Source organism: Aspergillus fijiensis (genome assembly GCF_003184825.1).
Source record: "Aspergillus fijiensis CBS 313.89 unplaced genomic scaffold BO72scaffold_80, whole genome shotgun sequence".
Lineage (NCBI taxonomy): Eukaryota > Fungi > Ascomycota > Eurotiomycetes > Eurotiales > Aspergillaceae > Aspergillus > Aspergillus fijiensis.
In genome coordinates, this window is record NW_024469056.1 from 1 (window position 1) to 125,606 (window position 125,606).

Sequence of the window (125,606 nt, forward strand, 5' to 3'; positions counted from 1 at the left end):
GGGTGAGTGATGTTTGAAAGTGAAGGGCCTGAGTCGAGTAGAGCAGCCTCGTCTGCTTTGACTAAGGCATAACTATAGTTTGGTTATCGCTATAGCTATAGTTACCTTAGACTTGGGCAGGTTGTTAGTTGGGATTGGGATTGGGTACTCACCGCCAGTACTGATCGCTTATCATTATCATCGTTACGAGTATCTACGGAGTAGTTATCCTTGTTGTTTGGGGTTATTGTTTACTCCGTCAGGTGTTAGCCAATGTTGACGCAGCCTCTAATATTGCAAGGGAGTCGCAAATGATGGAGCAGGATTGGCTTGTTCCTGGAATTTGATGTGCTGATGCACCGCAGCAGGCCATAATTCTCTTCTCCTTGTTCGGAGGAAAATGAAGGATTGAGAATCTAGACCTGTTCCTGATTGCGGTGGGAACAGAAGCTCAGCATTGTTGGTAAGATTTTATCTCTGCGGTGATTGAACGTGCAACTCCTTTTCCTGGTTGTAATGTATAGTAACTAAAGAATGATCATCCGGGAACAGCTCGGGATCTCTCTCTCTTGGATCCTCAAATCCTGACTTGACCTTCTCTGACCTCAAGATCCCTATACTACCATTCCACCCCGCATCATCCTCGGATATCAGCAACTCCATTGCATCAAAAATACCCATCAACCAACCCCAGCAAGTACCCGACCAACAACACCACAATCCCCAACTGGAAACCAATCCTCACACCCCAACCCCAACCCGATAAAAACCTCAGACAAAAACTAATCCAACCCCAGTCCAGTTCACGAAACCCCCAAGCGAAGCCTGGTACAGTCCACCGCACCCACAACTCTCAGAACAACCCCCCTCTGCTCATCGCAAGTCTCCAAGCTCCAGACCCTCCATCCATAAGCCTCTGCAATCCCAAGCCTTACCAGGGATATAAATTGCCCATGCATTAGCCCGCGCATATCCTCCCCCTCACCACCTACTTTTCCTCAAGATCTCACCGTCTACAATCCACATCCCCCAAGTCGTATGATCCGATAGCAAGGGAAGAGAGCTACTTTTTCTTGGTCTTAAAGTTGGGGAGCGCCAGACCGCTTGTCTGTTTGTCAGCACTATATTACATATTACTTCCTTCTTCTGTCTGGAGATTGAGGGCGGGCATAAGTGCGGAGGGTGAGGTATCGTTCTTGTGGATTGTCTAACTACCTAGGTCTTGTCCTCTTATCCTCTTATCCCGGAGAGTGCAAAGTATGCCCCATGAAGAGAGGATGGAGAATGAATGCCTGTCTCTGCGCCAACTTATCCCCCTAAAACCAGAGTAATGAATCAGCGTGATGGTAGACCGTCGGCTGTCCAGCTAGATCTAAAGCTCTTGACATACTGAGGACAATACATACTAAGCCCCGAAGATAAACCCCGAGGGACACCGCGATGCGAACCCGAGTAATTCACAGTAGAATGTCAATCAACGCCAGAGTGACTCGTTCCCTGGACACATATCAACACAGTCTACGCTACAAAATCCCCATCCCCTGCTACTTCGTACCAAGAACACCCAGTAAACCAGAACCAACCACAAATCATGAATCATGAATCTAAACCAAAGATCCGGCCACGAGCGGTGGTCTGCACGTATACACGGTAGTGACCAGAACACCATTTACCCGAGAATGTATATATCTCAACAACCGGAAAAGCAAACCACAAACCACAAACCACAAACCACAAACCCCCAAACTCCCAAATCAAGCACCATAACCCCAAAAGAAAGTCACCGACCAGCCTACCCCTTTCAAAATCCAGGTTCCTGGGGGCCTATGACCTAACCTCAAGGAAGCTGGCTCCTCAGAATGGAATGTATGCAACGAAGTAACGATGACACTATCGCCCCCCGCCATCCCGCCTCGAACATGACACAATAACGTCGCCAACGTCTTTTTTTTCGCCAACCGCCACGAACCTGTCTCTTACTAATTTAGGAAAAAAGACAGTTGTTCGTGGCACTGCAATCATGCATATGCAAGCTGCCAAACTGCTTGCTGGAGGGAGGGGAGAGATGGGGCAAAAAAAGAAGGATTGCAGGTGGTGGGCTACACCGCTACTATCTTGGTTCGCTTGGAGGGGGGAGAGCGAAGAGGAAGAGGAGAGGGGAAGAGGGTGGTTTATTTTTTTTTCGCGCCCAGTTCCCGGTCTTTGCGCCAAAGCCGAGCGAGTGGGAGAGTATTCATTCGAAATGACAAAGGCCTTTGGCCACAGGCCACCAAAAAAAAAAGAAAAGAGATCGCAGGATACGGCGGGACTTTCCTGGAGATCAGGAGGGGTAAGCATATGACTGGTTCTACAACTTCCAGCTTCCAGCTTCGTGTCTGCAGAGGCAAGAGGGGTCTTCAATCATGTTCATAATAAGAATATGTATATAGATTATTGATATAGACAATGAGATCGCAAGTATAATTTTGACAAAAAAGGAAAAAAAGGGCAGTGCCATACATGCCTTGCACAAAAACAGAATTGATCACTTTTCAACGCTTTTTCGGTTATCCCACAAAGCCACAAAGGTGCCGCTGCTGCTTTTCAAGATTTCTTTGATGTTCCGATATAAACGCCAGAAGAGAACTTGACGCTCCCTTTGCGCGATCCTTCGGAAGTCAAAGGATTGGATTGCATCGCTTGAAATCCCATTCCGATCCAGTCCGCATGATCCAAGATCGTAAAACCGTCTCGTCATAGTGAATCGTTCCCTCCGCCCATTGTCATGTGCGCACAGACGGGTCATGAAACTTGATGCAGCAGAAACAATAGCCCTTGTCTTGTCGACGTCGATGTCATACAGGCTACAGCTTGGTTTCACCATCCGCGGCTGTTCTGCCGCGCAAGACCCCAGGCGGTGACTCATTCCTATGCCGCGTCAAGGTATGCGAGAGAATCGGGAGGGTGTAATCATTCTTGTCTGCCCACCAATGTGGCAAGTGAGCAGAAAAAGCGCCTAGGATTTCTGCAGTGCTGCGACGCCCTCGCTGCTGTCAAGTAGACCAGCCTCCTTGACCAGGTCATAGAAGCGGCCTTCCTGCTTGATCAGCGCCGCAGGCGTGTCGAACTCGACCACACGACCCTTGTCCAGCACCACAATTCGATCGGAATCGATGATCGTATTGATCCGATGCGCAATTGTGATGATCGTGCGGTCCTGGAAGATGCTGCTGCGTAGCGTACGCTGCAGCAATGCATCCGTTTCCACATCCACCGCCGCCTGGTAATGACAACTGTAAGCGTCCGAAAAGAGAAAGAAGATGACGAAATTGCGGCCAATGGAAGAAATACTTACAGTTGCTTCGTCGAGCACCAAGATATTACTAGGCGTCAGGAGTGCTCGGGCAAGCGAAACCAGCTGGCGCTGGCCTTGACTAAGGTTGGATCCTATAGCAAATGAGTTAATCCGGGCTCTCCAAACATGTAGGGTAATGCCCGAGCAAGGCAAGGCAGAAGAAAAGAACTTACCTCCTTCCTGAACTTGGGCATCTAACTGCCCATCCATCTGTGCGACGTGATCTTTGAGGCGGGCATGTTCTACCGTGCATTCCAGTCAGTCATCATCATCCTCGTATGCAATGTAACCTAACTTACCAAGCACACTCCAGAGTTCGGTGTCGTCATGCACGTGTCGAGGGTCCAAATTGTCTCGAACAGTACCCTCGAACATGGCTGGGTCCTGGGGAATGATAGCGAGGCGGCCCCGCAAATCGAACAGACCAATCGTCGATACATTCAGTCCATCGATGCTATTGACAACGTTAACAACCGCAAAAGAAAAGTCTTGGGCAGCAGTCCTTACCTGATGTTGCCGCTGTCAGGTTCGATGATGCGGAAAAGTGCAAGCGTCAGCGAGCTCTTGCCTGCACCTGTGCGGCCAACGACTCCAATTTTCTCGTGGGGCTTGATATCGAGTGAGATGTCCTTGAGAACAAGATCAAGCCCAGGGCGGTAGCGTGTGCTGTAGTTGTTGAACGTCACCGCACCTTGCGCCGGCCAGCCAATAGCGGGCCGGTGCTTGAAAATCACCTCAGGCGCTTCACTGGGCAGGTTTGCGTACTCCAGGACACGCTCGACCGACACGATATTGGTCTCGACTTCAACTGTCTGTCGCACGATCCAGTTCAACGACTGGGTGATCTGGAGAGCGTAGGACATAGCCAGACCGACCATTCCAGCAGACAATTTACTACCGGTCGACACAGAGACGATCGAAAGCGAAGCAGCTGTCAAGATGATCACAGAGCCAATAAACTCAAGGCGGACAGCTAACCATCTGTTCGCACTGATGGAGGGGAAGTAGGCACGAATGTTTGCGTCCATGCGCCACTCATTTTCCAGTGTGAATCTGTCCTCTTGCTTGTACGCACGAATGGTAGAAATGCCACCCAATGATTCTTGGAAATGTGCGAAGATTGGGCTTCTAGTCACGCTGTCCAGACGCTTGAGCTCGCGGGAGGTGCGCAAATAGTACTTTTGGTAGCTGAAGTAGACCCAACCCAGGGGGAAAACAACCAAGAGGAAGGCAGGGGTGGAGGAGGCGATGACCACCATGGTGAACAATGCCTTGGCAGAGTTGCCGAACAGCTATGGCCTAGGTCAGCACCGGTCGCGGAGATGAGGAATTGAGGCACCTACCATGTTGAACGTCCGCGCGAGTACCTCATCGATACGATACACATCACTGAGAAACAATTCGGTCAGGTTTACGTCTATGACGCCAAATCTAACACACATGATGATGAGTGCTGACTCACCTGGAGAATCTGTTAAGGATACGACCGGAGGGTGTGGTTTCGAAGAAACTCATGGGAGAACGGAAGATGGCGAATGCCATGCGCTCGTGGAGTTTACGAGAGGCCTGGGACTTGTTAGCGGGGGAAAACCTGTTGTGTTGCTCGAGAGAAATACATACCTCAATCGAACAGAAAATCCACAGAATGAGATTCTGGAGAATGACCAAAAGAGACGAGCCGAGACCGAAGGCCAAGTAGATACCGATATACTTGCCGTTCGGAAGGTTCGGTTGCTGTTCGCTGAGCTCAGACCAATGCTTAAGCCAATAACTTCCGGCAACCTGGGCGGTTTGAGCTCCCAGGAGAGCCAAAAGATAGAAGCCGACAGCAATGATGTTGCTGTTCTTGGCGTATTCGCCGTAAACGCTCCATTTGACTTTGCCCTGCTGCGATGTCTCCTGGGTCTGCTTGCTTTTGAGGACATTCTCCTCATCCCCTAGCTTGCGTCTGGGTCCCTTCCAGGTAGCAGTACTGGCACGGCGGAGAGTGACTGTGCTCTTCCTCCGTTCAGCATTAGCTCTGATAGGGGCGATAGAGCCGATTTCCCGCTCAGCATCTTCCGGATCAGAAATGTCCGAGTCTTCGTTCTCGATCACAGTGGTGGATTCAGAGCTCTCGCTAGCGGGTTCAGGAGCCTCGCTACCGGAGCCCTCGTCATCCGAGTCGTTCATGGTGGTCCGGACCAAGTTGGCAACTTCACCCTTCATAGCCAAAAGTTGCTCGTAGGTTCCCTTCTCCACCAGGGTCTTGTTGCGAAGTAGCCCGATGAAGTCCGCTTCCTTTAGGACAGGAATGGCGTTCGTCGCGAGGATTCTTGTCTTGCTGCCGAGGATACCGTTGCGACCCAGAACCTGGTTGATGAGATGGCGACCCACATGCTGGTCGACCGCAGACAGAACATCATCGAGGAGGTAAATATCCGCACGAGCATACACAGCGCGGGCAAGGGTCAGGCGGGCTTTTTGACCACCGGAGAGAGAAATTCCTCTTTCTCCAACCTCGGTCTGATCACCGTCGGGCAAGTTCTTGAAGTCGTCGGTCAAAGCACAGGCTGCCACCGTAAGCTCGTAGAATTGAGGGTCCCACCGATGTCCGAAGACAATGTTCTCGCGGACGCTAGCATTCATGACCCAGGCCTGTTGCGCGACGTAGGCGATACGGCCTCGCACAACCACCTCGCCTTCCGTCCTCCACAAGTCGCCCAGAAGCGCTTGAAGGAGAGAGGATTTTCCAGCACCAACGCGGCCAACGATACAGCTCAGCTCCCCCTTGCGAGCACTGAAGTTGATGTTCTCGATGACATGCGTGCCTTCGTACCTGTTCCAGGTGAAAGAGGCATCCTGAATTCGCACAGATTCATCCCCGACGTGGGCAACGGTCTCCTCGCGGGTGACAGCATCGGTCTGCAGCTCCTCTGCAGTGAAGTAGTCCGTAAGACGCTTGACAGCCACAGAAGCTTCGATCAAAGCCGTAATAACCATTGGCAAAATTGACAGAGGGAACGTAAGGAGGTTGAAGAGGGTCAGTGCTGGGAAGACAACGTCGGTAGTCAAGGGTTTCTCCGATGTCAAGGCATACACAGTGAAACAGGAGCACGAGACGAGGAAAGGAGTGGACTGCCAGGTGAAGTTGGCGATCGACTGAGTCGCTCCAATTTTACGAAGCGTGTTCAGCTCCAGATCGTTACGGATGTGACTAAGCTTATTCATGAATGCTGTGTTCCAAGCATAGAGCTTGATGCTCTTGATGTTGTTCAGAATCTCGGTCATGAGTCTGGACCGAGAATCCTTGTTCTTCATCTGAATAAGCTGGAGCTTCTTCATCATTCTTGCGATCACTCCGTTCAGAGGAATCATCAAGATCATCACACCGATACCTGCAAACATGCTGACACCAACAAGCTGATAGAGCGACAGCATGCACAGAGTGATCTGGAAGGGTGCAGACCAGAGCTGCACACCGAACTGGGTCAGATCAGATAGACGCTGCTGATCAACAGCCATGTGATTGACGATGTCACCCGTGGTCTTGGAGGAGCGGCCCTCGCTTGACAGCTTCAGAGACTTGGCATAGATCATGGCAGTCAGAGCAGATTTGACGCGCATGCCAGTGTCGAATGCTCTTTGGAAATATTGGTGCAGGCACATGGTTTGCGAAACCGATACCAGGAACATGGCAAGCGCAATGGCGACACCTCTGATGATCGGCTCCGGCTCGGGAGTCCCATACGAGTTGATAAACTTAATCAGGAGACGCAGAAGCTGGGGCTGGACGAAGGCCAGAGAGTCACTGCCGCACTTGATGATCGCACCACGAATGAAAGGGCCACCAAAGGCTCTGAACAGAGCAAGAGATAGGGAGGGCTTGCTTTTCTGCAACTCCTCATCCCATTCTTCCTGCAGAGCGCCCCCAGTGACACCGGTGGTGTCCCGACGACGAAGATTCCACAGATCATCCTGGGTGAGGAAGTTGTTGTACCCGAACTTCATCATTGGGGTCATCCAACTGAAGGTAAGAACCGAGAAGATATCGGCGTATTCGTAGGGGCATTCATCCTCGTCTCCGAGCGCATCGTAATCACTCTGTTTCTTCGGAACCAAATACTCGAGAGCAAATTCCAACAGCGCCAGGCCCAAGCTGACATTGAAGCAGATGAAGTATGGAAGCCGGTCCTCGTACAATTTCCGTGCGATGAGCGACCGGAGTTTGATCCCATAGCCGATGGAGAAGAAAAGCCAGTAGAAGAGCACGACGCCATTGGGCTGCCTGCTGCGCCAGTGTTCATGGTACTGCACTGCGAAGATTACCCCGAGAGAGATAAGGACAAGGACGGAGCTCCAGAACCGATAGTCGTCAAACCAGGTTTGCGGGTAGGATTCGATTTGTATGGCTGCCTGAAGAGCAGTGGTGAAGATCAAGGCGGACAGGACGGTCTAATAATGCGGAAATGGTTAGACTGCGATGAGATCATCAACACCGGACGCGGGGACTTTCGCACCAATTTCGCATAGAAATGCCAGTTCTTGGACACCGGCTGAGGCACTCTCTTCTTGAACAAGAGCCAAAGGGCTCCTGCACCTGCGATAATGCCCCATACCGCAACCAAGGAGACTCCAAAGTCGAGGAAACACGGGGTCAGGTCGAATCTGAACTGACTGAGAGGACCCCAGCCTTCCGGGTCGTGGCAAAATGGCTGCGGTTTGGGGGAGAGGAATGCTGAGTTCGGGGTGGACGACAGCAGAGATCCCCGGCTGGAATCCCCGAGGATGGACTGGGAACCACCGCCTTCCAACATTTTCCCCGGCTGAAGGTTACCGTATCCCAGCTCCTAGATCGCTCGTCCTTTCGGATCTGCAAAGGAAAAAGAGGGAACGATGAACAAACCCTAGGGTACCGTCTGGGGGGAAAGGCCTGGAGGGAAAAAGATCGTGGGAAGAAGAGAAATGAAAGTTCGAGAGAGGGACGATAACGAGAGGGAAAGGAAAGGCTGATTTGTTAGTGAGATGCACGCTGCTTACTAAATGTGACGGTCAAAGCTTCTGCGCGATACGGAGACGTTACCGGAGCCCGGCCGTAAACCGAACTGCATGTACTGTACGCCCGGCAAGTTTAGTTTCTGTGATAGGGAGGTGTTCAGATTGATGAGTCACAAGTCTTGACAATTGAGAAAAAAAGGGCATGCAATTGGAAAGTCGGGCAGAGTTGCATCCCTGCGCCTTGATCTTGGAGAAGGAACGAGGAAGAAGAAGAGGAAATAGTAGAAGTCGAAATGACATAATCCGATCTGCTCGTGGTAATCGGTCTTGGCATCCCCGACTGGGTCTCCGACTACTCCGGACCTTCAGTTTCTCTCCAGAATACACCTTTTGTCTTGCGGGCCTCGATAGTTCAAGCGTCACCATGGCTACGTTAGGTGCATAGATTGAATGAGATCCGAATTGCTCAGAGCAGATATGTATGCCCTCTGTTATTATGATTCCAGCCTAGACACTGAGAGATGATATTTCTCTCGAAAGATTTGCGACATGACCTCCACGTGCTTGACTTAGACTACAGTATGAGCTATGTACTGTACTATATCGTTGCATCTCATGCTGTGCACAGTACCACGAGTCAACACGCAATGACATGTGCGGTCTCTGGTATACCTTGGTCTTTTTCTCGTGTTCACAAGGCGTAAGCGCGCGATAGAGTGGGTGAACTGAAGGCAGGGCAGCCGATGTCATCCAATAATATCTACTTGTTTTAGTCAAGCAATTTATGGATAACGAAGCTAGGAATTCTTGAGTCTAGGTCGAGCAGTGTTCTATCTGGATATAGCACAGCTAGCACGTTACAGTAAGGGTCATTATGTACTTACGATACGCACGAAGATCAATAGTATCACTTCTCCACTTCTCCAAAGGGACATAGGGACATACTATCTACTGCTTCATCACACTCAATCTTATTCATATTCATAATGTCCTTGATGGCATCAACTGACCGCTCGAGAAAAGTGAACTTATAGTTTCAGGTAGTTTCCTCCGAGCAACGTTTCGGGGCTTATCTCCGGGCGGGTCGACCTCTAGGCTGGCTAGCGGGTCCCTTCCCCCTCGACAATCCAATCACACCCCGAAGATTCCGGAGCATGCCATCGTGGATTCGAATTGCGAGCCTCATCGTGCAGCATTAGTGAGAGTTACAGGGGCGAGAATGAGATCTTCAAAATCTTGTGCCTGACCAGAGTTGGAAGTCCGAGTCGTGAGTGATGCTTGGACTTCACGCCAGCAGGGGTCCTTCTCCGTCAAGCGCACTGCTCATCAAATACGGAAGCTCGGCAGCCAAGCTGAGGCAAACCGGTCGTATTACATCATGATATTGGTGTTCGGGCCCGACGATCTAGGCCTTATCTCCGGAGTACGCTTTTCCGAGCGCAGATTGTCGGAGGCTGTTACTCTCTCGTATTTACGTCCTGGGTAGCGATTTGCTTCTGAGCAGAGCAAAACCAATAAAGCGGTCCGAACTGCCCAACTGGGGTCTTAGTAAGTAAATCTGCTGCTCGCTGCCTGTTTTGTACGGATAGCATCAAGCCTATTCTTTTATAATGTACTGTGATACACAGCTTGAACTTTCCAGACGATTACCAAAGCAGCTGGAATTTGTCGCGATGGAGATGCCCCGTTTCTCTTCGAGATCGTTCTAGGCTATGGCTTAGACAAATTAAATCGTTAAAGCAAAATTAAGACAGCGATCACTGGCATTCGACGGGTCATAGTCAGTCATATCACAGGAAGTCGTGACAATTTAGAGCTGTATGAGCAGCCTTCGGCTCTCTTATAGATAGAGGATGCTCTGCCTCGAATCTAGAGTTCAGCAGTAAAGTATACCATGGAACATAGTTGCAGCTGGAATAAGTAGCCACTGGCTGCTGCGGTCTGCCCACCGCTCACATATGAATCAAACGATGCAAACTAGTCCTCGTGGGTGAAGGCGGTGAGAAGCCCGGACGGCGGGGTCCATTCCGCAGCGTCATTCCGTCATTCCTTCATTATGAATCATTCTAAAAAAAACCATCTACAGCAAATTCCATTTCTCAGTGGGTTGACGATGGTTGCAGAATCTACGGTGGAAGACCTCTTGAAAAGGCCTCTATACGGTGTGTAGATTACTCCCCCTTGTACTCTTTATAACCCATATCGTTCGTTTTCGCAACGCGCTTGCTGACACACATGAAGTTTATGATCTACCGCAGGAGCTTCTCTCCACCTTAACTACGAAAGGCGGCGACCAAGCGCTCTCAATCCAGAATGGTGACGATGTGACACCTGAAGAGTCGAAAGAAGAGGTACTGGAACATGCGATCGCCACATCGAACAGCTGTCCCCTCTGCAAGGTCACGTACCTCAATGTGCAGGAGCAACGCGATCATGTGCGATCGGACCATCACAAATACAACCTGAAAGTGCAGCTCAGGGGCGGTCCCACTTTGGACGAGGTGCAATTTTCGAAGGCGATCGGGGAGCTCGACGAGTCGATATCCGGGTCTGAGTCTTCGGAAGGGGAGAACGAGGAAGAGGAGACCCAGCTTACGGCCCTGCTGAAGAGACAGGCCAAGATATCTCAGGAAGCTCAGGAGGAAGAAGATTCGCCTTCAAACAAAAAGACCGCGGGTCGACCGCCGCTGTTCTGGCTTTCAAGCTCCGCACTGCCGTCGAACGTCTCGCTCGGTGTCTACAGGGCTTTGTTCTCGGATGTTGAGCAGGATGAGCCCCAGCACCTCGTCGCCTCCCTGCAGAAAAAGCAACTCGTGCCCATCAGTGCACCCCGAAATGCTGCAGATGAGCAAGCGAAGCCACCTCCTCCCAGTCCTCATATCTTCATGTGCATGATTGGTGGTGGCCACTTCGCCGCAATGATTGTGTCACTGGCCCCCGAGATTCACCGGAGACAAGGTGGCATTGAGGATCGCCAGGCTCGGGTGATTGCCCACAAAACCTTCCATAGGTATACAACGAGAAGGAAGCAAGGTGGCTCGCAGTCTGCGAATGATGCGGCCAAGGGGGCCGCGCATTCCGCGGGTTCGAGTTTGAGACGATACAACGAAGCGGCGCTTGAGAAGGAAATTCGAGAATTGCTGTCTGAGTGGAAGCAATTGATTGACGAGGCGGAGCTGCTGTTCGTTCGGGCCACCGGGAGCACAAACAGGAGAATTCTGTTCGAGAAGTACGACGGCCAGATGTTGAGACAGAATGACCCAAGGCTTAGAGGGTTCCCGTTCAGCACACGCCGGGCCACCCAAGCCGAGCTTATGCGGTGCTTTAAGGAGCTTACGCGGGTCAAAGTGAGCCAGGTAGACGAAGCCGCCCTTGCAGCTGCGGCGGCCAAAGCAAAGGAGGTGGCATCAAAGCCGTCAACACCACGGCCGCAGCAGCAGAAGCCCAAGATCTCGAAAGAGGAAGAGGAAGCCATACTCCACACAACACAGATTCAAGCGCTGATCCGGCGTTCCAAGATCCCCGCTCTGATGGCATACCTTTCGAAGAATTCCATCCCTTCATCCTTCAGGTTCCGTCCCTCAGATTCCCAGCAAAACTTCCGCTGTCCAACGTCACTCCACTTGGCTGCCAACCTCAACTCCTCGGCCATGGTTCTAGCGCTCTTGACCAAGGCCGATGCGGACCCGACGACCGTCAACTCTGAAGGAAGAACACCCTTTGAACTCGCAGGCGACCGTGCCACCCGCGACGCTTTCCGCATCGCTCGCCATGAGCTGGGCGAGTCGAAGTGGGACTGGACCGCCGCGAAGGTCCCGGCACCCATCTCCAAGGACGATGCGAGCAGCCGGCTGGAGCAGGAGCGGAAAAGCGCCGAGGAGGAGGAAGCCACCCGACGCAAGGCCGCGATGGCGCGCCTGCAGAAAGAGGAGGCCGCCCGCGCAGCCGAACAAGCCTCCAGGAAGCCGGTTGGCCGTACCCTGGGGGCCATCGAGAAAACGGCGCAGGAGAAGAGGGAGGAAGAGATGCGCGGGATGACGCCGGAGATGCGAATGCGACTGGAACGAGAGCGGCGCGCGCGAGCGGCTGAAGAGCGCTTCCGACGCATGCAGAGCGGCAATTAAACTGAGCCGTGAAGTGGAATCTTGTGACTTGACTTACTGTAGCGTTGCGAAGAGAGCATATGATACCTTGGTATGAATATAACGAATGATTATGCTTGTCCACGAACATCTTCTCTGCCTTATGAGTGCAGTACTGTACACCACCGAAACCCCTGCAAACAACCAAACCCACCCTCTCCCAGCCCCATCCCAACTAACCCACCACACCACCATGAATGCCATGATAACCATCACCACCTCTTCGCCAAAACCAAAACAACCGGCCACGAAAACGCCCTCTTCACCCCCGTCCTCATCACCCCCTCCAACACCCTCCAAGCCCCCGCATCCTCGACCCCCTCCACCCGCTCAGCCGGCACCAACCCCCCCACAAACCGCCTCAACTCCCGCACATCCCAATCCCTGCGCCACAGCCCACGATCCTCTACCTCCACCACCTTTTCCAGGCCCCACCGCACCCGACTCACGGGCCTCTCAACCACAAACCCGCCCGCCCAGCCCGAAAAGAACCCCAACCGCGCCCACCCTCGATTCCACTTATGTCTCTCGACCGCGCGCCACTCGCCCGCCGGAAAAGCAAGACAATCCAACCAGCTCGCCACGGCATCGGCCTCGCGCTTGAAGCCTGCGCGCTGCGCCGCGGGGCCGCGCTGGATGACGGCGCGGTACAGCCGGTCCACGATCCCGTCCAGCAGTGGCTGGCACTCGGCGGCGAGGGCTGGGTCGGAGAAGTGCGGGAGGCCGTAGAAGGCGATGGCGAGGGTTCCGGCGCCGTGGGGTTTGAGGACGGTGTGGATGCTCCGTAGAGCGGCGGCGGGGGAGGGGAGGAGCGGGAACATGAGGGCGCTGATGATCAGGTCGGCGGAGGCTGGGGGGAAGTGCGTGGCGAGGTGTTCGGCGCGGGTGAGGGTGTATGTGAATTGGCGGGGGGAATTGGAATTGGAGCTGTGCAGGTTTCTGGCGTAGGTGAGGTGGCGGGGGTCGATGTCGCTGACGTTGACGTGGGAGAATTTGTGGGAGAGGGCGAGTGCGACGTGGCCGGGGCCGGCGCCGATGTCGTGGGCTACGGTGAAGGTTGGTGCTGTGGAGGAGGGTGAGGCTGATGCATGGTAGTTGTAGATCTGGTTGTAGAAGGAGGCGGGGTAGGTGGGACGCGTGAGGAGGTATTCGTTCCAGTAGGCGGTTGCGTCGATGTTTGGGGAGACTTCCCAGCTGCGGTGGTGCGAGGTTGCAGTGAGGGTTCTTCGGGGCGGATTTTGGAGGTTGGAAGCACTGGTTGGGGTGAGCTGGTGCTGGGAGTTGATTCCGCGGACAAATAGCTGTGATCTATTCGGGATACGGTGCATTGTTGGGTATATGGTGTGTATGGGTAGATTGGTGTTTGTCTTTCTGCTTTCCAATGCAGAACTGAATCAACAATTGAGACTGTAGACTCATAGCCCCTTTTTATAGCAACAGGCGAGGGTATGAGAGTTTGCTACGCGAACCATGGATGATGCAGCTTCATTGCGAGTTTATGTCAAGCTGTCAAGCCACTTGTAGATCCATGTACTCGCCTATTTGGCGGCGGTCAAACTGCACGTGTGAACCATCGGCTCGGAACGAATGACATTAGCCCTGTCTACGTTGAGTGTTGTCATGTTCGACTTGACTCTTACCTGGACCGGTAGGACGCCGACTGGGTTGAGACACAAAAGTCGATTACTTCATGACTAGCATTAAGGCAAGGAGACCTGACCTAGTTTGTAGGATAGGACTCCGATAAGCTTTGAGCAATGAAGCTAGTTCAAGCTATTTAGGTGGGTATCAACTACAGCAATGGTAAAGTAGGGACCCCATTCAGTAACTTAGCCTCTGTGGCTTCGCCCGTTGTTTTTATCATGTAGTCCCGACTCATTTTTCATCTTCGCCTCCTCTTCCTCCTCCTCGATTACAGGAGCAATATATCGTGAGCGCCAAAACCCTTTTACCTCTCATTTTAGTAGCTGAGCAATGTGACGCTATAGAGGTCAAAGACCGAGTCTATATCAGCCAGCCATGACGACACTCAAATCTCAAACGGGCACATTCCTTTCGTGCAAAGGGAAAAGTACACAATAACCGGGCTGCTGGTACACCATCTGCAGTTCACTTCTGGAAAGAAGGCGATCCTGATGTATGGAAAATTGAGTCCAACTGCCAAGATCAACCTCATCGCTTCAACAATCCATGACTCCGCATGTCATCTTTTCAACCAAAGTACATCGAACTTGCTGTCTTCTTTCCAACCAGAGTACATCGAACCCGCGGAGAGAGTGCCGTTTCTGCACAGCCTGAACTTACTACTCCACCACATCGATCCTCTCTTACGCCTACATATCTCCGTTGGGCCGAGCAATTTGATGCAGTACTCGAATATGGTACATGACTAGGGTGTATCTAGACCATTCGCGGTATCCAAGCCGAGGGCTGAAAGCCCTGACTGGAGTCCGACCCGGCACCATGCAAAGGGAAATGTAGAATCGATGGCCATTCAATTTAGGCTGACAAGGTAGGTACATGAACCTGAAGACAGGCTGACTCAAACAGATCTTAATGAGAGTTGGATGATTGAATCACCATGAACAAAAGAATGACGACAAACGATAGCACACCCTCAACCTTCAACCCCCCGCCCCCGCTTCCAGAACCTCCACATACTTAGAAGTCGAAACGAAACAAATTCTACGCGAAGGTGCGTGTCAGCCAGTGGAGTACCTCACAAATAGGCAAAACGTACCCCGACTCGCCTCCAGCAGCATATCCCACCCCATTCGCGACCGACCAAAGCCACCACCTCACAGACATTCCATGGACGGAGTGCCAGCCCCACACTGACAGCCCGAGTGGCCCTCCTCGGCCATACAGACACACCCATCAGACAGGGCATCGGTGGTGCCAGTGTCGAATCCCACGCCGGAGCAGGAAGAGCCCGTGCAGCATTGGTTGAGCAGGGACTGGGCGTAGCCGTGGATGTAGGCGACATCGACCGCGTCTCCCTGGGGGAAGAAGGAGAAGGTGCAGGAGCCGGATGTCCAGTAGGTATTGTCGTTGCCGCTGACGGTCCCGGAGGTGGGGATCAGGGCAAAGGCCGCGTAGCAGTCGGAGCTGGTTGCTTGCTCGCAGTCGCCGCAGGTGATGGTCGAGCCGGCAATAGCGGTGGTGGCCAGGGCGGCCAGGGTGAGGCAGGTCTTGGGGTTCATAGTTGATGTAGTGTATGGAGTAAAGTGTATGGAGTTTATGCTCGAGTCTCGTGTGAATTCAGAGCTTTGAGGGAATCTGAGGTGGTTGGAATGGATGTTGGAGTTCTGGAGTTGGGTGAGGGTATTTATACTTCTATGCTGCTATACTGCTATACTGCTAACTGCTATACTGCTAACTGCTATACTGCTAACTGCTATGCTGCTATACTGCTATACTGCTAACTGCTATACTACCATACAGCCATACAGCTATGCTGAATCTATCTTTCCGACGGACGACCGGCCAAATTAGCCATCCTTCACAGAGGATTCAGCCCCCGAAGTACGGGGTTCTCCACCTCCCCAGCCCGTTGGTCGAGAGGAAGACTAAAAACAGGTTATCCCCGGGGGGCCTTACTCCAAGGCTGTGCTGGACATGGGATCTGGGCAGTTGACATCATATCCCATGCATGACACAGAGGATACTCGCGTAGCCCCCGGGAGAATCGGACAGATTTGGTTGTACCTTGTCGAGCTCGATCAGATTTGTGGCCAAAGTGAGTTTCTGACAGCAGGAAAGCCTTCATTGAATCCAAACAGCCACGAGAAAGCACAATTGAGCAATTGCTATAGATACTAATACATACAAGAAAGAATCCCAAGCATCGCAGCAGTATGCGACCCGGGATTCGACCCTAGAGCCCTATACAAGCCTTAAATATTAAGCTTTAAGCCGCGTACTAAGGCAAACTAAGCTTCCTCAGCAAATCAAGCTAACCGAAGAACAGCCCCACAAGTTCCTCCCAGCCTATAAGAGCCTGTATACAGAAGTCGCCGCGGTGGATAAGCAAGCCCTTGCGTCCAGACGGCGGCTTATCTGTTCGGCCATCTCCCCTTCAAACGATAAAGCCTAAGGTAGGCCGGATTAGTCGAGCGACCCAATCATACCTCTCTGTTGCAGAATAGGTCTCTCTATCCACAACCAAAGCCGCATCAGATTACCCTCAGTTTCCAGGTTTTGGAGAGGCTGAGCAAGCAATCCGGCACGTCCCGGGCTCCAAGAATTCAGGGGTCTTCGGCAAACCTGCCATGGCAGGCTCAGGGTAAACCCTTCAGCATCCGAGGCCAGTAATAGCTACTATACTTGTGAGTGCACAGCCGTAAAGACGTAAATAATGACAAGATTGACAATTGAAATGGTTTCGGTCCTTGCTCTTGATTAGGCGCGTGAAAAAGGCAAAGGCTTATCCAACGGGCTGGCCTGCTTTGATCCCAGAGGTGGAGTGGTTATAAAACCTGTAAAGGTTGGTCCATAAGACTTTTTGATAAATCCCGAAAGGCTTGAGAGATATGAAAAGGTAAATGAGAGATGAAAACTAGGACGATGAGGAAGATGGAAGGAAGACCTCCTGCCTCCTGGAAGAAGTCATCCTCCGCTCCTACCTTGTCAGCGGGTATGCAGTTAATGTTTCTTTGGTGACAGACAGTGAACATTCTGCTTACAGACTAATATATTCACACAGAGATCGATGTACTTGCACAAAGTAATATATCCATAGAAAGATCTCGTCTGTGAAGCGATAGCTTCGCAATTCTACAAGGGCCATCTTCGATTCGATCCAACGGAACTTATTCAGGTTCCCTTTACTCAATTGAGGCTGCTTAGTACGGCCTAGGGCTAGTTATGCGGGTGCTTAGAGAGAGATACTTGAAAATCTACAAGGGTACATAGAAGTCATTAATAGTATATGTATAAAATTACTCAGACAGATATCCAAATAGTAGCTTAAAAGAGTACTCCAAAAAGGTGTAAGGGACCTGCTGGGCTACTAAGGGCGCCTCCACAACGCCTCTGTCCAGTCAAAGTCATCTGCAGACAAGCCCTCGGATCTATAATCTAAATCTATATCCCGGATGTGCAGAAGTTACAGAGAAACATAAGTCAATAGAACAGGCGTCGACCGTAGCGGGGGATGGTGCGCAATGACCTCGAAAACAACAAGACCACCAACGGCAGCGCGGCCCGTCACAACCCCCCGCTTGCCTTCCGGTTGGCCTTGGCCTGCATCCGCCGCATGGCCTCCCGATGCAACTCACTCATGTCGCCGCCGCGCGGCGGGCCTTCCCCTGCAACGGCAGCGGTGTGGCGGTGGTGGACCAACGAACTGTGCCGCTGCAGCGACTGAACGTGGGGCGGGCTGCGATCGACTCCCGTGGCCATGCCTACGGGCCCATCCGGCTGTTTTGCGAGGGGGTCCCGTTTGTCCCTCAGATCCTCCAGGATCGATTCGCGCCAGGCCGCCATCGCAGCCGGCATGTTGCTGGAGGATTGGCCATTGCTGGGGTGTCTTCTGGGTACTGCTGGTGGGCTGGGGATATGTGCTTGCGGTGGGCTTTGAATTGTCTGCTGGTGTAGCAATGTGCGGCGCTGAGACAGTGGCATGTTGTCGTCCGTCTCTTCGAGGTTGGGGCCGGCGAACGAGTACCGTGGTGGTTGGCTGTCGAGCGGCGCTTGCCAGGAGCCGGAGCTGTTCCGCGAGAAGGGATCGAAGTTCAGCGAGAAGGACGACAAGCGGTTGCGCATCATGTCCTCCCGCACGGCTATGAGCGGAGGTGGTCCTCTCCACCGTGGCTTAGGAGGCTCAGGCTCGTCTCTGGGCTGTTCCGCCCCGACAGCATTGCCCAGGTGCAACGGATCGGTTGGAGGAGGCGATGGCTTCTTCTTGGACCGGCTTGGGTGAAGACCCTGGTGCAAATATGGGTCCCCTGAAATTCGGTGACTCTTAGATCTGGATAGGTCTTTGACCTTGCGTTCTACAGCCGGAGGCGGCTGAGCATTCAGCGGCGTCTGCAATAGCTCCTCCACGTTGACCGGTGCTGCGACTTCCTCTACTTCGGGGACAACTTCGGGCTCCTCCTCTTCCATAGGCTTGATCGGTTCGAGCTCGGGCATTTCTGCATCAGCGAGGTGTTTCGCCCACTCATTAGTGCGATAGGATTGAACCACTTTGGATGTCTGCTTTGGCAGGTGTTTCACAGTTTTCTCATCGAGCTTGGGAGGTTCTATAGGTTCCACGGGCTCTTCTTTCTTAGGTTTCGATTCGGTCTCGTTAGGACGAGTTGATGCCGTGCTTTTGCTGTGGGTAGTGCCCGGGGTCTCATTCTTGTCCGATGTTGATTGGTGTGGCTGATTTAATGCGCTTCCTGGAGCTCCTTCCTTGTCATTTGTAATAGGTCGTTCGGGCCTGTTCTCCTCCGTTGGAAGGGGCGCGCAAGATTGCTGTTTCTGTGACGCCTTCGACTTTTTCTTTGATGACTTTTTCCCCTTCTTGCGTTTTGTGTTCTCTGCTTTTGGTTGAGAGGCTATAGAAGTTTCGGTCTCTTTGCCCTCTTTCCCCTCGTTTGCTGGTTTCTGCTGATGTTTGTCAAGTACCTGCTTTTGCTCGGCGATGGCCTCTAAACTCTGTCCTGAAGGAGGGCTCTTTTCACCTTGCTCTGCCTCCGGATGTGTCTCTGATACAATATCCTGTGGTTTCTCTTCCGTTGTTTCGGTCGTAGCCGCTGGCGGCTGCTTTTGGTCATCCTTGTGCTCGGGTTGATCACCCTGCTCTTTTGAGGACTCAATCTTCGGTACTGTCTCAATTGCCTGCGGTTCGTGCTTGACCTCCACAGGTTTGTCTTTTCCTTTCTCATCCTGTAAAGTATTGCCGTCAGACTCTTTGGCTTCGGTAGGCTCCTTGTTCTCCGGTTTTGTGCTGTCTTTAGCATCATCATCATCATCATCCTCATCTCCCGCGGGTGTAGTTTGACTCTCCTCGGCAGCCCGATCGCTGCCAACATCCGGGATATCATTGGAAGATGGAGCAGTACCATCAACCGAAACAAGCGCCTCCTTCGACTCCGAGTGAAGAAGTCCATTACCACCAGCTTCCTCGGCCTTTTCCACCAACGAAGCCCTCGACATCCGTCTCGAGCGCACCGATCCCGCCTCTGACCCAATAAGAGCAGTGACATCGGAGCTTCTATCATCCTTCATGCGGGCCGCGGCCGCGCCATCGAACACCTTGAGCGGCACGGCACCGCTATCTCCACCCGCGCCCTCTGGCTGTCCATCCCGACTGCCTGCGCTAGCGTCCGACGTATGGGAATCGGTATCGCTATCCTCGCCGCGCTCCCTGCAGTCTGAGCATCGATATGAGCTGTAAGACGACTCCGAGATACTTCGGACCTCGATGGCATCGCCCTTCTCCATGGCATCCATCTCGTCGATTGGCCGCTTGGAGTCCCCAGATAGCTCAGGGGTGCTTGACAACGGAGAGCCATCCCCGTACGTGGCCTCCCACTCCTTCCGCTCCTGCATATTATCCTCTTCTAGTCGGCGGCCAACCTCGGCCTCGGCCTCTTCGTGGTGCTGTCGCTCCTGATCGCGCTTTTCTTTCTCCTTCTGGCGACGTTCGCGGACCACTTTCCACAGTCGAAGCTGGGAGACTACACCCAAAATGGCGACAATGACGGTGACGGCGAGTTCAACGCGGATGTTGCGCGTGACCGGGTAGGTGCTGGTGCCTAACGGGAAGATGTCGCTGTTGAGATCTAGAAGGGTGAGAACAAATTGTCAGCATCTCAATGCTTTACACTCCATACTCTGTCCCACCCTGTTTCTAGCAACTCAATCGAAAACTCACCCCAGATGTAGAGCCAAAACTCCTTCAATCCCGCGCGGCTAAAGCAATCAATCCCTAGCGCCACGGCGGTACCGCCAGATATCCCTGTAGATGCCATCAACCCGTACGGACGGGTGTATTGGCTGAAGGACATCGCGTAGAAGGCAGCCGACATGGCCCCGATAAATCCGCTCTTGGCGTTGGTGTCCGTCAGGAGGCCTCCCGACTTCAGCGAGAGAAGCCACATACTAGTGCAGAAGCCACCTAAAAGGCAGCCAAGACCCTCCGTCAGCTCCTTGAAGACGATAGCTAGCGCCCCAAAGGTTGCGCCGGTAAAGACGATAGCGACCAGGTATGCGCCCTGGACGGCGACTCGCACTGGCGGACTCATCACGTAGACAATGAGGACCTGTGAAAAGGCAAATAGTTAGAAATGTAGAGCCATATATATGTCGTGAGTAGTTCCTTGAGAACATACAGTAACACCAAGACTGGTCAAGAATGCCGTGGATAAGAAGACTTGAATCCTGGAAGTGAGGGGTCAGTTGTCTGTGTGTGTGGCTTAATCTGCGCTATCGACTCCGGCAATGACCAACCAAAGATTTTGAATCCCAATCAATGCGAGGACAGCTCCGGCAGCAAGAAGGATAAAGCCACCGATACCCAGAGCCGGGGTGACTTCGGGTTGCAATGGAAGATCATTCGGATTGGTGGGCGCCTTGTTGTCTGTCTCACGCAGTCAGTTCAGCTTGCCACGGCCCGATAAAATTCAACGCGGCGACTGCAATCTCGGAGAGAAAAGACCTACCATCGTTTGTCACAGATGAGTTTAACGAGGTAAGAGTTGTGGAGGCTGGAATGGTGGCATTGGTCGTCCTCGTCGCGTTACTTGCCACATCTGTCGCATGGCTAATTGCACTTGTCGTCGTGCTGCCATCAATGGCTTGCGTGGTGCTGCTGGGAGGAGGCTCATCTCTGTTAGTGATGAGGCCATTGAAGGCTTCGCGTGGGGTGTGCGGGATTTGTGCTGAGACAACGAAGAATAGACTTGGCACAAAGTAAACGGCCAGCGTTAGCAGGAAGAAGCGCATGGCGGGTGGCTTGGATGAATCGATGAGACTCAAATGTGATTCAAGATCCAACAGACGGCCAATGGGGATATTATCTGGTCCAAATTGATTTGTGGCCCTCTAAGGGAATGCCAGCCAATGTCCGGGAGATGCGATCGAGCTACCTGGCGGTTGCTATTCACATAACTGTCATGTAGGTCGCCGACAGCTGGAAAGGCAGCGTGGTTACCTGTCAGGGTTGACTGGAGACACGCAAGTAGGTCCGAGAAACGTGTCGGTAGACTCTGAGACAAGGTGATCGCTTACATATAATCTCAATTGCCACTATCTACTATATGTATCCATTGGCGGAGACGGAAAGGTATAAACGCGAAGGCTTGGACCTAGCATATCTGCACGGGACTTGGAGGGACGCCGTCATTGATTCGAGCTCAACCCTAGTCAGATAGTCGAGCACGCCTTCATCCAGAGCTCCAGAAGAAAAATAGACTAAGTGCACGGCAGACGCGAGATGGCCCACTTTTTGGAGTTTGGAGGGCGAAAAAAGCAAAGTAGTCGCATGGTCGTACATGATAATTGAAATTATTTGGCAAGGATCCGCCCCCTGGTGTTCATCATCTGAAATCTTTCCGGGAGTAGATCGTGCGAGACATGATAACGGCAGGCAGTCCAGTCGACAAACGAATCCAAAGGAAGACACACAAGAGGCACGCCCAAGGGATATTTTGAATTCCTAGGCTCAAATTCATGGCCAATTGATGATGGTACACCATTGTCGACTGGTTCATTTCAGCCTTTGTCCGCAAAAAAAAGTTTTGGAGGAGGCTTGCTAGCCTTGGCGCCATAGCATGCCATATACGAGAGGAGCGGCCTGGTTTGTTTCATTGGATCCGATGAGCCCAACGATTGGCTTCGCTTCAGAGAATTATGACCTGTTGCGCGAGAAAGATACCTAGCGTTGTCCGCGTCTCTTGTAGACTTCTCCAGGCTAAATTAGGATTCTGATAATTAGCGCTAGACGGTCCCATGTCGTACGGAAGAAAGAAGGATCTGGGGAGCTGATCAAGTTCATCCGTCACTGATAGAGAAGGACAAGCCCACTAGCCGCTAGTGGTTAGGCTGTCCGTGTGATCGGCTGCAAGAAGCGACATATCTAATTTCCTTCGCCAAGCGTACAGCCTATCAGGCTGGAGCACCTCAGAGAACAATGCTCATTGGGACTGCAACACTAGTCCCAAGGCGCGCCGTCAGTGAACGATGGGTTTGCGGCTAATATCCGACGCTGAGTTTGACTCCCAGGGGTTTCCCGCGACTATCGAACCCTTTGAGCCATACAGGGCTACAGACAACCTGGAAGGCAGTGTGGAGGCAGGCGGGTTCGACCCGATGGCTATGCCGAGGTGCAGTCTGAGGTGCACAGTACCGTAGGCATGACGAAAGCGGGTTGATCGATCGTCCCCAAGCTCCAGCGGTGTCGCAAGCTGCATCGCCTGGCCGTACCAGCAGGTAGTCTATCAGGCGGAAGCTTTCGCGGAAGCGCTGGGTTGTCAATTTTCGGTCAAGCACGCATCAATAGAAGTATGCAGGATAAGTGCGGTGAGAAGGCTAAGTGACCGGCTAGTCTTGAAGAGAATGCATCCCTCTAGTAAGCGAGGGTTGGATGTATGCCTTGCTGTTTCCTCGGATGGAGCTGGGATCTGACGTCTCACAAGCGGACGCTGCACGGAAAGTGGACTATTTCATGACCGACCGTCTGGCACGGCAAAGAATTTCCACGCTTTGGAAAAAAAAAAGTTTCTTACTTCTCAAAGTCTATGAATGATATATGCATGCACGACCGCATATTTGGTAGAAAATGGAAATGGGCTGAGTCTGGCCAGTGCAACCGGTGTGGAATTGACGATGATGGCGTTGATGAGGGGGATGGAGTATACTACGGAGTACGGGAGAGGAAGACTATCAAGGGACAAATCAGATCACGTGCCGGAACCAAAACACGGCACTGTGCGGAGATAGTACGAGGGATAGCGATTCTGCTGCTACTGCTGCTGCTGCCGTCGTCCCCGTCAACAATCCCCCCCTCATCACATCACGTCTCAAACACAAGATTGCGCCCTAAAGCAAATCTCGATCTTGACCACATCTCCCTCTCCGTCTACAACCCACACATCATGTCTGCCTTCCTGTCTTCGCTGCGTCCTGCCATGCGCGCCACCTCCGGCGCCGCACAGGCTGCGCGTTCCTTCAGCTCCTCCTCGTCGCGCTCCGTCGCGAAGATGTTCATCACAGGCCGTCTTGCGACCGAGCCCGAGTTGCAAGTCACCGCCTCCGGCACAGAGATTGTCAAGTACTCTGTTGCCACGCAATACTACTCCAAGGGCGAGAAGCCGACGAGCTACTTCAAGGTCTCGGTCTTCCCCGAAGGCGGCCAGAAGGATTTCATCCTCGGCCTGCCCAAGGGGTGAGTTTCCTATTCCTTCCAAGAGAAAGAGAGACCATAAGCCTAGGCGAGACGCGCGCTGCAGCTCCTGCAACTCGCCAGCTCTCTATACAGCTAGCTAGGCAGAATAAAGACTGACTCCGCATACCCTATCTAGAACTCTTGTTTTCGTCGAAGGAGATGCCGCCATGCGCACATATGAAGACGGCAACGGCAACAAGCGATCGTCGCTGAACATCCTTCAACGTGAGCCCCTCGCCCCTCGAACCCAATCACCTCTACATCAGAAGACTAACAACTCATTTCCCATAGGCACTCTTGAGGTCCTGAGACGCCCTTACATTCCCACCGAGTCCGCCGAGGGCGACGAGCAGGGCACCAACTAGGCCAGAGTCCACAACATGCACAAAATCCCTGCAGGGCGCAACCACTCCGTCGACGCAAACCAAGAAAAACACATACACACACCACACCCCACTCTGGATTCAATATCCGCTGCACAACGAAATAGGACAGATAGTTCTTTGCGAGGACCCATTGCCCTTCCCGTTGTGGGAGGAGTAGGATCGCGTATTTCTTGGAGATCAGGCCTTGGATCCATGTCGGTAGAACGGATATGTTGCTTGCTGGTCGACATTCTTTATGTCTCTCTCCCTGTCCATCTCTCTCTCTCTCTGCCCGCTATACCCGGTCGTTGACATGACTGTATGTCTGTGGGTTCCGCCTATGTCTGCCTGTTTTTCACGGTTACAGCCATGCATCCCCCATTTGTACTTATAGCGCGATATAAATAAAGTTGGAGACCAGTACGCTGTTCTTCCGGGAGGTAGGGGTTCTTGCTGAAGGATCTCTCGCCGCCTTCTTCTATATTTATCAATCTGCGGTCTGAAACTTTAGCATGCGATGGGTCTACCGCATGTGTTGCGTCAGCATTGCTGATGGTTCTGCAACTGCATGTATAACTTACCATCTTTGTAGATCTTGGAAGGAAGCGTGGATCCCGTCCTCCCCGTGCTCCGTAAGCATGGCTTTAGTGAAGATGCTCGGGCTGGGCTTGCATGATAAACTCTCTTGCGCATCTCCAGTGAGTTGTTCGTGCATTACGGCCGAGAGTCTCACCCGGTGGCTCCCGGTCACTCCGTGGTCTATTGGCTCAGGAGCCGAGGATCAGCTGGTTACTGAGGGGTCTAGCTGTCGCTGTGAGCGCTAAGGCACCGAATGAATGGTCTAAAGCAGGCGAGGTTTATGTAGCCCATTGGCAGTAGAGGGTACGAATCGAAGACTTCTCTGATTTCCATAAATTCACCTCGCAAAGCCACCAACCACCATCCAGCTATTAAAACGCCTTGACATAAGGCTCAAGTAACGTAGAAAGCGTAGAGAATAAGAGATTGGGCCCTTAATCTACCCTGCCCTTTGCCGCACAGATTCGCCTATCACCCTCTTCCCTCCCTGGAATCACAGAATCCTAAGCATACATCTCGCTCTGCTGGGTGATGACCTGCTTGACTCGAATGTGGTCGTCCTTAAGCGGTGGGTTTCCAAGGTCGCTACTGTTCCGGCTTCGGCTCACGCCTGCCCAGGCATTGGTCGAGACTGTGTTAGCAGTTGTCTCAGCCAAGTGATGGAGGGGGAGCATCCTATCTCTGTTAGGAGACCCTTTGAGTCGCCACACACGCTTGTACCATGGAGTGCGCGCAGGTTGCTTGCTCTGAGGCGTGACCCCTTTTTCAACGTCTTGGGAGTCGTGACCTATGGGTTGCGGGTGCATTGTGTTGTTGACATTTGTTCTATGAAAGTTAGGGCTGGGGCTGGCTCCAGACTCTGCTGTAGGGGGGCTTACCTGGTTCCGGATGTCCATTTCCAGTTGAAGAGCAGCTTCGCCCGGCTACTAGTTGAGCCGGTTGAGTCGGCCGAGGTGGTGCCTGAGGAAGTTCGTAGGCAGGTGAAGCAGTGGTGCATACCCAGGAAAACTAGGATTGCGCGGTACATCTTCGTGGCATCACGACCGCTGCCAAAGAAAATGAAGAACATGAAGCCCGATGCGGCTGGAATCCAGCGGTCGAAGTATACCTCGCCCATTGTGGGGACTTTGATGATCACGTTCCAGGTGGGAGGATGGGCACGATCCCAGGAGTACGCATGCCACGGGAGGGTACGCAGGATGTTGGTACACACGACGAAGGTCTGGACAGGGATAATGGCCAAGAGCATGAGAAAGGCGAGCAAGAAAAGCCGCACGAATCGAGATTTGTTCATGTTGCTGTTCGAGGATTGGATTATGTCTCCGAACTGACTTCGATATTTGCTGAGACGATGCAGAACGATCACTGACAACGTTAGAGCTTGATGTGTGAATGGTGAATGAATCAGCTAACATACCGCAGTAGTAGCCAGCGATCAGACAAATGATCAGCGGCCAGATATAGGCCAGGACCAGGGTCACCCAGGTTTCATCGTAGCTGTTAACACAACCAGAAATAGCAAAAACAAAGTAACGGCCCCCCTGATAGATGATCTGCGTGATCGTTGCGACTGCGGGGGCCATGAAGCAGAACAGAAGGGTCATTCCACGATTCCACCACCGCTGCGACTTGGTAGGGACTAAAGCCGCACGTCTGGTGTCCAGCACGCAGGCCAAACCACGAAAGATACAAACGAGCGTCCCAGGAACGGCAATGTAACTCGCAATCATAATCTTGCCCTCAAAATCACATAGCCCCTTACCGTCCCACCAAGAACTCACGTCATCGGTAGGCCAGAGTATGGCATTGATGATGTTGAAGACGTTGAGAATCATGTACCAGCAGATCAGGCTGCTGGCAGCCACGTTGCGGTTGTTCCAGTGCAGCACCAGTGGCACCACGCTCAACAAAATAGAAACGAAGGATATAACTGGAAGGAGTACTGCTTGCATATAGAGCGGATAGACCGGAGCTGCTTGAGCACTCATCGTGCGAACTGGGTGACACTAGTTGCGTAGGAGGAGATCTCGATAGAGTACGGCAGTCTTGAAGCAATCCAGCTGCCTTTCTGCTTGGTATGGATGCGTGAGAGAATGATTATGGGCTCTTGACTGGAGTATGAACGAAGGAGGATGGTTCTGGGTCATCGTATCGAGTGCAGCAGCATCATATAGACCATATGTGCCTTGATCTCCTGAATAAGGAGTAACAGCAATGTCTTATTGACGGAGCCCAGAAATAGACGGGTACGAGAGCATCAGAGCCTTCACTGAGGGTCTAATTGAGACATTCTCTTGCCAATCGCCGAGGGGGCACAGAATCAGAGATTTGCAAAATGAGCCGGCAAGTGTTGTGACCAGGCTATAGACGCCGCTGCGGCCAATCAAACGGACCATTTGGGTAACAGCCATTTCCACTGAGTCTCAAGAAATGAGTCAATACATCGATCCTCGCTTGATAGTCTGAATAAAGGGGGTATGAGAACACAATTGCAGTCATAGAATGGGGCAGTGGAGGAGGAGTTGACAGCCACCTGGCAGGATAGACGCATAGCTCCGTCTTCTCTGCGCCGACCTTTCCTAATTCGGGTCTCAAAAGACTCAGTCAGTCACCTCCACAGCTTGCCTCATTCCTGCTGTGTTCCATCTATTACACTCTCTATCTTAACAGGCTCTGTTTCATGCACTCGGTTGCTATTTTCAGCTATGACTGTGTCAAATGACTATTTTCCATCGGGGATGCATCATGCATCTAGTCGGACTGAACTTCGCGGCCCCAAGCTACCAAAAATCACCTGCTAGGTCTTGTATACAGTACAAGAGCTCTCGCAGGTGGTACACTATCTCGGCGATATGCCAGCCCATGTCGGACTTTGTCGACTGCAGATTAGCTCAAAAGTGCTTGTGACAAAGAAACCACAAAGTACTTTGTTACCCCTGCCTGAGCTTAAATCGAGCTTATAATCACAGTTCCAAAGACGGTGGAGGTAGTTCAACTTCTTCTATGCGTCTATTATTCATCGGACAAACAGTATCAAAACACCCAAAGTGGGTTTGTCATCCTTGCGCGCGTACTTCGGCTAATTGCTCTTTGATGAAGGGTCGTACAATCACTAATGACGACCCGTGCCATATCGGATTGCCTAGCATGGATTAGCATAGTATAGGATGTCGACTCGCTAGTTGCGCCGATATGCTCACCCTTGAAAGAAATTCAAATGCTTGGTTCTCGAATCGATACTTCTAGTTGCAGTCGCTCCGCTCAAGGTCGACTCCGCAGTCGGTATTGTGGCAACAAGCTAGTTATAATTCTCTTTGGCCATCATTGACAGTAATTGCTCAATTTGATTGAGTGTGCCAGTGTCGCGGTAGGCACTTCTCACAGTTCCCCTCCTCGCTTTGTTGTTTTCATCTTGATCTCCTGACATCGTGGGTCTGAAGATTCTCGTTCTCAATTGATGCCATCCTCCATGTAAGCAACTCCAGCTTCAACCTATTGTTGATGTGATCCGGGGAGCCACACAGGTCTAATTCAATAATTTTCGATACTCGCTGCGAATCCTCAAGTAGTTCCAATAGCTGGTGTCTGTCTGTACACCGACATGCTTGAGGATCACGAAGCTCTGCGATATATCGGCGCCTGGTCCACCAAATTTGCCGAAATGCGGATCTTTATTGGTTATCTACAGTCTGAATGGCATAGTTCCCTTGCTTGGAAGGATTGTCTTTGTGTCTGACTTCGGAATGCGGGGTCTTTATCAACACCTTTCCACCAACTCGTTCTGTTAGCTTCTATCGATTGTGACGGACAACATGAATGATCCCAACATACCCTACGCCATTCCTACTATTTGCTGGTCATCATCATGCCTCACTCAGCAAGTTACATCTGTTGGCATCTGTTCAGCAAAATGCTTTGTGCCCATGCTCTAATCTCTTGTTTTGTGAGTCTTTTCTCCTTTCCTAAACACAGGTGGAGCCCTGCGTCATGGCTAAGTAACTAAGACTTAAGCCTATAGGGACTAGTGCCCGCCCCCGGGCAGGCAGTGATCGATGATCGATACGGGGTTCGAGCCAAGGCTGCTTTAGCGTCGTACAAGCAAGATGCTCGATCTGCGTGGCTCTCGTCTCCTCCCTTCCTTTCTCCCTCCCCGTCACTCTTTCTCCTCTTCCCCCCTCTGCTTTTCTTTCTCTTCGACTTCCCAGCCTTCTGAAACTTCTACTGCACCGCTTACTTTGACTGTGCGATGTCTGACCGACCTGGCCCATCGCGGTCACCCCACACACAAGACCAGAGCTACAGCAGTCCTCGCGTGCTCTCCCCGGATTTCACTAACCTTCGCCACCGCGGTCCAGCCCGCTCTGCAACCTTTGCAGAGGGCACGACCTCCAACCTGCAAACCCAGCGGCGTAATTCCACATTATCCGACTCGGTCTCAGAGGCTCGCCATTCGATTCGGTCCTCCACGGATGATATACTTTTTCCACGTGTGGCCAAGGGAGGTGACGTCGACCTGACAAATGAAGAATCGCATTGGCACTCGGCTCCCTTGGGTTTGGCTTTACTGCCTGCCATTGCCGGGATCTTTTTCCAGAACGGGAGTGCCGTCGTTACCGACATCACCCTTCTTGTTCTCGCCGCCATCTTTCTGAACTGGTCGGTTCGATTGCCATGGTAATTACACAGCCTTTTCTGCTAGCATGGTGCATCATTTTGATTGAAAGCAACAGGGATTGGTATCGTTCCGCACAAGCTGTCCGACAGTCTAGCGACAAATACTTCGAGGCTACTGAGTTTCCATTAAGCCCAGAGCCGAATGACAGCCCCGACTCGGGTGATAAAGCCTCGTCACCGATTGCCCAGGAACAGCACCGCTCCAGCAATGTTACTGCAGCCACGAAAGAGCTACAGATCCACGAGCTCGCCGCTTTGGCCTCTTGTTTCATCTTTCCATTGATTGGGACGTGGCTTTTGCACACTATTCGATCGAAGCTCTCTCGCCCCTCAGAAGGTCTAGTCTCCAACTACAATTTGACCATCTTCCTCCTTGCCTCGGAGATCCGGCCCTTTTCGCATCTCCTAAAGATGGTTCAAGCACGTACCCTGCATCTTCAACGCATCGTTGCATCGTCCACGGAAGACGAGGTTGACAAAGTCGATGTCCACAAAGTCCTCGACCTGACCAAACGCCTAGAAGAGCTCGAAGCTCACGTTGCCGAGACAGCCGCTGCACGACTCTCGCCGGACCCTGCAGCACGTGCCGGGCAGCCTTCGCAGAACGATAGCACTCATGCCCTCGTCGACCAGGCCACCGCCGAGATGCGCAAGAGCATTCAATGGGACATTGACGCGTTGAACCGCGCTGTGCGTCGCTACGAGAAACGCACCACCGTCTCGGCATACCAGACAGAGACGCGGTTCCAGGCCTTGGAGACCCGCGTGCACGACGCATTCTCCCTGGCGGCTGCCGCCCATCGTGCCAAGCCCCAGGGGCTGATAAATATGCTTACTGGATGGGTGTATACGGCCATTACCCTCCCTGGACAAGTCATCATGGGTATAGTCACTCTCCCGATGCAGGTGGCCCGGCGTTGCCTGCGGTACTGCGGAGAGAAGGTGCTGACGAGACCGACCGGATCCGCCACACCGCACAAGGGCAAAGTACCTAGGGAGCGCAAGTCGCAGGCCTCAAAGGGAACGAGACGTCCTGCGCCGCAGAACCACCCGGTCGACACACGGACGCTCGACTCAATCAAGGAATACAAATAAATAATACAGATAGGTGCATTTTGGAAGTCTACGGCGATTTTCTTGGCGGTCATGGCGAAGAAAGAATGATCATATATCTCCTGGATTACTATTCTTTTCAGCGGTGACTTCGCATCAACTCCTTCATTCATGATTTTCAGACTCGATTGGAGGGTCTCGGAACAGCACGCGTGAACATCCTTGGTAGTGAAAGAGACGTACGCAAAACCTACTTGGCTTTCAATCATCTTACCCCACGCCTTTCCAACACCTCCACCACTACATATGATGAAGTATATAGCGGTGCACTGTGTAAATACCATACTATACAATAGGATATCTGTAATAGCCAGAAAGAAGCATCATGACGAGGGAGAAACAAAAGCACCGCCCTTCGCCTTCTCTGCATGTACACTTAATTCAAGAAAAAACCAGAATTCGGGCCAAACTCCCATACATCTCATCGCGATATGCTTCCTGTCCATATCCATTGATAAGTTTAATTTTGGAGCCACTTACCAAGAACGGCAAGATGGCCGAGTGGTCTAAGGCGCTGCACTCAAGGACCCCCTCCTTCTTCGGATCTCCAAATCCGAGGAGCATTGCAGTCACGCAAGTGGCGTGGGTTCGAATCCCACTCTTGTCATTACTTTTTGGTCTTTTTTGTTCCAGGGTGAGCGAGAGGATAACCGTCTTTACGTCTGCCCACATGTTTTAAAGCCCATGATACAGATCATATCATATCAACGCGCAACTAGACGGACGCAGACGGCTTGTTAACCATGGAAATAAACAGACATGTAAGTAACCCTCCACGCAATTGAAACCTATTGCCCGAGTCCGGGAAGATGGGTTACTGCGTACTCGCGAGCAATTTCAGTGTTTGGCTACACACCTCTTGAGTGCAGTATATACAAGTGCAAGTGGTAATGACAATCACCATGTCAATGGAAGGGACCCTATACACCTGTAATCATCCACTCTGCCTGTCATCGACCTCCCTGGTGGGTATTCCGGGAAGTAAGCAATGGTATGCTCCGGGCCGCACAGGAAACAGTGACGAGATGAATATATTCCCCTGCCTAGCCTCATCTGCTGAAGAGTGAGCTTATATTTGGTCTTGACTCTAAGCATGATCTCGGTGGCTAGCTGCTTCTACAAGGGCGTACAGACTCGCCTATATTCCCCGACCCTCCGATTCGCAGGCAGGATATCCTACTTCCCTCGCATCCACGACCCTGGATCGTCCAACCCAATACAGCTACACACGTAATCATAGACATCGTTGCTCACCGCAGCGGTTCCCGCAGAATGGTGGTGGACTCCGCCAGAAGCATCGATCTTCACTCTCTCGGAGGATCTCGAGAATAATGCGGTTTATCCCGGAACATAGCACCTATGCATCAATATCTTCCTCCAGCCGCCAATACACCCAACATACGACAGCTGCCATCGATGCAGACAGACCTACCGTATAGCGTAAACCGGGAGAGAGTTCTCGTGCTATGGCCTGCTGCCGCCCCCCCACCACTGTAGCCCAACATGCAAATCACGAAACATTGTACCTGTACGTACAGCGACACGAGCATGAATACGCACACGCCGGCGACACAAGGTACAAGCGAAGCTGATCCAATCTGATAGACGTGGCACGGACGCGGGCGCGGACGAGACAGGCGCGCGGGTGGAGTGTCCGAGATCTGCATCCCCCTTGCATGATGTCTACAGATTCTTGGAAGAGGGGTGAATGCGGAGGTTGGGAGAACGTACCTGATTTGAGTCTGGGTCTTTTTTCTTAGTCTTGGTGTAGGGATAGGGTGTGTGTATGAGGTAAGAAGTTGGGGAAGGGAGAGAGGGAGCCCCAGGGAGCCCGGGGATGGTCGAGTTGATATCGTGGGGATTGAAGGGAAGGAAGGGGCCAGTGGTGTTGATTCTGGCTGTAGTGGCGAGTTGTTGGGGTAGGTAGGGCTGGAGCTATAGTTCTGATATACTTGGGGAAGGGAAGAGGGATTCCTGGGATTGCATAGTTGGCTGTGTGAATAGAGTGGTGAGGATCAGTTAGGGCTTCGGTATGGGGGTTGCTGGATGGGCTGCGTGGTGAGGGTGATAGAGTTAGATGTCAGTTAGTGTTTTGCGCGTTTGATAGAGTTGGAAAGGCACAGTGCTGCTGCGCTGCACGTTCTACATCCATGCGTCTGTGCGTAGCATCATGCGGGATCATTTAATGCCGCTGACTTGTAGTCCTCCTCTCTAGTCTTCACATGACATAATAAAGAAACAGTCTCGTGGTCCAGCTACAAGAAACCCCCTTCTACCGCGGAGAAGGGGTCGAAAGGGCTAAGCGTAAAAAAAAGCGCAGAAGGAACCAGGGGCGGGCAGGGTAGATGGCGTGACTGACAATGCGATCAATGGGCGAGGCACCTGGTACGAGTGCCACCCATCCCCATGCGAGGCTAACTATGAGTAGCAAGTCAAAGCCAGTGAACGTTCTCGGAACTTGAGACACGAGCGTCCTGTCTTCCGACTGCCAGGGCTTGACTTACCGTCTAGCCACCAGCAACAACGTCACTTGCTATCCTTGCCCCGACGAAGAATGCGGGGTGGAGAAGGCCTTCCGAGGTGGATGCAAGGAGGAAAGGGGGCATGTCGCTGATAAGATCGAGCGATAGGAGAGAGCTCAATCGAGATGCGCTGCTTCGGTTGCTTCACGAGAATCTGGGATCCACAATTGTGTACAGGGATGCTTGCTTGCTTTGTTTCATTGATGACGGATGATGTTAGATCGCAATGATTGTGGTTGTAGTTGTGGTGGCTGCATAAAGTAAGGTACAGAGAGTATCGATCAGGTGCTGAGGCAGTCAGGCATTAATTGGTGGAGGAGCCACTGACGCGAACTGGAACACGGCACGCGTCACGCGTCTTGAAACCCCAATTTATGCCGCTTTGGGAAGTCTAGATATGAAGTGTGATATCATGCGGGTGATCATGATATCCTCATATTGTCCTAATGCTGGAGGAAGAGTATTGATGATGCCCTAGAGGATACGGGAAAGAGTGCCTTTTAATATATTGGGTAATAACCCTGGAGGTAGAGGGGAGCTGGATGGGATGAATCCAGGTGGATACTAGGATTGAAGGAGGGTGTCAGATGGAAGTATCCCACCTTCCCAACCACTGAATAGAGGAACGCGATGTCTTCTGAGGCCACAGGTCACCAGTGTCAAGGGACTGGGAGAATCTGGACGTTCTCAGTAGTGTAGCCGACAGCGTACTCTGATGACCATGAGCATGTCACGGCAGCGGATCGCCGCGGAGCGCGGCCATCATGACTGTAGATGCAATGCAACGCAACGCAAGTTCACGTCGTCCCACTTTCCACAGCACGGGCCAACCTGATGACAACCAGAGCAAGGCAACAATCAGTCCATGACATCGTGGTGGACACGGCGATGAATTGGTGCCTTGCAGACTGCAGACGGCATTCCTTCGCAGTGGCTCCTGCGCTCCTGTACTCCCTTCGCCCACTAGCAAGGGGCGGCGTTTTTTGCTCGCGTCCATGGCCGTTGCAGCCGTTGTAGACCTTCTAAATAGCCCATTCCCTGTCTTGACGAGGGGAGGAAGAGAGTAAAAAAGCAGAGTTCAATCCTAGTTCCTAGTTCCTAGTTCAGGAGGGAAAGAGGGCGCAGGAGAGGGAATGAGAGAACCCTTGTCACTGCCATTTTTTATTGACCATCACTCTGATTCATTCCTTCACTTGATCAATCAGTGGAATCAATCAATTGATTGAATCAAGCCACACCAATTGAGTCTATTCCTGCTTGACAGCTTGCAGTCAGCCATCATTGCAATCACTTCGAATGAATAAACTTTCATTCAGCCCATTCCTTCAGGCATCAAACTACCCAATCCGGAGGGTGGTTGCATCCTGAGGCTCCTCCGTTTGCGGAACCGAGAAAAAGGGAAAAAAAGTTTGAAAAAAAAAGAGACCAACTCCTTTTCGGCGCCGTGCGCCGCCATACATCATTCCCCCATCATCTTCCCACCCTCAAACCTCCCGCCCGCCGCTTCGCAATTCTCCTCCGTCTTCCGTCGTTTCCTTCCATCAACCATCATCGTCGCTCTCTCGTCGCATCACTCGGAGCCATCTCCGACTGAAGCGCTTATCTTTCCTATCACAATCTTTTGCTTTTGAACCCGGCAGCTCGTCATACTCGTCTCAACACCCCTTCCGGCGCAAAAACAAGCCCGACGCGCGCAAACCTCTTATTTGACGCACAATTTCGCCACCATCCTAAATTACTACTCACCACCCTTATTCGACTTCCTATCGCGTGTTGTCACTATCAACTCCACCCAATCGCAAATCGCATCGTATACTTCACATCATGTTACTTCCATCCGCTCTTTCCTGCGACGTACGGCGACCGGCGAGCCGCTCGCGCTACACTCCCAACCGCTTGTTTTCAACACCTCCCCCGTCCGACGACGATTTCGTTCCTTCAGGCAACGGCCTCCTCGGAACCTGCCGCGCATTACAATCACTTCTCCACGGATCCCCAGCGCCTCCTTCCCGAGGCGCAAATCCTGAGCTTCTCCAAAGTCCTGTCCAGATTCGATCGCGCAAGCCATCGTCGCGCCAACGCCAGCGAGAGACCAAACACACACAGATTCCCCCCTCCCGGATAACCCCACAAAGCCCTTCGTCTGGCGCTCTCAAGCGCCGCCGCGACGCTTTCGAATCGGAGATAGAAGACGAATTTCCCACAGTGACCAATTCTGATCGCCAGACCGATCCCGAGACGACACCAACAGATGAACAATCGATGCGTTCGCAGCGCTTCGCCACACCCAAACGTCAGAGACACCTTCCCTATGATCTGCCTCTCGGCCTGTCACATTCAGACTTCTACTCTCTCCATTCACCACCCGTGTCGCAATCCCCAGCGTCACCGGCGCATCAGCAACACGCAGCCCCAGCGGCCCGCAAAGCACGCGCAAGCGCAAGCGCAACGACGCACCCCTACAACCCGGACACAGCGCTTCCCTCAATAGAGGGTTCAGAATCCGCGCTGTCCACCTCATCCCCATCCAGTCCCGATCTCACCTGGGCCGAAGAAGACGACCAACGCCTCATCGGCCTCGTACTGGAGAAATTCCAACTCTCCCAGCGCACCTGGGACGAATGTGCCGAGAAACTCGGCAAGGATCAAGCCTCCGTCGAACGCCGCTGGCGATCCCTACTCAGCGATGGACACATCGGCCTCCGTCGCGCCAGCGATCGTAAAGTCCGTCGACGATTGGATGAGAGCTTGATCTGATCTTTCCTTCTCTACTTTCTCTTGTTATCTTCCACCCATACTTTCCATTCTAATCACTCTTTCCTCCGCCTTCTTTCACCGACCGACCACAATCAAGCAACCCACCTCCTTGACGGAGAGACTTGATCTATCGAACTTACAAAGTCCCTCGATGGGACCTCAGGGACTTTTGTCCAGCAACTCCCGACTTTACGTTACTAATGTATCTATATCCATCTATGTATTCTACAGCCTACAAAAGGGGGACACGGTTTATACGGGGCGAACTAAAATCTAGGCGTGTTTTTGGCTTCTGTGTTTGGCTTATGGGATATGGGTCTCTTTTTTATTGTTTTTGGCGGATATTCCCCCTTCAGTTCTTTCTATGGTCTAGCTTCGAGGTTGGGTTTTTTGGGGGGAGTTAGACACAAAATCATTCCATTGAGGCCATATCTGGTCTCGTTTTCTTTTCTGAATTAGTTCCTTATGGAGTAGCTTAGGGTCGTTGGCATATAAGCTAAGCTAAGCTAAGCTACCTGAAACACCGTAAAGTGATAAAGCTCTTCGTTGATTGCGGATCTCCCGGGGAATCAACACTCTATGTTGTGTATTGGGGAACTCGTGTATGACATGTTGGTGTCGAGGTCGGTCTCCGTAATCAGTAGCCTAAACAGGGATTTCGACCGATCCGAGTGATCTATCTGGTCGGGCGACGCTAGTTGATTGCGAGGGACGACGAACAAGTAATCCGCACAGCCGATGAGTGGGGATTCAGAGGGTCCGGCCTGCCTATTTACATACCTAGGTACTGTACAGAAGGTACACTCGCTCGGCTTCCTTGTACTACTGGACTCCAGGACAGAATCTGGTCATTTCCCACCACCGTGGGCTACTGCTTCTTTTCTTGTACTCAACGTCAACTAGATGGCTTAGGCCCGGTTTTGCTTGTCCGGTTTCCTCTGGGCCTCATTATACACGTCGGGAGTTATTGAAACATATAAGCATAATCAGATGAAGCTGAAGTGCTTCGCATGTCTTGATTGTCTACGGGGTGATCATGACTCAACAGATAGGCGGGACCTTGTGGGTTGGTTCTAGAGATGGATCGGCTTACCTTGAATATGAATATGGATGGAAAGTTTGTACTGAAATTCATTATGCAGTTCTTGATATTGTCTCTTTTCACCTCAGCCCGACCAAAGACAGAAGATTTAAATATGCAGACACGGACAAAAAAAGAAAAAAAAAACAAACAAACAAACAAACGCCAGAACGCCCAGCTCGATGATGTGGACCTGGAAGTACTAATAAAATGTAGGGGTGGAATACATGGATATCGGGTTGAAATCTTCGTTTTGCTCGCATTGGTCCTTTTCTTTCTCACCGTGAGTCGGAACCGCTCTGACCTGCCCTGCCTGCAGTAACAGTGAACAAGCTAGAATCTGCACATCCATCACCAATTAGCCAGGCACAAAGGACCGGGTGAGCAGGTGGACTTACCGAATCTCATAGCTTCCCGCCCGAGTCATATACCGCACCCACTTGACGCTGCTGTAATTGCTCTTCTCGAAGACCTTGAGATAGCGCACCAGCAGCCCCGAACTGGTGAACATGAGCAGACTGAACGACAGGCTGAGCGGGGGCCGACTCCAGGCCTTCTGGTGGGTCATGCTGGTCAGCGTCGCCTCAGCCGTGAGCACGTACTCGCTGCCGCCGGAGAAGCGGGCGATCTTCCAGACGATGTTGTTGTGTTCGGGCTCGTACTTGGCGCGGCCCTGGCTGGTGCGCTCGGTGGTCTTGGCCGTGTTGAGCGGGGTGGGGATGCGGATGACGACGTTGGTGGCGAACAGCTTGGAGCTGTAGTTGGCCTTGATGGCGACGCTGTACTCGACCTTGGTGGTGCCGACCTCGCGCACGATCGGGTGCACCTTGAAGGGGAGGTTGACGTTCTCCGTGGCGCGGTAGCGCATCAGCTCGAACTCCCCGTCCGGCGGCACGAACGAGATGATGCGGTCCGCGTCGAACCGGCCCAGCTTCACGCACTGGTGGAACTGGCAGTCCTCCAGCGTGACCGAGCCTGCCGCCGCGCGCGTCGCTTTCGTCGTCCCATCCCGGTTGCCGGACACCATCCCGCTGCTGCCGCCACCGCCGAACGAGCTCCCACTCCCACCACCACTCCCACCCCCGGCCGAGTCCCCATCCAACAACAACCGATCGTTGAGCCCGAATTTGCACTCCGGCGTGCCGGACAGGTACGCCCGCATCACGATCTGCCCGTTCACGTCCGCGCGCAGCACCGTCCCCGTCGCCGACATCAGCAGGTTCACGTCCTCGATCACGTCCACAAACGCCTCGTTCTTGCGGTATTTCACGTCCGACCGCCGCCACGACAGCGCCCCCGTCGCTTGCATCGTGATCCGGCTCGAGTCCGTCGCGGAGTTGGCGATCGCCGACCGTACCCCTTCCGTCGTGATGTACATCTTCAGCGTGTCGGTTTCCGTGTTCTGCGGATAGCCATAATCGAGGATTTCTGTTTTTATTTTTTCGTTCCGAGACCGTAGTTAGCCAACCATTCAGTTTCCGCGAGCATAGAGACGGGGGTTAAATCGGTTCGCTGGAAGTCAGATAGTGTGCGGTCTGGGAAAATTGGAGAAACAAATGCTATGGAGGGCCTCTCTCACCATCCAACAACTCGTAAATCAGCACAAAGTTATTCTTCACGGCCTCCTCGTCGAACTTGCCGAAATAGCTCCGCCCCAGCATCACCAGGCGATACAGAAACTCGAAGACCAGCGCGGCATTGGCGTTGCTCTTGGTCACCGCGACCAGGTAGATGTTCTCGTGCTTGACATGGCTGAAGGTTGTTGAGCCCAGGGTCAGGATCGGCGAGCGCACCTGCGGGTTGGAGATGACCTGGATGCGGAAGATGTCGGCCAGGCGCGGCCGGCAGTCGCTGCGGAACGAGCGGAAGATGAGATTCTCGCCCTTTTGGTTGAAGACGAGGATGCCGGAGAGCATGGTGGAAAGTGAAGGGGCTGAGGTTGAGGGGCGAAGAGAAGAGGAGGAGGAGGAGATAAAAGAAAGAGGGGTGAGGGGAATGAGGGGGAGGGTTGGTTTGGAAAAGGGGGTCTCTCGGTGGGTGCCGGTGGGTGGACGCCGGGAGAACTGCAGTGCACCCTTTCGGCGGCGGAGGTTCATCCAGAATCGGCGATGGGGCGGAAGGCGGGTGTGGGTGTGGGGGAGTGAACTGCACACTATCTATACGAATTGCATGTAAAATTATCCCTTTCTACCGCAGGATCTATTGAAATGAATAGGGGTATATAAGAATGGGATATTTCAGTGTTTTCATTACTGAGAAAGGTGATTTATAAGGCCTTGTTTAATTACTTGCTTCTGTGCTAAGAGACATGCTGTCTAACATAAGACCTTGTTTCTATACTTCTATACTTGCTTAACGACTGACTTGGAGAGGTACATTGTAAGGCTTAAGTCGTGAACTTGCTTTAAGAAGTATCTCATAAAGCCTTATTTACTGTAGACTACCTACGATAATTAGTGGTGTATGCTCACACTAGTTATGTTACTTGTGTAACTTCATGATCTTTTTCTTAAATGTCGATGTTTGGCCACAGAATATATCGTGTAGAAATTTGGTGGCAAAAGCAGACTTTCAGAATTACATAGCATTCTCCTAGTCAGTGGGCTCCTCTACGCATTATAGGTAATTGATTTGTTTGGTACTATGCCATCCAACCTACTTGAATCTCAGTGCACTCAGTGGTACAATGACCAATCCTTGTGCTCTAGACTTGATGGCAGTCAATCATTGCTTTTATGGCTCTGCTGCTCTAGCTGCATCCATCAACACACGCTCAACATCTTGAGTACAGTAGCCTGCCTTTCGCTCACCCACATTCAACATCTAACAGCACATCCGGGTCAAGCTACCCGCGACGATCATCAGGGAGAGTATTATGAATCTCGGGGAAGTGAGTTGTAGAAGACAAACAACAAAGTAATAGAACCACAAAGGTGGGAGAAAGAAGGAATGGTAACATCAACAACAGGCATCTTGAGGATGCTCCAGCTGGTGTAAAAACCAGAACATCCAGCACTTGTTCATACAAAACAGTCAAATGGTATCAAACACTCTGTAACCAGGCATGGATATCGTGCATGTAAAACAATCAAAGGAACAAGTGAAAGTTAAAAATTAAGTATGTCTCGCAGCATCGCGCACATGTGCAAGGGGGCAATATATGCATGTGTGAAGAGAGCGATGATTAAAAAGAAGTAAGCCTTTAAGACATAGAAGGCAAAATATGGAAAGTGAAAGAGAAGAGAAGGAAAGGCAAAGAAAAGAAAACGACGGCCGTAAGTTTCACACCGCACCACTGCTCGGGCGAGTTCCGGGCAAGGAGAAACCACTCTCACTAGGAATGATACCAACCTTTGGATCCGGGATTTGGATATCTAACGAAAGATAGGCCGTCCGTCGTAGACTCCAGATGTGCACTCCATCCTTCGCCCCAACCTCCCTATTCCAGTTCTCTAGCCACGATTCCACGCTGTTCAAGTGACTCTTGATCGCGGGAGCACCCACGTCCTCCCATAACCAGCCAGTAAGCAAGCCCAAGACGCTGTCAATGATATTGCGGAAGCTGAAGGGATCGAAGGCTTTGATGAGCTCGTCATTCACCGTAGCGATGACTCTGCGGAATTCTTGCTCCGGAAGCAGCGGATCGAGAATCTCGGGATATAGATTCGAGAAAGTCGGAGCGAGATCCCCCTTAACCATCCAATCCCGCCGAATCCGGATGATACGCGTTGTGAGGAATTCTTCGGAGTTGATCGAAACATGCGGGTTGAAGTGAGGAAAACACGGGTGAGCAGGGCCCCAAGCCAGTTCTTCGGCCATCTCAGGCTCTCCACCGGCGGGCAACCCCGTATTTGAGGGCACGGAGGCGATATGAGATTGTGATCGCAGTGAAACTTGCGACCGGACATGACGGGGCCGATCGTCCGGGTGCGGTCCTGGGCCGTCGGGCATGAACTCCAAGCCTAGATGCGCCCGCTCCGGGGTGCGTGGTTTGGATGCATCCTGGGCGACATTCGACAACCCCAGATCGGACATTTCTTGCGAGATCAAATATTCTTCGACTGCGCCACTGCGCCTCTGGCCTCGAGGCACTGCGATACTAGAGCGGCCACTCTCGGTTTCTCCTTGGCTGCGCTCGACCAACAGACTATTGGGGGACGGGTTGAGTCGACTCCGGCGTTGTTCGGGGATGGTCAGAAGAGGATAGGCGTCCCGATGCGCCTCGAGCGGCAGATCCTCCTCCGATGGCTGCGGGAACCGAGGGACAGTGACTGGGGTGATGCGCGGCACGTAATTGATGGGATTTGCGAGTCGCACCGATGGCGGCCGTAAGATCGACGGAGAGATCCAGGAACTGTTCCGGCGGCAAGAGAATTGGGCTTGGGAGGAGGTTTCGGCGGCGTCAACGTCGGCTGATGTGGTAGTATGGTACGATTCGAACGAACAGCGGCGGACGCGGTGGGCTCGGGGGGCAGCACGATCTTTAACCTCGGACGATGGTAAGGGTGGGTCCAACGGCGGCCTAACGGGCGTCGTATTTGTGGGGAGAGACGACAGGTGTGGCAACGGGATATGATGAGGCTGTGGAGGAGAGGCCGTGGTGAAGGAAGAAGACGTGGTGGTGGTGGTGGTAGTAGTAAAGTTGGAGTTGAGATTGCTAGTGCTGATTGTGAGAGGCTGCGGAAGAAGAAATGATGTCGATAAAAGCGACCGTGTGGACGAGCGGTGATTGGCTGGCAAGGATCGAAAAGGGGCGCGGCAAGGGACAGAGCCTGATCTGAGCACGACGACATTCAATGCTGCTGCTGCTGCTGCTGCTGCTGCGGTGGTTGAATGATCGCTGGTAAGTATCCTCAGGTAGGTATGATTATATGTCTTTGGGTTTATCTCAAGCAGTGAAGGAAAATTTGAGAGTAAAGGAAGGTTAGGGAAGAACGAGTGTGATGGTAATGTGAGAACTGAGAAGGGAATGACAGCCGATGTGAGTGGGATCAATCAAATCTCTAAGTGTATACTTCAAACCTCCACCAGAAGCTTATATAGAGTACAGTAGGCGGGATGGCAGGAAAGGAGCAATGACGATCAATGATCCACAGAAAGCAAAGGAATGAACGACAAGAAAAATGAAACAGCACAGAAAGCCCCCCCCCTTCCCCAGGGGACTGCCATGATTCTTATTACAACGGACGACTTCCCCCAAGACCAGCCGCTATCCACTTGGGCCCGGCGCAGAAACAATAAACGAGTCAATAGCCAAGTAAGGCTCCATCCCATTCCATCACATCCAGTCGGCAGGGGAAGCTTAAAATCACTTCCAGTTTGTTCAGGGCGCCATTTCCGGCGAAGAGAGCCATTGCATCATTTCCCCTTCTTTATGTGGTGGAGTTGGTGATTGCTGTAAGGTTTGCTGATTCATTCATTCATTCATTCATTCATTTAAGAAGATGGAGGAGGATCCCCTGCCCATGACGACATCCGCCCGGCCTGGATCTTCAATCACGTGTTGCTGCGGTTTGCCTGTTTGCATGGTTGCGTGCCTGGCCCTGTATAGTCAGTACTACTACGACCATGATTGCTACTCCGTACAATCAAATGTTCTGACATTGCTTGATGCAAGAATCCCAAAAATAGTCTCCAAATTCGAGTAGTCATCTCATCGTCAACATCATTGCGCCCGTTAAGCTACTCATCTCGGTCCGTCTTGGAGCTGGTCTCCAACGCTGGGTCCGCTCCTTACCCGTCATCTTCAACCACCAGCACCAGCACCACACTGCTACTATCCTTCTTCATCCTACCCGTGAAACTTCAAACATCTGCTCGCTAACAACCACCACCACCACCACAAACAGTGCCTCTAGACAGTGTCTAACCCACAACCATTCCAAGGGAATGAGGATAGCGACACTTCAATTCGCCCCACAATTAGGCGATGTCAAGGGTAATATAAAGAGAGCCGATGAATTACTGAAGAATGGGAAGGTGGTGCGAGGTGTCGGTACGGGGGCGGTTGGCCTGGACGTTTTGAAGCCAGACATTCTGATTCTGCCCGAGCTGGCCTTGACGGGTGAGTGCGACTTTGTCCTCCCTTTGACTGTCACACCATGCATGGGCTGCGGGATGGTTGGGCTGGGTGGCTTGTGTTGCTGATCCACCTCCACCTCCACCTCCAAGCTCCCTCACCTCAAACTCTCCCCGAGACAGCTTGGTGAGCAAAGCTTGCTGACGTGAATAGGATACAACTTTCCCTCCCTGGAGGCCATCAAGCCGTATCTGGAACCGGCAGGAGAAGGTCCCTCGGCCGACTGGGCGCGGCAGACCGCCCGGCGCCTACAATGCAAAGTCTGCGTGGGGTATCCTGAGATCTACACGGAGACGGCGACCCGGGAAGGAGAGGACTCAAGTAGTCAGCACGAGACTTATTACAATTCTCTCCTTGTGGTCGATGAGAATGGTCGGGACATTCTCAACTACCGTAAATCCTTTCTCTACTACACTGACGAAACCTGGGCATCAGAAGGTAGCGTGGAACGTGGCTTTGAGAATCTGATATTCCGGAAAGGGGATCAACACTCCCACGAGTCACACATAGCCACCTCCTTCGGGATCTGTATGGACATCAACCCGTACAAGTTTGAGGCGCCGTTCACGGCATGGGAGTTTGCCAATCGAGTCATGGACTCGAAGTCTCAGCTGGTCATTCTGTCCATGGCTTGGCTATCTTCCTTGGGTCGGGAGGAGCTGGACCTCCTCGCGGATGAGCCTGATCTAGATACGTTCAATTACTGGATCCAGCGGTTCTTGCCACTCATCACGAAAAGAATGAGTCATGAAGTTAATCTGAACGAGGATGGCTCTGATCGAAGCAAGGATATCGTTATCGTCTTTGCCAATCGAGCGGGAGAGGAGCCAGGAGCAGCGGGGGCGAACCCGGTGCATTATGCCGGTACCAGTACCATCATCGCCATCTCACAAAGACCCAAGACTCTTCCCGTGTCAAGAGCTACTTCTTCAGATAATCTGACCAGTTCCAAAGCCCAGACGGACGCGGAGGATGACGGAGAAAGCCAATTTGACGTCAAAATCCTTTGTTGGGACATGATGGGCGCAACAACGGAAGGGATATGTTTTGCTGATACTGCGGCAGACCCAAGCATGGTTTTTGCGTTAGCAAAGCGATCGTCGAGCTAAGGGTGCGACTCAGCAGGAGGTCGGCTTTCTCTAATGTGGGTTGGCTGGGTTGCAGCAGGGCGCTGTTAAGTTACGACCCATGCCGGGCGTTGCAGGCTAGTATCTAGTTACCTACCGTCTGCATCCCGTGGTTGGAGTGATATCATCGTAAAAGCCGACTGTCATTGTCAGTTGTACTCTTTGGTACTCTTTGGTTTTAAGTAGACTAGAAAGCATGGATCCGTTCCCTTCGACAAACCTTTCTCCTTCTGCGGCCCATTTCCCCCGACAGCACGCCGTGCTCATATATGGTAAAACTATTTTTTGGCCCCCGTTTTCTGTTTATTTCTTTTTTGCCCCTTCAAAACACTCGAGGAGCCCACCACACCTTTAAATTCCAGCCTTGCTATGGTCCCTGCTGCGCTATCATGTGAGACATCAAGTTGGGTGGTGGTGGGGGGGGGGACCCATTATTCTGAGCAGCCATCCATGTGACAGGAGTCATCAACGATCAAGTTCAAGTGTCTTGCAGCAACACTACCAGAGTTTTCTTGCCCCCATATTCTTCTCATGCTCAAGAACCACCTTTTTGAAGGCTTGCATTGTGGCCAAGATTTCTCTCGAGAAGTGCATTCTTCCGTGCATAAGCAAAATACTTGCTGGGTGGTAAATTAGTTCTGGATCCCACACAAGCACCTTATCTCATGACCCAGCGATCCACCACTGTTGCCATCCTATGGTTCACCACCCCGCTCCCTTCTTGACGACCGGGCATTCAGACCTGCTCTGCCTTCTTGGCCTCGTTTCTCCATGTAACCCTCGAATGTTTACTCCAGAGTCCTAAATCCGGTCAAGAGAGCAAACATGTGATGATTGAAGTCAGCGGACAGAGGGGGAGGGATTGAGAACTCATCCAAGGCAAAGGATATTTCTTCTGCTGGAAAGATAGTAAAGGGGTCGATATCCTTGTCGGTGGAAAGTTCAGGGACTCACTCTTCGAACTGCATGTTTACAAACCCCTCCCAGCAGGTGGATTGACTAGATCTATGTGGACGAGCTGGGGGTCATGGCGGACATACTGGCAGTAGCTACAGTTCATCCTACTGGGTGAGCGGAGAAGTAGATCATGACGGAGCCCATTCAATGAACAGCGTTGCTGCTGCGCAAGGACGAGGGATCGGCAGCTAAGCGAACGGGCATCAGGGAAGTTATGGAATGGACTTACATAGCTACATTACCCATACATGCTGACTACCTTAGTCTAATTAGCCTGGACTCTTTGACGACTATCTAACTACATAGTGTTAAGTTATTTTACTGACTTGCTGTCTAAGAAGGAACGGGCCGACCGGGATGAGCAGGCAACCTATTCTCCCATGGCGCAGCAATGAAGGTACCTAGTCTATACGCCAATAGCTGAGGTTGCAGATGGTAGGATTGCTCCTTCGACGATTGAAGCCTTTTGGGCGATGGCAATTGACTCCGACCATCTTCCTCCGCTCTTCGGGCAGTGCAGGCACTGGGCACTACACCTCCGGGCTGATAAACTTGTTAACCCTTTCGGGCAAGGAGGGTTGTCGAATTCCACGTGATTCCGGGTCAACCCCTCCTCCGGCTACCGGGAGAGCATAGGCGGCTAGCCAATCAAAAGGGTAAGCTGGATAGCTGAGAGAAGAGGGGGACACGGGATGGCAGCACATGACATGTGGATGAGAGAGCGGTTGAATTAGGTTGAATTCGAAGGTGGGTGGGAAGAAAGAGGGGGGGGGGGGTGGGAGGAGAAAGTGCAGCAAAAATGTAGATAATCACAGAATCATGGTGGTATGATGGTCAATGAGTGCAGTGGTCCAAGGGGGAGGACAGTCTCTTTTGCACAGTGTCAGGTGACTGATCTGCGCCCTAGGTCGCTGTCCGCACCCGGAGTTGGTGGTTCTCCTCAGTCCTACTCTCTGTCCCTCTCCTCGATTCTCATCCTCGTCCCTCGCCACGTGAGCAGTCCCTCTCTACTCGACTCTCTTCTCTACTCGAACTCCCCATGTATCCCTTTTTTCCATTGTAATAACCACCACACCTTTTTGTTTGGGCTCTAATCCGGTCTGCTCGCTATTTCCAGCTCTGACGATTTGATCCCAACTTTTCTTTTGGGAATCAAATTCGTTTTATCGACATCGCGAACGAATCGGTATCTCATCGTCTTGTTGTTGCCCGTGGCAGGTGACTTGCTGTCAGGTGATAGAGACACCATCCCAAGGTAAACCAGCTCTCCCCCTTTCCTTCTTGAACTCCAACTTCACCTCTGGGTACTTAACGGACTCTCCTCTCCTGCTATCCACCTTCTCGTACCTCAGAAGTCTTCCTATCCCCACATCCCTTCGGCCTCATGTTGGCCAAGGCTGGGTTAGGCGACGGTCGGGGATAATGATGCTGTGTTTTTTGCGCGGTTCCTTCGGTCGCAGAACCACCCGGACGCGTCTCCGATGCTGCTGCTGCTGCTGCTGCTGCAACGGCAACTGACGAGCTGTGAACATGTCTTCACCTTTATTGTTTCTTCACCACTGTGTCTTCTTTCAAGAAGAATTTAATGTAGTTGTATTCTATGCTGCTGTTATGCAAGGTGCTTTCATCTTTTGGGCAGACCATGGCTGTTTGTTGCGCCGCTGTGCGCGTCACTCACGCGTGTACCAGGCAAGCATCAACAATCAAGCTTGTTGATCACTATTTGCTGAAACCCCAGAACATCTCCACTAATCTTCAGCTGACTCGATGCACCGTTGCCTGTCTGCATATGCTTGCACTCGCATGTCTTGCTTTCCTGCGTCGTTGGTTCACATAAGGTGGCATGTCAACTAACGGGAGCTACAGTGTCGCACAACGACCGAGTCAATCTCGATTTGGCCCTGGGGACCTGGTAACGGCTAGATTCGATACCATCGAGTTCTATCATCTCTAATAGGTACCGATTCTTGGAGGCTCCGTCGCTGCGCGATTGGCTAATAACCATCGTGAGTCGCAGGGTACAGAGATCGGCACGATGTCTGATCCATCCATGGGTACTGCTGATGGCAGTGTCGCCATCAAGCGCAAGCGTGACAGCACTGATGAAACTGGCCCCGATGCCCAGCGGCTTAACCGCTCCTCGAATGGGAGCAACGGGAGCCTCCCCCCGACGGACAATCAGCCCAACTTCACGCACAGTTCACTGGGATCTTACGATACCCACGGCCTCCCGTCCACAGAGTTGAATATCGACCAACAGATTCTTCAGCACGTCGGTCCGCAGAATGGTATCTCGGACGACAACGCCCTGACAGCTAAAGCTGCGCTCGCTGCCCACACTCCTCAGAACAAATACCCACCTCCCCCCGACAACACCTTCGACAACAACCTTGCGCACGGCTTGACCTTCGGAGATGACATCAGCCAGGCTATTGGATCCACTCATGGCCACAACTCCACTGCTGCTGCGGTGTATGCTGCGCGTGAGGCACAGAGTATGAACCAGAAGCCTTCTGTTGGCTCTCCTGAGTGGCACCAGATTCGCAAGAACAACCACAAAGAAGGTAGGATTCTCCAGAAGGCGGTGCATGATCAGCGATACTAACATGTTGTTCCAGTGGAGCGTCGTCGTCGTGAAGCCATCAATGAGGGCATCAACCAGATTGCTCGTCTTGTGCCGAATTGCGACAAGAACAAGGGTGCCATTTTGCAGCGTGCGATTGAGTACATCTGCCAGTTGCATGAGGAGAAAAAGGCAATGAGTGAGCGCTGGGAACAGAACAACATGACCACGAGTCATGCCATCAGCGAAATCAGCTCTCAGAACTCGAAACTGAAGATCGAGGTCAACCGCCGTGGGGACATTGCTCTGAAATGGTTGCAACGTTGCCGCGATGCAGGTCTTGAGTTCGATGACTATGAAGAAGCAAAGGAGCTGGAGCCTCTTGAGGTGGATCCCGGCCAAGTCTAGTTTCTTGTTGTTCGTCAAATTTCTATTCCTGTGGCTGCGCGGCGTTCTCCTTGGGCCATTCCATATGTGCTACGACTTGATCATTCTCGGGGGCTGAGTTGTGACTTGCTCGCTCCTTTTCATTTTCTTTGCGCTTGATGTTGCCGGTTGATATTACAACGTTTCTGCACAAATCCTACTCGATCCCCACCTGGTTTCTTTTTCTTGTTTTCGTTTTTCGCAAGGGTCTTTTCACTGGGTACAATTATTTCATGGTGTTGTTCTGATGGTAAGACAACATGAGTTGTTGCTAATCTATTTGCCATGGTCGGCTTTCTGATCCCCCTGCTCGTGCTCTTATTCCCTGTTGTATGCTAGTTTTTCGAACGGATGGGTTAGTCGGCGAATCGCATGGCCAGCAGTGGGGTTGCAGGCTTTGTATATGGTCTGTAGTCCGTTGCTCTTATCGAAATTCAGATGACTAACTATTTCTCTGGGTGTGCCGCTCTGGGTGTAATTGAGGCCAAGGTGACCCTTGAAACGTCATTGGATGCATAAGTAAAACGTCTCGTGTATGAACCCGCGTCTCAGCCGCAACCCTGCCGCGGGTCTAGTTTCGTCTAACCCCAGCATTCCGCTGTCCGGAAATGTGGAGACCTCGGGTGATCTAGCATTGAGGTGGGGAATTGGTGAGTATGACACTACTAGTTATACACTGACTACAGCCATAGATCCGAGCTCTCAATGGCGATAAGGTATGCATGGCATACTGTGCACCAAGATAAAGCAAAATAGTACGTACACATTGACCTGTCAAATCCCGATAGCATGAGTCTCGAATCTAAGACAGAACCAAGCCACCGAGCCTCCAAGATCCTGTGGGTGTATGCATCCCCATACCAGAAACTGATTCTATCAAGCTCAACAATGACTCCAAAGAAGCATCGGCCGTCTTGCATACTGCACACACACAAACCAATCAATATGATCCACAACTGAAGCTCCCCCACTCCTTACTCCCCATCCTCCCCATCCTCCCCCTCAACACCCCAATGAACCCCCTCCAGCCCCCAAACCCCCAACACCCGATTCCACAACCCAACCGGCACCACCCGATCCCTCTCGCCCAGCACCGCGTTCCCCAAACCCACAATATAACACTTCCGATGCTTCCGATCCCAAATAACATGCTCCGGCCCGGGACGCGTATGCATCACCCCCGCCGCGGCCAGCGCCAGATAAGTCTCGCGGAACGCGGAGCGCAGCGTCTCCCGCTCGTTGCCACCGGCATCCCTCCACATCTGAATATTCCGGCAGTCCGTCCCGACCGGCATGGCTAGGAGGAGGATTGTGGCAAAGCTGTCCTCGACGGATACCGCTGTCGCCATCGCGGCGGCTGTGAATCGAGTGTCGCGGGGGTTCGCGGCAAGGGAGGCGAAGGCGCTGCGGTGGGTGGTGATGAGGTAGGGCGCGTAGATCTTGGCGCTGGGGAGGTGGGTGAGGGCTTGTTTTTCTTTGTCGTGGGCCGAGGTTGGGGATGTTAGGGTCTGGGTTTGGGGAGCTGAGGCTGTGGAGGCTGTCTGGGCCAGAGGGGCCGGGTGCAGTCTCATCTTCAGGATGGCTTCGCGGCCCCGGATGGGTCCGGTGAGTTGCTTCACGCGCGCGACGAGCGAGGTCATGGTCGTGAAGACGGGGGGCTCGGTTGCTGGGATTGCGGAGGGTTGGGTGCGGATGGAGAGGACGGTTTGGATCTTCCAGGTTTCTTGCGCTGGTTGGGAGGGTTTGGCTTTGCGTTCTCCTTTCGAGGCGTGTTTCCCCTTGGGAGGTTCGGGTTGGCTGCTTTCTGACTCCGGCTTGGTGTTCGCTTTCCCCCTTTTGGGGTCTTGTTTGCCTTTCTTGCGGTCTTGGGCTGTTCCCTTGGGATCTGGGGGGATCGCGAATTCGAAACCCGAATAGAAGGCGGCGTTGTGCCATGGTTGGTAGTCCATCGTTCTTGTTGGTTGGGTCTCGATTGAGCCAGTGGTGGTTTGAGATCTAAGGGAGTATGGAAGAGGGATGGGGTTCAGTGGGGGGAATGGTGATGAGTTCGAGACTGTGTTATTGTGTATGGGATGTGGGAGGGGAGGATATCGATCGTGCGGTGGTGTGAAATTGGCGTGAGTGTTTGCAGATTACAGAATGAGATTTGTGGACGGCATAGAGGGAGAAAAGATGGGCTGATGTTGGATTGTCTATGATAGAGACTAAGAAAGCGTTCTAGTTAAGCTGTGCTGAAAGGGTCTAGTAGCTGGCAGAGGAATTGAGTATTCAGGGTTGATACTCTAGCAATACGTTTAGATATAGGAAACTCTTAGTAGAACCTACATTGCCGCATGGCAGGCTCCACAGTGGGCCAGATCTGATGATACAGATCGCTGCATGGTGGAGATGTACCCCGATATAGGACAAGGCAGTTGCTAGGCAGGCTAGCACGAGCATGATGCTATTCACTCTTTCTGCCTACGGCGGTGAGAAATCTTTGACACTAGCATTGGAAGACAAAAGATCTCCGGGGACTGTTTCCTTCATAAGCCTTTGCAGAGCCTTGTTTTCTTTGCTACGCCCAGGTGCATCAACACTAATCGTGTGGATCCTTTCTTGTCTGATAGGTGGTCACCAGCATCATCCTTTCTCGGTCACCCTCTTCATCGTTGTGATGTTCTGCCATCTCCTGTGCTTGTTCTTCGCGTTTGTACTTGTCAAATATACCTGATTCCCTCTGTCTCTGACAATGTACGCGACTGCCTTTGCCTGCAGCTTTATCTTGATCAGCGTTCTTATATTTAGGCCCCATCCCGACGCACAGACTTATAATCCATGAAACGAAGTGTGGGAGCGTCCTCGCGATATAAAACATTGAATGCAGAAGCTACTGTCATCTCGCAACAAATCCTGTCAGTAAGATGAACTCACAGTTTGCAGCAGCTGCTCCTGCGGTCCGGGCAACGACCGTTTTAGGACCGAGAGAGAAGCCGCCAGTCTGCGCAGCACGAATACCATCAGCTATAAACCCGTCCACCCTCGATCCAGCATCTTCCCGCAGTTCAAGATGGTGATGAGTAGACCATCGCTTCCAGACTCGAAACAAATCAATGCGGATCAGATCCGCTTTGATCTATCAGGGCTTGGGGATAAGGCTCCTCGTTGGTGCAGACGAAATTGGCAATTGCAGAAATTCCTCAAGGCGATGATGAATACAGTAAGGATGCGGGAGTGTTCCTCGTTTCTACAGGACGCTGGATGAGTGTGAGTTTGCTTTGTTGTTCAGTGCGTGAGGATTAGGACCACTGTTTACAAAAAGTCTGACACATCGATCTGGCATTGCAGGCTGCGGTATGATATTTCACAGTTGTTCCTGTTTATCAACAGAAGGTTATGGTCGATGGCAATACCTCTCGCTACAATCCCAGCACAACCTGGAACATGGTCTCTGAGCGATGTCCAGAAGTCGCTCCTCTCGCCTCGTTCGGTGATTCGGATTGTCAGAAGCCGCAGACATTCTCCGTGGTTTCCACATTGCGGACAACGTCGAGGGCCGTATAGTCATCGTCAGCATCATCTTTATCTTCATCATCAGCATGAGCCAAGGAAAAGGAATTTGTCCGCTTCCGATTGAGTCAATAGGAAGAATGTTTGGGGAAATGCATCAACGGAGTATGAAGGTGTCAATCGCGACGAGGAGACCTTGTGGCAGAATCAGATCCAGGTCTGAAGTTACCGCCCCCGCCTGCTTCTCGCCTACGACTTCCTTTTCCCCCCACCCACTGACTCGATCTAGCTGGCGTCTCTCATAAAGAAACCTAATACCCTCTGAATCAAGCGGCATGGATACCGTCCAGAGAATGTCCCACCGGGCGAGCTGCATCTCTTTGCCATAGCCGCTTTGCCATAGCCGCATGGAACGGCAATTCGGACCTCGTGCACGCTCTTCGACCGGATCATGCGGCGTCGGATGCCATAGTTACTAGAAGACTCCCATCTTCCGGACGGCGCATGCGCCAAGTCGAGGGCTCCCTCGCACCGCAGTAAGCATGATACTTCAGCTTGTTCACGAAGCCGCAACTACAGATCGGTCCTCCCGGTATACTTTCATGTATAAGTCTCATGCGCTAGCAAAGGGAGGGGGCTTAGTGGTCCAATCGCCCCACTGTCAGTGATGCATGCTGACGGTCTCATTCTCTCTGTCTTGCTTCAATTTTCCAATTCAGTCGCCGCTTGCTCTTTCCTTTTCAACGTCAAAGCATTTCTCATAATGCCTTGCATTTCCTCGCGACCAATAACTCTCCCCAATTTCATCTCTCGTCTCCGGGATCAAGCCATTGAAACGGCCGAAAGAGAGGCGTTGCAGGCCTGGGGCACGACTGCCGTCGATGCCTGCCTCAGCACGTCTAGCATACCGCAGTTGGCATGGGAGGCTGCCCGTCTATCGGAAGTGCTGGTCCCCAATGGGTGGATCAAGCTGCTGCGAAATCTCGTCAACGCGATCATTGTCGGCAGCACAGATGGCACTTCGCTTTCTCCGGTTCTTCTACGATCGCTGGCATTCATGGTTCGACAGCGAGAGGGCCAGTGGTCGCCGGAGAGCACGGAGATTCTGGGAGCCCTGTTCTCAAGCCTGAAAGTGCGATTGGAGCAAGTAGATAGACTGGGTGGATCGGTGGATCGGAAATATGAACTGGTCTGCGTGCTAGGGGTGGTGATCGACGCCATGGTCGACATCGGCGTGTCGGATATCAGCCACGAACGATTATACAAGCCGTTGATTGCCCTGCTCGATGGCTTCAGTCACGATCGTGACCTTCATGTGGCCCAGGCTGCCGCCTACACCGGACAAGCCTTGCGGGGGATCCAGGATGATGATACCGTCGGCAAAGCATCCTTGCGGGGGCTGCTGCGGGCCATCGACCTCGCAATGGCCGTTTCCGGCGCGGTCTCCTCTGTGGATCCGAGCAAAATCTGGGAGGCAGTCAAGTCTGGCATAGATGGAGCTTCGCGACTCCGAGACTTCACCTGGGACATGTTCAAGAAGCGGACGGGGAAGTCTTGGTATACCGCCCTACGAGCGACCAGTATCCTCATACACACCCGGTCCTGGGATGAGCTGAGCAATTTCATCCAACAGGCAGAATGTAGAGCCAACAAGGACTTTCTTTGCGGCTTGTATGCCCAACTGGATCTCATCAGCCAGCTTGTCCCTCCGGATCAGATACAACACATCTATAAGAGCATTCCCGAAAGCAAGTATGACCGTGTTCAAGCCTGGAAAATGCACACTGTTTGTGCGATCAAGGAACAAACCACCCCCCCTGAGCAAAAACTAGCCAGTACACTTAAGAGAACGAAAATATACGATTGGTCACTCAAATCCTGCGGATGGGAGGACGTCAGACATGACCTTTCTGATAACGGCAGCGCCCTCCTCGATGATTCCTACCGGAAATGCATGCCGGCTCGAGAATATTACACCATGAATGCTTTGTTGGAGTTTTACTCTCAGGACGATGATAAAAGACTGCAGATCCAGCGTCTATCTGGGGCTAGACTCCCTATGAATCACTGTTACATCAACCTCAACGTCGTGGACTCCGATCAAGGCGATGAGGTGCCGCTGGAAAGCCTGTTTGACTATAGGGAACAAGGTGGCAGGAATATCCGGCCGAAAAAAATTTTCATTGAAGGACAGGCAGGTGTTGGCAAAACCACGCTTTGCAAGAAAGTCGTTCACGATTTTTTGTATCGAAATCTGTGGTCCGATTGCTTCGACTGGATTTTGTGGCTGCCACTGCGACATCTCAAGGGTAAACATGCCGATTCTTATTCCATTAAAGACCTATTTCACCACGAGTACTTCTCCCAGCACCAGGATTCGGAGCTCTTGGCAGACACCTTGGGTTCAATCGTAGCCCGGAATAGCGCTCGGGTGCTCTGGCTGTTGGATGGCCTAGATGAAATCTCCCAAGACTGGGATGCCGATTCACCTATGGGCCGCTTTTTGCAAACTCTGTTCAAGCAGCCTCAAACCATTATCAGTTCACGTCCATAATCAACTAGAAAGCTAAACATGGCAAAGCAGGACTTGAAGCTGCAAACGGTGGGCTTTCACGCTGAGCAAATTGAAAAGTACATACGAGCCAAAGGAATCCACCCAGACCCTGAAACAGCGGACAAGATCTGGGAGTTCATTGACGAGCATTCGCGAATTAGGGAAATTGCACAGATCCCGATTCAACTCGATGCTCTCTGCTACACTTGGAAAGAGCCTTTGGGTAATAGCAATACAGCCAGGACTATGACTACCATCTACCAGGCGATCTGCGTGGAGCTACTACGGAAGGACCTGTGGCGTAGGGAGAAAAGAATCGACGGCAGAACACTGACAGAACAACAGACGGAAGAGCTGTCAGAGTTTGAGGTGCAGCTACACATGCAGGAGGAAATCAACCTCCTCGAGGCGCTGGCCTTCCATGGCCTAGTCACCAAGATCATTGATTTTGATGCTCCAGTACGAAGTCAGATCTATCAACATCTCCTGAACGGCAATGTACTTGTTCCGAGGCTACACGAGAGCACAATCAAAGAGATAAGCTTTCTTCGTTCTTCAGATGCCACCGACAATGCCCAGCAAAGCTTTCACTTTTTACACTTGACAGTTCAAGAGTTCTTCGCTGCCCGATTTTTCGCGAAACACTGGACCAGCCAAGCCACAATACATAGCTTGACACTGAATGGCCGCACAGACACTGATATTCCACCCCAAGTCTTATGGCAAGAGAGAAATACAACGTTCGCTATGAGGTTTTCTGGAGGTTTGTGGCCGGATTTCTGGGTGTCGGATACAACCACCAAAAGCAAAGCGAGGAGCATACGGCCGCATTCCTTGAGGCCATGGAAAACAAACCCCGAGATATGTTGGGCCCCATGCATAGCAAGCTCATGATGCGCTTGTGGAGCGAAGTACCTGCATCGAACAATATTGCTAGGCTGAGATCTCTGCGTCAGAGTCACTACCAACGGCTCGCCCGGTGGAGCTCTTGCGAGGTCACAGCTTATGATAAAGGGGAGCTTGCAGGGGAGGCAGAATATCCGGATGCAGTTCTATCTTCTCTCTTGAAAGACCGAAGTTCTGACGTCAGACGACATGTTCTGAATGTCATTGCTCAGCGCAGAGTCTCTACAAGTGTCACTGACTTGATAGCCTCCTGGGTAGACCAAGTCTCCGACGATGAACTGAATCCGGTCTTTGTTCGAACCCTGCTCAGGAATTGCCGATCACTGTCCCCAAAGGCTCACGAGATTCTTCTTGTGCACCTGCATGATGAATCAAAAGTGGAGGAGTCCGACTTTAGAGGCGTCCAGGTACCGGCCTTACCACAGGATCTTCTGAGAGCAATTTTAGATTGTCTGCATTATGGAGCAGCTGGTTTGAAGGCGGCAGCACTGGAAATTCTGTCTGACCAGCCACCTTCAGCTCTGCAAGCCTATGTCGATACCATTGCCCATGGACTTTCAGATCCGGAGTCACAGGACGTGACATCCAAATCTCTCAAGATACTGGAACGTTTGGATCTGTCGCTTGAGATCTTACAGTCCATGACCTATCTTGTTTACAAACAAATCGGTTCTTATCCGTCGCCATTCGACATTGTAAAGAAATCATTATGCCGCCATTCGCTGGTGTCTCCAAGTATTCTAGGCTATGTCTGTTCTTTACTAGACCACAGAAGCTTCATCGTGCGAAAATTGGCTGTCCGGGTTCTGGCCCAGCATCCTCTCTTGTCACCCAGTACAGCGGACTGGCTTGACCAAGAAGTGCACCTCGGTGATTGTCTGGTAAAGGATTTACGAACTACGGTCTGGCAGCAGCTCTTACCATCTCAAAACATTCGAGAGGACATTGTACGAAGGTTGAAGCATATCGATCCCGCAGTGCGAGGAGTAGCTGCCTTGATTCTCGGCGGTCGATCAGATTTATCTAATCCAACATTTGAAGCGGTGGCCGAGTTGTTGAGCGACACAAAGTGGTCTGTTCGAGAAGCAGCCGCCAAAGCTCTACGTGGTCAATCGGAACTTCCACACCATGTGCTAGATCAGATGGCGGGCTTGCTAGAGGATCATCATCCACTAGTTAGATATCAGGCAATCAAAACCTTGACAAAGTACCCAGATGATGAGCTAAAATATCTCGATGATATGGTACTCAGTCTGGAAGACCCAGATCTCTCTGTGGCTTACAAAGCATCCGAGGCCATGAGGAAGCACCCAAAAGTCCCGCGCGAGTTGCTTTATCATCTGTTTGCTCAGATGATCGATCCGCAAGATCACCATACGACAAGGTTCGACCCAATATTCCGGAACGCTCTCAGGCGAGGTCTGCCTCTAGATTTAGGCAATAGACTCCTAGATCTGGCGGAATCGGCGGATATAGAAGAAGGAGAAGGGGAAGGAGACGTTGAGCACATCTTGGATCTTCTCGGAGCACAACCATTCCTGCCTCCTGGAAAGCTCCTCCAGCTCAGTGAAAGATTTGTGACGAGTGATGACCGGATCGCTAGTGCGGTGGTCAAGATTCTCGTGGCTCAAGCCCACTTGCCGCCGCCTCTTATCCTTGCGCTCACGCGATTCCTCGATCGCGCTGACAAAACACTGGTCCTCGATGTCACAATATGGCTGCTGGGACAGTCCGAGCTGCCCCTCGAGGCTCTCGCCCTCATGGCAGGAATGCTTCCCACCGTTCCACTACCGGGATTCGCGGCGAACGTCTTGTCAAGACAGCCTCCCTTGCCGAGCGAGATCATGAACCTCGCACTCTCCGCGTTTCGCCTGGCAACAGACAAACGCTACGCCGAGATCCACGAGGTGCTCGAGCGCAATGACGCATTCTACCGCATGCTTCCCCAGCTACCCGTGCATGACCTCCAGCGGCTGTGTCGGGTCTGGCTGCGGCGGAGCTTCGGCGAACGAGTGAATTTCTACTTTCGTGACGAATTCCTCGTGGTTGACACCCCGGATTTTCAGGGCGCGATCCCGATGGCGCTGTATCAGCGGATCAAGCTGCGGTTGATCTTCCGGCTCACCGTGGTGGCATGTACGCGGGCCTCGGAGATCGAGCAGGTTCGAAGCCGGATCCGCGGGTCAGTTGCATGGATGAGGGGCCACCGAGCACTGGTTTTGGCTTTTGTGGCGGCTTTCCTGGCTGTCATTCTCAGGTGGGCATTATGGTAGACCTGGTTGTATTAATTTCGGGTCTGTGGTTCGTTCTCGAGCGTCTGCCGACAACTACATGGCATGCACGTCGCGCTCCCGAGCGCGTGGAGATGCTCCAATCTGGTATGCATGATATGTCCGGTAGTTGTTTAGCTCAGCAGCAGCACGGGACGATACATGACAACGTGTGTGAAGGCCAAAGCCGACACTTTCTTTCATCTTGGATATGTCTGCAGAGCGTGAAGCTTTTTCAAATTCCGCCCAATTTTCTAATCCCGGGTGCATTTTGACCTTACATCCTCAACCTAACATCGATACTACACTGAATCTGCAGCGATGTACACAGACGGTCTGGTTACTAACTAAATCCCAGTACATTACTAGGGACCTGATGAAGAAACATGCTGTCAACCAGGATTGACTCTACTGGATTCTTCTCTTCTAGACTTTTTTTCTTACGCCAGATAATTCAAAGAGTTAAGAGCGGCGTCAAGTTTGACCGAGAGTGGAAAGGGGAAAGCAAGTCCATGGAAGCGTCGAGTAGATTTCCGCAGGTGGATTAGTCAATGACGAGTGAAACCCCTGGTCCTAGATTGACCCTCCTGCCATGGTACAGGCACCCCCCCCCCCCCCCCATGCTGACCACGCACGTGCTGCTGCAGCTGCAGCTGCAGTGCTATAGCTCTCAGGGTCCACCCCCATTAGAAAGCACTGCGAGCTGTAGTGTCCCCCGAAGAAGAACCGCGGCTACAGTATGCGGATGATATTACTGTTGCCGCGTGTTGTCCAATCAGTCACCTATCTACACGAGCCGGGTCTGGCAAGGAAAGGCAGGCAACCTGAGCATACTCCTTCTCTTTCATAATCTTCATTTCCTATGGGCCCTCCCATAGACAATCGATTGGTCGAGAACTAGCTTTGTCGGGAATTGTCCTCCGAGATTCAATTAACCCATGAATGATTGAAAATTGGACACATGCATTGGTACCTGCAGAAAGCCCCATAAACTATTGGGGGTTTAATCTACTATTTCCGGGTCTTGCTGCGCCTGGTTGTATAGTGCCGATGGGGATAACTCGGCCGGTTGAAGGGTAGCTGGCTGGCTGCTGGGTCCCGGGCAAAAGGGGTTCTTTCTGCATGGAACTTCAATGCAAAAGAACTAGTGGGACAGGTATCGCAGCGGGCTGAGCCTAGTAAGCATAGTATTCGAACTTGGTTGGATGTCAAAGTATAGAGAAAGTTCTTTTTGAAATGGTTTGGTCAATATATACAAGAGAAGAATATAGCTCAAAATTGATATACCGCGCTGTCTACCATTGCTCATGCGAGAGGGCAGACAAGCGCTAAAGGCAACCTCCCTAAGGAAGTCAACTTGAAGAAGTGTAAAAAAACAAAAGAGTCAAAAGGTACGGCGTGACGTCGAGTCCCTGTGTCTTAAGGCAGTCATCACACCACATCACATCACCCGCCGCTTTCTTAGGGTTAAGAAAAGTTGGACGAGGCCGTGACGGACGATCCCGACGACACGCTGACGTTGTTGACGGTGATGGTGGCGCCGGACTGGCCGGTGACGCGCACATCGACGGTGTCGGTGCCGAACCCGCTGGCGTTCTCGAAGTAGTTGTAGGTGGAGCGGGTGGTGGACTGCCAGGTGCTGCCGCCGTCGGTGCTGACCTCGAGAGCGGTGACGGGCTCGTTGCTGTTCTCGACCTGCATGGCGAACCAGTAGGCGGAGGTGCCGCTCTTGTTGTTCAGCTTGATCGGGGTGGTGATGCCGCAGTCGACGTACTCCCAGTCGATGGAGATGACGCCCTTGGAGATGTCGGCGAGCTCGGCGAAGGCCGTTTGGAAGAGGTCCAGGTGGTTGGAGTCGCATTCGGGGCATTCATCCACGATCTTTTGGGAGGGGGTGTTAGTTTGGTTTGGTTTGTTGGGGTTTAGGGGTAAGGTCTGCTTACCATGGCCTTGATCTTGTTGCCGCTGGGGCCCGTGACCTGGACACAGGAGCCGCACTGGGCCGCGTCGTCCCAGCGGGGAGAGCCCAGTGCTGTACCGTACAGGCCGGAGGGGATGGTGTAGCCGCTGAAGGAGCAGGCGCCGCCGTCGACATTGCCGCCGTAGAAGGTGGCTTCGCCAGAGAACTCGGAGCTCAGGCTGCTGCTGGTGCTGCTGGAGGAAGAGGAAGAGGACGACGCAGAAGAGGTGGCAGCGCTGGCGGCAGTGGTGCTAGTGGAAGAGGAAGTAGCCTTCTTCTCCTCGACGGAGGCGACGGAGACCTGGGCAGCTGCAGTAGTGGCAACGCTGGCGGCGGTGGTGCTAGTGCTAGTGGTGGATGGCTTCTGCTCCTCAACGGAGGCAACAGAAACCTGGGCAGGGGCAGCAGTAGTGGCAGCTTGGGTGTTGACCGTCACAGCCTCAACGGTGGAAGTGGGCTGAGCAGCGGCAGTAGTGGCAGCCTGAGTGTTGATGACCACGGTCTGAACAGATGAAGTGGTCTGACCCGCACCAAGGGTGATAGTCGTGGTGAGGAACACCGTAGTAGCCTCAACATCGGTGAAGGTAGAGGTCTCGACCGCGGCAGTGGGAGTGACTGTCGCATAGTGCGTGCTGACAGCAACATCATCGTCGCCACAATCCCACTCGTCGTCGTCGGGGGTCGCAATAGGCCGGGCAGTCACAGAGGAAAGGGCACCCAGGGCAGCAAAGCCCAGCGAGGCAAGACGTTCGTACTTCATGGTTGATATGAGGGGAAATGTGTTCGAAACAGGCAAATAATGAATGGAAGGTTGGTCTCTTGTTGGACTGCCGATATGGCAAAAGAACGTGGAATCAACACGGATGAAGTTGGTTTAGGAAAGAATGGACGCCTGGATATCAAATCCCAGGACTATAGAACTGCTGTTCCGGACAGAGTGGTAGTGGTCAACGAGAGATGGAGAGAAGGAAGATAGAAAGAACGAAAAGAGCTCACAACGCGGGATCAAGGGAATAAAAGGAACCCCCAAAGCACAAGATGTTTGCCCCGTGATCCGGACTTTATGATGGGTCAATTTCGACATCATGATTTTGCCCCATTGTCAGCAATATCAGGGAAATGAAACTACCAGGGGCAGCAGTCAACGGGCCGAAAGGCAGAGAGAGTGTGGCCACTGGGCAAGGCAGCAACCAGCGGGAAATGAGATCGTGAGGTGAAACACTGGACTGGGGATCAATTCGATCGTTCGATTCGATTAATGGAATCAAGTGCGGGCAATGATATATTGGCATTTAATTAAACTACTCCAGTCAGACCCACCCCGGAGATTTTGCTCGCAACGGCGAGTTGGGACCAGTTGGAACCAGTTGGGACCATTTAGGACGAGTCGTGGCTCTAGACTGTTATCAGCCTAAGCACCAAGCACTAAGCGCACTAAGCAGAACTGTCTCAGAATCCCTTCTTCGAGTTTCGACCCAGGGGGAGCTCTCGATCGTCTGATGATTCTGGGTCGATGTTCATTGTTCACATGCAAAAATTCACGGTCCACCCCAAGAGACATGTTCTCCTGAAATTGTGCTTGGCGTCAAACGACTGGTCACTGCTTGGATGAGAAAAAAAATTCTGGACAATTTCGGAGCATCTGGCAAGTGGGTCGGTCCATCCCGTTCTGGCCTCCCATCATTTAGGATACCCCCTGGGGCTACAGCACAACGTCGAATTATGGAAATGAAGAAGAATTTATATTTCGCATCGCAGTGTGGATCATATCCATGATGTGCACTCCGCCTACTTGGAATCCCACATCACCTCGTTCAATCTCAGCAGAGCATCCGCACTGGCCTTCTTGGCAGCCATAAATTCCTCCCGGTTGTCCGCTCCTCTGGGTCCGAGCAAAGCATCCGAGAAGCAGAGATCAATGAGGATTTTGAGCTCTTCGTACGTGAAGGGTTCTCCGTTTCCAGCGGCCAGCGCTTTCTCTCCATGGGCAGCAAAGGATTCCTTCTCTTCCTTGGCGTAGTCTAGGGCTTTCTCGGCGCCCTCGAGGAACCAGTCCAGGAACTTGGCGCTGCGCGGGAGCGCGACCACCTCGTGGTGCTCCTCGTGGGGGCTGGTGGTTCCGTCATGAGCCGGGGCCTGCATCGGATCGATGATAATATTCTTGAGGTTCTGTTGCAAGACGAGGACGTCCAATTGGAGGCGCAAGGCTCCATTCTCGTTCATAGCGCCGATCAGGCCGGTGTTCGCCACAAATGTCTGGTCGATGAAGCGAGCAAGCCCAGAGGTAATGAACCATCTCTCTGATGATCCGAGGTAAGTGGATATGTTACTGTCGAAGCCGATCAGATCACCATTCAACTCTAGAATCGTGGGCGATGCAGCAGTGGGCTGATTCATCAGAATATGCCACCAGTGAGTGGTGCTGCTGGGAGACGGCGTCGTAGGCTCAGAAGCGCGCGAGTTTCGAGGATTGGGCCCTGCCATTGTCTTCTTCAGCATATGGATGACGCCACACCGACAATCGATGTGGAGGGCGAACAGAGCAGTGTATGCCAGTTCGCGCAGTGATCCAAGAGTGTTGTCGAAGATGGTTGCTGTTTCTTGGCTCAAGGGCAGATATATCGGCTGACTGACACCATCGACCTTGGACTTCATTGCCCCGATCAAGGTCCAACGACGGTTAGGAGGCCCAGTTTCCGGGCGTTGAGCTTCCGAGGCCGGGATGATTTGGCGCAGCTGGGCCAGGTGACTCGCAAACCATTGCTGTATCTCAGTCAGTATATCAGAGAACTAGTGTGACCGACTGAGCAAACGAACCATGCTATTGTGAAGAAGCGACAGAGCTACCACGGTTTTGGGGTCTGACACGATGTCGTAAGGCTCTAACGGGACCTCGGAGGTCAGCTGGAGAAGCAGCTCGATTTCCTATCTTTCGTCAGCACGACTCATACTAAGATTATTCACAAAACCATACCTTATCGACAAGTGTCCATTTATCACTCGTTTCGTTTCTCCAGAGCTCGGCAACGACATCATGAACGTCTCCAGCCTCAGCAAAGCCTGCAGCGGCCTTGAGCCGGGGCTCTCCCTTGTCTCGCGGAGATTTCTTGGTCACAATTGCTACCATTGAAGTTAATAAGCTGTGCATGCATCAAGATCGTGAGAGTTTCTCACATTTGTACCATCCACAACACTTATCGTAGTAAGTCACGATCTGAGTAAGAAGCAGCTGTGTGAAGGCTTGATCAGGAGGGATACTGGATAGCATCTTGCTAAAGTCTTGAATGATTGACATGAGCTTGACCGCTCCCTGAGGCGCAGTCAGCAACAAAGCTCGGAATGTCCATGCCAGAAAAAGTACCTTGAAGACCGGCCGGGGCGAGACGGTGGACCATTGGGGGTCTTCTGTGAATGCATCGGGCGAGACGATAGTGAGAGTGCAGAGGTCTGTGACTGTGTCATCGAGTTGGGGCAAGAATACATTGACCAAGAAGTCATCTAGGAAGGAGGTCAATGTGGTCATCGCGAGATCCGAATCTACCGGCACGATCTCCTTCAGCCGTTGAATGAAAGAAAGAGAGGGTGGCAGCACGAGACTGATATTGAATACACTCGGTTCAATGAGGATCTTGTGACCAGTACCCGAGTTGCCTTGCCTAGCATCAGAGGTATCAGTCACTGCGAATTTCTGATTAGACTTGGTCACCAAGCCCGGCACAGATGACCTGAGAATCTCGTCCAGTTCAGACTGCTCGGCTTGGATTTCTGTGGTTTGATCTGTTTCCGACAGCTTGAACATTTTCTGTGATCAATTAGTATTCAGCAGTCGTCATTGTGGCTCTCCTCACATACTTTGTTCTTGTCTCGCATGCCCGTGTACATTTGACGCCTAGCGTCGTCTTCATCCCTGGGTCGGTACTCTCCATCAGTAGCCAGGTAGTCATGCAAGAGCGAGCGAATCTACACAGGTGTTGTTAGAAAATAACCAGCAGTACCGCGGTGTGATCGCCTACCTCGCTCTGGTAAAGCTTCCAAAGCTCCTTGAACCCACCAGCAAGCGTGTTGCTCTTCGGGATGCCCTCTCGTGTAACAATGGCTGCGATCACGTCATGGACGACACGGTGGCCCTCAGCAATAGACTCGAATTTGGCATACAATGTCCACAAGAACTCGGTCAGCACGTGACCACGCTTCTCGATGGCCTTCGATGCCACGCCGCTTCTGCTGTCTTGGGCTGCAAAGCCACGGGTAGACAACTCAGGGTAACGTGCGTCGATCTCGGCATTCGTTTTGTCCACAACGGAGAACAATTCGACGGGGAGCCTCTGCTCGATCCGATCGACCGCGATGTCAAGATTACCCATTTTGTTGAGCGCTTCTATAAGTAACTGAATGTAGTAGAATGTGTCGGCTTCGGGATTCCGAGAAGCATCCTCCACCATCGGGTTAGAGGCATCCAGCTTGGCCAAGAAGTTGTAGACCGGGCGTTCCCAGGCGTTGTTACCAGACCAGCTGGATGCATTGACACCGTTGCCCTCTCCCTCGGCAGTTGGGGGTTTCCATCGATTGGCGCAGTAAGGAGATTTCAGGTACAGATGATCATGCAGCTCTTCAATCAAGATATCCGTCAAAGAAGCCTCCTGGCTACCGAAGTACGCGCGAATGTCCGCCAGCGCCCCGATGTTCTCGAGTTCAGAGCGCCGCAACAGCCGTAGTGCGTCATGCAACACTTCAACGGCGGCAAGGAAACGCTTGTCGGAGATGCGGGACTCCAGCTTCTCCGGCAGCGATTGGATCTCCTGGATCTGGCTGAAGAGCTGGATGATATCGTCGTACTTTTGCGAAGAGGTAGCCAGCCCTTTCAGCTCAGGCTTAGTGGACAGTAAGCCCGATTTTGCTCCCTCAAGGGCGTTCTTCAGGTTCCGCACACGAGTCTGTGACGTCTGGATACTGGTCTGGATCTTATGGTATGTACCGATAGAACTGTTGAAGCCCTGATGGTGTTCTAGCGAGCGACATCAGCAAAAAGGTGTCCACGAACCATCATCGTCAGATCCCACTCCCAACAAGTCCCACTCACCATTAACGACCGACTTCAGCGTCCGCTGTATCTGGTCATGGATCTCCAGGAACTCCGGTTCACGCTCAGCCTTACCCAACGTGCTCGTGTCCATCAGTTGCAGCGCCACCTGCACCGGAATACAACTTTCAGAAGCCACGAAGTCCCATTCCCGTTGAACCATCTGCAACACATCTGCGAATTCGGGAAGAAGTCAGCCCCAAATGGTATTTCCCAAGCAATCCCGACAACAGCGGAAGATAGCCTTTTCCGCTCCAGATAAATAGCGTTATCGCACCTTCAATGGCCTGAGAGCCTCCTCCCTGCGCCCCCGCGCGTCCAGCAGTGTTCATTACCCTATGCTCTCGTTCTCGTTCTCGTTCGCGTTCGCGTTCGCGTTCCCGTTCGCGTTCGCGGCTGCTGCTGCCTCCCAACCAACTCGTGTCCCCACGCGCCCGACCGTCTCGAGAGCCCAACGTCGCCCTCTCGGCATCGCCCTCCCTGGTTCTGGACCGCGACGACGAATGCTCGGGGTCGCGATCCCATCGGTCACGGCGTCGCTCCGGGGATTGAGCCGGCGACAAGGACGACTGCGACGCCTCCGGGTAGAAGCCACCATAGCCTCCAGGCCGGAGATCGCGGCCCCCTGATGCACCGCTGCTACCTCCGGCGCCACCACCGCCTCCCCCCCCTCCTCCTCCTCCATATCCATTCATCCCCAAGCTATTACTCCCGTTGCTCCCGTTGCTGCCGTACCCGCCATCACCGCGATCGTAGCGGCTGGTGTCGGAGTAGCCGTATCCGTTCGCGTAGGGGCTTCGGCCGCTCATGCCAGGTCACTTGTACTCGTACTTGTACTTGGAGGAATTCGATAATGGATAGGTAGTCGGAAAGAGCGATTTGCGCTTTTCTGGTGTGCACAGTGTGTGCAAGAAAATGTGGTCGGTCGGTCGGTCGGTCAGTCGGCTGGAATTCCCCCTCGATCTCGACCTCCGTAAGTCTGATCTGAGCACTGACGTAGTGGAATTAAGCAGGAGATGACACGAGCATGGTCGTTTGTCGGGGAAAAGTGTGGAGTAAATTCGGAGGTCGCGAGCGTTCAGGACCACAAGATTCTAGAAACGAGAGGCTTTCGTGGTTAGATCGGGTTGCGACAGGTCGTAGTGAAGGGATGCGGGATAAGATTGTTGTAGACAATCGGAGCTACAAGTGGAAACACCCGATTCCGCGAGGTGTCGCTTGGCCGGCCGTTTCTCCACATTCCGCCGCCCACCTTCCTCCGGCTTGCTTGGCCTGCCGTCCACGGTACAGCATCTTTTAATCCCACTCGAGAAAGAGTCCCTGAAGCCTTCGACTCTCTTAAAATATATCGTATTCCTAGACTAGACTCGAGCAAATGGCCCTATGATCCCATTCCCGGCAAGATTACAGCGCATCGTGGAGCACAGCTTCAAACTCGACAATAAGGCTAGGTATTGATCTAGGTATAATGCATTGGCCCCAGGCTCTATGTGAGGTTCATGGTATAAACAGGAGCTAACAGGCTCATTTGGAAATTGACTTGGTTTCCCGCTGAAGCCAACCCCGGGTGTATTCGTCGTTCTCGAAGAACTTGTGTGTCTTTTCCCAGACCTCAGCATGGTAATCATTCACCCACTTGAGCTCGGCACCAGTGAGAAGAGAGGGCTCAATCAGATTTTGGCCGATAGGAGCCATCGTGACGTGCTCGAAGCCCAACCAAGGCTTGTCACCGAACTTGTGCGTCGTCTGCACTTCGCGTGCCATGATAATGTCTAAGGCATCGTCAGCTACCTGCACCTTACTTGCATGTGCGTATAGGCTTACTCTCAATACGGATACCAAACTTTCCATCTTCGTAGAAGCCGGGTTCTGCTTTTGTCAGCGTCTAGAATGCTGAAGGTGAAAGGTCTAACCTACCGTCGGAGATGACGTTGCCAGGAGCAATGGGAACTTCAGTGTACTGCACGCGCGTGCCAATGCCAATGGGCCCTTCGTGCACGTTCTAACACAGAGTTAGCAAAGCAGGAATTCAGGGAGACTTCTTGATACTCACCAGGTAAGAACCGACTCCATGACCAGTTCCGTGCAGGTAATCGAGACCCTCCTTCCACAAGTGCTGTCGCGCAAGAGCATCAAGCGCAAAGCCACTGGTGCCCTTGGGAAATACCGCAGTGTCAATCGAGATAAGACCCTTCAGCACAAGAGTGAATGCCTTCTTCTCAAGCTCTGTAGGCTTGCCGAAGTGGAATGTACGGGTCACATCAGTTGTTCCATCCAAGTACTGAGCTCCGGAGTCACAGAGGTAGATGGCGCTAGGGTCAATGATGGCGCAGCTTCCCTTCTCGGGCTTGTAGTGGATGACGGCACCATTAGGGCCCGTGGAGGAGATAGTGTCAAAGGACAGACCAGCAAACAGATCGTGCTTGGATCGGATCTGCTCCAGCTTGTCTGCAGCATCCACTTCGTCCAGAGTTGTCTTCTTATTGACCAGCTCGTTCTCGAGCCAGGCCAGGTACTCCGACAAGGCTGCACCATCACGGATGTGACATGCCCGCATGCCTGCGAGCTCAACTTCATTCTTGACCGCCTTGGCATCGCCAATAGGGCTACGGACCTCCTCAACCTGCTCCTCGCCTCCAAGGCTAAGGCTCAGAGCCCAAGAAGCCCTGTTAGATACAAGGAACTTAGAAGACGCACCCTCGGCTTGCTGCTTCCGAGCCTCGCTTAGTGCTTTGGCATCCGCGAAGATCGAGTCATAAGGCTTGACCACGACGTCTTGACCAAGGTGGGCCTTCACCTCTGGCGTAAGCTTATCATCATCGACGTAGATGTCAACAGTGGTGGGGGTAACGATAGCGTATGAGAAGAACACGGGGTTGTAGGGAATACTGGATACGGGTCGTTTAGCTCAGAACCGGGTGCAGAATGACGTCGTGGCAAAAGCTGGGTGTGAGAAACTTACTCAGTGCCACGAAGGTTGAACAGCCAAGCAATCTCATCCAACATTGCTATCGTTCGTTAGTCAATACGAATGTAGAGGGCCAATGTAGCCCGCCAGGTGAAGACCCACAGATAACGAAGCCAGCAGCCTTCTTATTTTCCAGTTCCTTGCGCAGATCCTGGATCTTCTCCTGGAAGCTCTTGCCAGCATACTTCTCCGGATGAACAGTCACCTTCTCCCGCGGAGGAGCAGGTTTGTCATTCTTCCAGACCAAGTCAACAAGATTCTGCTGGACGCCAACAAGGGACGATCCCTTCTTCTTCAGAGTCTCTGAAAGACTACGGGCGCCAGCTGAGAGCAGTTAGCTTAAGGATATTTGCTGGTCGCAAAGCGCACTACCTCACTTACAGGCTGTAATCAAAGCTGGGTCGACACCAACCACCTTGCCACCCTCGGCCTGCTCCGTGGTCCTAAATCCAAAGTTAGCTTCAGAGGTAGGATAGCCATTATCATTTAACCTCCATACCATTCTTGCCAGGTTGGAACACCCTCAACGCCCCGCTTCAGCAGCGCCCAGTTGCTGTCAAGCTGCTTGGCAGCCTGGTTGAAGTAACGGCCGTCTGTGGACAATGCTGCCTTGGACAAGGAGATGATGGCCGTTCCAGCCGAGCCGGAGAAACCCGAGATGAACTCTATCGAGCGAAGTGTGAGTTATATGATTATCGATCCGGCGCCGTAGACAAGAGTCGCGGAAAGGGCATAAGGTTGGTATTCTAACCTCGACGGCCGTCGCATGGCGCAATGTATTCCGACTGGTGACTATCTTCCGAAGGAACGACTTAATGATGGGTAAGAATCTTGACGTCAACAGATACTGTGAGTTCATTGGGGTTTCATACTATATACATCCACCTTGTGCTCTTGCATCAACTGCCGTAGCTTGGCCAGGCGCTCGGAGGTGTTCACGGTCTCCATCTCGATGATGAAGCGCGGGGCGGAGGTGGAAAAGGGCCTCAAACGGGGAAGGGGTAACTTGCGAGCCGATCGGAAAGCTGATATCCAAGAAAGGCGGATTGGAGGGTGCGAAAAAAGCATCTACTGGCGAGGATTTGCAAAGGACAGCTGCAAGTGTCCGGGGGAGAAGGTGGGATTCAAACGAGCCGGGGTTGCACAAAGCACGCAAGGCCCGTGATCAAAGGTAGCGACGATAGGTGGGGGGTGGGGAGAGAAAGGCAAGGGAAGGGCAAGATACAACGGTCGTGTGCACAAGAGCGAGCGAGAGTGGAGGATACTAGCTGTTGACTTAGTATTCTATTCGATAAGGTGAGTTGAATGGTGGTGGTGAGTACGTAAGAGAAGTCCAGTTCTCCGTAGGAGCTCCGATGGCAGATTAAAGTGGGACCCTTTGCCGGCCTTCCTTTGCCGACTGTGGAAGTGGGTAACTGTAACTGTAACTGCCACGAGAGATCGGTATCGTCATTACCGGACGGTAACTTTCTTTTTTTTTTTTTCATTTCAAACCTGATTTCTTACCTATACAAGTCGTACCCCTCAAAAGCACGAAGATGACTATGCTGACATTGTCGCAAACTCAACCATTGTAGGTTCTTGGGATTGAGGTCAAATGGGTTTAAAATTTGGTGATTAATCGCATTCTTTGACCAAGCGTTGCTGAAGCGATCATGGACCGTTGGTTGGGAATCAAACAACGTCCTGCAGATGTTAGCCCAGCTGGTCACATGCTTCTCTCAATATCATCCCTCCCCCCGACAACAACTGGAACCTTGAATGCCCTGATCGTCATCATCCAAAGCTAACCATTCTTCAACTAGAACCACTGATTACGGTAGCCTTCCCCCTCCATCCCACTTCTCACCGCCTGACCTTTCGGTGATAGTGTTATCAGCACGTGACACCCCTTAAATATCGATAGTTATCGCTCATCATCTACTATCTATATTCTTCTTTCCTCTCGCAAGGAGGCCCTCAGTGTTGCGGCCATGTCTGGGGATATTCCAGGTCAAGCCTCAGATGTGCACCTGCTCATCAATGAGGCAAAGGCAGTAAGTTGAGTTGTCTTCTCCGAGCCAATTGAGGGATCGAGGGCTGAAAGCCATTCCTGGTTCTAGCTAGTGTCGCAGCTCTATGATCCGGCAAATACTGGCAACCCCGCCAAGATTAAGGCGATCCAAGAGCACCTGCAGAGTCTTCAGAAAGGCCCTCAAGCATGGCTCATCGCAAATCACCTTCTCGCTGAGGACAACACTGACCTGAGATTCTTTGGAGCTCTGACTTTCACTGTAAAAATAAATCAGGATTGGTGCGTGTCCTGCTAGCGACTTCATTGTGCGAGACCTTCTGACTTCAGCCGTAGGCAACACCTGAGCACAGAAGAAGCCCAGGAGCTACTAGGACGGCTGCTTGATCATTATGTTATGTTGGTCAATGGTGGCGAGCGTTCTTTAGTCGTACGAAAACTAGCTTCCAGCTTAGCGACCATCTTCCTGAAACCCAACGCTCCTTGGACACGGGCACTCTGCAATCTAGCGGCTTCCTTAGCAGATGGCAAGTATGTCTCGGAGGAACATTGCAAGGATGTCGACCTGAGAAATACCGTGCTCCCCACGTTGTCTGAGGGCCAGGTAACTTCCTTGCTCTACTTCTCTAATACTCTTGGAGAGGAGATTCACAAATGGAGCTCCGAAGCCCGTCGCAATCGAGATGATCACCCGGTTTCTGAGAACATCAAGGATGCTTTTGTACTTGTCGACGTCGTTCTTGGTCACATACTGCAGCAGGTTGCATCAGGGGCTCACTTGTCTGAGGATAGTCTTGGGGATGAAGCCATTAATTCCTACCAGGTGAGATCAGTTGTCTTCTGTGCTCCTGTCTCATCTAACATTTGGTGTAATAGACATGGATGTCCGTCCGAAGCGCATTTCAGCTTCGTGACACGATACCTGTATCGCAACTCGCTCCTACTACGACCTACGTGATTCAATGCATGAGGATTCCAGTTCTGTCGAAAACTGCGACCCAAGTCGTGGTCGAGTTGATAGATTGGCGGGACACAATCTTCACTCCAGGTCATATCAGCGCCATCTTGGACTATATTGTTTGTGACTATGGTACTGCGCATATTGCTTCATTGATGGAGGGCGATTTCGAGGATGAAAATTTGACCTTCTTGGAGCTTCTCCTGGCATATTCAACACTACAGCAACGGGATCTGCTAACGACAGCATTGGACCCGCAACATGAGAAAGTACTCGCTCTGCTACACACACTTTTTAAAGCGCCTGGCTATGCATCGGTGGACGATTCGGCTTCTCCTTTGGTTCTTGAATGGTGGACTGAGGTTGCCGATGATCTTCAGGAAATATATGTGGATTCGGAAGATCAAACGGGGCTTGGACCTGCGAAGCACAACCTTGCTCGTGCAGCATTGGATTGTTTCGAGAAGCTCAAGTACCCCAGTCCAGCAGAGTTGCAAGACTGGAGCGACGATGAACGCAGTGAGTTCGGGGCTTTTCGGCGGGACGTCTGTGACTTTCTTCTGGCGATATATCCAATGCTGGGTGTAGAACTGGTTCAGGTCTTTCAGGAGCGAGCGAGATCGTCGCTTCAACAGCAGGATTGGCGAACGTTCGAGGCCTCCATCTTCTGCGTTGCTCAGCTCTCTGAGGCTGTCGATGAGAACCAACACGCTGATGAATGCCTCAATTCAATATTCTTCTGTGATGAATTCGCAAACTTATGTGAGGGGAACGGAGTAGTCATCCCAGACAAACCACGTCAAACGTTGGTGGATATGCTCGGAAAATATCAGTCATACTTTGAGCGCACACATGCTCTGCTTCCCCGGGTGCTAACGTTTCTCTTTGCGTCCCTCGAAGTTGGTCCCTGCGCGTCAGCAGCGTCCAAGTCGATCGCATATCTCTGCAAGTCATGCCGCAATGCGCTTACGCTGGAGCTGCCTGCCTTCATTGGGCAATTTGAGCAATTCCGCTTCAAGCCCACAGCTACGGCTCACACTATGGAGAAAGTGCTGGAGGGCATCGCTGCGATCATACAAACCGTACCCGAGGATGGCGCAAAAGCCCAGTACCTCGAGCAAATCCTTCGGATTTTTCATGAGCAGGCAACCGCAGCCCGTGAAGAAGCTGCCAATGGGCTCATTGAGCAAGCACAGAGCCGTGCCCAGCTCGTGCTACGATGCGTTGCCAGCGTTGGCAAGGGTCTCCGAACCGATGGTGAGATCAACTTAGACTCTCACGAAGACAAGGAAGCAGATGCTTACCCGCCAACTTTCTGGAATATGGGCGATGGGGCTGTTGTACAGAACCTCATCATGCAGTCCATGCAGCTCCTCATGACTGGTTTCCCTGTTGATGTGGCGATTATCGAAGCTACCTGCGACATACTAAAAGCCGGCTACACTGAGCGGACGGGCCCCTATGTGTTCCCACCGATGATGACTGTGAATTTTGTGAAGAGTATCCCCCTGGGTAGTGCGGGTACCGATATGGTCATGGGCACTGCCTCCGCCTTTCTTGCATCACACAGCTCCCATCCACAGCGAATTCGTGATGAGACCGTTGCGTTGATCGTCCACGTTTACGAGACATTCTGCTGGATGCATGAGAAACCAGAGTGCTACGATCCCGAAGTCGCCAACAGCGGGATCGATTTCCTGACGCGCTTGCTTCCGAAATACCACCCTTTCCTCTTCGCGCTCACCTCTATACCGCAGGAACCCGGCCCGACGGCCACTCAGTCGCGACCAACTATTCTAAACGCTATCTTGAACTTCACACTGATCTCACTGCAAGGCCCCGAACCCCTTCCGCTCCGCTCCGCCTCGCAATTCTGGGTGAGCGTGTTGAACCTCCCCGGTGATGCCCCACCTATTCAGAATGCCATCCGTGAATGTCTGCCTGCCCTCTGTCGGATTTTGATGACACAATTCGCCGGCAGATGTGCCCGGTCGGATCTCGAGCACCTGTGCGAGGTGCTTCGCAAAGTCATTTTCAAGCAACAGGGTGCGGCTCGGCCGCATCTTACTGCGGCGTTGGCCGAGCTGGATGAGGCCGTTGATCAACACCAGCGACCAGCCGTCACACCAGAAGAACGACAACGCTTCCTTGCGTCATTGTTGGCCGCAAGGGGCGCCAGAACACAGACCAGTCAATTGGTACGCTCGTTCTGGGTCAAGTGCCGGGGTGACTCGTTCAATTACGTCGGATAGGGATCGTAGGATAGTCTGAACAGGTTCAAACAATAACTATTGGAACTGAGGTCCATTCAGAACAGGGTTTGGTGCCAAGCAAATCGTAAAGACTCTATGGTGTCGCAATACCATTGTAATATGCAGGTCATGCAGAAAAAGTGTGTATGGGGGGGTTCCAATGTGTGATGCGAAGAAGGAACGAAAATTGTCAGCGATTTTGAAGTCTCAGACATGGGCAATCTGGAACAAGCCCTTGAATTCTTGGTGGTTGAATGGTTGAACTATCTGAGTTCTCAAGGTGGGCAAATTCGCTTGGTAAATCGCCCCGGATCACATGGGCTGAATTACTCAGGAACGCCGATAATAATAACACTCTCTCTCCTTGAGTGCCAGACCGCAGCAGCCTACAGTTCAAGATCTCCACTGAGGCCATGGTCAGTGCTACCAGTACATCATGTGTTTTACTTTTCATGTCACTCACTGGTGGAACAAGCCATATTCCTCAGGCATCACGGCAGCATTATGGAATTTGCCTCCAAGCGGGGCCGATCGGCTTTTGGCGGACCGCTGATTCCCCCGCCACTGAGGCGGTGCGTCCCAATTCAATACACCTGAAATTGGGAGTCTGGTAAACAAACAAACATGTAGCCGAGGACTCCATCGAGCAGTGGCCAGGGCGGAAAGAGAAGGTCCTATTTTTAGGGCCCTGCCAGTATGACCTACCGTGTGTGGCTGTATACTGCGAGTGTATGCATCTGTCCACCAACTGGTGATTTGCTGTCCTGCAAAATCTCCAATCACTCTACCTCAAACCCCGCCTGCACTGCACTGCACAATGAATGCATCGAGTCTCAGGATTTCTAATGCCAGCCATGCAAATCACCATCTGAATCGGGTGGGCAGGGGGATCATCATCCAATGACGCGACGTCATGCCCTACGAGACTGCCGATAATGCCCCCTTTTTGTGTGGGCTTGGTCAGTGCTCTCAGCGCCCTCGTGTTTCGGCTTAGACGCGATGGTGGATCTGGCGCCTGGGGAGCAGCAGCATGGACAACATAATAAGAAGTCGTCGCCATGTCTCCTCCGCCGCGTCGCCCTGACCCTGCATCCTGACCACTTCTCACCATGCCGGTGATCGCCAACACCCCCGAAGCACTCATCGCCCGCACCGATTCCTGCGACCCGGAGACAACATGTCAAGGGTTGACCAACAGCGGCAAGCCATGCCGGCGCGCACTCGGTGATCCCACCGACCGATACTGCTGGCAGCATAAGGACCAAGCTGCCACCGAGTCGCCAGGGACGAGCACGCCGTCCGCCATGAACCCCAACAAGCCGCGGACGAGCATCGACACCCTGCTGGACCGGATCGGGATCCTCAACATCAACGACGGGGCGTCGGAGAAATGGCGACCGTCGCGCCCCACCACCAGCAACAAACCGCAGAAGCGACAGAAGAAGCGCACCATCTGCTGCTGCTTTGAGGTGATCGAGGAGGAGGAGATCCGGCCGCCCAGGCCCGTCTCCGCGCGGCCGCCCTCCCAAGCGGCTGCCCCGGGCCCCCTCCCGCAGGCCAACCTGCTCTCGCCCAACAGCCAGATCCCCACGCGGCCATCCGCGCAGACCTCCTCCCACTACTCCTCCACCTCGTCCGGGATCCCCGAATCCTGCATCCCCGCCGACCTCAGCGCGGAGGCGGCCTCGACGCTGGCCTCCGAGCTCGACAAGCCGATCTCCGAACGCGACGAACCGGGCTACATCTACATGTTCTGGCTGACGCCGGAGGAGACCACAGGGAATGGGGGAGGAGCGCGCGGTCCGCCGCCGGCCGAGGTCGCCAGCTCGCTGTTGCCACACCACCACAAGTCGAGCGGCGGCGGCGCACGCGACCGCGCCGTCAGCGACGCGATCCGCACGGCGCGGGATCTCCGGGCGTTGACCTCGGCGCCCAGCGCCACCAGCCCCGGCACGATTCGGCTGAAGATCGGCCGGGCCAACAACGTCCAGCGCCGGTTGAACGAATGGTCGCGCCAGTGCGGCCACCACGTCACCCTGATCCGGTACTATCCCTATACGCCGTCGACGCCGCAGCCGTCCCCGGCGCGGTTTGATGGGGGGACTGTGCACGACAACGCCGCCCTCGAGCCGGGCCGGAAGGTGCCCTTCGTCCACCGCGTCGAGCGGCTGATCCACCTGGAGCTGGGGGATGTGCGGGTCCGCGACATGGGCAAGTGTCCGGAGTGCGGACGGGAGCATAAGGAATGGTTCGAGGTGACGGCGGAGAAGAGCTCGCTGAAGCGGGTGGATGACTGCATCCGGCGCTGGGTGAAATGGGCGGAGGTGCAGGAGAAGCAGAGCCGGTAGGGTAGGCCAGCCCGTAGCTGTCACGGTGGTATACGTGAGTCTGCAGCGTTGACCGGTCATTATCATCAATATCATTATACCCCGACACGCACCCATAGAACCGAAACACAACCAACAGTACACCTCGCTAAGCAGCGCAACCTGATATCGATATCTGTTGAAGACACAAGCATCCCACAATAGAAAGCATCAATTTTCCATCGCATCGCAAGCAATCCTCGACTCCATACCCCAACCATCCCCCTTAATAAACCATCGAAATCACCTCCCATCCTCAATCCCACATCCATACCCTCAACCTAACCCTTAACCCTCCCGTCCCCCTCCCCCCGTCCCCCCTCCGCACCCCCCCAAACCCCCAACCCCCACCCAAACACTTCTACAGACTCTCCCCTCAAAACCCTCCCCACGACCCTCCCCAGCACAAAAACCGCCCACCCAAAGCCCCAAACGCCCACCCCCAAACACCCCGTCCCCACAAACACAGGCCCCATCACCAACATCGCCAAGCCCGCGAACACCGCCCCCGCAATGAAGGCCGCCACCAGCACGCCGCCCAGGAACAGGCACACAGGGATGCCGGAGCAGAGCACCTGTGCGGCCAGGAATGTGGCGAGCACCGGGTGGGCGAGGATGAGGTGTGTGAGGCGGGAGAGGGGGCCGGTTGCTTGAGTAGCATCTGTAGAAGTGGGAATTGCAGTAGGAGTAGCAGTAGTTGTTGTGGTGTATTTGGTGTTCCCAGTGTTCTTGGTGTTTTGGGTGTCTTGGGTGTTCTTGGTGTTGGTCTTGGTGTCATCGGTGGTGTCATCGGTGGCGTCGGAGGTAAATGGATAGTGATGGTCGTGGCAGGCGATGTCATTGTCATTGTGACGCTGACGCTTACGGTAGTCAATATTATCGTCCTCGAGATATTTCATGGCGAGCGGTTGCTGTTCGAGGAGGGCGTTGTGGTGCAAGATTGGGGCGTCCTTAGCAGGCTGTTGCTTCTGCTGCTTCTGCTGCTTTTGGCTTGGTTCTTCGGTGGGATGTTCCGAGCGTCCAGGTTCTAGTTCTGGTTCGGGGTCTGGTTCTTCGGACGCGAATTGCGAGGGGATCATGGGGTCGATTTCTGACATTTTGGGAATTATTCGGTTTTTGCGTCCACTGGGAATAATGTTTTCGATTGAGTCGTGCCTGAGGATGAGTCTAGGTATGTTGACCGTCAGATCTCAGATCCGAATCGGAGGCAATGAGAGTTGTACAAACGACAGAACAGCTCAGCTAACGTAGGAACCGTTGGCTTAGGGGAGGAGCAGTTCTTCCAGAATACTGTGCCTACCAAAGTAATCCCGACTAAAGGCAGTAACTGCCGCATCGATTGCCCTGCGGACCGGACCTTGCACTAACTAACTCAACACCCCCCCGCGGGAACTACTGCCCGTACCCACGAATCACAACCTGCACGAAAAAGTGATCGACTGTATTCGTAATCCCGTCACATACCGTACACCGTACAATACAGCAAGTCACCTGACCGTCACGGGGAGTAACCTCCCAGCCCCCGATCACGGATGGCGAAAAACCACTCAACTGTTAAGGTTCGGGTGATCAGGGATCCTCCCCTTGCAACAAGATTCGAGAAGCACACTCGCGCATCTGTCGCCGATAAGGTCCGGTTTCCCAGTCCGCGGATTTTGGGAGACCCCCAATTGATAGGGATTGAGTACGAGAATTGCATGTCACCTGCCTCAAACACCCAAGGTTTGCTCGGAAGGTCGTCAGAATGGAAGGCGAAAAACATGGCCAACAGGTGAAGAGAGTCAAAGTGAGCTGTTCCGCGGAAATTGCCGCGGTTGCAACAATAGGCTAACTGACGATTGGAGACCCATTCACCAAATATTGGGGCCTGGAATGGATTAGACACGGCTCCACTCTTGCAGTCTAACTTCCTCACCGGGGAAAGCTTCGATGGGTCCCTACGTGGACAACTGGACAGTATTCGAAGAAGTTGCTCATCATTGCTCGTATGGATTGGAATGTACAGTGAGAATGGGTAGGAAGAAAAATATCTAATGCTAAAAGCCGACCAGCTGTCCCAACTTTTTATCTCTCAAAACGCCCGCGCGATGGTAGAAGAAAAGACAACAGGACATGTACAAGCGACACCGCTTACCAACCGCGCTTGGCCAGCTTGTCGGCCTCAGGCAGATGCGCAACATTGATACCGACCATGGCCTCGCCCAGACCCTCGCTCACCTCAGCCAGGACCTTGGGGTCCTTGAAGTGAGTCACAGCCTGGACAATGGCCTTGGCGCGCTTCTTGGCATCACCAGACTTGAAGATGCCAGAGCCGACGAAGACACCGTCGCAGCCCAGCTGCATCATGAGCGCCGCGTCGGCGGGCGTGGCAACACCACCGGCGGCGAAGTTGACCACGGGGAGACGGCCCTTCTCGGCGGTCTCGCGCAGAAGCTCGTACGGGACCTCCAGCTGGCGGGCGTAGGCACGGAGCTCGGGCTCGGGGTCGGCAGAGGACTGCAGGATGGCGCGAGCACGAGCAATGTCGGCGTTGACGGTGCGCATGTGCTTGACAGCCTCCACAACATCACCGGTACCAGCCTCACCCTTTGTACGGATCATAGCGGCGCCTTCGGCGATACGGCGGAGAGCCTCGCCCAGGTTACGGCAACCGCAGACGAAGGGGACCTTGAAGCCGTGCTTGGTAACGTGGTAGACATCGTCGGCGGGGGTAAGGACCTCGGATTCGTCAATGTAGTCGACGCCAATGGCTTCGAGGATCTAACAGCATGACTTGTTAGCGTCAACGTCCACGAGAAACTGGTAACTGCTCCTACCTGGCACTCGACGAAGTGGCCAATACGGGCCTTGGCCATCACAGGAATGGTGACAGCCTCCATGATCTCCTTGATCATACCCGGGTCGGACATACGCGCCACACCACCCTGGGCTCTAATGTCGGCGGGGACACGCTCGAGGGCCATAACAGCGGCGGCGCCAGCCTCTTCGGCAATGCGAGCCTATGCAACTTTCATTAGCATTGACAGGATTGATCGAGCTTCCCAGAGTAAAGCATACCTGCTCCGCATTGACGACGTCCATGATCACACCACCCTTCAACATCTGAGCCAAACCGGCCTTGACAGTGAAGCTGTCGGTAGCACCGTTCTGTTGAGCAGCCATTGTGATAGGGACTGAGGGGTGAGATTGGCAGAATTGCTGCGGGAAGGAAGATAAGCTTGGAGATGGACAGAAGGAAGGAAAAAGAGAAGAGATGCCACCGAGGGGCCAAGATTAAATATGAACGGAAGGAAGAGAGTTGGTTACCTGGAGAGACTGGCCAGACTTGCGAGTGAGTCAACGAGGATGAACTGATTATCTCAGCGTCGCCGCCGAGAACACCCACTTCACTCCCCGACGAAAGTTCAGTACCTCATCCTTGGGAAAACAGTACCTCCTACACCAATGACTGCGAGGTTTCCGAGTTTACCCCTCGTTGTTCTTCCCCGCCGGCGACTGAGAGGCTTCCTAGGTAGTGGGGGTTGTTCAGCCCACTTCCACTGGTTTTCTGCCCCTCGTCAGTGGCAGGGCGGAACTACGGGCCAATCATTGCGTCGCCGTGCCTCTGAGCCTTCCCTTGACATTTTCTAACTTGCCACTAAACTCGGAATGGCGCTTCGCCCCTCCGTTTAGCTTTCCGCGGGTTTTGGTGGCCGCGTTTTCGTATCGTCACCTCTCGCTTATGTAAGATATCTCTGCTGTTCGGTCTGATCAGCATCGGTAATACGAATACAGCAGCTGCCTCAGGCGCCAACTCGAGGTCTGGAATATGGGTGGCTTGAACTATGAATATACCGAGTAGATCAAGACACTCACATATTGAACTACATTCAATTCCTGTACACTGCTAGATAGGACGGACCTTAAGCGCTTTCTTCTGTCTACTCAAGCAATTGGGACTATATGCTTGCCCACTTCCAAAATATCCTCTCTGCTAATCATCCTCTCCAATACACAACCACCCCGGACCGACCCCAGTGACGTCAGCCCACTTCCTCCCTCGATCCCTCCCTCCGCATCTCCAACTCCAACACCACCAGCACCTTCCCCCCTTCTACAAACATCTCTCCTCAACCCCGCTCCCCCCAACTCCAATTCTTTTCAAACTCTCTCACACAATCCAGCAAAACAAACCCCAAGCCCTCACAACCCTCCATCCGACCGACCAAAAACCAAACCCAAACCCAGACCCAAACCCAACAACCCACCCAGAAAAAACAATGGCATTCCTCCTCTCACGCACAACGACCACCCTCGTCGGCACCACCCTCGGCCTCGGCCTCACCCTCACCCTCCACCCCCTCTCGCCCTTCCGCGCCGCGCCCCTCCAATGCCAATATTCCGCCCCCTCCGCCGCCGCCGCCGGCACCCCCGAAACCAACTGGACGGTGCCGTCGTCATCAGACCCCACGATCCTCAAACAAGGCCGCACGGGCCCGATCCTCACGGCCTCGAACATGCGGCAGGTGAGCTTGGGCAGCGTGCTGGGGCTGGTGGTGGGCGTGGGGCTGCGGGCGTTCTCGCGCGTGCTGGTCGTGTTGATCGGGATGGGGATTGTGGCTGTTGAGGTATTTCCCCTCCCTCCCATCGTTTTTTTAAGCCTGTCTCGCAAGGGGCGGGCGGGGGCTAGCCCTTGGGTATTAAGTAGGTGGAGTTTTGGCTAACTAAATGTTCGATAGTGGGCCGCGGCCAAGGGGTACAATATCCTGCCCGTCAATACGGTCCAGAAGTACGTGAAGCGGGTGGATTTGCAGGGCGCGGTGTCGAAGCATATCCCCTTCAAGTTGAGCTTTGGGGTGACGATGGGGTTGGCTGCTTTTGCGCAGTTTTAAGTTTTGATTGTTGTGGTGGTGGTGGGTGCTAGTGGGTGGGTGAGAAGAACGGTTTATGTAGAATAAAATAAATGAGGCCGGACTAATTCAACTGAACAACTTCATCCAATCACGATTATATAGATTCAAGATTTTGGTTGCTGTCTTATACAGGGTATCATTATTGCGATGAGTCGAGCCCCAGGAAATCCATTCGCATGTGCTCCCGTCTTGGAGCACTTCTGCTGCGAACCAGGGCTGGCTCAAGCCAAAACCAAGTCCTCCAAAACGCCCTCCATCTCCTCCCGCGCCAACGGCACGCCCAGGATCTCCATCCCGCTTGCATCCATCCGGGACGTGATCATCTGGTGATCGTGGAACTCCTTGAGCAACGTCCGGAACATCATCTCGGAACTCGCGATGAACTCCTCCGCCGCCTTCTGGTAGAGGGCGCGGAACTCGATCCCGGCGGCGGCGGCGTCCTCCCCCCGCGCACCACCTGCACCTTCCTCCCCCTCATCGTCCGACAGATGGCCCTCATCTGACAGGGACAGAAGCTCCGTCAGCAGCAGCTGGTACAGGTTGCGCGCGTTCTCGGGCAGACTCTTTAGGACGAATTCCACGCCCTCCTTGCCGCCGACGCGCTGGCCCTTGCGGCCGAGCAGGGCGCTGACCTCCTCCACCACATCGAACTCGGCGTCAAAGGGGGCAAAGGTCGTGCAGTCGTGGAACACGAAATTGAACTGGTCCCGGAGGTTCAGGTCCCACATTAGGAGCACGTTGGGCGTGTCGGCCGTGGCGAGGAGATTGATCTGCGGGGTGGCGGCCAGGCGGGCGAGGAGGGCTTGGTTCGTGGCGCGGCGGAGGGAGGGGGCGTCGATGGAGTTGATGAGCACCGTGATGGGGGGACTATCGGAATCGCGGGCGTTTAGGCTGGACTGCAGCAGCTCCAGGACCTCTTGCGGCTGCGAGCCCATCTTCGACGGGATGTCTGCGCCCAGCACCGCTGTGACGATCGTCGCAAAGATGGACCGTATCGAGACGCCTGGCGTGTGGCCGTTGACAATAACGACGGAGGGTGGTGAGGTCGTAGCGGTGTCGTCGTCTTCATTGTCGGGGGAGTGGCGGCGGTATTGCCAGTCGGCGAATTCTTGTAGCAATCGACGCTTGGATCCGTAGCCGTACAGGCAGATGTTGAACCCCTGGTCGAACTCAAAGTCCCATTGGGGGAACGACCGGCAATGCAGGTCCAACAACAGGGCCTTTTCCTCCTGGAATGGATCCACCCACTGCGCCATCTTCTCGAAATACTCCTCGTGCGTCAAGAGGTTCACCTTGCTGAGATTGCTATTCGATGTCCGCGGCGGTCCCGCCCGGTTCTGGAAGAAGTAGCGTTCGTGCGCCGGGAGCTCGCCTTCGGGCGTGGGAGAGCGTTTGTTCTTTGCGCCCTTTGGTCGTCCGGCTCGACGTTTCGGGGTCGGTGCTGCTGCATCCCCGGCTGCTGGCTCCTCGGATCCTGCCTCGACGGATCGTATCACTCCATCTCCATTGGTTGCCGAGGTTGCTGGCGTTGGTTCCTGAAGGGCCGTCTCGTCATCGTCCTGTAGGATCTCCTCCGCAAGGCGATCAGCGCCATCCCAGATCTCATCGTCGTCTTGTTCCAGCAGCAGGCGGGCGCTCTTTTTCTTTGCGGACCGGTCGGCATTTCGAGCCTTGGACGGGGTGTCAGGCGCAGTTGTCTGTTTCGTGGGCGTCGAGAATAGAGCCTTCGCCTTGTTCTTGTGTGTGGGAGTCTTCAATCCCGAGGCTTTCAGGGTAGCTGGAGTGTCCGCGGTCGGCTTCTTGGGAGTCGACTTTGCTTTCTTCGCTGGGGTGCCTTCAGGGGTTTTTTCCCTGGCCGCATGCCCGTTCACGGCGCCATTGGTCGGTGCATCGGTAGTCCTCGGCCTCTTCGACGTCGAGACAGGCGGCGTTTCGTCCGTATCTGGTTGCTTGCGTTTCATTTTAGTTAATTTGGTTGGGGAAGGTGAGCGGAATTGGGTCGTGAAGAAATACCATCCAGACAACAACACGGAATAATCCCCGGGTTTAACTAAGAATAAAAGAAAAGAAAAAAGAAAACAATATGATGCAAGGGGGTTCCACCAAGTAAGCTCGAAGCACCACAGCTTTCTCTTATCTCTTCACAAGGAATTGAGGAATGCTCTCCCGTACGGTTCAACCCTCGTGGCTCTGGCTCTCTCTGGGCGCGTCTTCGAAGCGCAACCGATAGGACCGAAGGTTTTTCCGACTCCGCGATATCGGAAGCGGCATTTCATCGCCGCGCATCGCATCACTGCGGGACCGGCCCTGGGAGTTTCACTCGCCGATATAATTCACGCAGCAAAGAAAGAGCTTCTGTCCATCGTTTCGATTGACAACTCTCGTCGTGGTTGTTTGGCAGTGGTCTCGCGCGTCCACCTCGCCTACGCAGGAGCTAGCTGGAAGCTTCTGATAAGCCAGTGAGTCATTTTGTTTACCATTTGCTTTGAGTCATTTTCGGGGCTGTCTACTGCAAGTGCCTCCGTGTATATCTACCCAATCTCCCAGACCACGTACCCTGGGGGTCATGAGGACCAAACCTTCCACAACTATATCAATTGGTGTTGTTTCTACAGTTAGTGCTGGGACCCTAACTAAATTCTCACTTTTTCCAGCCCAGGAAGCCCCCTTCCAATGGCTATTCCCGCGCAATCGGCGGCCACCACCATGGCTACCTTCACCCGCATGGTGAAGGGCCAGGTGCGCCATTACTCCGCACCCCTGGACATGGCCATCCCCGCCTCCAAGCAGAAGTACATCCCTTCGTCCGGGTCCTACCCCAAGGGATTCTCCGTCTCGGGGACTCACGTCGGCGTCAAGGCCTCCAACACCAAGTTCCCAGACCTGGCCCTCATCTCCTCCGAGACCCCCTGTACCGCGGCCGCGGTCTTCACCACCAACAAGTTCCAGGCCGCCCCCGTGCAGGTCAGCCGCAACATCCTGCAGACCCGGCAAGGCCAGGGCATCCGGTCGGTGGTGATCAACTCTGGATGCGCCAACGCGGTGACCGGCAAGGGCGGACTGGAGGATGCGACCAACATGGGCGCCAAGGTGGATGAATGCCACGGCCTCGGGGAGGAACCCAGCACCCTGGTGATGAGCACCGGAGTGATCGGACAGCGGTGCGTATCTCCCTCCTCCCAATCCCCTCGTCCCTCACCCTGAAAACTAAACCTAACTAACCCTCTGGTCTCCCCCAAAAACAGGCTCCCGATCTCCAAGATCCTCTCCAAGATCCCCACCGCGCACTCGACCCTGTCCTCGACGCACGACAGCTGGCTCAGCACGGCGCGCGCGATCTGCACGACTGACACCTTCCCGAAGCTCCTCTCCACAACCTTCACGCTGCCCAGCTCTCCGGGCCGCACCTACAGCCTGGCCGGGATGACCAAGGGCGCCGGGATGATCCACCCGAACATGGCGACCCTGCTGGGCGTGCTGTGCACCGACGCGCCCATCACCGCGGACGCGCTCTCGGCGCTCCTGAAACACGCCGTGTCGCGGTCCTTCAACGCCATCTCCGTGGACGGCGACACGAGCACGAACGACACGATCGCGATCCTGGCCAACGGCGCCGCCGGCGGCGCCCCCGTGACGAACAGTCAGAACTCGGACGACTACCGCGCGATGCAGACGGTGCTCACGCGATTCACGCAGTCGCTGTCGCAGCTGGTCGTGCGGGACGGCGAGGGCGCCACCAAGTTCGTGACGGTGCGCGTGCAGAACTCGCCGGACTACGACTCGGCCAAGCTGATCGCCAGCACCATCGCGCGCTCCCCGCTCGTCAAGACCGCCCTGTACGGCCGCGACGCCAACTGGGGCCGCATCCTCTGCGCCGTCGGCTACACCCAGAACGTGAAGGACGGCGTCGTCGTGCCCGACCGCACCAGCGTCAGCTTCCGGCCCGTCGACGGCAGCCCCGAGCTCAAGCTGCTGGTCAACGGCGAGCCCGAGCAGGTCGACGAGGCCCGCGCCGCCGTCATCCTCCAGGAGGAGGACCTCGAGATCGTCGTCGATCTCGGCGGCGGCGCGCTCGGCCCCCAGGGCGCCGGCGGCGAGGAGGCCGTCTACTGGTTCTGTGATTTCAGCCACGAGTATGTCACCATCAACGGGGATTATCGGACTTGATTCCACAAATTCCTTTTCCGGTGTTTATCACGTCTGATATGGGTGGAACGAGGCGATGTGGGTTTCGCTGGAATCTTTTCTCAAAGAAAAAAAGCGCAATTAGAATGCTTGGATTAATTGTTCTGTGGATGCGAGCCTTAATATGAGTCACGGTCATCTGTTCGCCTTTTCCATACACAACATTCTAGCCGAGTAGTCCATCATGACCCATGAACGATGCTGGACACTACGTTGTAATGCGAACTACTAATCCTACAAGCAGAACAAACTAATCAATCGGTTCCCACCCGAGTCACCCCAGATGCTCAATGCCCTTCCAATGCAATTTTCAGGTCTTTGATCGAATATGGTTACAGACCAGGTAGTGCTATGTACAGCTGTGGCTTTTCAACTTTTCCCGCAGGGAGCAAGGAAATATCTGCCCTCAAAAATAGGTGACTGGCCATACATTCATCAAGAATTCAAACCATCCAGATTGCACAGCCACAGCCGCGCACTACCTGGTGAAAATAAAAAGATATAAAAACATAAAACCCACAATCCCTCTTCTCATAGTTCATCAGAAAATGTCCCTAAGCCTCCCTGCTTAGTTACCGGGGACGAGGCCACGGAGGCCGGCGCCAATGTCGCCCTCACGGGCGGCAATCTCAAAGTATCCGTAGATGATGCTAAAGTTAGGTTAGCGATGTTTCAAACAATGCAAACAGACTGTAAACTTACGTCACGGCGAGAAGGATACCAGTACCGCTGCCAAGAGCACCGAGAAGGTCAGAGGCAACGGAGAGGGCACCAATACAGGCACCACCGAAAGCAGCAGCGGTAGGGATGACACGCTTGAGCTCTTTGTACATGCTCTGCTCACGGTGGCCGGCCATCACGAGACCCTGGTCCTTGAGCTGCTTGGCAACATCACGAGGAGCAGAGCCAGAAACCTCGATCCAGGTCTTGGAGAAGAGAGCACAGGCAACGAGCATGAAGGTGATGTAGACAGCAGTGTGGATGGGGTCCAGAAGAGCGTCCTTGAAGTTCAAGGGAGGCGACATGTAGTAGGCGATACCGGAGGAGGCGTGGAGCTGAGCAGTTCCGTCACGGGGCTCCCAGACACCGAGAAGTCTCACGAGGAGGTTGTCAGAGAAGCGGGAGTACAGCATCTGGCTGATCAGGAAGATGTTGGAGCACAGAGCGGACTGCAGCATGATGGGCATGTTGGAGGTGTAGAAGAGACGGACGGGGTAGGATCCACGCATTCCACGCTGGCGGGAGGACTTGACGGGGATCTCAACACGGAAGCCCTGGAGGTAGATGACGGCGGCGAAGACCAGGAGAGTAGCCAGCAGGTTCATGACGTTGGGGAGGTTCTGGCGGTAGAAAGCCTCGCGCAGAGCACGCTGCTTGTCGGACCAGGTCAACAAAAGGTGGAAGAGAGCGATGATAGCACCCTCGAACTCGGGGCCACGGCCAGTGTTGATGGTCGTGGGGGAGAACGCCTTCCAAACGATGGACTCGCAGATGTTGGTGGCAATGAACAGAGAGATACCGCTTCCAAGACCGTATCCCTTCTGCAGAAGCTCATCCAGAAGAATAACAACCAGACCAGCAACGACAAGCTGAACGATCAGGAGAACGCAGATACCAGCACCAAGATCGCTGGGCTGGCCGTAGAGACCAGTGAGAACGTACACGCAGGCCTGGCCGAAGGACAGAATGATAGCGAAGAGCTTCTGGGCAGTCTGGTAGAGCTCGCGGTCGGTCTTGAGGTCAAGGTTGACATCGATGAGGTGGGTACCAGCGAGGAGCTGTGAATCCACGTTGTAAGTATGCGATTTTCGATCAATGATGCGGTCGGAATCAGCTTACCTGGAAGACCATGCCGGAGGAGATGATAGGGGTGATACCCAACTCCATCAGAGTACCACGGTTACTGGCCAACATCATACGAAGCCAGTAGAGAGGATCGGAAGTGTCAGAGGAGACAATACCATACAACGGCATTTGACTCATGACAAGGAAGATGAGCAGGGTGAGCTGCGGGCGATCTATTAGCTCGGACCATCTCGTCGATATTTTACAATGTGTCACATACACCGGTCCACATCAACTTCTGGTTGAAGGGCACCTTGGTCTCGGGGGCTGCCACCTCCGGAAGGAGGGGCGTGAAGGGCTTGATCAGATCGAGAAACCGAACTAGTATTAGATGTCAGCAATTGTTGAGCCATTGAGGAAGTTGGTGGATCGCTGTCGCGAAGATGAATGCGATCGCGTGCAGAACTCACGTCCACTCATTGTGACTGTCTTTTTCCCAAGATTACTGGGCTAAGACGGTACAAGAGAAAAGGAAAAAAAGAAAGGAGAAGCTGGAGGCGAGTACCAGCTAAAGGAATGGAGGGGAAGAAATACAAAAGAAGAAGGGAAGATGAGAAGACAGGATGGAGGGGAGGGAAAGGGAAAGGAGAGAGGGAGAGGAAGCAATGATGAGGTTCGGGGAGCGGAGGAGGAGATGAGAGGGAAGCGGGAGTCGCCTCGCTGGCCACTTTCACTCTCCAGCCACGCTAACCCGTTGAGGCCACTTGGTCGCTTCCACCACCGACCACGGCCGTTTTACCCCATCCAGGGTCCTTCCACTACATTCACAAGAAGTCATGCATCTCCTCCAAATTACTAAGGATATTCTTCATCCACAGAATTCTGCAAGTTGCTATTCGCTTGCTGAATTTGTATCCAATGGACTGTCATTCATTTGACATATATGAAATTCGTAATCTATCTTTCAGCACAGGGTATTGTGTAGACCTTCCAGGTGCAGTTGCAAGGTATAATAGTACATATAGTAGCCTCAATCCTCCCAAATATCAAGAAACGAGCCAGCAGCTTCGTTTACTTTTGTACACTCACACAACTTGTACTTATGCAGCTTCCTTGTTCTGTTCACTGATGATACTCGGGGCTCACATATAGTCCTCCCCAAAGAGCCATAACCAAGCTGACGGTCAGGGACCAACCAAGCATAAACAATCATCGATCACATTCTCCAATTCTCCCAGCCTTTCCTTGAGGCCTCTATTCTCCTCCTTGAGGATGCCCAGGACACTCCAAGCTTCAGAGGAAGGAACACCATGGCAAATGTTGCACTTGGAGGAGTTGTTCCAGGAGCTTGTGATGCCCTTAGGCGTGAGCCCCTTGATGACCCGATCGTACGTCGATTGGCGCGCTGGTGGGGTCGGAGCAGGTTTCAGCTCTTTCTTCGGACTCGATTTCACAGGTACTGATGTGGGGGTCGACAAGGTGACCTGGGAGATGTTTGGGGATGGCGCAACGGTTGAAGCGGGTGACTCGAGCACCTCGCGCCGGGAGAAGACACTCTCCGCAAGACTCTCGTCTCCAGAGTCAAACCCGGAGTCGCTTGTGAAGGTACCATTGCTGGCCCGTTTCAAGCTACGCTTGGGGGTCTGAAGCTCCGCGGCAAGGTCGGATGTGCTATCATCGTCATCACTTGATCTGATGAGCATAACACTGCGGCGACGCGCATCTTCCTCCTTGCGACGCAACTGCCTTTCCTGCTCTAGTTCTTCGGCCATGGCCTTCATGGCTTTCTCCTGCTCAATGACCTTTTCGGCCATGCCGTCCAGTTGTATTTTCAGGTTACCTATGCGTGTTCGTGTTATCTCGAGTTCCTCTTGCTTTTCGCTCTTGTCGGCCAAAACTTCGTGCAAAGCAAAAGTCCGTTGCTTGTAAGCAGCTTGTAGTCGTCTGAGAATGGTATCTGCATTGCTCCGTAATGCGTCGAAAGCGTCCCGGCCTTCTAAATCACTGAACCCGGGAGGGAACAAAGCAGCATTAATGTCGAGATTCAGAAACTCGTCGTGCGCAGGCTCAGGGAGCTCAAGCCTGGCTTCCCCTTGGCGTTTCAACCCGAAGAATGAGAACGGACTCGACGAAGTGACCTGCTTTAAGGGCGAAGGTGCCGTCATCCGCTTCTGTGCCCGGCTAGTGAGGCCAGTCGGAGCTGTGGGCATCACGTACGGCTCACGAGCACCTCGTCGCTCCATGGCGTCCTCCTCGTCGTCCAGTTCGTCGGCCTGATATCCCACTCCCAGATTCACAGGCTGCGATTTGCCTTGGAACCAGCCAGATAGACGTTTCGCACCTTCCTCAAGCCTGCGGCGTGCAGTGTTCTCAGTCGAAGGGTTGGGACGAGGTTTCGCGCTGTCGAGGTCTTCGAATGTTTTGGACTGGTCGGAGAAAAGCTTTCGGGAGGGAAGAGGGGCGTGCCGCTGTATAATCTCGGTGTTTGACCGGCGGTGGAGGGACGCGTGCGAAGGATATTGTTTCGGCGGTAGTGGGGATACGGTATCCGAGCTCTGTGCTAATAAGGTTGCAGGGATGTTCAGGTGGGACGGTCGAACAGCAGCATCGTCAGGCGGGCAGCTTCCATCCTCAGTCCCGATCGGGGCCATTGCGGGCGACGAGGGTTTCAGGCTGTCAACAGCAGGCGTGGCTGTAGATGACGGGTGTTCGACGTCTTGTAGCATGACTGATAAGTCGAAACCTGACTGGGTGGTGAGAAGGGATGGGGACCTGGAATGAAGAAGGGATGTAATCTGTCGCACGACTTGGACACGGACTGGAATGCCACGTCGATATGTTGTCCGCTCCAATGCACGGTCACGTATGCCGCACTCGATAGTCAGCTAAGAAGCAAAAGGGGCAATGAAACGAGTAGCTCCCGAAGCTCTCTCTTTTTTTTCCGTTGCAGTCTCCTTTCAGCTTGATGCGGGTGACAGCAAACGCAGGATGGCAAATTGACAGCGGGTAGCAGCAGCAATAAATCAAGCCTCGATGAAGTTCCGTACGGCGAAGTCAGTGACTCTTGGGGAAGGGGGCGATCTAGGGAGATGTTTATTCAGGATGATGGAATCGGCCGCCGAGCGATAGCGATAGTGGGCGAGCCCGCACGTGCCCCTGTCAGCGACCAGTGTTAGGGATCCTGCACGTTATACAATAGTCGATGGATCAATATCATTAAACTTGGGGACTAGAATGCGTTAGGCTGTAGTCCGAATAATCGAGAGGTGCGCAGTATCAGATGAGGCCCCGAAAACGGCTGTTTACATCCAGACGGCGCACAATCTCGCGAGGTTGGGTGTATATTCTTAGCAATGCTCAACCTGGCCAGCCAACCAGAAAAATTACGGTGGCTGGATTGGGAACTGCTTATGAGGATTTCCCCACCATCACCATGAGGCAATGGCGATTAGCTAGCAAGTCATAAGAGCAAAATGAGTCGATCCAGCAGTGACAGGCTGTGTTGGGCCGTTGTCGTTGTTGTCAGGGCAGTTCCATTGGCCCGTGGAAGAAGAGTATTGATCGGGCAAGATACATATCCACAGTCCGCAGAGTCCACATTACACTGCTCACTTCTGACGACGTCATTTGCGGTCGTGACCAAAATACAATGGTTTCTGTGACGACTGAGTGGGCTGGTAACTCATTGACGCCACCATCAACGCAGCAACGAAAGCACTCAATCTCTTTCCCCCTTTTTCATCTCTTGACCTCCGAGGCCAGATGTGAAGGTCTGGATTCTTGGGGTCCCCGTTTCATGCGGATTTTGGTCTGAAAGGGCCCCGCGGCCCCTGAGGAGAGATTAAAGCAATCTCGGGGTAGGGGGGATTGCCTGCGCGACATACAGGAAAGGAGGCGATCCATGCGTAAATGGTCGCATCGGCTGTCGGTTGTCAGGAGTACCTCTGTGTACCTGCACTGTGTAGGAACAACATGACTGGCCCATTGTCGGAGAATATAGGTAGATCATGAATCGTAGCTTGGACGATGGCTTTGCGGTAAAAGATGCGAACCATGGGAGAGTTGAGGAGGAATCCGTCCTCCCGTCGTGGGTGATTTAGATAGACTTCTGCCTGAGGCGAGGAGGGTCACATGTTCTTGCTTCTTCTACAAACTAATTCAGCTTCTGCCAATTTTCTAATAACAAAGCATTACTCAATCCGATTTTAAAGGCAGACTTGCTACCACTATGTCTGGACATTTGACTTACTTTCGTGGTCCCATCGAACACAACGGCGTCAACCACTCGATTCAATGGAACCAGACAGCAATTACATACTAGTCTCAAACTCCAGCTTCATTTCTCATCTGAGGACTGTTGATAAAATCACACCGATCAAACAACTTTTCCCACGCTAATGCTTGCTGTGCTGCTGTCATCACACCGATGTCCCCGTCTCTATCTATTGCCACCTCCGACAACCCCAGAGGACCCCCGATGACCTGAATCGACAGCCTACTAGCACTCTCGCTTGATCGCTGCCCATCGCGCATAGTAGGATATGCAGATGACCATTTCTGCATACCAGCACCCTCTCCTCCGGGGCGACCTTCATGCACAAACCCGACAATCGCCTTACTAGCCGTCTCACTGAGCGCCAATTGATCCAACGAGTTATCTGCACCCCCTTCTAAGTGTAGGTTATTGAACACATATGGGATGTCACTGAGATGTGCCACTCTCCACATAGGTACTCCCATCGCTTCAAAGACAGGTGTGAATCTTGTGGCATTGTGCTCGTACAACCAGATCCGCGATGCGTTCAAGCCTCCAGTCTGGGCATACTGCCATGAAAAATCCAATACGGGGCAGGTAAACCAGATATCTCGACTCATCTGCGCCGCACGGTAATATTGCGGCGAGATTCCGCCATCATAGTCCTGGCGGACCATGTGGTTGAAATCTTCCACTGGGTACAATTGCAAGAGTTTCTCTTTCGTTGATCGAGAGAGGCCGTGTAGCCAAAGCCCGAAGCTACCAAGGACGTCTTCATCTGTGGATGTCTGCGGAAATGCATACCAAGCCCCATCATTGGTCACCCACGATGCTACTATGGGAATATTCTTGACGAATTTACCGGTACGCATCAGTTGAGACGGCCTGCCGTTAAGATAGTCATTGTCGATAGTCGGGTAGAAGTATCCTTCACCGAATGGGGGACGGGCTTTTCGGGCCTCATTGACAGTTACATTGATCAATAAGTCAGCTGGGACCGCCCGCAGGCATTCTAAGGTCTCAATGGATTGGCCATCATCGTTTTCGGCGCACCCTACTTGCCTGGCTATGGCGACAGTGTTGTTCGCAACGAAGACCGGGTCGCTGTTGAAGTTGACACCGGGTGCACCGGACATCATCCTGTGTTGCGATAGTCAGTATGGGTACCTAGTGCTGTCTATAAATGGCTAACATTGCTTGCTGGAAAGGGACGTTTCGGGAGCCGTTGAATGATGTCAGATGCAGGCCGATGTCGCTGGCTCCCACGCTCTGGCCGATGGCAGTCACTGAATGAAGTGGTCAATCATCGTGCGTCTGAGTCAAAGCCGTGGAAGTGATACCTCTATCTGGGTCACCCCCGAATACTTCAATGTGATCCTGGACCCCTGGGACATATCAGTCCCCGAAAGTCGTTTGGGATACTTTGACGAAGGCATGAAACCTACACTGCAAAGCAGCTCGCTGATCGCGCAATCCTGCATTTGTCTGCTTGGTCTCAATCATTGCCTTGCTCGTGGCGAAGCCAAATACTAGGCGACTCAGTATTCGCAAGATCGCAGAAAGTCGAGCGGCTCTTACTTCCTAGTCGATAGTTGATACCAACATAGATTAATGGTTTCCCTGCCGCAGCAGCCGCCCTCACCAAGCCGTCCGGCGTGTACAATATATCGGAGGCTGAACCCAGTGCATAGCCTCCTATTGCGAAATACAAGTCGTAAGAAAGAATCTTTTTTGCTCCATTGACAGAGAGGGCTGGACAAACCTCCATGTCTCCAGACCGCAACTGGTAGTTTCGCATCCCTCTGCACCCCTGAAGGTCGAGCAATTCGCAGGCTCAGACAGTTCTCACTTATATTGTTCACTTGGCTGGTGAAGGGCAGTATGTCTCCCACGCCTTGAGGACACCAGGCACCGGGCTTGCTAGCATCAATGATGGATCCTTTGGGCGGGCTTACTGGGACTGGGGGTGCAAATCGTCGTTGACCGGTTGGCTCTTCTGCATAGAACACATTCTGGAAGTGCTCGACTCCAGGAGTACGACTTCCAATAAATCTGATGTTGCGAGTAAAGTCTGTGACCGTTGGTGGAAAGATGGATGCACTAAGAATGGGAATGTTCGCTCTCTCCAAAAGGTGATGATGGATCTGCGAGTAATATGCTATGATGAGACTGACCGCCACAGCAACAACGCCAAAGAGGAGATTGATCTTGAAATTGGTCATATCTCGAGATGTTAAGTATGGTTGTTGAGAAGACTACTATCAGCAGATGCTTACAGGCCATAGCTCACAGAGCAGCGTGAGAATTGAGGATCAGACGTGTCGAGTGTGTTGGTTCAATTAGTGCTGACTGTTAACCGGGATGTCCGGTTCGCATTTCTTTCTGTGTTCTGCATTCCGACGGCAGAAGCGATATTTCCCAACCCACGAAGTTGAATCTCATCTCTGGTTCTTCAATTCTTTGCAAAGCACCTCCCATATAAAATGGTACTTGGTGTATCTGCCATGTGCCGTTGGCTCCACAATCGGCCCCGCCGAAGATGACGACGATCCCTTCTTCACCTCCATTATTGCAACTGATAATTATCTCAACAGCCGAGGTTTTCCCCCGATATTCTGCGAGTCATGTATCAACTTCGGCCGATGCCATATCAACGGCTCAATGCTGCCAAACCCCCGTTGAGGCGCCGGGTCCAATAGCTCACGCTAAGTTTAGCCCATCGTCGCCATGTGGGAATATTATCAGGGGCCGCGGCAGCAGAATCTGTCGATCTTGCGAAAGCTGTCACCGGATTCGTCTACGATCTAAGCGAAGCGCGTGAAAACCCAATCTGAAACAACGACAGCGATTATCCTACGGGGCTAAGTTCTGGTTATGGACTCGACATGGTATTCACCAAGAACCCTTGAAAGAGTGACCAGCAACAGGAGGCGTTATGCGAAGGGGGTCCTGTCTATATAGTTCCACCTTCATCGCCGGCTGACTATGATCCCACCCATGTCCACGTGAAGAAAGCATGTTGACATTCCTACTCTTTGCCCTCCCGGCCGCCGCGCAGCTGTCTGGCGCCGTCGGCCCCACGACTTCTTATGCCTCCAAGGCGGCTAACAAGGTCTGCAACATCGTCGACTACGGTGGCTTTCCCGGAAATGGCACAGATATCGGCCCCGCCTTGTCATCTGCTTGGAGCGACTGTGCCAAAGGCGGACTGGTGTATATCCCACCGGGTAACTTCTCCATGGCGACGTTTCCAGCGCTGAAGGATGGTGTCTCGTCGGCCGTACAACTAGATGGGGTGGTTCATCGCACTGGGGCCGAGGGCAGTACGATGTTTTCCTTCCGCAACTGCAAGGACTTCGAATTCTTCTCGGGTAACTCCCGCGGTGCTATACAAGGCTATGGCAACGAGTACTTGTCGCAGGGCGAGTACGGCCCACGTCTCATGCGCTTCCAGGAGATGAGCAACTTCTCCGTGCATGGTCTCGCACTAGTCGACTCGCCTGCGTACTACCTCACCCTAGACACGGTCAGCAATGGCGAAATCTACAACATCATCATGCGCGGGCCTACTGTTCTTGGGGGTACTGATGCGATTGACGTCTGGGGAGAAAACGTGTGGATTCACGACGTCGAGGCAACCAACGGCGATGAGTGCGTGACGGTCAAGAACCCTTCATCCAACCTCTTGGTTGAGAGCATTTACTGCAACCTCAGCGGTGGAATGGCGATTGGCTCCCTCTCCACGGGGACTGATATCCATGACATCTACTACCGACACATCTATGCGAACGATGCGGACCCATGCTTCATCAAGTACAATGGGGGCAATGGCACGGTCAGAAACATCGTCTGGGACACGGTCACAGTCCGTGGGGGCGCTTATCCGCTGTCGATCGATTCCAGTTGGGGATCAGCACACGACGGAGATGGAGTGGAGATTACCAATCTCACCTTCAAGGTAAAGTGAACTTTCTGGGGATCGCGAGCCCAAACGCTAATTCTTCACAGAACTGGCATGGATACAATTCGGACAATGCACGTCCGGCCATTCGATTGCAGTGCGGATCCGAGGTACCATGCACCGATATCAGTCTTGAAAATGTGAACATGTTCAGCGAGGATGACTACGTCGTCTACGTCTGCGAGAATGCCTATGGAAAGGGTGCATGCTTGGAAACGGCCTCGACCGCTGCCGCGACCGGTTATACCGCACATCAGACGATGACATCTATTGGGTAAGCTTTCTCTCTGCAACAAGTTAAGTCAACACACTAACCCCTTGTCACCAGGGTGTATACCACTACCTGGATGGTTGATGATATTACCACGGCGATGCTGGCCAATACGTCCTATACCATCCCTCCTGTGCCAACAAGCTTCTATCCGGGCCAGTCTCCATACTCCGCTCTTCTGCACCTGAGCGGACCTGGTGGTCTGGGTGCAGCAAGCTCTTCAGTATACGCATCCAGTACAGCTGTGGCAGGATCGTCAGCAATTTCATCTATTACAGCTGTGGCAGGATCGTCAGCACTTCCATCCAGCACAGGTGTGGCTGCCAGCCAGCAAAGCTCAAGCTCGGCTGCCCCTAGCCAGACTGCGGGCGTTCCTGGTCAAGAAGGACAGACTTCTTGCTCATCGGATTACAAGGAACCTGGACATGGTTCAAAGCCCCATGACCACAAGGCGTTCCATCTGCATAAGGGGGATCACCAACATAAAGGGGGTCATCACTAGAGCCCTCACATGTAGGTGCATGCGGGCAGTGAAAGGTTTGCTACTTTCTGGTGTATAATATCTGGCTTGGAGTATGTCCTCGCTTGCTTGTTGGACAAGAATAATAATAGTGTCTAATTTTCATCATGCGGTATTGGCTCAGAGTCGACGCTAATTCTATAAAGTACTGGGTAGTACACATATGCAGTAATACGCTCATGGTCGAATCGAAGTCACCAATATCAGGAACTTGTGCGAGGAACGTATATAACTCCTTCTGCACTCGTCTCTTGAAATACCCGGCGTGTTTCCTGGGCGGCCGATTCGATTCGCCGGGTCTGCATTCAATTATCTGAGACGTTTGCGATGATTCGTCATTGCTGTCTTCTTCGAAGGAGGCTGGCCGGGTAAAAGAACGTTGCTATCTAGCGCACTGCCACGCTTCGTATGTCTTTTGTCTTTGCCCTCACAAAAGATAATGTGGTACAAGCTGCCTCTGAACGCCTATATACAAAACTCTCTATCCTTCCTTCCTATCAGTTAACATCCCACAGCTCATTTCTGTCCTTCACTAATCTGAGATCTGAGTCTGCGAAAGCAAGGTGTGTTCTACCCTGTGCAAGGTACCCAGCACCTATGTTTGAGCCCTTACATAGTGTTGCTAGATGTGTGAATGGCATGAGATCTTATTCCACCACGGCTGTCTTAACACTCGTGATCTTATCGAAAAGTATACGCCGGATGCGACTTGCACTCGAAATACTACAAATCCTCAGCGAAGGATACATATGTAAGCAAGGGCCAATCAAATCAGGTGACTCAATACAAGGCAGATTTAAGTGTAACCCTCCAAAATCAATCCTTTGCAACCATCAATGCACTTCTCGTCTCTTTTCAAAGAAATCTTTCATCATGGACGAGGTCAACAACACGTATTCAGAGCTTGTCAGAGCCTGAGAACAATCCGGATCGTTGTTGACGTGCCTATCGAACTCTTAGCGCCTGGCAACTACCTGGCTTCAGCCTTCGATTCTATTAAGCTTTTCACGACAAGCTGGAAAGAACATTACGCGGTCCGGGAAATTGTTGTTGACATTTATCCACGGCATGCATACATTGTCATCGACATCAACAATCACCGTTATGACTTCGAGCTCGCTCACCTGCAGCACTTCACTATTCCGGTTCACATTCTTCGCTTGTCAAGGAAAAGCAAGAATTGGTCTTTCTTTAGACGAGAATTAGAGGATCGACGAGTCGCGAAGGACATTGCAGAGCTACACAGGCGCAATGGCCAGAAGCAGCCCCCTTTCTTTGCGGATCATATTAGAGGGTCTGTGTACCTCTCTCCCCGTACAACCTGAAGGCACAATGAGCCAGATGTGATTTGTTATGCATGCAGCGTCGCGTGTTTGCGGAAGAGGATCGCTTGCCTTGTTTTGTTGTTTTTCGATCATGCGCCTCCGCTAATATGATGTTCAATTTGCTGTCTCAAAGCATGTACAAGGGCCTGAGTGGCCTTGAAGCGCTGGATCCGCCGGGCTAGATCATTCGGACTGTACAAGAGCGTCTGGACTCTGGCCAGAACTATCTCCGCGCAATTCAGGAGGTCAATCTCCTCCCCCCCCCCCAGAATATGCTCAGTCAAGCTCTGGAGATCCCTTGAGAAACCAATCATCTCAAACCTTTGTCACTCGGCATACTGGCAACAGCTTGATCTTACGTTCACCGGGCGGTGATTACCTCTCCGCATACACGCAATCGGCCATATACGAGAGTCTACATCAGCATGCCAATCGCCGAATCCACCCTTTAAGCGCGCCGTTGATCTCTGCCTTAACCTGAGACCTCCAGGACCAGCCCTCTCCGGATCTGGTCACATCCCCTTGGCCACTGAAATCCACTCGTCAGCGGAGTCCCATTTTCTACCGCTCAACATGGCTGTCAACCCAGTTCGCCCTATACCAAGTCTTCAAAGGCCAGGCCACCGCGGCATCGACCGAGTTCCGTACAGCTCGACATCGGCGCGGGAATCCGCTGGAGCATCACCTACTTTGGGTGCAACTACTCCATCATCTTGGAGCTGATCCTGCACTATATTCCATGGCATTTAGAGTCCCAAGGGACGCGTTTTCCACCTCCATGGCAAGAACAAAGGCTTGGTTCCAGAACACGAGCTGGGCATCCATGCAGCGGTGGTTCTTTACTACGTGGCACGGAGCGCTTAACCCACTCTATCTTCGAATCCAGCTGCTTTGATATAGCGAAGGAGGTGATCATTACAGGATGGAGCGTATCTCCCAGCAGGCAGAACATCGCTCGGCCGATCATCGGCCCTTGCCGCGATCCTCGGGTCAATGTGCTTATCCCGGGATGTCTTTACTACTATTCTTTTCCCTGTACATACACTAAGATCAACGAGTCGAATGGCTTTATTTCATCGCTGCTTTGGTGCAGGAGTCTCTTCCACCGATAGCTTCCATCCATTCGTAGTCCAGATGTCTGCTCTACACCACAAATGCCACCTGCTGCGATGCTTTGGGGATCCCTTTCGATTCCAAGCCTGGTGAGTGCGTAAAAGCCATACACAAGTACTATGTATCTAGAGGACCCTACTAGGACCCTACTAGGACCGACTGACTCCCTTCAAGCACTCGAGCAACAAGGCTGAAGTGATTCCACATGCTATCCCATCGATGAGGTCATTTCCTCACGTCCTTAGGTAAGCGAGCACAGCTAGGCGGTGAAAGACCAGCTATTCTGCCCGAGCAATCTCCCCGATCCAACGGCTTCAACGGCGCAACACAGCACCGCGATAACAGCTTTCGACACGGCATACCATCGCTGGGCTACTCGGCCTGAATACCCGGTTACAAGTTTCTCTGTAATCTACCTCCTGTACATCTTCCTCTCGTCACAGTCGACCATGGCAACCCCAGCATCAAGCGGACTCAAGTTCCTGAGCAATGCGCTCGCGACCCCCGAACAACTGTCCAACTCGTCCTCCTCCATCGACGGGGTCGCGCCCGACCTCGAGGCCTCAATCCGCTTCGCCGGGGCCCTCCTCACGCAAGCAGCGGGGGTGTACCTCCGGCTATCGCAGGACATCATCGCCCAGGCCATTGTGACATTCACGCGGTTCTGGATCGGATCCGAAGGAGGGAGTCTTCGGATATACAACGTGAAGGTTGGCCTTACCCTGTCCCTTTACTCCGCTGGAGCTTTAGCTCGTATCGACCGGGCCCTACAAAATACAAGAATTAAAGTGGGACGCAAACTAACGGACTGAATCAACTACGCAGGACGTCTCCGCCGCCGCCCTCTACCTCACAGCCAAACTCAGCTTCCAGCCGACCTCCCCGCGCTCGATCCTCAACGTCTACGGCTTCCTCGTGTCCAAAGAAGCCTCCCCGCTGTGGTGCACGAACCCGAGCCCCGCCACCAAAGAACCCCCGAACCCGGAGACCTACGTGCTCACGGAGGGACAATATCAGGCGCAGCGGTTGGGGCTGATGCGCACGGAGGCGCTCATCCTGCGGACGCTGGGGTTCAACACGCACGTCGCGCTGCCGCACACGGTCTCGCTGACGTATCTGCAGACGCTCGGTGTGGCGGCGCCGGCGGTGGCCCGGCGGGTGTTCGCGCACCTGAACGCGGCGCTCATGTCGCCGCAGCTGCTGTACGTGACGCACCAGCCCAATGCGCTGGCGGTGGCGGCGATCTACCTGGCGGCGCGGGAGGAGGGCGTCAAGCTGGTGAATAGTGAGTGGTGGGAGGTGTTTGATGTGGACCGCGAGGAGCTGGGGTTCCTGGTGGTGGCGATGCGGAGTATGGAGGGGTTTGCGACGGCGGAGTTGGAGAAGTGGAAGGGGAGGGCGGTGCCGATGACGGTCGAGGAGGTCGAGGCGGAGATCGAGCGGAGGCGGGCGGAGGGGGAGTGAATTGAGGGGGTGAGCAGCGTGGTTTGAAGCTAGCAGTTTCTTCGAAGACTGAGCAAGATACAGTTTGCTACTGGCTGACTTGGGGACTCGAGCCGATTGCTGGAGATCGGCGGATAGCGGTCCAGCGTCCAAGCTCCAGGTCCGGGTCCGGGTTGCAAAGAACAAGAGTCCCCCGAGGGTCCTCACCTGGCCGGCTGGCGGCTGGGGAGAAGTCCTGCTGTCCGGCTGGGACCAATTCGTGTCGCCGTAGCGGCGCTGCGAACCCGGGAGGTGGCGCTCTTGGGTCGGGGACGCACCAGCTTGAGAGGCAATCGGACCTAGGACAGTATTGTTTGAGTAGTGTATGACCAGAGCAAGTGAAATGAGGTATTCTTAGGCACCCAAATGATGAAATCTCGCACTCAAGTAAAGACTCACGTGCATAGTGTAGCAAGTAAGAAGTAAGTTAACAGACAAGTACGGAGTAGTCATCAGCCACATGATAAGTAACGATAAGCCCCGCGTGCCGCAGGGCCGAGTCAGCAGTGGGCGGGATCAAACGTCACCCCCTCATTTCCCCCTACTTCCCTTTCACCGCCAACCTTTCTATCTACAACAACCACAACTTCAACCACAACTACAACTACCACCTAACTAAATTACTCTTACAGCAGTCTGAACAAACACAGCACCAAGCACGCCTCACAAACCCAAACCCACACCCACACCCACACCCACACCCAAACCCCACAACCTAACACCAACGCAACCCAACCTCCAGATTCCACCCAGCAACCCCCTCCATCCAATTCATCACCCACCTCACTTCAACAAACACCAATCCCCCTTCTCCCCCCCACTCTTCTCACCCAAATCTTCCAAAAATGAACATCCTCCACTCAACCCTAAGCACCTGGCGCGACCGCCTAGCCCCAATCTCCCGCACCTCCACCTTCCGCACGACGGGTCAAATCACCCCCGAGGAGTTCGTGCTCGCCGGCGACTACCTGGTCTACAAGTTCCCGTCGTGGGCGTGGGCGGACGCCTCGTCGCCCGGCAAGCGCGTCTCCTACCTGCCGGCCGGCAAACAGTTCCTGGTGACGCGGGGCGTGCCGTGCCACCGGCGGTTGAACGATGATTTCGCGGGGGATGCGGGGCGGGAGGAGGAGATTGTTCGGGATATGCTGTTTGGGGACGGGGAGGATGCCGCAGGTGATGATGAGGAAGGGTGGTTGAGGACTGGTGGTGGTAGTGGTGGCGCTTCCTCCTCATCACCAGCTCAGGGCGGTAGCGCTGCCGGAGGAAGGATAGGGGATATCCGCACCGTCGACGAAGCGGGGAACGTCGCGGACCATGCCGATCAAGAGGAAGAGGAGGAAGACGAAGATGATATCCCCGACATGGAGGATGAGGATGACGATGAGGAGGCGATTATCCGGGAGCCCGTGGGGAAGAGCTCGGGGCTTTCGACGTAGGTTTCTCCCCATCCTATAACAACCCCCCCCCCCCCAAATCTGGAGAAATCAGTGGCTAATGACGATCCAAAAGACCCACAAGAACCTACAACCTCTACATCACCTACAGCAACTTCTACCGCACCCCGCGCCTCTACCTATCGGGCTACCTCTCGCCCTCGGAACCCCTCCCGCCCCCGCTCATGATGGAGGACATCGTCGGCGACTACAAGGACAAGACCGTCACGCTCGAAGATTTCCCCTGGTTTGACGGCAACGTCAAAATGGCCACCGTGCACCCCTGCCGCCACGCCTCGGTCATGAAGACCCTCCTCGACCGCGCGGACGCCGCGCTGAAGATTCGGCGCGAGAAGCTGCGCGCTGCCGCCCAGAAACAACAGCATGACACCAGGGTGGAAGGGCTCGTTGATCCCGTGCGCGGGCTTTCGGTCCACGATTCCTCCCCAAAGACGGAGAAACACGGCGATGAGTGGGAGGTGCTGCAGCATGATCATCACGACGACGAAGAAGAAGAAGAAGAAGAAGAAGAAAATGAACAGTTTGCGATCCGCGTGGATCAGTATCTGGTGGTGTTTTTGAAGTTCATTGCCAGTGTGACGCCGGGGATTGAGCATGATTTCACGATGGGAGTTTGAGTTTCGTTTGTGGTTTTTGTTTTTCTTGGGTGTGTGTGTGTGCTGAGTTTACCTAGGTAGGTGTAGTAGGCATAGGAGTTGGGTTGCGGTTTAGGCGTTTGTTTTTCATTTCATGGTTACTTTGAGGCATGACTTTACTTTACTCATCTACTAAATAACCAAACTACCATTTGCGTCTAATCTTATCTTTTCTGTTGTTGGATTCTCTGGTCGCTGATGCTTGTCTTCTGCACTCTCTCGAAGGGATTGTTTGTTTATTTGCCCTCGGCGAGATGTGACAGTCGTTCGTTGGCTCCCCTTCTCAAGCAATAAGAAATAAGTTACAGCCCGCCACCGGTTCAGCTTCCCCTCCACTCTTTCTTCCAGCTTCACTTTTGTCACAAACTGCAAAACTTCTACTAGCGAGCGAAACGAGGCATGAAGATTGCGACTGAGATCTGAAATCTGAAATCTGAAATTTCCCAATCTGGAATCCATAGTGATAATAGATAATTCCATTTCTAAACCCCAAATAGACTATCATTTTCAACAATGTAAAACCACAACAATAGATAAATAAGAGGTCATCATGATTAGAAAGGCCATATAAGAAAACTAAAAAAAAAACGTTGTCAACCATTCAATCCCGACAAAAAAAATTACACATCATGTTAGGAGTTGGACAGATGGACACGACAGTAAATACTCCGCTTTTGCTCCGTTGAGAAGCAAACAACACATGATCAGCCAGAAATTTGTATAGAGAAGGGAAGTTTGAAGCAAATGAAAAGGGAAAATGATCGCTGATTGATGAGAGGGGAGAAAGACGTGCTTGAAGCGCTGCGTGTAGTTGCCACTATTCCACTGGATCCATCTTCAAAAGGGATCTAGGCAGGACATTGACAAGTGTAGGCAGGGAGTGGCGGGGACACAGGCGCAGGGGCAGGGGCAGGCTTGTTTTCGTTCTCAGGGACTGTCTTGGGCTCTGTGGCGGGGGTTGATGCGGGGCTGCTGGGAGCGGCGGCGGGAGCGTCGGGGCCGGGCTGGGGTTGGGTCTCGGGGGCAGACTCAGGCTTGGCTTCGGGAGCGGGAGCAGACGCCGGGGTAGACGCGGGCTTTTCGGTCTCAGGGCTGGGTGCTGGGCCGGATTCAGCAGGAGACTCGGGGCTGGACTCAGGCGCGGACTCAGGAGCAGGGCTAGGACCAGCTCCCTCCTCAGACTCGGGAGAAGGACACTCCTCAGCAGGTTCCTCGGCACCAGGGCCCTCAACTTCGGGAGCAGGGGCAGGGCTAGCAGGGTTCTCAACAGGAGAGACATCAACCGGGGCGGCAGGGGCCGGGGCAGGGGCAGGAGCAGGGACCGGAGCGACAGGCTCAGAAGGACCCGCAGAAGGCTTTTCCTGGGGAGGAGTAGGGGCAGTGGTCGGGGTTTGAGGGGACGGAGGGGCAGGGACGGGTGCACTTCCGGGCCCTTCATGGGTAGGAGGAGCAACAGCAGAAGGGTTGGAATTGGGTGCCTCCGAGGTCTGAGGAGCAGGAGCGGGAGGGGCCGACTCATTGTGCGGTGGTGAAGGAGGTGGTGATGCCGGCTCAGTGGTCTCCGGATGCTGAGGCTTGGGCTCGGGCTTAGGCTCGGGCTTAGGCTCGGGCTTAGGCTCGGGCTCAGGCTTAGGCTCAGGCTTAGGCTCAGGCTTAGGCTCAGGCTTAGGTGCCTCCGAGCTCTCATGGCTCACATGGTAGAAGTTACCCATGTTGACATTGGGTCCATCAGGAATCCCGATATTCAAAGACTGGCCTGCATCGGTGCTGTCCGATTGATGCGAGCCACCGTTCTTACCATCACCGTTCTTGCCGCTGCCTTCGTGGTAGTGAGAGGAGGCGGCGTTGCCTCCAGTGTAGCTGGGACCGTCGGGGATTCCGATATTCCAGGCCTGGCCTGCAGCGGTGCTGCTGTCCGTTTCATGCGATCCGCTGTCCTTACCGCTGCCGTCGTGATAGCGAGAGGCGGCGGCGCTCGCCGTGTTGTAGTAGGGTCCATCGGGGATGGAGATATCGCTGCCGCTACCCGCAAAGCTCTCTGAGTCGAATTGCCTTTTGGCCAGGGTTGTGCTCTGTGATATGTTAGAATTGTCCCGGACGTTGAGCCCATCAGGCCGACTTACCTTGGAGGCAACAGGTGCCGACAGAGCGGAAGGAGTGACGAGAGCAAGGCACAAGAGTGCCGAAAGGCTCTTGGAGTTGTACATGGTAGTGAATATCTGTAAAAAAGACTTGAGAAAGAATGTGATTGCAGATTGAAAGAAAGTCAGCAAAGTGTCAGTGAGTGAGTGTATGGGAGAGAAAGAATGGATGCTGTGATGAAGACAGCCGATGATGAGTCTGAAGAAAGATCAGCCCAACCAGAATCCATCGGGTCTTTATATCCTGAAGCTGGGCCTTGGAAGGGAGTTACCCTGGGATAGCCCTTTCTAGGAGGTTGTTGTACCTTGTAGCCATTGCCAGGCAACCCATGGGTCCAAGCAAGGCCCACGAGACAGTGGCGTCAATTGATCCAAGATCTCGATCCAAATAGCTCTCATCTTATCAGCAGCAGCAGCCACACTCCGTCCGGATCGCCCTAGAACAATTTCAGTCGCAGTCCTTTCTTCACCAAAGGGGCTAAGGAGATAGGGTGGGGATACAGCTTGCTCCGGCCGGGGTCGATGCAAGGAGCCGCAGAGTCATCGCTGCTGCTCGGCCAACAAATTAATCAAACAACAAAAAAGTACTCCGTAGTGAGGCACCGATAGAATAAAATGAATTTAGTAGTTACACATGGTTGCCGATGCATATGCAAAAAGAAAAGGTTCAGCATCTTTCAAGAGTCATCAGTCATGGTATCCAATTAAGAAGCCAAATTCACCCGTATGACACCACAGAGGGCGAATGGCTCCAAGCATATACTGGGACAAATTCATGCACCAGTAAGACAGCCTTATACTTTTCCGCAGTCCGAATTTCCAAAAGCCGTGCCAAAATTGGTGGTCTTCTTGAACCGCAATTCGGGTTCCTCGGTCTCACCCTGGCTGCGAGGCTCAGCCTCATCTTCATCATCTTCCCTCTCCTCCTGAGAGCTCCTGCGGTGGTGGCCAAGGACCTGCTTGACCTGGTCCAGAAGCCTCTGATCAAGCTCCTTCAGAAAGCTACTGTCGTGTTCCTCCTCGTTCAACAAGGAGAGCGGCCCCTTCAGAGCTGGGTCTTCCGGCAAGTCTGCAAAGTACGAATCGGACTGTTCTGCAGGTTGCCGAAGCACCGCCGGAGCAAGGGGGCTGGCCTCATCTTGGACCTCCTGAGGCGACGGTTGCTCCGTGTCAATATCGCGATCGATCTTGACCATGGGAGTATGGCCGGCGTTTCTGGTCAGGTTGAATTCCGGGGGACCCAGCTCGGATAATCGCAGCTTCAAACTGTTGCGATGCTCATTCGGGGGGCGGGTTGAGGAGGTCGGGGAGGTTTCGAGTGGCGACGGTGATGGTGGTGTGATCACGCGGGCGACCACTTCAGGGGGCAGGGCAGATGACTTGAGGGTAATCCCGTCTAGCTTGCTGTCCAGCTTCTCAATCGGTACAGGGACACTGGCGCCGGTAGAGGGGTCTACTGCATGCGATTTGGGAGAAAGAGCAGCGTCCAAAGATGGCGCAGAGACATATTTGGCTCCTTGCTCCGGGATCGACGATAGAGTGTGGATGTCCGTCGTCTCCGCGTCAGGAAATACCCTGGTGGGCCGGCTCCCAGGGCTAGATCCCTCCCACACCTGCGCACTTGCGTGAAATTGGTCGGCAAAACTTACTGAGTGGGAGCGACCGTACGGGGCATTGATGGCGGAGAAGGAATTCGACGCAAAAGCGCCGGGCGGCACGGTCGCCGATGCGGTGGATCCTCGCCCTTTTAGCAGGGCCTCTAGTTCCGATATCCTCGACTTCAACAACGCGCGCTCTTTTTCCCACAGTTGTCGTTCCTCATTGAACAACTTCTTTTCATTTTCGAAACTGATTCGTTGACGGTCTAGCAGTGATCGCGCTTGGTCGAGATAACTGGCGCTCAGGCTCGAGTAGGTGACGCCAGCGGCACCATGGGTGTTCAAGCCAGGGTGCGCATTTGGCACCAATTGCGTGCGACGGACGGGGGTAGGAGTAGGAGAGAAGCGCACTTCCTTGTAAACGCTCCCATGGCCATTGGGGGACTTGATTGCAGTTGCTGACTTCATTGTGTTGGTTGCGGGTAACTCAAAAAGATCGGGTTCCTGAGACACTCCAAAGGGAGCAAGGGGAGTACTGTGCTAGGTTCGTCGTGGTTCGATCGCGCCCTCATAAAGGGATGGGTGGAGGGGCGAGAGAGGAGGGGCAAAGTAGGGCGAACTAGAAACGAGGCAACAATTGGAATGAAGCGGACAATAAGGTCGTCAGTCAATCAGTAAATCAGTGCCTTAACTAGCTCGTATGGTGAAAAAGAAAAGAGTCCGTTGGCTGCACGAGGCGACAGCCAAACAGCTTGTGATAAATTGATAATGCACGGATGCAGCGACACCGCTTCGCGATGACAAGTAAGAGCCAGGGAACCACGACAACGGATCACTTTGGCAAAGTGGCGAATAAGAGCAATTCGGTGAGTGGGGGAGAGGGGGGGAGGGTGGGGGGTCAAAGCTAGTTGTCTGCAGCGGTCAATGGGATTCGGATTGAACCCCTGATTGATAATGTTTGGATGGTGCCTGAAACACAACTCGAAGCTGCGAGGCAAACTGTAGAGTTAGGTGGGCGAGGAGGAAGAGGAGGTGTTTCGAGTGGACGAAAACGGCGGTGGTAGATAGAGGCGACCACACGAGGACGGCCAAGTGGACGTTGCGCTTGACTCCAGTTATGCGATGGGGAAAAGTGGGGATGGATGGGTGATCAGAGCCTAAAAGTATTGCGGTTGAATGAGCGACATTGTCAGACTGAAAACCGACCAAATGAAAAGGACGAAGGGGAAGGGAGAAAAAGTGAGAGCGCAAGAGAGGAGGGGTGAGGGGGAGAGAATAGAAAAATAAGGAAAGATGAGAGAGCCTGAGGAGGAGGAGGAGGATGCGACCAAGAAGATCTTCCACCACCACTACCACCACGGCTAAGCACTAAATGCGGGGGAAGAAACAACAAGAGTCAGGAAAAGCAAGAGAAGTCGGAATCGGTGGTTACTCTGCTTGTAGTACACACCGTACAGTACAACAACACGTACCAGATTTGTCTGGGGATAGAACTGACCAGGAACAGGCAGTGAAATAATGGCTTCCCAACAGCAGTTGTCTTGTCTACACTCACCGAAAACAAGAGCAACGAGAACAAGAAGAAGAGCCGGAAATAATCACTTATTAAGGTAAGAAGGGTGATTCTCAAAATGACATACACATACAATCCAGACAATAGAAGAAAACGACAACAGAAGACACAATGGGTCGATCACGAGGGGTCAATGACGTTATCCTCTGCTTTTTTTCCTTTCCCCCTCCAGGATTCACCGCAGTCATTCTCGACTGGGAAATGAGGGAAAAAAAATTAATGATGAAAGAAAAAATAGTCTAGCTCATTCCTGACTCAAGGCCAAATGATTTCATGGTTTCATGATCCATTCATGTGGATTATCCTTCATCATCTGGCATGTCCACCCGATAACGTAGTACTCGATGCTACTCAGTATGTGTATGTGATCGTAGTGAGTTATAGTTAGATCGACCCGCGCGGGGCGGCACAAAACAAATTGGGATTGCTCGCGGAATGGATAGTCACGGTTATTTGCACCTCGACTGGTGCACAGAATGATGATCATGAAATTGTTAAGGAAAAAAAAGAGCAAAATCTATACAATATACATATACAAATATGTGCAGAGATCGCGCCCCAAAAATGCCCCCAGAACTCCTTCAATGTCCATCCTTATGCTAACCCGAACTCCCTCCAGTGGCGCAACCAGCCAAAAACCATCGCAACAGAACTCCCGCCGCTGGCGACCGCGCGGACCCTCATAATACTGTTTTATATTATGAGTGGAGAATCACCAAGACTCAAGGAGTTTACCCTTTGGTTAAGGTAGAGTAAATCCCTCGGTTTCAGTCGGTCCTCCACGTCATCCTGCAGATGATAGTCCCCACAGGTAACCTGGAGTATAGAACAGTGCCAATCGGATACACACCAGCGGGAAAAGAGAGAGGGAAAAAAAAAGAACTCCAAGCTCATGTCCACCGAGGATGAAAAAAAGCAAAAAGATATGCAAAAGGCTGAGATGAGATGGAAAAGATTTGGCTTTCCTCCTTCGAAGACACGCCGACGAACAGGCCACTGAGGATGACAAGGCTAGCATCCATCGACCTAAAAGACGAGCTTCTGAGGCGACGCCCGCGTCCGATCCTGCAGCAGCTTCTTTGCATCGTCCATGACATATCGGTGCATGGACGGCAAGGGGAAGAAATGGAGATCCTTGCCCAGGGCGCCGAACATCGTGGCTAGCGACCAGATGCCTCGCGCCGACGACTGCAGACCCCCCACCGAGGCGGACGGGTAATAGAACCGCGGATCCAGATAGAACAGGGTGCTCTCCCAGTGCGGCAGCTTGTCGCGCAGCATGCGCGCCGCTCGCTCGTACTCCTTCAGGGTGCGCTTGGGCACCCCGGTCTGGGAATGGACGAAGAAGAAGATCTCGAAGCCGACGCTGCGGATGCGATCCCGCGCCGTGGCACTGAGGGTGTCCAGGAAGGCGGCCATGCGGTCGAGGTTGAAGGAGTTGAGGAAGAAGAGGGTGTTGTGCGAGTACACATAGTCCTCGACCTCGTCGTGGATCTGCCGGTTCACGGACAGGAGATTCCGCACTCGACCGTTCTCGCCCACCCAGCTGGGACACATGGAGAGGGCCCGATACCGTCCGCGCGCGGTGAACACATTGCCGCGGTCGTTGATCACAATCATCGGCCGGTCCATGTAGTCGTTCGGGACGTCCAGCGCATATTCATAGATCATGAGACGAAGCTCGAGGGGCAGTTTGAGAAGATACGACGACATGCTTGCCGACTTCTTCTGCGACGCAGTAGTCACCGGCGGTCGGTCGATATGCTGTGGTACCCCCATTGTGTAGATTCCGTCAATTTGACAACAACGATATTGATGAAGGTATGACGATAATCAGATAGTAGTAGTTAGATATCGTCGCGGGGCTTAGTAGGTCAATCCTTGTGTGAAGAATGAACTAGTTTTAATTAGTAGATCAGACCGGCTCATGGTACTACCCCAGCCGCCGGATTGCTTTATATATATCGGTATATCCGATCTACGTTAGTAGCATCGGCTATAAAGGACCAGATTCGAGACGATCCACGTCAGGCAAGGCGTCGTCGAGGCCAGCAGACAGATACCGGATCACCACTGGATAAATTGAGGAATCGATCAGATCATGCCAAGTGCCGTCTGATAACGCAAATGGATGTATAAGGAGGCAATCCCGGGTCAGCAGCAGAAAATGAGAGCTAGAAACGGGGCCAAAAAGCAAAGACGGATGAATATCAGACCACCCCCCTCTTTCTTGGGCTCTGGGCTTTGGCTTTCTAAGACATCACCTCACACCGGCATCATTCGAATATATTACAGAAAGATGGCAAAAGGGGGGTAACGTAGAGCAAAGAAAAAAAAATATGACGAGACTCGGACCGAACCAAGACCGATCGATTTTTTTTTCAATTCTTCTTTTCTTTACATAGAATTTTTTTTTCTTCGGCCCAGAAGTTTATTGAAAAAGTTTATCGACAGGGCGAGGCTCTCGGGATTACCCGTGCCAGCCGATGAGAAAGAGAGAGAGACAAAGACTATGAAGGAATGAATGGAACCAGGCTATTGCCACTATTAAGTTGTGCCAGTTACTGCTTAGAGAAGTCTCAACGGCGTGGCACCTCAGAGAAGCCTATTTACTCAGTACATAACATAGTCTACACCCGCAGTCTCTCAGTCATGCTCGACCCGCCGGTGATGCAATATCCAATACGTTCTTCCCCGCAGTTCAATCCAGCTTGCCGGTCCTGACTTTGCCACCGATGACGGATGAGGAACACGCCGCGCTCTACACGCCCATGCACCTGCCTTGAGAAAGACAGTGTTTTGAAGATAATCAAATACCAGTTCTAGGACACGATCAAATTAATCAAAGCTTTATTACGGCGCCATGCCGTGTCCTTGACCCAAAATAGGCCCAACGCATACACCGGCTAAAGTATCATTTGCGCTGGTAGATGCCGAGTAACCACGCGGCCCGCAAAACGGCCAATCCCCAGGCCATCCCGACACTATCGCGCACCACATTCAATTTACTGCCCATGACTTCGCGCCAGCCCACCGGCACTTCAGCCACCGGAATGCCGGCAAACTCGGCCAGCATGAGCATTTCCACATCGAAGATCCATCCTTCGGAATGCATGTACGGGATGATATATGGCAACGATGCCCGAGTAAACAGTTTGAAGCCGCACTGGGTATCCTTGATAGTGGCGGTCTTGGATGGAGTCAACAGCCAGAGGATCAAGTGGAACGAATGCATGAGGAAATTGCGCAATTTGGACCGCTGTCATCACCGATTAGCAGCAGCTCTCCCGCGAGTCTCGTAAATGGAGTCGTGCATGGGCGACACGATGAAGCTTACCTTGACCACCGCCTCACTTCCAACCATATGGGCGCGAGATCCCACGGCCACACCACGGCCTAGGGAGTCCTCGACCCCTTGACAGGCAGCGACAAGCTTGCCCAGATCCTCAAACTTACTGGCTCCATCGGCATCGGCAAACACCACATACTGCCCGCGGACATGCCTCATACCATGAGTCACCGCACCGCCCTTGCCTCGGTTCTCAGTTAGGGTCACCACCCGAATCGTGCCCGGCGGGATGTGGACACCCTCTTTCGTCCCCGGGGTCCAAGGACCCGAATAGCCCTTCGGGTGCAGCGAGAGCTGGTGGTCTCGGGCAAACGTGAAGGCCGTCTCTTCCGTCTTATCCTTGGACCCGTCTGAGACGATGATGATCTCCCAGCCCTTGTTGTCGTGCACGGGGTGATATGTCGCACTGCCATTGGCATGCCCGTTCGCCAACTTGCGCTGACGGAAAGTCTTCTGCGCTGTATCCGCATCGACGCCATTTGGAATGGCGCCGGTCACCGTCCCATACATCCGTTCCAGATAATTCACAGCCTCTTCCAACATACCCCCGAGACGATCTTCTTCGTTGTACGCGGGCACGACGAGAGAAAGGAACAGCTCAGGTTCCTCCACGGAAGGGTTATTGAGGGTGTGACCAGGACGCCTCTTGGCGTCCAACGCATCTTGCCAACAAGGTAGTGCTTGAGGTTCTGTGATCGCTCCATCTTTCGTGAGCGTTCGATATTGTTTCTCTTCGGGGTAAGGCTTCCGTGGTACAGGTGCGACCGCGTAGAGGGTAGCGTAGACCTATTTCATTGAGAAAAGCAGTCAGCCATGGCCCGAGACGACTGGCGAGCAAAGGGCAGTGTGCACCAAGGGATTAGATTTAGACCAGGTGTAAACATACCAGCACAAGGAAACCAGTCAATGTCGCGGCGAAGGTGACAAGTAATACGGAGACTGGAACATTGACCAAAAGCTCAACGCATTGGACGCAGATGTCGGACCACGCCTCTTGAGCCATGGTGCAATCCAGCAGCAAGTCGAGCGGGAGGGGGGGGGGGGAGAAGTCGAAGCGATGAATCGGGACAGTCGCCGCGGAAGCCTGAAGGTGCGAGCTCAAGTGCTCGAAGGGATAAGAACAGGGACAATCCGATCCTGGCCAGCCATGCGACACGGAAAATGTCTGGAGTAAGTGGATTGGTGAAGGGTGATGAGTATAGGAAACAACAATTAAGAGGGAGAGGGAAGCGATCCCAGAGTGAGGGAGATAGCCATCCTACTATTATTGATAGTTGAGGGGGAAGGAAGTGGAGGCAACGTGGTTGATCCGAGCAAGCAGGCAGGCGGGTTTAATTACCTTACGGAGCACTCACAGCGAGTAACTTAGTATAGTAGTACTCAAACAGTACGGAGAACGGAGTCCACTAGTCAAGTTGAACTCCGCTCCTCCCGCCGAGCCGAGACAGACGGCTAACGCGCAACCACTCACTCACTAAACTTACTTGTCCTTTTTGCGCGGCCTCAGTCGTCACCCAAGTGGAGACTTTCCCCTGTTGTTTCTATCGGTCGCCAAGATTCTCTTCTCCAAATATATGGGTAAAACTACGCTGACTGAGGCTATCTAGGCTCGGCTTCAGAATCGAAGACTGTCAGGTTCGGACTTCTGTCCAATTCGGGTCTCATTGCTCTTATCGATGCTATGGATAGATACAAGTGACTATTTGCTATATCAAGCCATGTATGTGGCTGACATGAAGTCAGAAGCCTGTGTAGATCTGTTTCTGTAACGGCAATGGATCGTTAAGAAATGAAACACTCGACTTCCTACATGGCGGTGAAGTTCTCTCTCCAGACCATTAACTTTGTTCGAAGGTACAGTACTTTGGCAGCTCATGGGATCGCTACCCTCAACCTCTGTTGGCATCAGAAAACTTTATAAGCCATGGTATGGGTTGGAGAGGTGCATGAGTCTCATTCCCAGACTGTGTATAATGTTTCAGAATGCTAGCTCGAAAGCTATCCTGTTCAATTTGTCCGCTGTGACTGGGACGATATAATCGGGGAGAAGTCCCATCCTGTGACCTTCCGTGTATGTGATCTGTTCAGGGCATGGATACCTTCGCTCATTGCGCGGCTTGCCTTTGTTAGCTTTTTCGACTGGCAAATGGATCGTTTCTCTCGGCAATCGTTTCTAGATCCAGGGCAAATCGAGTTGTGGAGAATTTGTGAGAACCGGCATCGTATGTTATCCAGCGGTTGAACTGTCTTCTATCAGTATATCACTGTCAACCCGGGTGCATTGCGAGCATACCGTGGAGAGCCTCACGCCTAACCATATACACCTATACATCCTCGTGATGCAACGAGACGGCAGTTCGTCATTCCTCATGTCGTCTACAGAAGGCGCACCATCGAAAAACGATGGAGGGTATAAGCGTTCGCTCCAGCAGTGTCCTCTAATAAGGTAGTCCTCGGCAACCCATGTCGTTTCCTCGGAGACTGGGAACTCCGGCTTTTCGGCGATACCCGGTTTGATGTAGCTGCGAAACAAAGAATTGAGAAAACTTGAGATGTTCCTCCACGGTACGACGGCCTCCACATGCTTCATTCCCGTGGGAGTCAATGCAAGACACCACAGAAATGCAAGATAGACATGGCATGCTGCGTAGATATTTTGGTCCCCAATTCGATCAAGAAGCACTGACATGGTCCGATACGCCATATAAGAGCCATAGAATAGTGTCGGTGCCATGTTTGGCGACTCTTTATAGGCGAGTAAGTCTATCTGCACCGTGTCGAGATCATCAGGTGAAGTCCAGCGAAGAGCTGCCGCTGCAGAAGAGTCTTGGGGATCTGCTGACGGTGACCCAGTCGATACATCAAACTCAGGTGGTAGTAGTGCATCTTCGTGCCCGTATCCGATGATCGCGGCGATATTACTGGCTGATATGAAAAACCCTTGCAAGATGAATTTCTCATTGAGGTGAGTCACGTATTGATCCAGATGGGACAAGAAAATATTGACGGAATGGTAAAGTCTGTCGCCAAAGTCTCCGGTAAAAAGAAATGCGTGGGCAGCGATGAATGGGCCAACTGGTGGGATACGGCGCATTGCCATGAAGTTTCTAAGAAATGGATTGAATAGGTCGAGAATACTCGTCCTTGTGCCCAGAAAAGGCTGCTGGACAAGTAGAGATTTTGTGTAGTAGAAGAGTCTCTGTGCGACATCATGTCGAGCCATGACTCCAAGATGGTGCTGGAATTTTCCCATGCCTGGGTTCCGATCGGCTGCTCGATTGTACCAAGTCATTGCAATGCGAGCCCACAGCCTACGGTCCTCTGTGTCAGTGGTTTCCGCGGCCATTCGGTACCTCGAAAGATCCCCCAAGCACTCCAACCAAGTCTCTTCATAGGCAGGAAACTCTGATACCATAGAGGCCATCGTTTTGTAAACGTCTTGTATAAAGCCAAGCATGTACTCGAGGGACTCAGGGAGTTGGTGGCGCATCATTTCCAAGTAGTCATGAATCCCGTAGCGCCACAGGCGAGTTGGCATCATGTATGCATCAGGCAGGGTTTTCACACTGGGGCCTGCAGCCGGATCTGAACAGGCTCTGAAGAAATCATGCTGCTCACTCACTAGCGTCAAATGCACTTGGGTAAGTTTTTCAAGTTGATTTTGCGAGGCCACAGTGTCCATGGCGGAAAACTGCTCGTCATATCTAATGGCTACTTTCTCGCACATGTCAAGACCGGCATAAATCATGTGGATATCATTGATTATCATCTCTTCTGTTGGCAAGTCAACCTCTAGCTGGGGCAAGAACCGAGGTGATGCTGTACCTTCGGTTGTTGCAATGCCAACCTCTGGCAGCCTTGGCTCCTCGCTCAACTGTCTCGCGGATTTTCGGCCATAGTTAGCATCCTCCGAGCCCACGCCTGATTGGTGGAGCGAGGAGGCCCCTTGATCCGGGCTGGCGCTCCGAAATAGAGGTAGGCCGTCATCGGACGGCGTCGGACTAAGTTGGAATTTTTTTGACCGATGCTGCAAAGACATATCGTGATCATCGCCTAGCTCATGCTTCTCGTCATGGTTTCTTTGGTTTTCGATGGCTTCTAGATCTGATGGGCGAGTCGAGGATATCTCTTCACCCCAGTCTTCCTCCCATTGCTGGTCAAGGTGATTCTCCGGCGCGGTCGACAGATTGAATTCGAGAGAATGCTCACTGGCGCTTCCTACATGCGAGAAAGAGGCACTGGCCGAGTGAATAACTGGGTTTGTAGTCGATGAATCAGCTGGAGAGATATCACCCGGAGGCGACGGTGGAGATGATTTTCTGTAGATGAGTTTAGAAGCTTGCTCAAGGCTCAGAGCTCATACATTAAAGGCACAGCAGCTAGGACAGGTTTGAGAGGGTAAGGGTTTATTCACATTAGAGATTTGGCGGCGCCTTCGGCTGAGTCTTGACGCGGAGGTGACCGATTTTCCTGACCATCAGTTCCAACATTCATTGTATTGGCGGCGTAGATTAAACGTCATCTGATCAAAAATTAGTCCTCTGTCGGTCTCATAAAAAAGGACAGGGAATGAAGAAAGGAGACTGGGAAAGAGTGCTGAAAGAAATTGAGGCTCGGACGTCTTCTCAGGTCTCTAATCAACGCCCCATTCCCATAGTTCCTATCTTTCGCAGGCAGGGAGATTGCAAGATGTAGATCCGAATTCAGAATTTCTGGGGAATACGCACGAGATAGATATAGTGGAAAGACCGCCAACCACGGAATAAGGCCAGGCAAGTGGTAGGCAATGGCAGTGTCGAGATAGAGCTTAATAGAAAAGGGGGCGATTGGGAATAGCAGGGAACAGTGGGAAACACTATTTATAAGAACGAAGACATGGAAGTGGTTTAGGTTCTTTAGGCAACTAACCCCATCTCTGCCTGGGGGGGGGGGGGGGGGTCAGAAACGCCTGTGCGAACAAACCGAATCACCGAGGAAGGCGCGCACGAACACCTACTGGCAGCTAGGACAAAACAAGCCGACAAGAGATTGCTGGGGAAGGGAAGTGTACAGTACACAGCACAGTGCACAGTATCGAAGAATGGATATGTCCCAAAAGGCGACAGAGGCTAAAGTAAGTAAGCAACTTTTGTGAAGTGGGGAGATGTGGTGGGTGAAAGGTTAATGAGAAGCAATGGAAGTACCCCCCCGTACTGTGTAGTTAAGCTGGGTAAAAAAAATAGGTAAGGTAAGGTAAGGTAAGTGCCGAGACGGAAGGCGAGGAAACCATTGGAAGAGTTCCACGATCAGACAGACCAGACAGACCAGACAGACAAAACAGAGCACGAGTCAAACCGACCTCGGAGGGGGGAAAGGCGAGGCTGGTGGTAATTTATTGTGGTGAGAACCTTTGAATGGTAATGCTCTGGTATTCCTGACTGACGGGAAACAAACCACCAGCGTCGCCGTTGTCTGGCTGCCTGGTTGCCTTGTCTTCACTCGAGTCTCCTCCTTCATACTACCCTACTTACTCATCAACCATGAAGCTCCTTGCCAATCCGAACAAATTTCGTCAGCTTCCTTTCGATACATGCGATCTCAATTGTGTCTGGCTGATCGTTTCTTCCTCGCCATCGGTCCATCGCAGACCTCATAAAATGGCCATGAAAAACAAATAATAATAGAAAAACCACAACTGAAATAAGATAGAACAAAGTACACTGTCATATTTTGGTGGCGTCGAGGCTCACCATTCTTCAAGCTCTCTCTCGATTCGACGACCTTTTTAAGTTCCCGACGCATGCTTATGCCTCAATTAGGAAAGTTGTCAACGGTCCGGTCGAGTCAGGTCGCCTTGTCAAACATACTACGGAGTACGGAGTACGGTAGGTATCTTCAATCATATCCCGTGTCAAGAGTCAAATGCATTAATGCCCATGTCTCGAGTATCCGTGACTCCACTTGAAACTTTGTTCAACTCCTAAGGGCGTGATTTGAGACGTCCCTATCAGGACGTCCCCCTACATGCGTATCAATACTAAGGAGCTCATGCAGGTGGGTTCTGCGACCTCCTTGATGCCGAACCCGACTGTTTGGGTTGGGCCACCCTCCCACACTCCCTTGCATGCAGCAGGCTGCCGACGTCGTTCAATCAAGTTCTCATCGCTGCCACTTGACTGACAAGCTTAATTCCAGGAATGATGATGGCTCTGCCCTTGCGTCATAGGGTGCACTTTGGCCTTTCTCGAACACCTTTCCACGCGAAATCGTTGATACTTCGCCACTGATCCACATTCCTTGGCCAGACTGCTTGTGGCCATAGCATCCCCATCTATCGACGAGCCGATGATTGACGGCTGATTCCTGGCCTCGATCGGCTTCCCGGCAATGGAATTATGAATCATTGTCGATTTCAAGGTCTCACGTATGCAAATCTCCGCCGGTGGTCTTGGGCCTCTGCAACGATCCTACTCACATTGCTGGTGATGACCCGGCTTCTTCGTTTTCTTCAAGTTAGCAGGACTCTGCACCCGGCGGAGCCGCAACAGCCGTCCTCTGGACCTTTTTCCTGGGGGGTATATTCTCTTCGTTCCTAATAATCGGGTTTACCCTTGCATGGACACCGCTTATTCGGTCTATTGATAGACATGGACAGCAATCTTTGCGAGGTAGTCGTGTTGGGGTCACCCATACGTGCACAGTCCTAGCATTCGATGAGATTCCAGGTCAAGCGGTACCAGCGAGACTGTACTTTGTATGGATGAAGGCTACTAGCATCCTCGAAGCTGTACGCCGTGCTACCATAAACATCGTAGGTTACACTACCTTTGCCCGGGCAGGTATCGCGTGAGGATAGATTCGACCATGATCAGCGCGCCACGTTCAACAACAGAGGATTGAAGCTTCTGCCTCACGATTTCGGGGTCTGATCGCTCAGGTTGTTTTAATAAGGCTGGCGGTGCCCTAGTGAGCACCTGCAGTCCGAGTCACCGACCACTCACGGAAAATAGTCGTATGTAATGGTGGAACATGCTGGCTATGAATAGTTTCGGATAACTATCAGTCATTCGTAGGAGAGCCTGGAAACACATTTGTCATCTGCACTCAGTTTGGTCTGAGCGTATCAGCCCTTGTCTTTGGGTCCTTGGGTTATTTGTGGTCCCACTAGCTCGAATAGTGTAGGTGTCAGACACGAGGATCTCTTTTCGAATCCTAATGATGCCTGACTATAGTTAGGCATGTTATAGCTTCAGCCTGCCAGTGCGCGATTATCAATTAGAGTTATCTGCCTGATTGGCATTGGGCCAGAGCCGGAAGCAAAGTGCGTTGACATCAAAAGGGGACAATACTTACAGTTGTAATGTACTCTGTACATTAATTTAGTTAAATCATTCTTAAAGTAGAACTAAAATCCGAGCCTCAGATTACTGTATTGAACCTAAATATACACGAGACATGCATCTGCATAGTACAGGAGACTTTGTATACTATGTGACAGTCTGCCAGTTTCTTCGTTCTCAATTTACGTAGCATGATTAATTAGGTAACTAGCTCCTTCGATAGAAGTACGGTTGCTACAGTAGGTACTGTACTCCGTATAATAACTGTACATGTACATGCTTCGTTCGTGCTTGCCGAGCGATCGGTTGTCGAAGGTGGACTCGGCTCCCATTACCCAAACACAACAAACCTTCCCAGCGGGTATCATGGATCTCTTCTCCACCTCCTCCTTCTTAGGATCTATGCTAATCCAGTGAACAGCTTTCAGAGATCATACTCATCTTTCTTTCAATATCGATATCGCACACAAAACTTCAATCTGTATTTTCGCTCAGCGGCAGATCTGATCTGTATGCAGTATGTACAGTACTTGGTACTGTTCATACAGTAGGTGACTACTGCCGTACGACCCACCGAACTAAGGCAAACGAATATACCGCTATATCCTCGCAATGCACCCACTGTCCACTTCTCCTTTACATTGAGACAGTTCTTGAGACAATCCTGAAGCATCACTAGTCTCGGGATACCCTCAGTGGTTTTCTAACCCATAATTATTTGTCTGCATGGTATCACCGAGTATTTCGATTCTCCCAACAATCCGGACACAAGAACCACTAGTGTTCTCTCCAAGAGTGATCAACTCACCTAATGACCTATGGTGACAGCGCTAACTCATTGCTCCCACAGTAGCTATTCTCTCACTCCTTGACAAGCCACCCAAGCAACGAGTCTGGTGGTTGCCTTAAACCAATGCGACCCATACCTGGCCATGTGCATTGCCGTTCCTTGGCGCGTCCTTTCTTTGCACATGATCCTACATGAGTACGGAGTAGATTGTTCATCAACTTCCAAAACTCACCAACCATCATGAGTAAAAGAGCTTCACTCGGTCCTTGTTCCTAACGGAGTAGATGACAATTCGACCAGGGGGAAGGCGAAAAACCCTTCTTCGCTGGAATTACAGCCGATGATACCCCTGACCCGACCCCTTAGTGTCAACCATGCAAGCCACGTCGATTGACAACTCATGGCTATGGACGAAAGAGCTCGAGCTTCGGCGTACGAGGAAGAGCTTACCAATTAGCCTTGCTATAACTTACTGTACATTTTCCCGACAGCGGTACATTAAATTCCTTTCGCTCTTCCTTACACCTCTACTTGCTTGAGTCCTCGAAGCCCCCAACAACGATGCGGAACACGATAAATGCAAAGCGACCCTGCAGTGTCAATTTACCAACCCATTACCACTGCATTAGCACCAGCATTGATACTAAGACCAAGAGTGTCCAAGCAATCTCATTCGTGGGATCTCGTCCGTCTCCAAATCAGCCACAGCAGTTACTTCGTGCCAATCCAACACCGGCTATTGGTTCGAAAGTCCCCCGTGCATATGGCACGTCAGTTTGATCAACTAAAAAAGACTCTTGCCCAGGAGACCTTTTTATCGCTACAAGCTTCAGTCTCTGGGTGGCACGGAAAAGGAATTTCTCTTGTCGGTAATCTGGAACTCAATTCCGAGGTATCGGTCAACTACACTCCAAGTCCCCTACGTGGCGTCTTCGAGTATCTTGTCTTTAGCATGGCTTCCCGCCACATGCTACGTTCTACATGCTACGTACTCGCCAATCCTGCCCCAACGGGCTGCCACCAGCTTCTAGACTCGATCAGCAGCGATGTTGCTTACTCGATTTCCATGCAACAAGCAATTGAGAACACATCAATCAAGGATAGAAATTCGAGAAACTAGGATACAGCGCGAAAGAGAGAATCATAGATCTTTCGCTAAACCGGGATCTACTGCCTGTGCCGCCTCGTCTGGACCGACTCGGAGATATTCGCAGCTTCCTTGTCGCGTGGCTAGAGCTCGAAAATTTCTCTCCCCCTCCTTCACAACATCGCATGTACTATCGATTTATCTTGCAGAGGTCGGGATCAATGCCCGGGTAGTGGAAGTGGGCTGGTCTTGTTTCTAGTCTGGTTCAACATGCATTGTCCCGGACAGAACCTCGTAACCGACTCAAGCATGTGCGCGACAGGAGGGCACAAAACATGACCGAAAGGTCAGTTGACGACTACCGAGTATGACCTTTGCCAACAAGTTCAGCGCTAAACCTGCAACTTAGCCGGGAAATATATATCGAGAGCACCAGGGGAGAGATCCAGGAACAGCATGAGCGGGGAACAGCGGCAAGTGGGTATTGATCAGATCAAAGAGAGAGGATTTCCAGGAAATCCGACGGGGGGGGGGGGGGGGGGTGGAAGGGCAAGAAAAAAGCCAAAACCGAAACAGGATGGTGAAACCAATCCGCGATCTTCATACTGCCTGTCTATTGCTGATCGTGGCTGGCTGGCTAGAATAATTGAAATGACAGGGACAAAACAGACAGAACAGCCCGAGCTAAGCAGCCATGTTTATTTGAGCCAGGCAAAAAATGGGGTCAAATTTAGAGATTGACCCCAAATCCAAGTGAAGATTCGCGGATGCAATTGGAACTTGAAGCATCCCTCCTACCTAATTCATACACGAAGGAAAGGGACCTCGACGATCGAAATGGACAGATTTAGAAGAGCGAAACCCAGCGGTGGACACACACACAGCACCACTGAGTCATGTCTCAGGGTCTGGACCGTCCTTCAATGACAGGTATACCACAAGAAAATTGAACAATGAAACACATGTGAGAGTGACAAGCAGTGACAGATAGACTAACTTACTCGTAGAAGTCTTGAAGACCGAGTTGCACGACACATATTCACCAGTCGTCTACGAGATCGGGTCCGAGGGTCGAATCGAGAGATCTCCGATGACAGAATCAAGCCCAAGCATTCCTCAGATCTGCCAATGAAAGGCCCTCCCTCTATCGGATCAAATCGAACGAGAGTTTTTTTTCTGTCTCTCTTTTTAAACTCTCCTTCTCAGTAGTTAATCAAGGTAGGCGGCCCCGACGGACGGGGCAAAGTTGACAGGCGCGGGCTCGGGGAGATCATCGGGAAGACAATCGGGGAGAAAAGTAATGGTATGATTTGGCAGACTACGGAGTACCGGTACGGTGTGGATGGTGGAACAAGGGGGGAAAAACAGAAGCCAGGGAGAGAAGAAGCTTCCTTCGATCCGGTGTTTGGTTCCGGTCTTTGCTATTTCCTGGCTCTTGCTGTTTGTGGATAGTGGCTGCCACGCAGCTGGACTACCGCACTTTTTCTGGTTTGGGTAACTTAGTTACCAGTACTACAGTACCATGCGGTGGCTGCAGATGTTCGTAACGTGACCTCGGGGATATCTTCTTATGCTCTCCGTATGGATGTGCGTGTTACATCACAGCTCCGCTTGTTAGCCTGTTAGAGGGATAGGGTTGGTTTGCTTCGCAGACGGTGGAGCTACCTTGAGTTCAACTGCAAGTTGCACGAAGACCGAGACTTGGAATAACTCGTCGAAGAATCCGGGATGAGATATCGATTTTCAAGTTTTGTTTCTTTGTATCTCCAGGAACTAGCGACAAAAGGAAGTCCCCAGAAACATTGACACGGAAAATATGTAGGTCAATCACTGTACTGTACTGTACTTTCTTACCTCACGACTCTAATATCTGGTGTTGGTGCAGCGACATGACATCTCATTCTTTCACCAGTACCGAACGCCGTTATCCAAATGCAGCAACAACACGACAGGGGAAAAAACAAGGCAGCGGCGTTACCCAACCACACAACAATCACGAAAAGTAAATCCGGCCCTGGATATCACATTAGCCAAGCTTGTCTTGGGAAGGACACACATAATAGTGTCCCGGTTTTCTTGTAGGAATGCCTTTATCCATCTATCTGACTTACCTTGTGTCTCACCGGCCCACGACAAATCGGACAGCTCGGATCCCCCTCCAGGCGCGTCGGGTTATTCCGACAACTCGGCAGATGGGTGTCTGCACACCACCGGCAGAGCACCGCGTGGCCACATGGCAACAGGACGGTGTCGACCAATTGCGTGAAACAGACTTTGCACTCTAGGTTGACGCTCAGTTCTTCCGACTCCTTCGGGTCCGGGCGGCCGTTTCTCTGGTTGTCTAGACTCTTCTCCGGCTGCAAAGGAGGATTGGTACTGGCTCCCTGAGGTTGACGCAGGCGTTGGTTCCGGCTCAAGCTGTGGGCATATTCCTGCGTAGCTCGAGCATCCACTGGATTGGGTGGTGATCGCTGCATCATATGCATCAGTTGAGAACGCCGGAGCTCGCTTGCCCGGGCCTGAGGATTGGGTGGAGGGTGCATCGCTACGGCTCCATTCACCATTCCTGGCGGTAGTCTGCCATAAGCCGTCAGTTGAGGTGTTCGTGCCGGAAGAGCTGCAACAGGTCTTGGCGAAGGCTCCCATGGTGGCCATTCATCATGCCGTTGTTGCTGTTGCTGTTGCTGCTGCGGCTGCGGCTGCGGCTGCAGTGGCCTCACAGCTGCCGCATACTGGGGTGTCCATGTTGGTACCGTCATTGGGACAGCCGTGGTTGGCACACTACTCCTGGGCAATGCGACAGATACTGGGTATGGCATGCGAGCAATGGTCTGCGGCTGTTGCAGTTGTGGCTGGCTTGGTCCATGCACGGATCCATTCGACACAAATCCTTGGGTCTGCGGCAGAGTTCTAGATGCCAAGGGCGAATAGTGAGGCTGTGCGACAGGTCCCTGGTGGCTTGTCCTAGGCTCCATTGGAGTTGGGTTCGGATCTTGCAATGCCATTACGCCTCCCGATTGAAGGCCGTTCATTTGAGTACCCATGCGATTTGATGGCGGGCCCATAGCAGTTGCGGGAGCGTAATATGTAGCGTGGGCACCGTCAAGCGCCTGGTTGAGAAATACTCTTTCCTGCTGTACTGAAAGTTGATTGTATACCCGCCGTCGTCGTGGTGGCAAGCGAGCCCGTGCGTAGTCCAGAGGAGGCTGAAGGACTGGGGTCTCTTGAGACATGAAGCTTCCAGCCCCACTGTTCATTTCGTGACCATGGGTTTGAACATAGCCAGACATTGTTGTATCCCCAGGATTCGATTCGGTGGATGGATTGTGGAAATCTCGCTGGCTGTTAGGGGAGGCTTGAGTGTTTGAATGCGAGTCAGTGGGAGAAGTGGCGTAACTGGTCCATGTGCCCATGAGGTTACATGGTTCTGCGATCGAAGTGGGTGAGCTTTCCATCGTCGGTCGACACTGTGCTATCCTGCTACCGCGTACGTTATTTGTTGTTGAAGATCACGGTAAAGCAAACAACACTTGGGCTTAGCAAATGATGGTTTAAGTCAAACGTGGTACACACACTCCACGAGCCAGACGAGGCCCAAAAGAAGATCCAAATGAAATTGCAGATACTTGTATGTTCAAATAAAGTAGGAAGAACAGAAAGTGACAGAAAGGAGGTTGAGTCAGTAGAAGTGAGGTTCTAAGAAGAAAACGAAGACTAAGAGAAAAGCTACTTTCAGATGCCACAGTTGTTGACTTCACTGGAGGGGAGTATAAAAAACTTCCCTGGCCAACGTTCACAGTGGGTAGCAAGAGGGGCTCTAGCACGTTCATACGTCAAGAAGATAAAGAAGCCGAGCTGATCTCATGCCCGGATATTTGATATTTGGCAGAACTTGATATTCACTGCCGTGTTTCGGGTTCTGGCAAGAATAACGACCCAGAAAACGGGAAACGGGTCGGTTCAGATCAAGATGACCATCATCATAGTGATCAGTGCAGCTCGGTCCGAAAATATGACGAAGCAGAGCAACCATCATTCACAATTGATCCGTTGCGAGTCAAGGCGGCGACATAACATAGACAGTGTGAGTCGGTAGAGGCTCTCTTTACCTGATCTTGCTCCTATTAACTGCTTTGATCTCTCAACAGAGACCTATACAGGGCTTGTAGCTCGATAGATATTCAAGCTCAAAGAGGCAGCACGAAAACGTCTAATAGTTCTATTTGCGGGGTACTCGAGCTAGTACCATTCCGGATATCGCAAAATCGCAGAAGACTCGTTTCGCCTACTAGGGCCTTTGCAATCTTCCTCTCATTGCCTCGCTTGAACGGAGACCACAGACGGGCTCTGGAGAGAGCAAGGATCCTCGAGGCGAGGCGAGGCAGAAGCAAAAACAAGGCCCACAGCGTGATCCAGCAGAACTTGGATGGAATCGGAACCCAGGTCAGGAGTTCTGGCACGCAGTCAGACTATTAACTCTGGACGATCTTGGATGCGGGCTCAGCTCAACCGGGCTTACACGGCCTCAACTAGAGAAATACGTTCACACAGCGCCGCGTCGTCTCAAAGTAGAATAAGGTTACAGCCTCCAGGCGAAGGTACTATGAGACTGTGGGGAATGTGAAGTATAGCTAGTGATAAAGACGGTGAGAGACCGCTGAGAGAGCAGAGAGGCAGAGAGGCAGAGAGGCAGAGAGGCAGAGAGGCAGAGAGGCAGAGAGGCAGAGAGGCAGAGAGGCAGAGAGGAGACACGAACGGTGGTGCTTGTGAATGCGGCAGCGGCGGGTGCAAAAGGCCTAACACGCACACAATCGTAGCTGAGTAGGGAGTCGAAGGGGAAGGGAGCAGACGGAAAGCAAACACGGCGATGAGTGAAGGAGGCGATGGGGTTCTCGGACAAAGCGAAGGTCACGGGAAAGACGGGGAAGGGAGCCTTTCAATCACTCACTGACTGACCGTCAGTCTTGTCGGGTCTGACCCCGCCAGAGACGAGGCAGAAGCGAAGAGCCATGCGGAGCAGCAGACCAGGAGCAGCATTTGATCCGGTAAGTTGACTATTGGGAGCTTCGACCGTAGGAATGGGGACGATACAGCATGAGCTGCAGGAGTGATTGGTTGACTGTGGGGGAAAGTCAAAGAGAGAGAGAGTCCAGCCCAGAAGGCTAAGGCTGGAAGTCTGTTGCTGTTGGCGGCGGTTGTCTGAGGGGTGTTGTGTCGTCGTGTTTCTGTTGTCTATCCAATCTCGGGAAGAATCCCAGGAAAGGGGAAGTCAAGGCCGGAGGGGCAGTGCAGTCGAGAAAGAAGTATTAAGAGGTTAAGATGTGACACTGGATAAGTGAGGTCGAGTTGTTGATTGTTCCCTCATTCCGAGTCTCCTCCCTTTTCCACCAGTTGACGTTTCCAACCACGACGTCATTCCGCCAAACCAACCCAACAACACAGCCCAAGCATACGGAGTAAAACAGCTCTTCCTTTCATCAAACGAGAACAAGTACTGCACTGGGTGTGTACATACTACCTACTCACTCATCCTGCTCCTCGCCTCCAATCATTCCATTAGTCAAATCTAGTGAGACAAAAAAACAGCCAACTCATCAACCAACCAACGCACCCCCCCCTCCCCCCTGCTACGGTAGACTCCCTTTCGATCCATTGATGACGCCCGCCGCCCGGTGGCTGTCCGTGCACCTCCAACGAACGGTTCATCGACCAGTACGGCCATTCCTCCTCTCAGCGCCCAGAAAGATGTCCCTATCCAGCTTCACGATCCCTCGCGACCTCGACCTCGACCACGATCCTCACGGCGCGTCACCGTCCTCCGAAACTGTCCCCGTCTCGTCGACAGCAGACCTGAGCCGCGATGCTCTGCTGCGCTTCCCCGCCTTTCGCATCTGGCTCAGCACCCTGCACCGGTCGTTGAGCCGGCAACACCAACAGCAACAGTCCCCCCACGAGTTCTCCCGTGACCCGTACGTCCTTCGCGGAATCGATATCCAGGCGGTCGACTATTTTGGCGGTGGGCGGTTGGGCTTTGTGAAGCTGAAAGCAGAGGTCTCGAATGGGAGCGGCGAGACACTCCCGGGCAGCGTCTTCCTACGCGGGGGCAGTGTGGGGATGCTGGTATGTTTTGCTTTTTACTCGCTTATCGTCTGCTTTTGTTTCTTCCGTCAAAATACCCGCATCTTAAGAAACATGAGGGAACTAATTCGCTATACGTCGGAAAACGAACTCATAGCTCATCCTCCAACCGGACGACGTCCCTCCATCCAATGAAGAAGAAAAACGCGTCGTCTTGACCATCCAGCCTCGAATCCCCGCGGGATCCCTGGCCTTCACGGAGATTCCCGCCGGCATGTTGGATGACAGTGGGTCTTTTGCGGGAGGCGCGGCCAAAGAGATCCAGGAGGAGACAGGGCTGACCATCCCGCAAGAGGAGCTGATCGATTTGACGGCCTTGGCCTTGGAGCCGGGCGCCGCCGGGTCAGAAGATGAGGAAAAGGGGGGAGAGTCGCTGCAGAAGGCTGTGTATCCTTCGGCGGGCGGCAGTGACGAGTTCATCCCTTTGTTTCTGTGCCAGAAGCGCATGCCGCGCAAGGAGATCGAGAGTCTGCAGGGTAGGCTGACCGGATTACGGCAGCACGGAGAGAAGATCACGCTGAAAGTGGTGCCATTAAAGGATCTATGGAAGGAAGGTGTGCGCGATGGGAAGACCCTTGCCGCATGGGCGCTGTACAGGGGACTCAAAGAGGAGGGGAAACTCTAGAAGTCTAGAACCACGGCAGCAGATGCCATCTCTCTCCGTGCTAAAACGGGGGAACCGTCATCTCGTTGACGCGCCCTCGAGGGCTTCGTAACTTCAGGCGTAGACCATCCGTAATCCGAAGCCTTTTTCTTTACAACAACTACCTCAAAGCTTGAACCTCTTCGCAAGCTCGATCCCCTCCGCTATCGTGCCCACCCGGGCATCAATAGCATAACCCTCGCGCTCGAGCCTCTTCAGCTCCT

The 125,606-nt window shown here is 52.8% G+C and overlaps 44 protein-coding genes and 1 non-coding gene across 45 annotated transcripts in view; 21 read left to right on the forward strand and 24 right to left on the reverse strand.

Moving 5' to 3' along the window:
• Window positions 1-2,725: 2,725 nt before the first annotated feature.
• Window positions 2,726-8,240, reverse strand: BO72DRAFT_287902 (ATP-binding cassette glutathione S-conjugate transporter YCF1). Its single transcript, XM_040940345.1, has 9 exons — window positions 7,813-8,240; window positions 4,934-7,747; window positions 4,776-4,879; window positions 4,657-4,702; window positions 3,821-4,605; window positions 3,613-3,767; window positions 3,487-3,555; window positions 3,314-3,405; window positions 2,726-3,238 (listed from the first exon to the last, which is right to left on the reverse strand). The coding sequence occupies exons 1-9, from the start codon at window positions 8,107-8,109 to the stop codon at window positions 2,975-2,977; spliced, it is 4,626 nt and encodes a 1,541-aa protein (XP_040796192.1). The 5' UTR covers window positions 8,110-8,240; the 3' UTR covers window positions 2,726-2,974.
• A 2,119-nt stretch (window positions 8,241-10,359) lies between these two features.
• On the forward strand, window positions 10,360-12,884 carry BO72DRAFT_532057 (putative C2H2 finger and ankyrin domain protein). Its single transcript, XM_040950416.1, has 2 exons — window positions 10,360-10,452; window positions 10,532-12,884. The coding sequence occupies exons 1-2, from the start codon at window positions 10,404-10,406 to the stop codon at window positions 12,412-12,414; spliced, it is 1,932 nt and encodes a 643-aa protein (XP_040796193.1). The 5' UTR covers window positions 10,360-10,403; the 3' UTR covers window positions 12,415-12,884.
• BO72DRAFT_337736 (class I SAM-dependent methyltransferase) lies at window positions 12,651-13,592 on the reverse strand (the record flags this gene model as incomplete). Its single annotated transcript, XM_040940569.1, has 1 exon — window positions 12,651-13,592. A coding segment is annotated over one exon (942 nt), but the record flags the coding sequence as incomplete, so codon positions are not given.
• Window positions 13,593-15,230: 1,638 nt separating this feature from the next.
• Window positions 15,231-15,635, reverse strand: BO72DRAFT_501187 (uncharacterized protein; the record flags this gene model as incomplete). The annotated part of the gene is made up of 1 exon (XM_040948952.1): window positions 15,231-15,635. The coding sequence occupies one exon, from the start codon at window positions 15,633-15,635 to the stop codon at window positions 15,231-15,233; it is 405 nt and encodes a 134-aa protein (XP_040796195.1).
• Window positions 15,636-17,640: 2,005 nt separating this feature from the next.
• BO72DRAFT_501188 (uncharacterized protein) lies at window positions 17,641-21,369 on the reverse strand (the record flags this gene model as incomplete). Its single annotated transcript, XM_040948953.1, has 5 exons — window positions 17,641-20,207; window positions 20,300-20,687; window positions 20,757-20,805; window positions 20,875-21,004; window positions 21,087-21,369. 5 exons carry the CDS (start codon window positions 21,367-21,369, stop codon window positions 17,641-17,643), a joined length of 3,417 nt encoding a protein of 1,138 aa, XP_040796196.1.
• Window positions 21,370-23,403: 2,034 nt separating this feature from the next.
• On the forward strand, window positions 23,404-24,656 carry BO72DRAFT_452882 (single-stranded DNA-binding protein). The gene is made up of 3 exons (XM_040945839.1): window positions 23,404-23,809; window positions 23,946-24,034; window positions 24,101-24,656. The coding sequence occupies exons 1-3, from the start codon at window positions 23,520-23,522 to the stop codon at window positions 24,172-24,174; spliced, it is 453 nt and encodes a 150-aa protein (XP_040796197.1). The 5' UTR covers window positions 23,404-23,519; the 3' UTR covers window positions 24,175-24,656.
• Window positions 24,657-25,256: 600 nt separating this feature from the next.
• BO72DRAFT_440175 (pheromone receptor) lies at window positions 25,257-26,741 on the reverse strand (the record flags this gene model as incomplete). The annotated part of the gene is made up of 3 exons (XM_040943442.1): window positions 25,257-25,578; window positions 25,632-26,118; window positions 26,171-26,741. The coding sequence occupies 3 exons, from the start codon at window positions 26,739-26,741 to the stop codon at window positions 25,257-25,259; spliced, it is 1,380 nt and encodes a 459-aa protein (XP_040796198.1).
• Window positions 26,742-28,910: 2,169 nt separating this feature from the next.
• BO72DRAFT_481140 (uncharacterized protein) lies at window positions 28,911-30,905 on the forward strand. The gene is made up of 2 exons (XM_040947666.1): window positions 28,911-29,427; window positions 29,484-30,905. The coding sequence occupies exons 1-2, from the start codon at window positions 29,000-29,002 to the stop codon at window positions 30,520-30,522; spliced, it is 1,467 nt and encodes a 488-aa protein (XP_040796199.1). The 5' UTR covers window positions 28,911-28,999; the 3' UTR covers window positions 30,523-30,905.
• A 122-nt stretch (window positions 30,906-31,027) lies between these two features.
• Window positions 31,028-31,147, forward strand: BO72DRAFT_t288. The gene has a single exon. It is a non-coding gene; the product is annotated as a tRNA-Leu (tRNA).
• Window positions 31,148-34,553: 3,406 nt separating this feature from the next.
• Window positions 34,554-36,274, forward strand: BO72DRAFT_452885 (uncharacterized protein). Its single transcript, XM_040945840.1, has one exon. The coding sequence runs from the start codon at window positions 34,887-34,889 to the stop codon at window positions 35,817-35,819; it is 933 nt and encodes a 310-aa protein (XP_040796200.1). The 5' UTR covers window positions 34,554-34,886; the 3' UTR covers window positions 35,820-36,274.
• Window positions 35,920-36,272, forward strand: BO72DRAFT_288045 (uncharacterized protein). The gene has a single exon (XM_040940346.1). The coding sequence runs from the start codon at window positions 36,020-36,022 to the stop codon at window positions 36,221-36,223; it is 204 nt and encodes a 67-aa protein (XP_040796201.1). The 5' UTR covers window positions 35,920-36,019; the 3' UTR covers window positions 36,224-36,272.
• A 682-nt stretch (window positions 36,275-36,956) lies between the features above and the next one.
• On the reverse strand, window positions 36,957-38,946 carry BO72DRAFT_452886 (AP-2 complex subunit mu). Its single transcript, XM_040945841.1, has 3 exons — window positions 38,480-38,946; window positions 37,299-38,328; window positions 36,957-37,240 (listed from the first exon to the last, which is right to left on the reverse strand). The coding sequence occupies exons 1-3, from the start codon at window positions 38,814-38,816 to the stop codon at window positions 37,234-37,236; spliced, it is 1,374 nt and encodes a 457-aa protein (XP_040796202.1). The 5' UTR covers window positions 38,817-38,946; the 3' UTR covers window positions 36,957-37,233.
• Window positions 38,947-40,182: 1,236 nt separating this feature from the next.
• Window positions 40,183-40,935, reverse strand: BO72DRAFT_463173 (ERF4 family protein; the record flags this gene model as incomplete). The annotated part of the gene is made up of 1 exon (XM_040946583.1): window positions 40,183-40,935. The coding sequence occupies one exon, from the start codon at window positions 40,933-40,935 to the stop codon at window positions 40,183-40,185; it is 753 nt and encodes a 250-aa protein (XP_040796203.1).
• Window positions 40,936-42,473: 1,538 nt separating this feature from the next.
• Window positions 42,474-44,088, forward strand: BO72DRAFT_440191 (putative protein N-terminal asparagine amidohydrolase; the record flags this gene model as incomplete). Its single annotated transcript, XM_040943443.1, has 3 exons — window positions 42,474-42,964; window positions 43,133-43,890; window positions 43,939-44,088. Exons 1-3 carry the CDS (start codon window positions 42,790-42,792, stop codon window positions 44,086-44,088), a joined length of 1,083 nt encoding a protein of 360 aa, XP_040796204.1. The 5' UTR covers window positions 42,474-42,789.
• Window positions 44,089-46,202: 2,114 nt separating this feature from the next.
• Window positions 46,203-47,036, forward strand: BO72DRAFT_452890 (uncharacterized protein). The gene has a single exon (XM_040945842.1). It carries the CDS (start codon window positions 46,664-46,666, stop codon window positions 46,898-46,900), a length of 237 nt encoding a protein of 78 aa, XP_040796205.1. The 5' UTR covers window positions 46,203-46,663; the 3' UTR covers window positions 46,901-47,036.
• A 42-nt stretch (window positions 47,037-47,078) lies between these two features.
• On the forward strand, window positions 47,079-48,511 carry BO72DRAFT_452891 (putative HLH DNA binding protein (Penr2)). The gene is made up of 2 exons (XM_040945843.1): window positions 47,079-47,627; window positions 47,682-48,511. The coding sequence occupies exons 1-2, from the start codon at window positions 47,099-47,101 to the stop codon at window positions 48,032-48,034; spliced, it is 882 nt and encodes a 293-aa protein (XP_040796206.1). The 5' UTR covers window positions 47,079-47,098; the 3' UTR covers window positions 48,035-48,511.
• A 235-nt stretch (window positions 48,512-48,746) lies between these two features.
• BO72DRAFT_452892 (uncharacterized protein) lies at window positions 48,747-50,316 on the reverse strand. The gene is made up of 3 exons (XM_040945844.1): window positions 48,953-50,316; window positions 48,871-48,897; window positions 48,747-48,807 (listed from the first exon to the last, which is right to left on the reverse strand). Exon 1 carries the CDS (start codon window positions 49,999-50,001, stop codon window positions 49,027-49,029), a length of 975 nt encoding a protein of 324 aa, XP_040796207.1. The 5' UTR covers window positions 50,002-50,316; the 3' UTR covers window positions 48,747-48,807; window positions 48,871-48,897; window positions 48,953-49,026.
• Window positions 50,317-52,304: 1,988 nt separating this feature from the next.
• On the forward strand, window positions 52,305-54,095 carry BO72DRAFT_501198 (uncharacterized protein; the record flags this gene model as incomplete). The annotated part of the gene is made up of 1 exon (XM_040948954.1): window positions 52,305-54,095. The coding sequence occupies one exon, from the start codon at window positions 52,305-52,307 to the stop codon at window positions 54,093-54,095; it is 1,791 nt and encodes a 596-aa protein (XP_040796208.1).
• Window positions 54,096-54,341: 246 nt separating this feature from the next.
• On the forward strand, window positions 54,342-57,274 carry BO72DRAFT_501199 (HEAT repeat domain-containing protein; the record flags this gene model as incomplete). The annotated part of the gene is made up of 2 exons (XM_040948955.1): window positions 54,342-54,709; window positions 54,811-57,274. 2 exons carry the CDS (start codon window positions 54,342-54,344, stop codon window positions 57,272-57,274), a joined length of 2,832 nt encoding a protein of 943 aa, XP_040796209.1.
• Window positions 57,275-58,414: 1,140 nt separating this feature from the next.
• Window positions 58,415-60,141, reverse strand: BO72DRAFT_288278 (putative extracellular cellulase CelA/allergen Asp F7-like). The gene is made up of 2 exons (XM_040940347.1): window positions 59,215-60,141; window positions 58,415-59,152 (listed from the first exon to the last, which is right to left on the reverse strand). The coding sequence occupies exons 1-2, from the start codon at window positions 59,989-59,991 to the stop codon at window positions 58,739-58,741; spliced, it is 1,191 nt and encodes a 396-aa protein (XP_040796210.1). The 5' UTR covers window positions 59,992-60,141; the 3' UTR covers window positions 58,415-58,738.
• An 878-nt stretch (window positions 60,142-61,019) lies between these two features.
• On the reverse strand, window positions 61,020-68,227 carry BO72DRAFT_472621 (uncharacterized protein; the record flags this gene model as incomplete). Its single annotated transcript, XM_040947150.1, has 20 exons — window positions 61,020-61,994; window positions 62,049-62,156; window positions 62,206-62,351; window positions 62,406-62,541; window positions 62,593-63,033; window positions 63,084-63,191; window positions 63,245-64,236; window positions 64,312-64,485; window positions 64,589-64,984; window positions 65,042-65,115; window positions 65,903-66,083; window positions 66,136-66,180; window positions 66,229-66,313; window positions 66,365-67,199; window positions 67,274-67,319; window positions 67,382-67,603; window positions 67,661-67,722; window positions 67,779-67,944; window positions 68,031-68,090; window positions 68,152-68,227. 20 exons carry the CDS (start codon window positions 68,225-68,227, stop codon window positions 61,020-61,022), a joined length of 5,328 nt encoding a protein of 1,775 aa, XP_040796211.1.
• An 878-nt stretch (window positions 68,228-69,105) lies between these two features.
• On the forward strand, window positions 69,106-72,528 carry BO72DRAFT_288441 (putative importin 13). Its single transcript, XM_040940348.1, has 4 exons — window positions 69,106-69,315; window positions 69,382-69,572; window positions 69,627-70,113; window positions 70,167-72,528. Exons 1-4 carry the CDS (start codon window positions 69,253-69,255, stop codon window positions 72,498-72,500), a joined length of 3,075 nt encoding a protein of 1,024 aa, XP_040796212.1. The 5' UTR covers window positions 69,106-69,252; the 3' UTR covers window positions 72,501-72,528.
• A 1,081-nt stretch (window positions 72,529-73,609) lies between these two features.
• On the forward strand, window positions 73,610-74,848 carry BO72DRAFT_390097 (uncharacterized protein; the record flags this gene model as incomplete). Its single annotated transcript, XM_040941790.1, has 1 exon — window positions 73,610-74,848. One exon carries the CDS (start codon window positions 73,610-73,612, stop codon window positions 74,846-74,848), a length of 1,239 nt encoding a protein of 412 aa, XP_040796213.1.
• A 299-nt stretch (window positions 74,849-75,147) lies between these two features.
• Window positions 75,148-75,963, reverse strand: BO72DRAFT_463183 (seipin co-factor family protein; the record flags this gene model as incomplete). The annotated part of the gene is made up of 1 exon (XM_040946584.1): window positions 75,148-75,963. One exon carries the CDS (start codon window positions 75,961-75,963, stop codon window positions 75,148-75,150), a length of 816 nt encoding a protein of 271 aa, XP_040796214.1.
• Window positions 75,964-76,825: 862 nt separating this feature from the next.
• Window positions 76,826-78,062, reverse strand: BO72DRAFT_452899 (pyridoxal 5'-phosphate synthase subunit PdxS). Its single transcript, XM_040945845.1, has 3 exons — window positions 77,924-78,062; window positions 77,683-77,865; window positions 76,826-77,626 (listed from the first exon to the last, which is right to left on the reverse strand). Exons 1-3 carry the CDS (start codon window positions 78,026-78,028, stop codon window positions 76,997-76,999), a joined length of 918 nt encoding a protein of 305 aa, XP_040796215.1. The 5' UTR covers window positions 78,029-78,062; the 3' UTR covers window positions 76,826-76,996.
• Window positions 78,063-78,723: 661 nt separating this feature from the next.
• On the forward strand, window positions 78,724-79,844 carry BO72DRAFT_532077 (uncharacterized protein). Its single transcript, XM_040950417.1, has 2 exons — window positions 78,724-79,473; window positions 79,585-79,844. The coding sequence occupies exons 1-2, from the start codon at window positions 79,126-79,128 to the stop codon at window positions 79,735-79,737; spliced, it is 501 nt and encodes a 166-aa protein (XP_040796216.1). The 5' UTR covers window positions 78,724-79,125; the 3' UTR covers window positions 79,738-79,844.
• BO72DRAFT_288587 (origin recognition complex subunit 2) lies at window positions 79,737-82,102 on the reverse strand. The gene is made up of 2 exons (XM_040940349.1): window positions 81,772-82,102; window positions 79,737-81,707 (listed from the first exon to the last, which is right to left on the reverse strand). Exons 1-2 carry the CDS (start codon window positions 81,772-81,774, stop codon window positions 79,980-79,982), a joined length of 1,731 nt encoding a protein of 576 aa, XP_040796217.1. The 5' UTR covers window positions 81,775-82,102; the 3' UTR covers window positions 79,737-79,979.
• Window positions 82,064-84,242, forward strand: BO72DRAFT_452902 (bifunctional ornithine acetyltransferase/N-acetylglutamate synthase). Its single transcript, XM_040945846.1, has 3 exons — window positions 82,064-82,217; window positions 82,413-82,919; window positions 83,004-84,242. Exons 2-3 carry the CDS (start codon window positions 82,432-82,434, stop codon window positions 83,923-83,925), a joined length of 1,410 nt encoding a protein of 469 aa, XP_040796218.1. The 5' UTR covers window positions 82,064-82,217; window positions 82,413-82,431; the 3' UTR covers window positions 83,926-84,242.
• On the reverse strand, window positions 84,199-86,391 carry BO72DRAFT_440222 (translocon subunit SEC61). The gene is made up of 5 exons (XM_040943444.1): window positions 86,199-86,391; window positions 86,009-86,109; window positions 85,783-85,950; window positions 84,646-85,721; window positions 84,199-84,593 (listed from the first exon to the last, which is right to left on the reverse strand). Exons 1-5 carry the CDS (start codon window positions 86,206-86,208, stop codon window positions 84,512-84,514), a joined length of 1,437 nt encoding a protein of 478 aa, XP_040796219.1. The 5' UTR covers window positions 86,209-86,391; the 3' UTR covers window positions 84,199-84,511.
• Window positions 86,392-86,587: 196 nt separating this feature from the next.
• On the reverse strand, window positions 86,588-88,828 carry BO72DRAFT_288591 (uncharacterized protein). Its single transcript, XM_040940350.1, has one exon. It carries the CDS (start codon window positions 88,452-88,454, stop codon window positions 86,913-86,915), a length of 1,542 nt encoding a protein of 513 aa, XP_040796220.1. The 5' UTR covers window positions 88,455-88,828; the 3' UTR covers window positions 86,588-86,912.
• Window positions 88,829-89,927: 1,099 nt separating this feature from the next.
• Window positions 89,928-92,289, reverse strand: BO72DRAFT_481155 (alpha/beta-hydrolase). Its single transcript, XM_040947667.1, has 7 exons — window positions 92,158-92,289; window positions 91,746-92,127; window positions 91,562-91,678; window positions 91,429-91,512; window positions 91,324-91,368; window positions 91,176-91,269; window positions 89,928-91,123 (listed from the first exon to the last, which is right to left on the reverse strand). The coding sequence occupies exons 1-7, from the start codon at window positions 92,203-92,205 to the stop codon at window positions 90,052-90,054; spliced, it is 1,842 nt and encodes a 613-aa protein (XP_040796221.1). The 5' UTR covers window positions 92,206-92,289; the 3' UTR covers window positions 89,928-90,051.
• A 543-nt stretch (window positions 92,290-92,832) lies between these two features.
• On the forward strand, window positions 92,833-94,737 carry BO72DRAFT_288664 (pectin lyase-like protein). Its single transcript, XM_040940351.1, has 3 exons — window positions 92,833-93,941; window positions 93,992-94,218; window positions 94,273-94,737. The coding sequence occupies exons 1-3, from the start codon at window positions 93,000-93,002 to the stop codon at window positions 94,715-94,717; spliced, it is 1,614 nt and encodes a 537-aa protein (XP_040796222.1). The 5' UTR covers window positions 92,833-92,999; the 3' UTR covers window positions 94,718-94,737.
• Window positions 94,738-95,159: 422 nt separating this feature from the next.
• On the forward strand, window positions 95,160-96,105 carry BO72DRAFT_288676 (uncharacterized protein). Its single transcript, XM_040940352.1, has 2 exons — window positions 95,160-95,298; window positions 95,362-96,105. The coding sequence occupies exon 2, from the start codon at window positions 95,572-95,574 to the stop codon at window positions 96,058-96,060; it is 489 nt and encodes a 162-aa protein (XP_040796223.1). The 5' UTR covers window positions 95,160-95,298; window positions 95,362-95,571; the 3' UTR covers window positions 96,061-96,105.
• A 1,253-nt stretch (window positions 96,106-97,358) lies between these two features.
• Window positions 97,359-99,008, forward strand: BO72DRAFT_452908 (putative cyclin). The gene is made up of 2 exons (XM_040945847.1): window positions 97,359-97,883; window positions 97,999-99,008. Exons 1-2 carry the CDS (start codon window positions 97,623-97,625, stop codon window positions 98,635-98,637), a joined length of 900 nt encoding a protein of 299 aa, XP_040796224.1. The 5' UTR covers window positions 97,359-97,622; the 3' UTR covers window positions 98,638-99,008.
• A 165-nt stretch (window positions 99,009-99,173) lies between these two features.
• On the forward strand, window positions 99,174-101,142 carry BO72DRAFT_415344 (ATG3/ATG10 family protein). The gene is made up of 2 exons (XM_040942568.1): window positions 99,174-100,087; window positions 100,165-101,142. Exons 1-2 carry the CDS (start codon window positions 99,501-99,503, stop codon window positions 100,724-100,726), a joined length of 1,149 nt encoding a protein of 382 aa, XP_040796225.1. The 5' UTR covers window positions 99,174-99,500; the 3' UTR covers window positions 100,727-101,142.
• Window positions 101,143-101,213: 71 nt separating this feature from the next.
• On the reverse strand, window positions 101,214-103,444 carry BO72DRAFT_452911 (putative cell wall protein). Its single transcript, XM_040945848.1, has 4 exons — window positions 103,387-103,444; window positions 103,191-103,322; window positions 102,868-103,084; window positions 101,214-102,816 (listed from the first exon to the last, which is right to left on the reverse strand). Exons 3-4 carry the CDS (start codon window positions 102,949-102,951, stop codon window positions 101,593-101,595), a joined length of 1,308 nt encoding a protein of 435 aa, XP_040796226.1. The 5' UTR covers window positions 102,952-103,084; window positions 103,191-103,322; window positions 103,387-103,444; the 3' UTR covers window positions 101,214-101,592.
• A 235-nt stretch (window positions 103,445-103,679) lies between these two features.
• BO72DRAFT_390115 (uncharacterized protein) lies at window positions 103,680-104,951 on the reverse strand (the record flags this gene model as incomplete). The annotated part of the gene is made up of 1 exon (XM_040941792.1): window positions 103,680-104,951. One exon carries the CDS (start codon window positions 104,949-104,951, stop codon window positions 103,680-103,682), a length of 1,272 nt encoding a protein of 423 aa, XP_040796227.1.
• A 2,131-nt stretch (window positions 104,952-107,082) lies between these two features.
• Window positions 107,083-107,769, reverse strand: BO72DRAFT_472634 (uncharacterized protein; the record flags this gene model as incomplete). The annotated part of the gene is made up of 1 exon (XM_040947151.1): window positions 107,083-107,769. The coding sequence occupies one exon, from the start codon at window positions 107,767-107,769 to the stop codon at window positions 107,083-107,085; it is 687 nt and encodes a 228-aa protein (XP_040796228.1).
• Window positions 107,770-108,723: 954 nt separating this feature from the next.
• On the reverse strand, window positions 108,724-110,449 carry BO72DRAFT_452919 (dolichyl-phosphate beta-glucosyltransferase). Its single transcript, XM_040945849.1, has 3 exons — window positions 110,292-110,449; window positions 109,394-110,191; window positions 108,724-109,315 (listed from the first exon to the last, which is right to left on the reverse strand). Exons 1-3 carry the CDS (start codon window positions 110,406-110,408, stop codon window positions 108,971-108,973), a joined length of 1,260 nt encoding a protein of 419 aa, XP_040796229.1. The 5' UTR covers window positions 110,409-110,449; the 3' UTR covers window positions 108,724-108,970.
• Window positions 110,450-111,531: 1,082 nt separating this feature from the next.
• On the reverse strand, window positions 111,532-113,899 carry BO72DRAFT_501220 (uncharacterized protein; the record flags this gene model as incomplete). The annotated part of the gene is made up of 3 exons (XM_040948957.1): window positions 111,532-111,648; window positions 111,699-113,724; window positions 113,820-113,899. The coding sequence occupies 3 exons, from the start codon at window positions 113,897-113,899 to the stop codon at window positions 111,532-111,534; spliced, it is 2,223 nt and encodes a 740-aa protein (XP_040796230.1).
• A 1,657-nt stretch (window positions 113,900-115,556) lies between these two features.
• Window positions 115,557-115,826, reverse strand: BO72DRAFT_452922 (uncharacterized protein). Its single transcript, XM_040945850.1, has one exon. It carries the CDS (start codon window positions 115,786-115,788, stop codon window positions 115,570-115,572), a length of 219 nt encoding a protein of 72 aa, XP_040796231.1. The 5' UTR covers window positions 115,789-115,826; the 3' UTR covers window positions 115,557-115,569.
• Window positions 115,827-117,900: 2,074 nt separating this feature from the next.
• BO72DRAFT_289257 (uncharacterized protein) lies at window positions 117,901-118,846 on the forward strand. The gene has a single exon (XM_040940354.1). It carries the CDS (start codon window positions 118,092-118,094, stop codon window positions 118,632-118,634), a length of 543 nt encoding a protein of 180 aa, XP_040796232.1. The 5' UTR covers window positions 117,901-118,091; the 3' UTR covers window positions 118,635-118,846.
• Window positions 118,847-120,709: 1,863 nt separating this feature from the next.
• On the reverse strand, window positions 120,710-121,138 carry BO72DRAFT_343501 (C3HC4 finger protein; the record flags this gene model as incomplete). Its single annotated transcript, XM_040940640.1, has 1 exon — window positions 120,710-121,138. A coding segment is annotated over one exon (429 nt), but the record flags the coding sequence as incomplete, so codon positions are not given.
• A 3,208-nt stretch (window positions 121,139-124,346) lies between these two features.
• Window positions 124,347-125,364, forward strand: BO72DRAFT_463197 (putative NUDIX family hydrolase; the record flags this gene model as incomplete). The annotated part of the gene is made up of 2 exons (XM_040946585.1): window positions 124,347-124,721; window positions 124,837-125,364. The coding sequence occupies 2 exons, from the start codon at window positions 124,347-124,349 to the stop codon at window positions 125,362-125,364; spliced, it is 903 nt and encodes a 300-aa protein (XP_040796234.1).
• The window catches only part of BO72DRAFT_415361 (MutT/nudix family protein), a 1,635-nt gene continuing 1,164 nt past the window's right edge, over window positions 125,136-125,606 (reverse strand). The window contains exon 4 of the mRNA XM_040942569.1: window positions 125,136-125,606. This exon is cut by the window's right edge and continues 141 nt beyond it. Coding sequence (XP_040796235.1) covers window positions 125,509-125,606 — 98 coding nt within the window. The 3' untranslated portion in view covers window positions 125,136-125,508.

Excerpts from the sequence above, each read along its gene's own strand:
- BO72DRAFT_288591 (XM_040940350.1), bottom strand. The coding sequence starts at position 88,454 with ATGCTACAAGACGTCGAACACCCGTCATCTACAGCCACGCCTGCTGTT.
- BO72DRAFT_481140 (XM_040947666.1), top strand. The coding sequence starts at position 29,000 with ATGTCTGACCGACCTGGCCCATCGCGGTCACCCCACACACAAGACCAG. Across the intron at positions 29,428-29,483 it reads TGGTCGGTTCGATTGCCATG|GGATTGGTATCGTTCCGCAC; the intron begins GTAATTACACAG and ends TGAAAGCAACAG.
- BO72DRAFT_452911 (XM_040945848.1), bottom strand. The coding sequence starts at position 102,951 with ATGTACAACTCCAAGAGCCTTTCGGCACTCTTGTGCCTTGCTCTCGTC. Across the intron at positions 102,817-102,867 it reads CGGCACCTGTTGCCTCCAAG|AGCACAACCCTGGCCAAAAG; the intron begins GTAAGTCGGCCT and ends AACATATCACAG.
- BO72DRAFT_288664 (XM_040940351.1), top strand. The coding sequence starts at position 93,000 with ATGTTGACATTCCTACTCTTTGCCCTCCCGGCCGCCGCGCAGCTGTCT. Across the intron at positions 93,942-93,991 it reads TTACCAATCTCACCTTCAAG|AACTGGCATGGATACAATTC; the intron begins GTAAAGTGAACT and ends AATTCTTCACAG. Across the intron at positions 94,219-94,272 it reads CAGACGATGACATCTATTGG|GGTGTATACCACTACCTGGA; the intron begins GTAAGCTTTCTC and ends CCTTGTCACCAG.
- BO72DRAFT_452885 (XM_040945840.1), top strand. The coding sequence starts at position 34,887 with ATGTTACTTCCATCCGCTCTTTCCTGCGACGTACGGCGACCGGCGAGC.
- BO72DRAFT_452919 (XM_040945849.1), bottom strand. The coding sequence starts at position 110,408 with ATGGCTCAAGAGGCGTGGTCCGACATCTGCGTCCAATGCGTTGAGCTT. Across the intron at positions 110,192-110,291 it reads TGACTGGTTTCCTTGTGCTG|GTCTACGCTACCCTCTACGC; the intron begins GTATGTTTACAC and ends TCAATGAAATAG. Across the intron at positions 109,316-109,393 it reads GAAGTGAGGCGGTGGTCAAG|CGGTCCAAATTGCGCAATTT; the intron begins GTAAGCTTCATC and ends CGGTGATGACAG.
- BO72DRAFT_452899 (XM_040945845.1), bottom strand. The coding sequence starts at position 78,028 with ATGGCTGCTCAACAGAACGGTGCTACCGACAGCTTCACTGTCAAGGCC. Across the intron at positions 77,866-77,923 it reads ACGTCGTCAATGCGGAGCAG|GCTCGCATTGCCGAAGAGGC; the intron begins GTATGCTTTACT and ends AAAGTTGCATAG. Across the intron at positions 77,627-77,682 it reads GCCACTTCGTCGAGTGCCAG|ATCCTCGAAGCCATTGGCGT; the intron begins GTAGGAGCAGTT and ends TCATGCTGTTAG.
- BO72DRAFT_289257 (XM_040940354.1), top strand. The coding sequence starts at position 118,092 with ATGCAAAGCGACCCTGCAGTGTCAATTTACCAACCCATTACCACTGCA.
- BO72DRAFT_287902 (XM_040940345.1), bottom strand. The coding sequence starts at position 8,109 with ATGTTGGAAGGCGGTGGTTCCCAGTCCATCCTCGGGGATTCCAGCCGG. Across the intron at positions 7,748-7,812 it reads GGCATTTCTATGCGAAATTG|ACCGTCCTGTCCGCCTTGAT; the intron begins GTGCGAAAGTCC and ends CCGCATTATTAG. Across the intron at positions 3,406-3,486 it reads TGCCCAAGTTCAGGAAGGAG|GATCCAACCTTAGTCAAGGC; the intron begins GTAAGTTCTTTT and ends CATTTGCTATAG.
- BO72DRAFT_440222 (XM_040943444.1), bottom strand. Across the intron at positions 85,951-86,008 it reads AGAAGTTGATGTGGACCGGT|CTCACCCTGCTCATCTTCCT; the intron begins GTATGTGACACA and ends GATCGCCCGCAG. Across the intron at positions 85,722-85,782 it reads CCTCCGGCATGGTCTTCCAG|CTCCTCGCTGGTACCCACCT; the intron begins GTAAGCTGATTC and ends GTGGATTCACAG.
- BO72DRAFT_452922 (XM_040945850.1), bottom strand. The coding sequence starts at position 115,788 with ATGATTCATAATTCCATTGCCGGGAAGCCGATCGAGGCCAGGAATCAG.
- BO72DRAFT_532077 (XM_040950417.1), top strand. The coding sequence starts at position 79,126 with ATGGCATTCCTCCTCTCACGCACAACGACCACCCTCGTCGGCACCACC. Across the intron at positions 79,474-79,584 it reads TGGGGATTGTGGCTGTTGAG|TGGGCCGCGGCCAAGGGGTA; the intron begins GTATTTCCCCTC and ends AATGTTCGATAG.
- BO72DRAFT_452886 (XM_040945841.1), bottom strand. The coding sequence starts at position 38,816 with ATGCTCTCCGGCATCCTCGTCTTCAACCAAAAGGGCGAGAATCTCATC. Across the intron at positions 38,329-38,479 it reads GATTTACGAGTTGTTGGATG|AAATCCTCGATTATGGCTAT; the intron begins GTGAGAGAGGCC and ends AAATAAAAACAG.
- BO72DRAFT_288045 (XM_040940346.1), top strand. The coding sequence starts at position 36,020 with ATGTATCTATATCCATCTATGTATTCTACAGCCTACAAAAGGGGGACA.
- BO72DRAFT_288676 (XM_040940352.1), top strand. The coding sequence starts at position 95,572 with ATGCACTTCTCGTCTCTTTTCAAAGAAATCTTTCATCATGGACGAGGT.
- BO72DRAFT_452890 (XM_040945842.1), top strand. The coding sequence starts at position 46,664 with ATGCTGCTGTTATGCAAGGTGCTTTCATCTTTTGGGCAGACCATGGCT.
- BO72DRAFT_452891 (XM_040945843.1), top strand. The coding sequence starts at position 47,099 with ATGTCTGATCCATCCATGGGTACTGCTGATGGCAGTGTCGCCATCAAG. Across the intron at positions 47,628-47,681 it reads CAAGAACAACCACAAAGAAG|TGGAGCGTCGTCGTCGTGAA; the intron begins GTAGGATTCTCC and ends ATGTTGTTCCAG.
- BO72DRAFT_452892 (XM_040945844.1), bottom strand. The coding sequence starts at position 50,001 with ATGGACTACCAACCATGGCACAACGCCGCCTTCTATTCGGGTTTCGAA.
- BO72DRAFT_481155 (XM_040947667.1), bottom strand. The coding sequence starts at position 92,205 with ATGACCAATTTCAAGATCAATCTCCTCTTTGGCGTTGTTGCTGTGGCG. Across the intron at positions 91,679-91,745 it reads TGCGGTCTGGAGACATGGAG|GAGGCTATGCACTGGGTTCA; the intron begins GTTTGTCCAGCC and ends ATTTCGCAATAG. Across the intron at positions 91,369-91,428 it reads TCAGCGAGCTGCTTTGCAGT|GGGTCCAGGATCACATTGAA; the intron begins GTAGGTTTCATG and ends GATATGTCCCAG.
- BO72DRAFT_452882 (XM_040945839.1), top strand. The coding sequence starts at position 23,520 with ATGTCTGCCTTCCTGTCTTCGCTGCGTCCTGCCATGCGCGCCACCTCC. Across the intron at positions 23,810-23,945 it reads ATCCTCGGCCTGCCCAAGGG|AACTCTTGTTTTCGTCGAAG; the intron begins GTGAGTTTCCTA and ends TACCCTATCTAG. Across the intron at positions 24,035-24,100 it reads GTCGCTGAACATCCTTCAAC|GCACTCTTGAGGTCCTGAGA; the intron begins GTGAGCCCCTCG and ends CATTTCCCATAG.
- BO72DRAFT_532057 (XM_040950416.1), top strand. The coding sequence starts at position 10,404 with ATGGTTGCAGAATCTACGGTGGAAGACCTCTTGAAAAGGCCTCTATAC. Across the intron at positions 10,453-10,531 it reads CTTGAAAAGGCCTCTATACG|TTTATGATCTACCGCAGGAG; the intron begins GTGTGTAGATTA and ends ACACACATGAAG.
- BO72DRAFT_415344 (XM_040942568.1), top strand. The coding sequence starts at position 99,501 with ATGAACATCCTCCACTCAACCCTAAGCACCTGGCGCGACCGCCTAGCC. Across the intron at positions 100,088-100,164 it reads AAGAGCTCGGGGCTTTCGAC|ACCCACAAGAACCTACAACC; the intron begins GTAGGTTTCTCC and ends ACGATCCAAAAG.
- BO72DRAFT_452908 (XM_040945847.1), top strand. The coding sequence starts at position 97,623 with ATGGCAACCCCAGCATCAAGCGGACTCAAGTTCCTGAGCAATGCGCTC. Across the intron at positions 97,884-97,998 it reads TTCGGATATACAACGTGAAG|GACGTCTCCGCCGCCGCCCT; the intron begins GTTGGCCTTACC and ends TCAACTACGCAG.
- BO72DRAFT_452902 (XM_040945846.1), top strand. The coding sequence starts at position 82,432 with ATGGCTATTCCCGCGCAATCGGCGGCCACCACCATGGCTACCTTCACC. Across the intron at positions 82,920-83,003 it reads ACCGGAGTGATCGGACAGCG|GCTCCCGATCTCCAAGATCC; the intron begins GTGCGTATCTCC and ends CCCCAAAAACAG.
- BO72DRAFT_288441 (XM_040940348.1), top strand. The coding sequence starts at position 69,253 with ATGTCTGGGGATATTCCAGGTCAAGCCTCAGATGTGCACCTGCTCATC. Across the intron at positions 69,573-69,626 it reads GTAAAAATAAATCAGGATTG|GCAACACCTGAGCACAGAAG; the intron begins GTGCGTGTCCTG and ends CTTCAGCCGTAG. Across the intron at positions 70,114-70,166 it reads AAGCCATTAATTCCTACCAG|ACATGGATGTCCGTCCGAAG; the intron begins GTGAGATCAGTT and ends TTGGTGTAATAG.
- BO72DRAFT_288278 (XM_040940347.1), bottom strand. The coding sequence starts at position 59,991 with ATGAAGTACGAACGTCTTGCCTCGCTGGGCTTTGCTGCCCTGGGTGCC. Across the intron at positions 59,153-59,214 it reads GCAACAAGATCAAGGCCATG|ATCGTGGATGAATGCCCCGA; the intron begins GTAAGCAGACCT and ends CCCTCCCAAAAG.